The sequence below is a fragment of the Pseudopodoces humilis genome, chromosome 4, assembly GCF_049639895.1.
Source record: "Pseudopodoces humilis isolate 2021_Gansu_Grassland_sample_001 chromosome 4, ASM4963989v1, whole genome shotgun sequence".
Lineage (NCBI taxonomy): Eukaryota > Metazoa > Chordata > Aves > Passeriformes > Paridae > Pseudopodoces > Pseudopodoces humilis.
Genome location: NC_142203.1, coordinates 75,384,552 through 75,521,778, shown reverse-complemented (window position 1 = coordinate 75,521,778; position 137,227 = coordinate 75,384,552). Strand labels below are relative to the sequence as shown.

At 43.1% G+C, this 137,227-nt stretch overlaps 6 protein-coding genes across 17 annotated transcripts in view; 5 read left to right on the top strand and 1 right to left on the bottom strand.

The window, feature by feature from the left end:
• The window catches only part of SKOR2 (SKI family transcriptional corepressor 2), a 26,396-nt gene extending 5,543 nt beyond the window's left edge, over positions 1-20,853 (top strand). The window contains exons 4-8 of the mRNA XM_088054434.1: positions 5,186-5,251; positions 5,642-5,740; positions 9,721-9,788; positions 18,102-18,166; positions 20,369-20,853. Of these exons, the coding sequence (XP_087910560.1) occupies positions 5,186-5,251; positions 5,642-5,740; positions 9,721-9,788; positions 18,102-18,164 (296 nt within the window). The 3' untranslated portion in view covers positions 18,165-18,166; positions 20,369-20,853. The remainder of the gene's footprint in view (positions 1-5,185; positions 5,252-5,641; positions 5,741-9,720; positions 9,789-18,101; positions 18,167-20,368) is intronic.
• A 6,273-nt stretch (positions 20,854-27,126) lies between these two features.
• LOC148184539 (uncharacterized) lies at positions 27,127-30,551 on the top strand. 2 transcript variants are annotated; one of them, XM_088054541.1, is made up of 4 exons: positions 27,127-27,229; positions 28,100-28,155; positions 28,884-28,980; positions 30,317-30,551. In XM_088054541.1, exons 1-4 carry the CDS (start codon positions 27,198-27,200, stop codon positions 30,366-30,368), a joined length of 237 nt encoding a protein of 78 aa, XP_087910667.1. In that variant the 5' UTR covers positions 27,127-27,197; the 3' UTR covers positions 30,369-30,551. The 2 variants fall into 2 exon arrangements, with proteins under 2 accessions (XP_087910667.1, XP_087910665.1); XM_088054539.1 differs by having other exon boundaries at positions 30,044-30,551.
• A 6,211-nt stretch (positions 30,552-36,762) lies between these two features.
• Positions 36,763-40,939, top strand: IER3IP1 (immediate early response 3 interacting protein 1). The gene is made up of 3 exons (XM_005528082.3): positions 36,763-36,956; positions 38,484-38,585; positions 39,437-40,939. The coding sequence occupies exons 1-3, from the start codon at positions 36,866-36,868 to the stop codon at positions 39,490-39,492; spliced, it is 249 nt and encodes an 82-aa protein (XP_005528139.1). The 5' UTR covers positions 36,763-36,865; the 3' UTR covers positions 39,493-40,939.
• Positions 40,940-43,076: 2,137 nt separating this feature from the next.
• Positions 43,077-56,256, top strand: HDHD2 (haloacid dehalogenase like hydrolase domain containing 2). 2 transcript variants are annotated; one of them, XM_014257033.2, is made up of 8 exons: positions 43,077-43,108; positions 43,438-43,510; positions 45,375-45,481; positions 47,578-47,786; positions 50,015-50,099; positions 53,261-53,477; positions 54,221-54,284; positions 55,137-56,256. In XM_014257033.2, exons 3-8 carry the CDS (start codon positions 45,381-45,383, stop codon positions 55,238-55,240), a joined length of 780 nt encoding a protein of 259 aa, XP_014112508.1. In that variant the 5' UTR covers positions 43,077-43,108; positions 43,438-43,510; positions 45,375-45,380; the 3' UTR covers positions 55,241-56,256. The 2 variants fall into 2 exon arrangements, with proteins under 2 accessions (XP_014112508.1, XP_005528140.1); XM_005528083.3 differs by lacking the exon at positions 43,077-43,108 and having other exon boundaries at positions 43,322-43,510.
• A 1,885-nt stretch (positions 56,257-58,141) lies between these two features.
• Positions 58,142-80,306, bottom strand: KATNAL2 (katanin catalytic subunit A1 like 2). 2 transcript variants are annotated; one of them, XM_014257041.2, is made up of 15 exons: positions 80,242-80,306; positions 79,677-79,843; positions 77,631-77,670; positions 77,116-77,239; positions 76,074-76,169; positions 75,419-75,517; positions 74,575-74,652; positions 71,348-71,446; positions 70,693-70,756; positions 69,341-69,459; positions 67,186-67,277; positions 65,551-65,661; positions 59,939-60,101; positions 58,774-58,876; positions 58,142-58,442 (listed from the first exon to the last, which is right to left on the bottom strand). In XM_014257041.2, exons 1-15 carry the CDS (start codon positions 80,304-80,306, stop codon positions 58,303-58,305), a joined length of 1,560 nt encoding a protein of 519 aa, XP_014112516.2. In that variant the 3' UTR covers positions 58,142-58,302. The 2 variants fall into 2 exon arrangements, with proteins under 2 accessions (XP_014112516.2, XP_087910388.1); XM_088054262.1 differs by having other exon boundaries at positions 77,631-77,667; positions 80,242-80,300.
• Positions 80,307-90,196: 9,890 nt separating this feature from the next.
• On the top strand, positions 90,197-120,559 carry PIAS2 (protein inhibitor of activated STAT 2). Of its 9 annotated transcripts, XR_015772382.1 has the most exons (16): positions 90,203-90,459; positions 102,140-102,614; positions 104,757-104,841; positions 105,456-105,506; positions 105,601-105,691; positions 108,712-108,846; positions 110,755-110,860; positions 111,422-111,495; positions 112,339-112,499; positions 113,021-113,154; positions 113,548-113,719; positions 115,922-116,061; positions 116,556-116,614; positions 117,383-117,544; positions 117,878-117,915; positions 118,585-118,677. XR_015772382.1 is itself a non-coding variant. In XM_088054081.1 (14 exons), exons 1-14 carry the CDS (start codon positions 90,229-90,231, stop codon positions 118,768-118,770), a joined length of 2,082 nt encoding a protein of 693 aa, XP_087910207.1. In that variant the 5' UTR covers positions 90,197-90,228; the 3' UTR covers positions 118,771-120,559. The 9 variants fall into 9 exon arrangements, 5 of the variants coding, with proteins under 5 accessions (XP_087910207.1, XP_087910209.1, XP_087910208.1 ...); XR_015772380.1 differs by lacking the exon at positions 117,383-117,544 and having other exon boundaries at positions 118,611-118,693; XR_015772379.1 differs by lacking the exon at positions 117,383-117,544 and having other exon boundaries at positions 118,585-118,684.
• The last annotated feature ends 16,668 nt before the right edge of the window (positions 120,560-137,227 follow it).

The window sequence follows — 137,227 nt, the reverse complement described above, 5'->3', positions numbered from 1 at the left end:
ACTGTGACTAACTTACGTAACTGGTCTATTTTCTGTGGGTTTGCCACCCCGACCCTCCTTCATCGGTGGGAGTTGAAGGGTAGGAGAACATTGCAAGGCTGAGTATTTCTTAAAGAGGAGTTCTGCAAGCTCTTCCTCAGCCAATCTAATTATTCACGTGTTTTCATGAGAAAGGGGAGCCCTAAAACTGGGTGTTTTTATAACAGCGTCTCAAATATTGCTGCAATTTCCCTGATTTTATTTTTTGATCTGTAAAAGACGCTTTGGCAGGCAGTTTCAGGAAAATTCAGGCTGGAAATGGTGAGCCGGGTTTTTTTCATTTACTCTTAAATATATTTTCAGGAAAACTCTGCAAATACTGCAATTGCTGTAGATTTAAAATACTTTATAGAGGATTGAAAACAGCCCAGTTTTTACTGTACAGTTGACTGGACTACTGGTTGTGTAGTCTTAATTGGGATATGTTGAAAGGATCGGATACAGAACTTAAATTTTTAAATTTTATTATGGAAGGTGTTTGCAAAAAAACCCAAAGAAGTTAAAAGTTGACAAGGTGAAGTTTCAGATGTGGGATTCAGCACTGCATATTAATAGATAAAATTGTGTATAAATACATGGATCTGTACAACAGACAAATCTGCAGGCAGACTGTAGGACTGCACATTTATTTCTCTCATTTCTCATCTGTTATTACTAAGGACCCCCTGAACTCTCTTCTATTTATTAAAATAGGGTGAATCATTGCTGAATTCCTTTATTTTTTTGCATTTTTCTTAATATTAGGTGTGCTTTGCTTGTTTTTTAAAGCCTCATCTTCTGGAATCTGGTGAACGTATTACTGTCCATTTAAAACAAACCAAGAATTTGAAATTTTCTTGCTTTTGTGATTCTAAAATAAAATTATGAAATAGTTCTCACATGTATGAATAAGGTTCAGACCAAAAGCCAACAGATTCTTTATCCTTTACAAACATTTCAGTATTTTAGATTGGTCATGCCTAGGTTTTTGAGTGTTTAGCTTGAAATCCTGAAACTCTTTTTTCCTCTCTATCTCTTAGTTCTTCAGTTAGTACTACTAATCAGATGTTCATGTTTTAAACTTTAAATGGATGTTACAAATGAGGATTTATCTAGGCATAAAAAAGAACTAGTTTGTTTTAAATTTAAATCACTTTTGGGGGCAAATTGCCGTTTGAAACTCCAGATTTTTTAAGACATTTATCGGCCCTGGTACACAAAAACACTTAAAAGAATGCTTAAGGAGTTTCCTAAAGTAGACATATTTTGCCAAGTCCTGAATACCTTATTGATTATTCCCCCCTGAAAGTGGCATGAATATGCAGGATGCATGAATATTTTCAGTAAGTTTTGAATTTCTCCAGGACATACGCAAAAACTCTGTGTGTCTTAGAGCGAGTCATTAATTTCATATGCAGAGGGAGCCTCTGGAGCACTGAAAATCTGCTGGTTCACATCTGCCTATATTTGTTTTAGTGGATATAAATGTATATATCTATATACATTTATATCCAGAAGATACCGGCAACCTTTTGCTGCGGTCTTTGTGTCTGCAGACAGCGCTTCTGTACAGCTGAAGATAGTAGTGGGTGTTTAAGTTATGATGGACCAGGGGTGCCGTGGTCTTCACAGCATCAGGGGTGAGGTGCAGAGCTTTTGGCAGATGTGGTGGGCTCTGCAAAGCACAGTGGTTGCCCAGGAATGAGAGGGGTGAAGTGGGCACAGAGAAAGCGGAGATGGTTCTGCATGACGTGGTCTGAAACCTCCAGGGTTGTGGAGGGCACAAGTTGGGGACCAGGCGTGGGGTGTAGAGGCAGGAGAATGGAATTATATTCCCAGACCACCCTTGCCCTGTGCTGGACAAACCAGCACATTGAGGTGGCTGAGTGGTCTGGGACAGCATGGAATTTTTTAGCTGCTTTTCGGAAAACGTTCTGAGAGGTGGCAGAGTGTGAAGGGGTAACCTGGCTATGTCTGGCTCATTCTGGCTTTTTTTTCACAGTGAAGGCAAAGTGCATTTCTCCTTCTGATGAGGACAGGTTCAGAAACGTTAAAAATTCAGATGTTAAAAATTCAAACCTTAAGCACTCCAGTGGACGTAAAGCTGATAAAATGGCAGCACCACAAGAGCCGAAGTTGTGCCAACGTCCAACCCTGGGACCTCACTTTTACAAAGTGCCAATTTTTTGAGCAGTTTGGAGGTGTCCTTCATGGGTGGGTGCTCACACTCCAGGCTGAGAAAGCCATTTGTACCTTCATTCCAGAAAAACACTGTGCACCTGAGCTTGTGGGGAAGAACAGAAGCACCCAAAGCTTTCACCAAAGCAGTTTAAGTGGCCTGCAAATATTTCACCCTCTTTCCCCCTATCCAAGAGATGGGTGAGGCAGAGTTTGATTTTTCTGAGCAAACTGAAACAGCCTTTCCTGAAGGAAATCTCTGTGTCCATACAGAGGGGTGGCACAGCTTTCAGTCCTGCTGCTCGAAATGCTGTAAGTTTGTGTGCAGACAAGGCCCAGGAGAGTTATGTTGGAGCTATTAGGAGGGGAAGCGATTTTTTCTTAGACTGATTAAAATTCTTTGGGCTTTCTGTTTGTTTGTTTTTAAACACCTATTTAGCTTTTAATTAACATTTAAGAGAAAGGAAGCTGGTTAAATATTCAATACCTCCTCCCTTTCAATTAAGGTAGAGCAGTACACAACGCGTGATGAGGCCTCTGGGAAGTATGGAAAAACAGAGAAGAGCAGGCTCCTGATTATCATTTTCAGGGGGACAGGAGAGGTGAAACCCATCTGATTATAACTGCTGTTAACAATAATAATGTTGAGGTTTTTTTTGTTTTTTTTTTTTTAACATCAGAAAGCAGTTTAGAAATGCAATTATTCTTTAAAACCATATATCCTGTCTTTGGCCTTTAAATACCTCCATTTTTCCACTCCCATTCTTTACTCATTTCAGGTGCAAGCATGGAGGATTTTCTAATAGGCCTTTCCAGTAGCTTAGTAGGGAGGCTGCAGATGCTGGGGAAGTTGTTCTTCATGCTCCATGCCCTTATCTTCATTTTGATGCAGTTCTTTCTGTCCCAGCGAGTCAGCAGCCCCCAACCACACAGCCCTGGGAGCTCAACTGAGCAAGTGAGAAAGAGCTGTATTGTCTCCATACTCTGGTCTCTCCCCCTTTCCCTCCTTCTCCTTGAAAAATCCAGTTACCTTCTGTCTGTGAGCCTGTTGTCGCTCAAAATTGCACATAAAACACACATAAAAGGGCGCCTCAGTGGAAGAAAGGGATTTGGAATATGCTAGTATTTGTAATTCGACAAATTCACCCTTCCTAAACTTAAATTCTTCCCTTTTGATTTTGTGTGCCCTAATTTATCTGACAAAATATTTTGTTTTGCTGGCCATCCGGTTTAAAAAAGAACTATGCTAGCTAGCAAAACAACCAAACCAACAAACCCATTTTACATTGTGGAAGCTCCTCAAACCACTGCCCAAAAGGTGATATATTTTTACACCTGCTGTATCTTCTACTGTGGTGAGACAACTTACCTGCAGAAAATACTTTGTTTTCACCAAATATCCCACAAAGATGATTTTTTTTTTTTTTTAATTGCCGTGTTACATAAACAAGTTTTTAAAATGGAATTGCTGGCACCAGATACCAGTTGTGTAAATGTATGTGCCTAAATGAGTGGTTGCTTTTCAGCTTCTTTTTAAGGGATGAAGAGAGAGGAGATGCTAAAATGCAGAGCTATTGGATAGGTTTCATACACTATAACTTCAAGGTTTACTGGATATAGGATTGAATCGATTTTTAAAAACAGAAACAAATGTTTTGCAAAAAGATTTCTAACTGCATCTATTACAAGGCTTTCCAATTCAAATTTAAAATTAACCTATTGTGATGACACAATAATTTTTAACTTAACTGTTGTATGTTGTCTGATGACCTATTCAGTGCCGTGGATTTTTATTTTAAAAAAAGCAAAACTATAAGAAACATCAAAACCCAAGATATTTTGTCCATGATCCTCTCTTCCAACTACGTAAGCACATGAATATATTTACATATATGTCTCTTGTGATTATTTATCAGTAGAGTTAATGATGTGTATTTACTGGCTGGACTGAAACAAGAATTAATCCTATTAGTTCAATAATTGGTTATTTACCAAATATTTTCTTAATTATTGAGAGTCCATTTCTACTTCAGCTGTAAATAACAGAAAATCTCCCAACAATTTCAGCTAAAGTGGTATTTTACTCCTTTAAAAATGGTTTTCATAGCTTTTATAGAAGCATTTCATAGAAGTCACAGGAAAAATTTTGCAGTTGCAGAGGATAATAAAAGTAACACCTTTTGTCAGAAGGTCCAGTTTTTAAGTAAAACTCGTTCAGGCGAACTTCACCACTCGTGATTTTATTTTTTTTTTTAAAATTTAATTCAATTTGTAGACAAAAAAAGGCTGAAGGAAGTAGCATGTGTGTGTCTGGAAATAGCCAAATTCTGTTACATGGAGAATTCTGCACTACAATATGATTAAAAGTTGATGTGAGCAACCTAAGACAGGAGCCCCTCAATTGGCTGACCCTGGAGCCGTATCCTTTAGATGCAAATACCACTAATGTCAATTTTATCTCAGCTGGTTATAAATTATATCCAGTTTCAACACACCCATGCCATGGATCTCCAGAAGATGATAAAGCTGAAAAGCTGATGGAGGCAAAAAGGCATTTTTCCTGTGGATTTTGGAACAGGGTCCTGCCCAGATGGAGAGCACGGGCTTCCCGTTGAGAGGAGGAGAGATGAGGCTGTAGAGGAAGATCTCCCCTTTTCTCTGCCTGCTCCCAGTTATTCTCTGATAAAAGTATCTTCAGGAGGGCTTAGAGGGAAAGGAAGAATCAGCTCAGCAAGAGTATCAAGGAGACATCAGCTATTGTCTTCAGTGCTGTAGGCGGATACTTCACTAAAATAGAGAAAATATTAATTCACAAATATTTGTATTATACACCCAGAAATTTGTAGATGAAGCTCAATCTTACTCTTTCTTTATATTTTTGCCCCTTTTTCTTCCTCTCCAGATTCTCTGAAGTGGATATGTTGTAAGGACAATACTGACAAAAAGCCCTGTCAGTAAATCAATAACTTTTTTCTTTCTCTTTTTTAAGGAGAACACACACAAGAAACCAATTCACCTCATTCTCTGAAGAAGGATGTGGAAAATATGGGGAAAGGTAAAATAAATAAGGGCCTCTTACATTATAAAACTGCTCTTTGTTTTAATAGAATATGAGGATAATAGGGGGCACTTTCGTTCTGCACCATATTTTAAGCTTGTCAAGTAACATATGAATAATATATGGACCTTTGGGTGGATATAATTGAGATTAATGCATATATATCAATCAATACATGACACTGTAATATAATACTTTAAAATAATATATTACATTGATTTATATTCATGGCTTTCTGCACAAAATCTATGGTGGGTCTATGCAACACTTTTTTTTTTTTTTAATAAGCGCTAAAATATTTTGTCTTAAGAGTAATGAATTGCTCTGCAACTGTTCTTTCAAGAATTATTTATACAGATTATCAAAACCACTCTTTCTCTTTGTTAGAGGAACTCCAGAAGGTTCTGTTTGAGCAGATCGACCTACGGAGGAGGCTGGAACAGGAATTCCAGGTGTTGAAAGGAAACGCGTCTTTCCCAGTCTTCAGTAAGACACAAAATCTGTGCCTTTGGTGTTTTGTGTGTGTGTGTGTGTGTGGCTGGTTCTTGCCAGGCTGATAAAAACGAGAGAGGCTCTCAGATGTGCTGCCATGATCTTGAGCTGAGTTCTACTGAGGCCAGGCTGGGCAGGGCTTGGAGCGAGTTGGGATCGTGGGAGGTGTCCCTAGGGTTGGAAGGAGGTGATTTTTAAGGTCCTTTCCAACCCAAACCGTGCCATGATTCTACACTGATGCTTCTGCTGTGGCTTTCCAGCTCTCCAAGCAGGTCTTTCACAGGGAAAATACAAAGCAAGATGTTTGTTTTGGTGTACAGTCTACAGTTTTGGTAGCATTGCGTGCAGTGAGTAGAAAGAAACGCATCTGGGCCCTCGTGGGGTGTGGTGAGGTTGGTGTCTTAGCCAACACCTCAGGGGCTTTTGAAGACAAGATACTTAATACTCGTTTTCAGGAGGTTCTTAATACCCATTCTCAGGAGGTTCCAGCTGATGCTGGAGAACTGATCTGGCCTTTTTAAGGAGTGGAAATTCCTGTTTGGATTTTTCCCTTTGAGAGTGGCCGCTTGAGATGGCCCTTCCACCACGGCCGCTCTGCGGGGTGCTGCTGTCCAGGGCGGTGGAATGAGCACAGCACATCTCAAATAAAACGAAATGGACACTTAGCAGGGTTTGTGTGAAGCTGCTGGAAGGTTGGGCTGATTGTACTGGGATGTGGAAAACGACCCCCTTGGCTGGGATCTCTCAAATGACACTGGAGCAATGACGGAAAGATTCTTCCAGGAGAAATCCCACCTAGATCAGGATGATCCCACTGGAAAAGGTGGGAACAGGGACAGCATTTTCCTATTGTTCATAGAAAATATGCTTGTCCCCTTTCTGTAGCATCAGATAGGTAAGTTCAGGGAAGCAAGGCAGTGTGAGGACTCTGGGAATGATTCTGTCTTTAGCCCAAATATTGAAAGATGTAGACAGCTCCATAAATAAAGAAGAGTCACTTGACATGATACAGATATTAATGAAAGGAGCATAACCTCATCCTTCAGCATAAATCCAGTTATTACTTGGGTTTGGGAGTGAGGTAATTTTCAAATAATTCGTGGAGATCAAAACCCTGCTGTGTGGTATTGGTGAAATGGCATCTTGGACTTTTGCCACTCAAGTCTCTTATTCATCCTTTTGTTCTTCTACAGTAAAATTAATCTCTGTCTTTGCCGTGTAAATAAACACTGCAGTTAAACCACATGAAATACAATTCAAATAAAAGAAAAGAACAAGTACGGCCGACCAAGGAAGTGGTGACTGCTGTATGCTGGCTTGAAAAATATGTGGTTTCAATGTACCACAAAGTAGTGGTCAATTTTCTTCAGGATTAAAATAGAAAACAGATAATGTGCTATAAACCATACCTACAAGTGACCGTAAAGCCTATTTACAGATTTAGATTTACCAAAAAAACCCACCCCTCCCCCACACGTAATAAAACAAGAGAAAAGGGTCTTTGTAAAGGAAATTAGTGTAAACCCATGTTAAGGCTGTTTTGTCCTCTTGTGCAGTGCATGTTCTAGCACAAGAGAGGGGGGCTGTTCCAGGCTCTTCCTGCTGGACAGAGCTGTTGCTTTGTGTCAGGTTAGAATGGTATTGGTACTGGTGTCTTGGGCAGGGAGGAGCCATGGAGAGAAGTCTTTGGGGACCCAGCTAAAAGAAAGTTGAGGTAAAATTTAAATTCCAATGAAAACTCATCTGTGTTTCAGCTGGGAGGCAACATGCGAGATGCAGAAGGCAATACTATTTCTCTCAGGAAAATGCTTCTGTCAGGTTACCTGCAGTTAACTCTAGAGTCACCTCTTTTGGGTCCTCCACTTGGAACTGAGCACGTTTGGGGTGTTATATCTTCCTAGCATCAAGCCATACTCACAACAGGGCTGTGCAGTAAATGGTGTTTGGTTTCAGAGTTCTCCTCTCATTTTAATCACTGTTAAATGAGAACTGAGCTTATTTGCAAGCTATCTGGGTGGTGCTATGCTGCAGTCTTCTCTGTGACTTCTTGTACCTGTGTGAAACATGGACTGTGATAATTTATAAAACAGCAAGACCTTGTCTTCTGCTGCATTTTTCGCATTGCTGTTGTGCTTGAAAGCTGCAGGTGAAATTTGCCTTTAAGATCTCTCAATGCAGAGGTCAACTGAATAAAATAAAATTAAAAAATAATAAAAAAAATCAGATCACATGAAGAAAGTCAAAGTATTTGCTGTCCTGATAAAAATACAGGCATCTCTGCATGTTGACTGTGTGATGTCCTGGATGCTCTGGTTTGTACGCTCCGTGTCGGCTGCTCCGCGTTCTGTCCGTCTGCATTTTAAACAATGTGGCAATAAAATGGCGGAGACACAGTCTGGGTACTTAAAGTATTTAATTTTGTGTTAAGAAAGCTATTTAAATATTCATACCTTTTCTCCTGGGTACTGCTTATGGCTTTGTCTGTGAGCGTTTGGACTCGGATAAATGCCGCCGGAAAAAAACGCTGTCCCTACCATCAACACCCCATTTCCTCTGTGAGCTTGGACATTTGCTGTGCAGGGCTGAGCAAGATCCCTGAGCTGTTTGTTTGGAGATGTGATGAGCCCATGAAGAAGCAGCTGGGAGGAAAGCCTTGAGGAAAAAAAAAAACAAAATTTCTCCTTAAAGCCTGCTCAGAGTGAAGCTGAAGGACCTCAGCTGTAACTCTCAGCCCTTAGTGACCAGGACAGGAGGCAGCTACCTTTTTATACTTCATGGACTTTTTGGGTGTGGATAGGAAAAGAGGAATTGTAAATCTACTTTATTTTTGTTGGCTTATGTTTCTGATCAAATTGGGGTAGATGGAATAGGCTTAAAAGTTCTATGGGAATTTACTGGAAATCTGAAGAACTTCATTGCGATAGTGTCACAATGTCCTTTTCAATTTGGTTGTGCTGGAGTCCTGAGGGCTTCAGTTTGCCAAAATTTCTCACTCTTTCTCTGTTTCATTGCTCTTTTCCTGACCCCTTTTCTTTTAAACAACAATTTTATCTCATTGTTCAGAGAGGACAAAGTTCTTTTTTGAGAGGGGGACAGAGCTCTGCCCCCTTGTTTTTCTTCCAGGATAGGCTTGTTACTTGAATCAAAATGATAGTGGTTGGGGTGAATTTTCTTTCCTCTTCCATTTAGCAGCCCTTCCTTGCACCCTGACCTCCATCAGGCAGCTCTTTGAATTATTTGGTACTTAGTATTTGGTCAATAGTTTTGTTTATGTTTCTCTTTTCCCCCCCCCACCAAGAAGAATGTTAGGGACCACAGAGCATCAGCTAATCTTCTAAGAAATGAAGTTTTGTCTGAAATGGTTATTTAGGTTATTTAGGAGGAAAATCAGGGAAGATCTACTGGAGCAGGAAGGCCAGCCTGTGCTGTAACCCAGCTGCCCAGGATCTCTCTTTCAAAGACTTTTTTGCTTCCATATTCCACGTCACCCTTTATGGAGCTTCAGTTTTGTTCAAAGCCGTCAGCACAATGCTACAAACCACAAATCAAACCCTGCATCCTTGAACGCTTTCTCCTCTCACATGTTGGACATCGCTGTTGATGTCAACAGATTTATGCCAAAGCAAAGAAGAGCAGTTTTTGCTCTTCTCCTCAGGGCTTGAGAAAGTTTGACTAATGACTGCAGAGCCTTGCCTGTGCAGGAAAATAGCTGGGAATAAATGCTAGCAACACAAACTTAGCATCCTACATTTTCTGAGGGGGGAAATCTAATTTTTCCACCTTTTTTTTTCTGTTGTCAGTGGTGTCTCCTATTAGATACATACTTGTTAGGCATATGTTTTAACTGAGTGGAGGGCTTTTATAATGTTTTGTGGTTCCCCAGTAGTGAATGGGTTTGATTTAGCTTGATTTATGCAAATTCTGCCGTGTGGTCTCTGTTTTAATTATGGCACCTACATTTTCCTCTCATACAGATAATTTTCAAGATCAGATGAAGCGGGAACTGGCGTACAGAGAAGAAATGGTGCAGCAGCTACAAATCGTAAGTTTACTTTCTCTGACAAAAAATGTCTTCAGCTGCTGCTTTGTGTTTTTTAAGCGCACACCTCAAATTTTCCCTTTGTGAGCCATGCAGATGCACCATTACTGAGCTCCTATTGCCTTATATTTAGCAAGAGGTAAGCACGCAGCTCTCAGCTGGTTTGGAGCCTAATTACCTGGAGATTTACTTTCCTACAGTAACCAGATGGGTCTTCATGTTTTCAACTAAACAAAATGTGTTGACTCAACACGGAGAGGTGCTTCTGCAGAGAGGAGCAGGGAGTGAATCAGTGAACTTTAAGCAGTTAAATGTTTCTACCTCGTGTGAGTTGCCGAGAGGTGCATTTCAGCCCTCGGCAGGGAATCTGCTCAATCCCTGCCTCTCACCAGAAAATAAACCTTAGGATGTGTCTTTTTCTCGTTTTAGACGCTAGAAGTGCTTAACTCAGCAGTAAAGGATCAAGTTGCCAGAACTCAGTTTAGCGCAGGCACACGTTACTGTTGGGTCTCTTGCTTGTTATTTTAAAACCAAGAGGGATTTTGCCTGTGTGCTGGTGCAGCTCTAGATCATCACATCCAGCTGTGTTGTTTTGAAAAGCTGACGTTCTCAACCCAGTGCGAGCAAAGGGGCTGGAGCATGGGAAGCTGTTCCACGCTCATACAGTGCTCAGTGTGGTTACAAGGGCATGGTGAGGCTGTCAGCTAGTGCTTGCTTTGCTGGTGCTTTACTCTGTGATCAGTCTGACGTTGCTCAACAGGGTTTTTGTTTTTGAGGAAAGTTTGGCAAATATCCCCACTTCCCCGAATCAGCCCCGTGCTCCCCCATGGAAATTTTCCTTCTGCTTGTCACGGGGCCCTGGTGCAGAGAAGGCATTGCCCAGCCTCCTGGTACTGTCATTTTCTAATTGGTGGGTTAGGACATAAAAGTAAAGCTGAAGGCCAGGATTGTCAAATTTGTGCTCCTGATATTGAGAGGCATTTAGGACTGGCCTTATTTTTAGAGCTGCTGAGCATCCACGCGCCCCGTTCCTGCTGACTTCAGAGATTTCAATGAGAGATGGAGGGTGTTTTTTTAAGAGGTTGTTTGTGGAGGAAACTCAAGTCCAGAACATGTCTGGATGGTTTTCTTTGCAGCTGGTCTCCACTTTTTCTCTTTAATGTGCCTGTTTGTTGCTGTGTCCCTCTTTGTGACCCGATGTCAGGCGGGAAGTTTGACTTGACCTGAGAATTTTGTTGTCCCAGAAAATTCTAATTAGGATGCCACCCTGAAAAGCACTTCCCTTGCTGCTTTGGACTTGAAGCAGGTGACCAGTTGGATTTCCTGCTGCAGAGCACTTCTAAGCACAAAGTTAATGGGCCCACCCCAGTCTTTATCTCTGGTGTCAGCTGAACTTGGAGCTAGCTAACTCTGCCTCCCAGGGAGAGAACAGATCACCTCTGCCATTCACCTTGTGCTCCAGTCGTGAAGTTGTTTCTGGAACTGAGTATCCCAGGTCTCCAACAAGCCAGATGTGGTGGCTTACCTAATTTTCTTGGGCAGGAATAGCAATATGATCAAGTAATTCACACCCTTTTCACTTACTGATGTGTGCTATGGAACAGACTAAGAGTAATTTAATCATTAAACAGAGCTGTCTGAATGAACTTACAGAGAACTGTTTCAACATTTAATGTGTTGCACCAGCAACTCAGGACCTCTTCACTCCCTATAGATGCCTGAATTTAATTATTAGTAATAGAAACGTTGAATCACCAGTAAGCCTTCATGCTCATTTTTGTGGGGTAGGTTGTGATCAATGAGACTGCTAAAAAGATGTTTGTATGAAAAACTGAGAAACTGCTGGAAATAACCCATCTGATTGCTTAAGATGGGTGCAGAAATCTTCAGAGATGTCTTGGCTGATAACTGGAATGGAGTCAGCACTTTTGAGGTGATAATCCCAGCAATTGCTTTAATTCATTCATGGGAATATATCTTGTATGTTTATATCTAGAATTAAGATTAATGAACTGAATGTGGTAATAATAGAACTACTTCGGCCTTCCAGGGTTATTGCATGGATGAATTGATGCAGAATACACAAAAAGTGTGTCTGCTTTTGATTTTTTATTTAATTGCTGTTATTGTTTTGTTTTTAATTGGGGCAGTTAGGCTCTTTTTTTTTTTTTTTTGTACCTGATATGCTGCACTACTACTTCAACCTAAGAGCTTTAACCTAATTTTCTTGTTAACACAGAAGTACAAAGAGAAAAGCAGAAGTGTTTCATACATACTGAAATTATAGTTTTACTTAGACCTCATAGGTGTATGCCTTTGTGGCGCTGAATTCAAAGTTTACTGATTTAACTAGCCACAGAACTTGACTTAATTGCTTTTAAAAATTGTTGAACAATTTAGATGCCTGGAATCAGGTGTTTTGTGTTTTTTTTTATCTTCTCACTGCTGAAGATACACAACTTGCATTAATCTTTCCTGAATATCCCTGGAAAGATTTAAGAGCCATGTAGATGGCACTTGGGCACATGGGTTGGAGTGGGCTGGGCAGTGTGGAGAAAATGATTGGATTTTAATATCTTGGAGGGCTTTTCCAACCTAAATGATTTTGTGATTCCCTGATCCCCTGCAACTCTGGGCACCAGGGGCAGGTTTTGGCAGAGCAATCGTTTCATTCACCCTAAACTGAGTAATCAGACTTTACAATAAATTGACCCAGCGTTTTTGCTGTTTGGGAAATGTCTGGAATGCAAAATGAACGTAATCACGAAAAAAAAAAAAAAATCGACCAAATATGAAAACTTTCCAGCGCCAACACCCACTGCAGCAGGACGTGAATCTCATGCCCTGCTCGCGGTGAACGCTGGCCATGCCGGTTTTTTGTCCCGTTGCGGGTTTTTTTTGGGGAGATTCCTCCCGGTTTTGGGAGCGCTCGGTCGCAGCGCGGCCCGCGGGTTCCCTCTGCCGGCCGCCGGCCGCCACTGCAGCTCAGCGCTTCGGTCCAGGTGCGGCTGCATCCCCGCCCTGCCCTGCTGCTGCCGCTCCGAATCCATCCCAGTGGAAAAATTATAGGATTTCGTGGCCTCCTGGAAGCCGGGGGTTTCCTCAGGCCACTGGAAAAACGGGGCGAGTCCTGTTCTCTTACACCTTCACCGGCGGATGCTGGGCTTCTCGCAGGCAGCCTAGATTAGGAGGTTGCTGGAGCAGCAGGATGTTGTGTGGCCACTGGTTTCGGTGAGAATCTCATTCGGTGAGGCTGCAAGTAGCTACTGGAGGTCATCTAGCCCAAGCTCCCTGCTCGAGTGGAGTCGCCCAGAGCACATTGCTCAGAACAGTTTTCCAGGCAGGTTTTGAGCACCTCTGGTGAGGAAGACTCCACAGCCTCTCCACTGCTCCAGGAAGGAATTTCTTCCTGATGTCCACGTGGAACTTCCTGTGTTTCAGTTTTCAGAGTTTTCAGAGTGTCTGGAGCAGCTACCAGGGAGTTTTGCAACCTATTTGTGCCAGGTTCTCCACCGGGTGCTAAGAAACCACCATTTAACAAGAAAATGGATTTTAGACTCCTGAATGCCTTTTTCTCTTCCTCCTCTTGCAAAGTGCTGTCTCCCAAATTGGCTGAGTACAGGGCGGGTACGTGGAGATCATATATAAAATATGGATTTTTCATGTGGATCCAGTTGTGCCAGGGGAGATTTAAAGTGGATTAGGAAAAATTTCTTCACTGTCAAGCACTGAGGTCAGCTGTTCAGGGCAGAATTGGAGTCCCCTTCCCTGGAGGGGTTTCGAGGCTGTGTGGATGTGGCACCTGGGGACATGGGTGAGCTGGGCACCTGGTGGCATGGATTAGTGCTGGGGGAATGGTGGGACTCAATGATCCTAGAGATCTTTTTGAACCTAAAAGATTCTGAGGATCGTGTGGCTTTTGTTACTGAATTGTACAGAAGGGGCCAGTGAGGAGGAGCTGCTGCCCAGCAGGGTGGGGGAAATTCTGACATGACACACATGGTAGAAGCTTAGGAGAGCTCACCTGCCTTTAGAGTTTTTGGTTCCTGTCCAATGAAACCGGAACTCTTCTGCTGGGACAGACCACCACTGTAAGCAATTATCAAGTCTCCTCCTGCCTGAGACTCTGCATCTGTCTGATATTGTCTTCTGAGCAACTGTGTAAGTGGAAAAAATCTTAAAAGCATGAGCTTTCTTCCTAGCTGCCTGGGGAGAGAAAAATATCAGAAGCAGAATTACCAGCATGATGATTTTCATCTTTAAATGTTTTCATGAACCCCTCTCAAACATGGCCATGGGGAAGTAGAACACCAAGCAGGAAATTTAAGCCTCTTGGAAGCTGAGGAGCTTTTCTTAATTTTCTCTCTGAGGTGCCTTACAAGTAGTTTGTGGGTTCTCAGGAAGTGTTGACCTCAGTGGTGACCAGTCCATCAGGAAAAGCTCAGGGGGTGCTCATCACCCACTGTGGTTTAGATCATTGGGTGATGATCAGTGCCACTAATTTTACATTGGGGTAAAGTGTGACGGGTTTTTGAGGTGTGTTAGAAATGTGAAACACTCAGCCAGGCCTTTCTCTTTTCAGATTAGGTGAAAAATGATGGTTTGGTTTTGTTTGGGGTATTTTAATTAGGTTATGCTCCTGTGAACTGACTTCTCCCTGCCAGCCTTACTTCGGGCTGATAATAATATTCAGAGCTCAGAACTGGATCCATCTGGAACCGCTCTGTGTTTTATGGCTTTCTGCTCTCAGTGCTCCTTTAAATCAACTCTGTTCTTCAGAGTCAGGCAATAAAATAAATCAGGAACTATCTCTCTGCAAAACTTATTTCCATCTCTGCATCATCTTTCACCCTCATCCTTAAAGATTGACAAGGAATGTTTAAAAGAAGAAAAAAAAAACATCTACCATGTAGTTAATGTGGATAAATCTTCAGAGGCATGGGAGCCTGTTCCTCTGGGTCACACTGTAATTCAGAAGAGCACTAGTAGTTCGAATTCCTAGCTTAAATTGTTTACAGAAAGCGGATGCTTTTGTACTGCTAATGTATTCATTAGCCAAACAAGAAGCACCCACATTTCTGTGTGTGGAGATGTTGGTCTCCGTGTGCCTACCTCTGTTCTCAAAAACAGGGAATGGGAAATAGCAGTGCTTCAGTGCCATTTGTGATTTCCGTGCTCGGCTTGAAGTGGTGCAGCTCAGATGATTGACCTTGGCAAGAATACAAACAGCTGTTCAGCAGAATGGCTCTCGGATTTCTTGAGTGGCATCTTGTGCTGAAGTGCCTGCTCACAGGCACACACATAATGACAGGTAAAAGAACATTTCTGGAACTCTGTGTCCTGTGTCCTCAAAAGGCTCATCCCTAATTGTGTACAGGAAAGTGAGCTGTTTTCACCAGAACCTTATATTCTGCTGTTCTCTATTCTCTATTCCACCCCCCCCAAGACAGATGAGCAAAACATCTTGACAACACCTGTGGATATGCCTTAGGTTGATAGGATAGAGCTGTGCCTCTTTTTCCAGTAAATTAAAATGTTAAAGAAAAGGATGCCATGTAGAAATTTAAGCAGAAAGCTTCCCTTCCATTAGAATCTGCAGAAATTCTGATCAAAAATGGCTGTGGATGTACAGGGAGCCAGCCTCTGCTACCGCATGAGTGCTAAATATTTTTAAATATTTAAAATATTTCTAGGCAACATGATGCATCATTGTGTACCTCACCAGAGATGGGATGCAGAGGCCAAACCCCTGAAAGGGGATGGTGTGCTGAAGCTTCTTTGGTATCTGAGTGTGTATAACAGGGGTCAGACAGGAACTTCAGAAATTACTCCCCAGTCCTGTCCCTTATCTGTGCTTTGGTTTGAGCCGTGGAGCAGGCTCTGGGCTTGCTGACTGTGTTCCTTCCAGGTGGAATAAACGGGGAATGCACACGGGACTGTGCTCCAGTTCCTAATGGGTACCAGGACTAAACTGGAGTCAGCCTGTAGGAAAAAGTACTCAGTGTCCGTATTGCAATTTTCTTGGAGTTTCTCTTCAGATCTGCTCTTCATTGTATTTCCTACTAATGTGCACTCGGTCATGAGAAACTGTATTTTTGCTGCTTGAAACCGAACTGCCTTCCCTTTTGTTATTTCTGCACACCCTTTGAAAAGGGCCACCCTTTGCATCTCCGTGCCCCTTTGAGTACTGATCCTGCCCTCATCTCAGCAGCCCCCGTGGACGCACAGAGAGGGACTCTTTTGCCATGAAGATCCCTAAATCCTGTTCCACCACGGCATTGGAATTACTGAATGCTCTGACAATGAGATAAATGGAAGATGACATTGTTGGTGATTTAACTCATGGAGAAAGTAGTCATTTCCCTGTTGAACACCCACCTCTCCCACTCTCATCTATTACCAGGAGATCAGTTAAAACAACACGCATTAGAAAGACGCCGGTGTGCCAAATATAGCAGAGAAGTGGATTAAGAACAGTTAATTTCTGACGGAATGTACCCCATTGTATTATCTAGGTCAGTACAGCTTGGGAGATGTCCTATATAATTTGTGGCCATGCAAACCCAAGTTGGCCTTCGTGAGTGGGAGAGAGGCAGGAATCAGTTGGCGAGGCACCACAGGTCCCAGCTGGAATGTGCTGGTTTTTGTGTGCAGTTTGTTTGTGGCTCCCTTTTGCATCCCAGCCACGGCCACGGGTGACCAGGGAAGCAGCCTCTCTGCACCCCCTTCCCTGCTGCAGATTGGGAGGGAGTTTTGCAGCCTTTGCAAGCACTGTATCCTGAAGGCAGCTGTGTTTGGGGGACGTGGTGGAGGGGACAGCTCTGTTTCTTGGGGGCGGATCTGGCTAAAAGCTGCCTGATACCTCCTATCTTCTGTCAAGGGAAGGGATTGTAAGAGTAGTCAGACAAAACATCTGGAATCTTCATCTTTTCTGGTCATCAGTGGCTTATGCACACACATTTCCCCTTTTCCAGGGCTGTGTAGGGGTGAAGCAGCATGCCCCTGTGAAAGGCTTCTGCTTTCATTCAGCCACAGACACTGCTCCTTCCTTCCTGGTGCTGCTGCTTTCAGTCTGATTGACCTCCTTTCCCAAGAAATGAAACAGTTAGCTCTCAAGCTTCAAAAGCCCTTTTCTTCCCTCTCATCCTGATCCTTCCCTCCTCTTTTCCTCTTATTAAGGTAGGCAGGGATGGATAAGTCTCTCAATGTCTTTGCAGGCACGATGCTTTACCCCAGCCCAGAGGCATGCTGGGCACAATTCACATAAACATTCTCTGTGGGCACAACGTGTTTAAAATCAAAACAGTGTTAGGAATGTGTGGGGTCAGTGGATACGGATGCAAATCCACTGTGGGCAAATTCAAACAAATTTTAGGTGTGTGGGGCAGGTTGCTTGAACTGTCTGCATTTGCCCATCTGCTCCTTCTGCTGTTTGTGCAGGTTAATTTTGATCCTGACTTCAGCTAACATAATTTTCATCTTGCAGTAACATACTTCACATTGTTTGTGAGCATATTCTGGCAGCAGAAGCAGGTCAGCTCGGCATGCAGCAGCACTTAGGAGTGCAGGGACACAGAACTTCTTGATCTCCCAGCCTGAATTCCTCCAGCAGTCCCTCCAAAAATCATCATCAAAGAATTTGTAGCCATTTAGCTGGATTCCCAGCTATGGGGAAATCTCAGAGCAATTTAGTTTGTTGCATTCTAAAGGCCCAGCACTGGAGAAGAGCAGCCCTGTAATGTATTCCCAGTGGCCAATGGGCACATCATCCCACTTTGTTTCTAAATATAACTGTGTTCCCTAATATGCCCATGTTCTCTGTTTTTCTTTAATTATTTGTTCCACTTCAGTGGCTTCCCTTCAGATTGGTGCAAGTTGGAGATAACTATTATGAATTTCCTAATTACGGTGATATAAATACACGAATTCTCATGCTCCCAGCCTGCTGTATTTTGGCTGTGCAGGGATCAGTGTGCATTGCCTGATCTGTCACAGACAGCTGATTTTTTATGATCTCACAGGTGGCTTTACCCTTTGTCAGCCTCTGACATAAACAAAGCATCAGAATGTGTCTTTTACACTGAATTTTAAGATGCTATCTGTTGTTTTAATTCTGACAGTTTTTATTTCTGCTTCAACCCCCCTGCAGTTCCATAAAGAGTTGAACCTTTGTATTTAAGATGTTAAGATGTCCTACAGCTCCTCCCCATTTTCAGGAGGGAAAACAAAACCTTTCGTTTACAGGGATTTCCAGCTTGGGTGTTTTGTTAGCCAAACCTTGGCTTGAGCAGTGTCTCTGTTTCTGTGTCATTCCAGATTCCCTATGCAGCAAGCTTGATCAGGAAAGAAAAGCTCGGTGCACACCTCAGCAAAAGCTAAAGGTGAGCTCGTGAGAAGGAGACTTCATTCCACTTGACCTGGCTGCCTGTGTTCCTTTGCAGCCATTGCAAGAATTAAGAGGATCGTTCTGTTGTTTGATGTGGCTGGTTCTGGTCCCAGAGCCCTCCCTGTGCAGGTGTTGTGCAAGAGTCTAAAGCTGATAAATTACATCTGGCACGAATTACGAGGCTTCTCCGGGGTGGGAGGTGCTGCTGGGAGCTGACCCATGGGTCCTGCAGTGACAGGACAAAGGGTGATGGCTTCAAACTGAAAGAGAGTAGCTTTAAATTAAATATTAGGAAGAAATTCTTCCCTGTGAGAGTGGGGAGGCCCTAGCAGAGGGTGCCCAGAGCAGCTGTGGGTGTCCCACAGTGTCCTGGAAGTGTCCAGGGCCAGGTTGGATGGGGCTTGAGCACCCTCAAGGGAATAGTGAAAGGTGTCCCTGCCCATGGCAGGGGTAGGATGAGAGGATCTTGAAGGTTCTCTTCAACCTGAACCATTCCACGGCTCTAACTGCCTGAGCAATTGCTTTTCCTGACACTGAAGAGTGTCACCAGGGCCAATGTACCTTCAGTGGAAGGAGGGAAATATCTTGGCATTCAGGGTGCAAAAAAATCTTCACACTACTGCTCCAGGTAGGGAGGAGTTTTTCTGCCCTTAATGGAACTCCTCTAGCTCCAGGAAAAAGCAGCAGCACATCAGCACAATTTTGTGAGTCTCACAGAACCCCACTGACTGTGGTTCTGTAGTTCGGTGATCTACAGAAGGTAATTATCCTGCTGCCCATGCACAGGCCCTTCCTAAACCAAACACTACATTTTTCAGGACTGTGTTTTGGAAGTGTTCATTTAGTAGAAACACCACCTCCATCATCAGTGGGAGATTCCAGGTTTGGGTGCTGAAGTCTTAACATTTAAATGACATTCTCTTGGTTTTTTCCTGGTAAAACAAGATTAGGGATTGGAGACAGATGCCGAAATCTGGTAGCCTTGCTACTGTTTTATGCCACAAAATCTGGCTTGTGGGTTCACTAAAAAAATCCCCAAGGAGAAGTAGGGGGATTGGAAACATAAGAGCTACTCATACACAGAGATCTCAGTAATGCACAAAAATAGAGGTATTCAAGAGAGTCTGGGACATCTGAGAGGGGCTTGATAGTAGAGATGTGGAGGTTTTCCTGAGCTGTAGAAGAAGCAGATACTCAAAAACAGTAGGAGTAAGTACAGAGTAACCAGAAAACCACTGTCTGTGGCCCTGAGCTCTGCCCTCTAAGACTACTCTAAGCACCGGGCTGGTCTCTTTTGCCCTCTTGTGCACACTTTCTTACTGGCCGCCAGCGTTTTCCAGTCGAGCCCGCAGCAATCTGAGGGCAGATTTGAAACAAATTCAGCGGCACCAATACCCCGAATAAAGCAGCAAGCCTCCCCAGACCAGGAGCAGCAGCTCCTGCCGTGTCCGCAGCGCTGCGTGCGCGATAAAAGCCTGCCTGAGGATGGCAGCATCGGAGGAGACGGAGAGTTTGTTCCCATCTCCGGGCTTCCCTCGGCTCCCAGAGCCTGCCAGGACGGTGCTGGCATCCCAGCAGCGAGCATTCCGTGCCTGTTTGGCCAGAGCGTGAAGGATGGATGCGCTCCTCAAGCTGGCGCTGTCTCCGCAGACAGCGGGGATTCCTCTGAGCAGCCCCGCATTTTTGGAAAAGATTAGTTGTTACTGAGCTGCTGAGCTGAGCCAGCCGGGCGGAGAACCGCGGCTCAGCTGTGCTCAGAAGCAGTTTCACGTCCTCGATGTGCCGAGGAGGAAAAGTCTCCTCAGGAGGAAACGTGTTGGCACATCCCCGCCCATGCAGCTGGGGCTGGTGACTCTGCTTTGCAGCCCCTCAGTTCCTGCCCTGTGCCCCTCAGCTGCCCTCGCTGAGCCCTCTGCTCCTTCCCACGGCACATCTGGCTGTGTTTAGTGACACTGCAGTCAGCTGAAGTCTGCACTTCCTCTTTATTGCGAGTTATTTCCACACTGCCCCACAGATACTACCGAAATCTCAGGGGATGCTGCTAGAGAAGGTGACCTACAAGTGTCCCTTTCTCAAGGGCTGTAAATAAATGTTATAATTCTGTGACTGTCTCAAACTTTGGCTTAATGTTGATAACACTTTCTCTCTTTTTCTCCCTCTCTTTTTTTTTTTTTTTTTATTTTTTTTTCGTTCCCAGAAGCACAGGAGCTTTTGCAGCTGTTACCTTATAAGTTATAACCCAGTCAGAAACCTGACTTGTATATAGACTGTGAAATGGAAGTGTTTGGGGATCTAAATAAAAAAAAAAAAAATCAGGTTCCTCTGAACCTAAGGACAAGTGACCTCATAGTATCATGGACAACCATGTCAAATAGAATGTAGCAGCCATTTATTAGTAAACACAAAACAACAAAAAAAAAAATGCCTGTCCTTGATATATATTTTTTTTTTTTTGGTGGTACCAAAGTTTAAGTCTTTGTGTTTTTAGAAGGACTATTGAGCTTGATAGAAAAAAAAGAAAATGCTTTTGAATCGTGCAGATAAGCTGTGAAAGGAACTGCTGGTCCTTTCAATGCCACAGGCACTGACAACATCTTGCCAGTTCACCTTTTGCTTTGGAATAGTGATTGTTTTATGGGAGGAAATGAAGGTGTCACCAGATGGGCCAGAACCACGTTTGGACGGACGGGTGGACGGATGGATGGATGGATAGAGCAGCGTTAGCCATACACAGTGCTTTTTAAAAGCAGTCTGGAGATTCTCACACCCTTCTCCCTCATCCCTTTCCCCCTCTGGTATTTTGCCTGCTGTATGAATTACGATTGTACTCCTCTGGAAATATTTTACAATTTAATATTGAGTGTAATTAAGAATATAATCACTGTTATCAAAAAAGGTATTTAACTCTGTTGTAGTTTCTTTATCATTCATGTGGATAAAAAGTCTATAATAAAAAAAAAAAAGAAAAGTATGAGATAATAGTTGAGCTTCCCTGTAATTTAATGCCATGCTTAGTCCACTGAAGAAAACAAATATCCCCAAGAATACATTTTTAGAAGTATTTTAATTCACAAATAATATGCTGAAGATTTTCATGGTGTAAATTTCTGCCTCTGGTTATCTTCAAAACACTCAGAAGAAGCAGATTTAGTACAGTTTCAGGACATGCCTTGTGGATCCACAGAAATAAAGGCAGTCAGTTGATTTTGAAGGCTGCATTCTCCCAGGTCTTTCTGTGGTGTCCTGCAGCACCCTGATTTTCAGGGCTTTTCTGAGTGAATCCATCTCCTTGATAAAAGTCTCAGTCCCAAACACAAAGGATCTCCCACAGCAGTACAGCACCACCAGCAACCACAAGTGGTTTCAGCCATACCTAGCAGAGTTTCTTTCTCAATATTCCCCTCATTCCCAGCAAACTCCTGTGAGATTTAATCACCTGGCTTTACAGTTCCTTGGAGCAGCTGGCAGAGCTGGGAGGCAGGGGAGGAAGGGCACAGCCTGTTTTCATGCCCTACCCTGCACAATTTTCTCTGGTGTTAGGTGAGCTGACAAGACTCACTGAACCAGCAGAATTATGGCTTTTGTGGTGTGGGAAAAAAAGCCAGCAAAACCACCAGAAAAGCTGGGCCAGGTCAGACCAAAATTGCACCTGTACCAGTAGCGTGTTCCCAGTAATAGAAGAAATCAGATACTTTGTGAAAGCACACCAGCAATTAGAGATATGTTCCCAGAATATTGTTTTAGCTACTAATGATTTACTGCTTATGGGTTTTCTGACCTAGACTTGATGTCTTGCTTTTAATAACCCTCAATGGATTTTTTAATTCCATGGACACAACCAGTGCCTTTTTAAGACCTAGGCACGCTTTTAGCAGATTACAGCATCTTGTGGTAATAAGCTCCACAGTTTAAATACAGCTTGTGGGGGGAAAACCAGAAAAACAGCTTCTGATGATTGGAGCTGCCAAATTTAGCCTCATTTTATGCCCTGGGCTTCTTGTACTGGGTGAGACAAATTGCCTGTTGACTACTGGCCATGCCTGTCCACTTTCACCATGTCTGACATGATTGCATAGGCATCTACCAAGCCTTTTTGGCTGTCATTTTTCCAGGTTAAGTTGCAGCCATCCCTCCAACATGAGCAGCCCCATAGCTCTGTAGTCTTCATGTACCTTTTCCCAATCAGGTGTATCCTTTATGAGATGCAGAACTAGCTGCACAGAATACTCAGGATACAGGATACTCTATAGATTATTGCACAGAGTGACACTGTGCTGCTTTCTGTGATGAATGAACCCGGCTGCAGGGTGGTGGTAAAAGTCTCTTACCACTATAGATCAAAAATTTTGCCCAGACATAAAGTAATCCCGTTGCTCAATAAGAAATTACCGCCCTAATGGCTTCTGAGTGCCAGAGCTCCTGGATGTGGTCAGGCGTGCAGAGCAACCCCCTCTGTCCCTCACCATTTGAGAACCAGCCTCTTCAGGCCCAGGAGCAGACACAAAGCACCTAAAGCAGATTTATTTGTTCTCTGCTCCCAGCTCAGCAGTGTTTAGACCGTCGTGTTCCCCAGGGACTTCCCAGGGCACAGCCGTGTGTGCTGGTGGAGTTGTGGAACCATGCATTAAATGCGCAGCTCACACCAATGACAGATTGAATAAGCAACAAATACGCTTCAAATTGAACACTCAAACTCAAAATGTCCAATTTCCACTTGGTTATTTATGCCCACTCAGGAAATGGAAGCACCATTTACCTGGTTTGTAGCTGATTCACAGACCACAATGGCAAAGGCTGTGGTGGAACATATATCACAGAACTAAGCATGAATGAGGTGTTTTGAATTAAAAAATAATTCCTCATGCTGATAAAGGTCAGGAACGTGATTCTAGAAAACAAATAAGGAGAGGCCTCCACCTAAACAAATCACTTGGATAAATATCCAGGGAAGCTTCTTATCACCAGTCGCTTTTTGTTTGCTTTCCTCTTGTACCAAAGCTTGTACACATTAAAGTGAAAAGGATCCCATTAAACACTGTTGTGTTTCACCAATTCAACCTTTCCACCAGCTGGCATCACAAATAAAAGTTTAAGAAAAGGATACTGTAAGATTTTCCCAGTAGCTGGTGTGGGTATATCTCCAGCACACCTACCCTGTGTCCACACAAATCGACTTGAACTCAGCTAGCTCATCACAGTGGCCTTGGCAGGGTTGTGTTTGAGCCCACTGGGGAGCACTTCCCAGCATGGCTGGGGAGTCACCCCAGACCTGCAGCCTCCCCTGAAGGCAGTTTGGCGGTGGCCATCCTCTGCTGGAAGGTGACAGTGCCGGGGTGTGGCTGCAGCTCCCCGGTGCCAGGCGGGAATGGTCCCAGGCACAGCTGATTTGCTCACACTGCTGCTGCCCTTAGCACAAAGTGAATGACTTGTTGGTGTGGAAAATAAACACTCAGCTTTTCTGACACATGACGTGCAGCTTGTCAACACCTTGAAGAAACCTGCGTAAGTGACCAAGTGTCGCCTCTACAGCTGCTGTCACAAGAGAGGCAAAAGGTAATAGCAGTCTCACCAGCCTCAGTTTCAGCCTTCTGGACACCAAAATCCTCTGAGAATGGCAAAACCCACAGCACAGGCTACACACTGAGCTGTGATTTGAATTTCCAAATGCACTGGCAGTGCCACTTTTTACCCCACAGTGCTGTGTTCCCGTGAACTGCCCACAACACCTCTCGGGTGGGCTCTGTCCTCGAGATGTGGTGCTGCTTCTCCAGGACCTATGGCTTGCATTGTTTACTTCTGAGATACTTTAGCACAGCTATTTATGTTGGTGAAGAAGTGCACCGAGAAAAACATGAATATTATGTGCTTTCCCTTATTCCAGGAAATGGGGAACAGACCTTCTCTCAGGAACAAAATTTTATGTGCCTTCAAGCCACCTCCCTCAAAGACCCTTTCTGCCTTTTGCTGACCTTGCTCTAAAATGGAAGGCGCAATCCGCACAATTCTTGAATGTTTTTGGTTGAAAGGGATCTTGAAGCTCATCCAGTTCCACCCCCTGCCAAAGGCAGGGACATTTTTCACTAGTTCAGGTTGTTCCAAGCCGCATCCAGCTTGGCCTTGTGAGTCATGAACAAGTTATTTGAAGCAGGCAGCCTATCTGAGCATTTACTGCTTTTGAGATTGATCACACTGATGAATAAATACCTAGATGATTATAAAAAAGGTATCTCTTGTAGAAAAAGTTTCTTCAAAGTGTTAAGGTAAAGATCAATAAGTTTTGTCTGAGCTGGTTATGGCAAGCAGGATAAGGCCCTGGTAATTAATAGCAAAAAAAAAAATCGCTACACCTTTTTTTTTTTTTTTAATTACTGATCAAGTAAATTCCTGCACTTTTTAGAGTTCAGATTTCTTTGGGGTTATTTTCCCTATTCCACATTTTTTATCTATTGTAAAACCTTGAACCAGCTGTGCCAAAAGTTTGGTATAAATCTTGCAATGTACAAAAAAATAACTTCTCAGAAAACCTGTATTTTTCAGGCTGTATCACCGAGGAATTAACAAAAACAAAGTGAAATGACTGTCTTTGATAAAAACTCTCACCCTGCTGGCTTTTAAAGCAGAATTACTCTGCTAAGAAAAGCTTTTGGGAGAGCTCCTGTAGGACATACCACTATTCTCCCATCGTCTCCTGCAGCTTTTCTTTCCTCCAGGAGGTTTGTCCATAGATTTTATGCCCAGATGAGCATGGCAGGGGATTGGAACAAGATGACCTTTAAGGTCCCTTCCAACCCATATGATTCTATAATTCTACATATATTTCGACACTGTTTCAGGCAACTGCCTTGGATTATTCAATCCAATGTTGACAGGAATTTTTTTTTTTATTATAGTAATATTATCCTTGATGCACACCCTCATATATGAAATTTTCGATCTCCGAAGCGCTAGCCAAGTGTTCACTAGTAAGAAAAACCTACAGTGGTGCTGAGAAGCCCTGTCCTTTCATACAGCTCACATCCTTGCGACCTGTGGTGTGTGCCTCTGTGGCTTTATGCACATTTGGCTGCCTGCCCTGGTCTCATTGGGATTGTTGTTATCTGTGCTGGCAGTTTTCAGTGGTGGAACTGCACCCAAGCCATGTCAGATAAGGTGTTTTTTGCAGGAAAGAGCTGCCTCCTCCACCGCAGCTCCCCACATCGTGATCTCAAGCTTCTTCACAAAACTGAGTTTGAGGTGAGATGACACAAGGATAAGAAAGAAAAAAAGGAATATTTACTCACATACTAAACTTTTTTAAAATAAGACTATTCACCTTCAGTAATATCGAGAGCATCCATTGTTTTTTTCCTTGTTGTCTCTGGAAGTTCAATAGGAGTGAATTTCCATTCACAAGAGAGGAACACGTCCCAGTTGTTTCCACCACATCTTCACTCTGGGCATGCACAAGACATGTCAATCCCCCATGCAGATGGTCAATGGCTTTCAAGAGTGAGGTCTACTGTGTATTTTGCAGCTTTTTCTTCAGAAACATTGTCTGGATACCAGAGAAATCATCTGAGATTCCCATTAACTTCAGTGACCTTTGGATCAGACTCAAGAATCACAAATGGGTTCCACAAAGCAATCTCAGCTTTGATTTGAGCTTTCCCTTTGTTTGATAAAGAAGGAAAGTGCTGGCACCTGCCTGAACACAAAGTCCTCCCTGCTCAGGAACTCTTCTGTGGCATGTTCAGGCTTAAAGCCAGACACGAGTCCAGCAATTCCCTGCAGGAGAGAGAGGAGGTTCATACAGACCAAGTGTCCTCCTTTACAGGAGACACTCACATATGTCTGCAGGCCTGCTTTTTGCTGCTCATCTCTCTGTAAAATCTATTTGTAAAATCTATTTCATGAAGTTAATTCACTGTTTTCTTGAGCCACGGAGGGAAATTCACCGTTGTGGTCATTCTCTGGACTGAGGATGCCTGAAACCCTTCCAAACAATCTCCAGGGGACTGCGAGAGCTGCTTGGATCCTGTTTGTTACTGTGACGTAAGAGGAGCTGGAATTGTTGTGCACCTATTTGTCTAGGCACAGCAGAAAACCTGTCAATCTCTATTGTTTTGAAATACCTGCCAGTCTGGATCTTACTAATGTTTTGTTTGTGCCTGCATTAACGGAGAAAGGGTCTCCACCCTGGAGCACCACTCCTTCTCTGACCACAGAGCACAGGCAACCACAGCCTTTCATGAGATAACTCAGTGCAGCTGCTAGCTCAGCCCCAGCCTGGCAGAGGGAATGGGGACTTCTGCAGAGCAGAACGAGGTCCAGAGCTGTGCAGATGTGACCTCCCTAACAAGGGCACGGGAAGGGATGGACACTTTGGAGATAAAGTCATGTTGTCCTCCTGCCCGTGGTGCGGTGAAGCCAGGCTGCAAGAAAACACCAAAATGAAGCACTTTTGAAGCCCTGAACTGGCCATCTCCATCTGACAGCTCCAAAAACAGCTCCTTAAACTCCTGCCTGGTTCCCTTCTGTGCAGAGAGCCAGGTCAGACTGTGGAACACCCAGACAGCAAGGACAGGGCTCAGACCTGGCACAGACTCATGGGCTTCCCTTGCCTGGAGAGCACCCAAACCTGCCCTCTGCATCCAGACCTCTGCAGAAGACCCAAAGGCAGCCCTCCTGGGACACAGCATGTTTCTGCAGCAAGTCCTGGGCACCAGCTACAGAGGCAGTTTTGCTGGAGGAGCTCGTGCACATCAGAAGGGGTGCCGTGCCCTGTGGAGCCCTCTCAGGCTCCTGGGTGGAGTGCCTCCTGCTCCACCAGAAAGACTGTGAAAATAATTGCTTATCCAAAGGATGGTGAGTAAAGCCTTTATTTGATCCACCTCCACAATTTATTGATTGTCTGCACACGGAAAAGATTACCCTGCCCTATAAAAACCACCGAGAGAAGGAAGCAATCAACAGAGGCAAATGAAGTGAGCAATTAGTCTGAAACCCTTCAGACCAGCTTTACTTTCAGGCAAGGTTTGAGCAGTGTCATGCTGACACAAGGATCTTCAGCAATCACAAGGTAATCCACAGATTTGTAATCTAATTCTGCTTTATATTTTAATTTTCATGGTGTATTTTCTTGACTTATTTTTAAGTGCAAGGGTGGCACTAAGGTTTTCCTTAGGACATCTTACAGATGAGACAAAAAGATTTGGTGTCTTGGGGGGTTGGAGGACTCTCTAGTAAGCAAGTTGATTTTCCATTCTCAGTAACACTCAGCCCAGCTCTCCCTGGGGAGAGGGAGAATTTCTCCAGGGGAAATTCCACTTGACATCCTGGAGCAGATTCTGGGCTGACATTTCATTTCATTCACGTGCACTGATGGACAAGAGGCAAAGCCTGGATGGTTTACTTAGCTACTGCTTCTGGAGGCAATAAAAAAGGCTCTCTGTCCTGGGGCAAATTGGCCAGGATTAGATGAAAGTATCTGCTAGATATGTCAGAGCATGTTGTTGGTGTTGTTGGGTTGCTTATCCGTTCCAAAACTCCATCCCTGGAAGTGTCCAAGTCCAGGTTGGAGTAGAGGCTTGGGGTAACTTGGTCCAGTAGAATGTGTCTTTAAGGGTTTTTAGGCTTTAAGGTCCTTTCCAATACAAACCATTCTGGGATTCTCTGATTCTATAAAGATTAGATGCCACGGATAAACATGAAGCCACTCAAGGCAGTGGAAACTCATTGCCTTAACAGAAGCATTCAGGTTTTTTGTGTTGGATTAACTTCTACCTTTTGGATCTGTCCCTTAACACATCTTGCTTTAATCTCCAGATAAAGATAATTCACATTAGAGATAGTGAAATACTCAGGTGTCATAAAGGAATCTGACCTAAATATGCTGGTTTTGAACATTAATCTGGGATCTGATTGTCTCTTTTTTTGCTTAATTTTTCAGGATGGCCCCTGCTGGTGGTGAAGATTTGTACGACACTGTGAATTTCCAGGAAGAAGGTGTTTTACTCCCCAGTTTGTCTCCATCAGTGTTTTAAATCAGTTTTGCAGTGTTTTTTTGTGTGGTGACACTGCTGAGCATGTTACCAAGTCTGCCAGGTTATAGATACAGAGTGTTGCGTGGGCTCAAAAGGAGTGGATGAATCAGACACGGCAGACATGCTTCTCTTGGGGTTTAGGGTGGAAAGAACGGTGGAACTAAAAGGAGGGGTTGCAGTAGAAAAGAGTGGGAGCTTTTGAAGCAGGGATGTGAGCCAGTCTTCATTCTTTTAAGTTTGGAATTATATACAAGAGTAAAAAAGGACGGAAACAGATTTAAAAGGGTGGAGGTGGATGGAAAGTGCAGGCTAGACAGGCAGTAAGATTCAGGATCGTGCTTTACTATAAATAGGTGGATAATACATGAAATGACTTTGTGGTCTAACAGTGCAGGGCAGACTTTCCCACCCCGAGATCCACAGGGCTGCATTTCAGTCTCAGTCCTGAAAAGCAGCTCTGCTTTGTTCTTTAGCAGATAAAAGACACACAAATTCTTTAACTGAACTGTGAGATTTTTGAAGAAAAAACAGTTCCAGGAATACCCTTTTAACACAGAGCTATTCACCCCCTCCCACTCACAGTTTGAGCCAAAGGACTGTCAGTATTTTCAGCCTGTAGCAACCTGTAGTTTCACAAAAGGCTGTGCATCCTGAAGCTGTTTGTTGGCTCACCTGTGATTTCTCTTCAAGGTTCACCACCCTCCACCTATGCCATTGTCATGGTGTCCCTCAGTGGAAGCCTTCTGCTGCTGGTTGCCATCAGCATGGCAATAAGCGTTCTCCGGAGGTGAGTGTCATGGGAGAAGAGAGAAATCAGGGTTGCCATGGGAATGAGTGCAGGGATGAATTCCTGCTCGAGCCAAGAGTGATCAGGCAGCCCAGGGGAACAGCCTGCCAAGGCCTAGTGGGGCTCCTTGGGGTCTTCCTTTGGCCTAGAGCTGGATGGGATAACAGCGGCTGGAGAATCACTAGGGTGGATGCTTGGGTAATAGCAATTTAGGGCAATGACATTTGGGTTTGTTTTATATGTGGTCCAAATTCTTCTCCCCACCCCCAGATTTTTTTATTCTCCATCTCTCCATCTCTCCATCTCTCCATCTCTCCATCTCTCCATCTCTCCATCTCTCCATCTCTCCATCTCTCCATCTCTCCATCTCTCCATCTCTCCATCTCTCCATCTCTCCATCTCTCCATCTCTCCATCTCTCCATCTCTCCATCTCTCCATCTCTCCATCTCTCCATCTCTCCATCTCTCCATCTCTCCATCTCTCCATCTCTCCATCTCTCCATCTCTCCATCTCTCCCTATATATATATCCATATCTATATCTGTATATCTAGATATATACATATATAGATAGATAGATATATATAGATATACACATGTTTAGTTATAATGATATAGATACGTATTTAAATTTTATAGAGGAAAATTAAGACATCCAAGCCCCTGATTCCTCAGTAATGCCAATGTTTTCATTGTTTTCAATGACCTGAAATCACAAAAAAGAGGGACTTCCCTTGTGATGTCCATTTCTATAAAGAGAGGGCAAATTATAAGTTTTGTGGAGTCTCTTCAAGCAAAAAATTTGTTTGGTTTTGGTTTGAATGCATCTAGCCAAATGAAGCACAGTGATGAGGTCGTAGGATGTGGTTTCTTAAAGGGCAGAAGATTAAGGGAAAAAGGAATGTCACCTCCATAATTAATTAAATTAGCTCTATCCCAGCTATCAGTTCTGTACGGACATAAATTACATTGTGTTATTAACTGACTTGGCTTCGAGATACCAATAGCTCCTCATGCTGATCAGACACCCAGTTATTTGTTTTTCTCCACTTCTGTTGCGCCAGGCGTTGTACATCAAATTATTCCTCCAAAGACCTCAGAACACCTGTGGTGGTGGAAAGAGTTACAGTGGCAAACTGCAGCTCTGGCAAGATTTCAACTGTGGATTTGACTGGCCCGATGTGCATAAATTACATTTCTTACAAGCAAAATGTGTGCCCAGCCAGAGTTTGCCATCTCTGAAGAGACAATTTCCTTTTCTGATGCTTCTCCTTTGACAACACCCCCCCCAGTTCAGTGCCAGAGCAATGATAGCCCACAACTTCTTCCATTTGCAGCTTTCTTCTGGAGAGAAAAGGGGATAAAGGCTCAGGAGATGTGTGCTACTGAGTGGATGGACTGACATGTTGCACTTCATTTTCTCCACCAAAGTGCTGGACTGTGAACTCATACCATAAAAGTATTAGAAAATGCAGGAAAATCAAAGTTTTTTTTTTAATGGAAGTGGAGAAAAAGCATAGATACATGTACCTTTACTCTGTGACGCATTGTGATAAAAATTTGCTGCAGAGATTTACGTCTTTTTCTTATTGCCTCTTTTCTGTGGGGTGAGTCATGGGGAAAAAACACAAGACGGGGAATTCTGGTTATTTTTGCAAAGATTTCCTGATCCCTCTGACTCACTGAGAGCCCCATACCTTATGCTGAGACCTGACCTTCTGTACATGGTTTCCTATTAACTGCATGACTCCAACTTGCTAATGCTCACATTATCCTACAGGCTGCAGCCTCCAGAGTCACCAGGCCTGTGATTTGGTTTTTACCCACCCACTTTTACAGCCTGGGGAAAAAGACCATCTATTAATCTTTAAACTGAGTGCCGTGATTTTCCGGGCACTGATGACCTCTTTTTGTGACATCAGCCTGCCTGGCTGTCCTTCTCGTTCAGGTGGTGGTTCCAGGGGATCAGGCTGGGCTGGGGTCTGGGTCCAAGAGGGATCAGTGTGATCCCTGGATCTGGCCAGCCTGTTCCAGTTCCATGCCCTTTGCTAACTGCTGCTGGGAGCCCCTAGGCTGTGTTTCCTCCTTCTCCAGGCTTGGACAGGGACACTGTGCCCTGGGGAAGCTGCTGATGGAAGGTCTGATCCCACTGGGACACACTGGGACACCAAAACACTTGTGTCACCTCCTCTATACAGCACCTATCAAAGGAGAGACTTGGGGCAGGCACAGGAAGGTGAGGCTGTCCCGCACAGATCCACATTTCATAGCCCTGAGGGAAAATCTGTGCCACAAAGGTGGCTGGGCTTCGGCCACCACTGCAGCTCACGCCGTGTTTGTCCCCAAAAGGGCTCTTTGAGTGACTTTTCTGTTAGCAGAGGTAGCAGCCAGACCTGATTCCAAAGCTGTGGGCACACGTCAGCCATCCCTGGTCCTTTGATGTAAGCTGTATTTCAGCTCAGAATATTTCTACTGGCACCATTCTCCCTGCTCCAGCAGAAATGTGTGTGTGCAAGCCCATGGTGGCAAACACCAGCTCAGTGCCTGTAGGAGTTTGTGTTCCTTGAGTCTCCCTCCCTCTTTCCACTCCTGTATGTAGTGAGCTGCTCCTGCCTGTCCTCTGCTGTAGCACCAGCCTCAAACACCCTTCTCTTTGCACTCCTTAATACCCCTGCCTTTTCTTCATGCTGCTCACTGCACAGAGACTAAATCCCCCACCTTTCAAAATTCATGGAGCTGTTTCCCCATCCTCTAAATCCCTCCCTAAGACTCTCTGCTGCCTCCATGCCTGAAAATCCTACCTGTCTGTCAGCACTGAGGCAGGGCTAAGCAGTGACTGGTAATTCCCTGAAAAAATCCATTTGTTTCCTTGCTGCCCCACTCCCCACGTTGGCCTGCTTTTGATATCCACGGTCTTCTGGCTGAGACATGGATTGGAAAATCCCTGTGCCTTCCTCTGAAAAACATCTGCACGGCACTGAGCATGACAGGATTTGGTTCTGGACTGGTGTATTCCAGTGCAAACGCAACACAAACAGCGCCAATAATAATAGAACAATGTCAAGTCACAGAGATGATCTTTAACCTCCCCTCCAGCTCAAACCATTCCCTGATTCTATGACAATTCCGTGCTCTTGGTGGTAGCAAGATGACCAACAGCATGTGTGTCTGTGTCTGTTTCTGTGTCTGTGAGAGAGAGAGAACCAGGCAACAAAATGACTTTTAAAGGCTGTTATGGTTACAGAGTCAAGTAATTTAGGAAAACAGCATTGCTAAATTTAGGTGTAAATCCAAAATTGTGTGTGGTTTTTCACTTTGTTCCTCAGTCCCCAGGCAGTCTTTTTGTGTATGAAGCCCTATTCTTGTATTCTCAAGTCTCAGGGAGGCTGTCAGGCTGTGTTTTTGGAGGGGTAGCTGTTCCTTTCTCAAATAAGCAAGGACAGAGGTGACCCATGAGTCACGGACAAGGCAAGGCTCTTTTCTGTACGCAGCTGCTGACAGGTAAGGACCAGACACACATTCTCCCAAATGTACAAAATCCTACTGCATTCCCAGCTTTGATGGTTTAAAAAAACCCCATTGAGTGACATTAAACCAGTCACTCAATTTGTGCTTACCAGGGAAGTGTTACATCAGTTGGATGCACCATTAACTTTACAGCTCTTCGACAGTGCTATAGGTGTGATGAGTAAGGGATGACAAAGGCTTTAGTCTAACTATGAAATTTAGCTATTAGATTTATTTATAGCACCTGGCTGAGACACAGAACCTGATCTTTTTCACATATGCAGAGATTTTCAGTTAACAAAATTACTTATGGTAGGAGTCGGTAAAAAAGCTGCCACCAACAAAATGCATTTCTTTCCTCCCAGTTTGGGATTGTTGGCCCCAGTTTCCAGACTTTTCTGTGTCCTCAAAATTTCCTTACTGATAATTGTATATCTGGTTATGTACAATGTCTAAAGAAGGAAATGGTTAAAGCTAGTTCAGAAAATAAAGTCAGAGTATGGTGGTGGCAAGCAAGGTGAAGGGTATAGAGTCATAACAGCCTCCTTTGTCCTGGTATTTTCTCATCAGGATTAAACTCAATTGACCTTGAAGCCTCCCATGCAAGAAGCTTGGTTCTCATTAAGTGTAGGGAACAGTGAGACCCAGAGAGATGTGCTCTGAAAACACTGAATGAGAAACGGAGAGTAAAAAACACCAGTGCCTTCACAATACTTCACCAGCCTGAAGTTTAATCTTTTGACAATCTGTAAGGTGGTTTAAAACTCCCCTTTATGGTGATAGACTGCACCCTGCAGATGACACCAGGGGAATTTACTTTGCTGAAACACAACACCTTAATGAAGCTAAAAAAAAAAGCCCCTTTCCTTCTAGTGCAAGCAACTTTATCTGGTTTTCCCTTCAACCACGTAATGTGATTCAGAGGTAAGACTTGTGTGGTTGCTAAGTTGCCATGATGGATTTCACTAAGGGGAAAATCATGTCAAGTTTATGTCAGCTTGATGGCAGCTGTTCCTTGGAAATACATCTTAATTATGGGTAAAAATACTAAGCCATAACTTGTATACTTATTGCAAAAACCTAAGGGTTTTTTTTCCAGGGTCGTAACTCTAAGCATTAACTCTTCACTGAGGTTTGCATTTATTTATTTATGGGTTGGATACTGTAAGGAGGTAGCCCAGGAAATGCTACTTGATAATGGTGGTTATTAGATGTCTATATTAGTGACCCCCATATTCATCTGTATTTAATTATAGCATCACTGCCAGAATGCCCTAAGTTTTGTGTGAGGACAAAAGACAGCTCTGTCTGTGAGACCATCATATGTCACCACTCAGAACTTCTTAAAAATTAGTAGTGACCTTCGGGATGAAATTCTTCAGGCCAACACTTTCTCTGCCTGTACGGAGTTTGGCAAACTCAAGACAAGCCTCTTTTTTTTGTTATTTACAGATGGAAAAAGATTATTTGAATTATAACACACCCCACCCCCAAATTTTGTGTTAACAGGGATAACAAATTTTGGGGGTGGGGAGCTCTGGGCAACTAGAAATGGCACCATTTTAAAAGTTAAAATAGTGGGTTTTAGGAGTCTTGCAGTCATAGAAAATTTAAAAACCTAGATGAGAAATAAAGAAGCTGTGTTAGAACTCCTGGGCCTGCAAGTGTGTGTTCTCCTGTGCCACTACACTTGAGTGTTCCCACTAACTGCTGACTTACAAAGTTAATCATACACATAAGAGTTTTCAGAACCAGAGCCAGCATTTGGGAAGAACAATGAGTTTTCGTGTAAGTAAACACTTCAGTACAGGCTTCAAAAATACTGAGCTTACTGGAACTGAAATAGATGTTTTAGTCACTACCTTGAATTGAAACTGTATTCCTTTTTGAGGCTGAAATGACAATGCTTTTAACCAGATGACAGAACTCTGATGAATATGCTTGATTCTCTATCTCCCTTGTTTAATAACAGCAATTTTGGGAGTAAACTATAAAGAAAATATGCTGTGGTTCTGATGATGGGGTGCTTTATCTTTATTCTATTATTAAAATGTAATGTTATTTAACAGTAATGATTATTAAGATACACAATAGTGTGACACTGACTGTACCAAAGTGGGTGTTTTGGAAAGGAAAGATGAACACAAGAAGAAGCTGAGGTGTGGGGTTTCTTCACAGCTGATTCATATGGTGTCTGAGCGTCTATTGATTATATATACCTGACAATAATCGGAGTATCAGATCATCACTTGCTGGTGAGGGGATCTTCACACAGAGTGCAGAGACACAATATTTGTAAATGGTGAATAATTTGTCCAGGTTGTGTCAGAAGTCTGTGGCAGGGCTGGGAGTCGAGATGGGGTCTCTCCAGTCCACCACACTGAGCACAAAGTTATCTCCTCTGTTGGAGAGGATGGGTCTAATAACCATAACCACACAGTGATTATGCAAATCATTGTGCCCTGGCTGAGTAATAAAAGCTACCAACCATCCGGAGTTAAGGGGCTTGTGTACTGTGTGATTACTGGGAAATAAAATCACGGGGGTTATGCAAATCACCCTTTTCAGCCCATTGGACTGAAAGAGAAAAAGGGAAAAAAAATGTCTACTGGTGCATCAAGAACTACACTGGGATAACTGTGTAACTACAATACAGGGATAACTATATAACTACAGTAGCTAAAACAGGGATACAGTATCCCTGAGCTCCAGTTGTGATTATTTTTGTTGTTTGACTGCAGAACCACCCAGAAGCCCTGATCAATCCAGTGTTAAAGGTAATTGTTTTCTTTTGGGTTCTGCTTTGGGTTCTGCAGCACTACATGTTGGACAAACAGCATCTGGGATCTGGGCTGACTTTTGGCTAGAAACCTCAGTCAGGATAGAAGGAAAACCAGTGTATTGAGAAAACACATAGAAAAACCCCGGTGTACATAAGACTTAATATCAGTATAAGCTCATGTATTTTTGCATATGCAGTGTTTATGGTGTTTTATTAATTCTACTAGCACTGGATTGCTGATGATGGATGGCCAAAGGGGGCTGCCCCACACCGGACGATGTCTCACTGCCAGCTCCCACCACCGGGAGACGCCACGATACCGACGGAGGATGATGAGGATGAGCCTTACTCCCGCTCTGAATCCAAAGGGCACTTGCTACATGGCGAGCGGAGCTTCCCATGTCACAGCCTACGCTGTGAGGTCCATGGGGCTCCGAGAGATCCACGGACTTGAGAAATCCACGGGGCTCCGAAGGACCCACGGACCTGAGAAAACCACGGGGTTCCAAGGGATCCATGGACCCGAGGGACCCATGGATCCAGCGGACCCACTGGGCTCCTAGGAACCCATGGGGATCCGAGGGATCCATGGACCCGAGGGATCCACAGGGCTCCACGGGCTCCATGGACACAAGGGAACCATGGACCCAGTGAACCCAAGATGCTTTGACGGATCAATGGACCCAAGGGATCCAAAGGTCTCTGAACGACCAATGGACCCGAAGGATCCACAGGGTTCCAAGGGATCCATGGATTGAAGGAATTGACGGATCCGACGGACCCAAGGGGTTCTGATGGAACCACAGGGCTCCGAGGGATCCATGAACCCGAGGCATCCACAGACCCAATGAGCTCCGAGGGTCCCACAGGGCTCTGAGGGACCCACGGATTCGAGGGCTCCACGGGGCTCCAAAGTACCCACGAGCGTGAGGCATCCACGGATCCAATGGACCCAAGGGGCTCCATGGGACCCGCGGGGTTCCGAGGGACCCACGGAGTCGAGGGATCCACAGGCATCCAAGTGATCCATTGACCAGAGGGATCCATAACTCCAAAGGACACAGGAGACTCCAAGGATTCCCAGGGGCACCGAGGGATCCACGGGGCTCTGCGAGATCCACGGGCTCGAGGGATCCACAGGGTTCCGCCGGACCCGAGGGGCTCCGAGGGATTCGGGGTCCCGAGGGATCCGCGGGCAAACCCAGAGTGGAGCACGGCTGCCGGCAGCAGAAGGCCACGCCCACCAGGGCCAGCCCCCTGCCAGTCCCCGCCCTTCGGGGGCGGGAACGGCGCTGCAGAGAGGCCACGCCCCCAAAAAGCCACGCCCCAAGTGCCCCGGAGCCCCAAGCCACGCCCCGAATTTGCCCCGCCCCGCGAAGCCCCGCCCCCTCCGTGCACACCTAACGCCCTGTCGCAGCTGATAGGCCTGCCCCCATTAAAAGCCCCGCCCCTAGCCCATAGGATGGCTCCGCCCCAGCACGCCCCGCCCCCTCACGACCCGTGAGGAGAGGCTCCGCCCCCAGCCCCGCCACGTCTCTCTCGGGCGCCGCTCCCGATCTTGCTCGCGGTGCCGCTCCCGGTCCCGCCCCGCTGGGCCATGGCGTTCACGCTCTACTCGCTGTTGCAGGCCTCCCTCCTCATCGTCAATGCCGTGGCCGTGCTGCACGAGGAGCGCTTCCTTCGCCACGGTGAGCTGGGAGGGCCGCCCGGCCTGGGGGGTGGACGTGGTGGCCGCGGCCCCGCCGCCGCTGCCTGCCGGTGGGAGCAGCAGAGCGAGGGGGAGGGGTTTGGGATTCAGGGTGGGTTTGGGCTTTGGGGATGAATTCCCAGCCGCTTCCGTTCTACCTTTGTCTCTCTCTCTTCCCCCCCCCCCCCCCCCCCCCCCTCCCCCCCCATAATTGCCCTTTTTTCTTATCCATTTTTAACTGTTTCACTCCCCTTCGTGCCGCGGCTCGGAATGTTCGGTGTCCTGCAAAGGTTTCCTTTATCTTGTCGTGCCCGGTTCTTGATGAGATGGCGGCTCTCGGCCCTTGGGATTCCCAGGGCTGGGCATGCTTGCCCTTCAAAAGAAGCCAAAGCCCTGCAAAACAGAGTAAATCCACCGACAAAGATCTGCAAAGCTGTGGGGGGGCAAAAAATGGCCAATGATCCACGGTTTCCCAGTTCATTGGTGTGGAGAATCCTGACTTCTCCACGTCAGGCTGAGCCAGGATTTTTGGCAGGCGAGCAGAAAGACATCCCTTTTTCCTGCTCCCCGGTTGGATTTGCTTCAAGGGATCTGCTCAGTTTGGGTTTGGGCTTTTCTTTTGCTCTCCTGACGAGCAGCTGGAATTAAAAAAGGGAGATGTGGGAACTAGTGGGATGAGTGAAGCCACTTGTCAGTCTCGTGAGGCTTGGGAATGTAGCTCCAGGCTTATCTCAGTGGGAAGCAGCCACTGGCAAGGCTGGTGAGGGAGACCACTCGCCCACCACCCTCAGTTTGGTGCCAGGGAGATGAGAAAGGGAGAACAAAAATCATTCAAAAGTGGTCTGTGGGGGAAAAATAAACAGAGTGGGCAGTGGATCTTGGGGTATTGAGGGCTGCTCCTTGCTCTGCTCCTCCCCAAAATGATAAGGGCTGTGACCAGCAGGTCTTAGAAATCCCTGTGCCTGTCCCTAGTCCCATCATGCTGTGTCTAGGCATTGTAAAACTTCAGGACTTAGAAAAATTCCAAATTTTTTTCCTTGAAAGTTCTAATTTTTTTTTACAGCAGTTGCAAAAATCATCACCCCGATTTTGTAATTTGCACTGGCCGTTTTTCTCTCGTGTGGCCTCTTCCTCAGTGCTGAAGCATCATCACTTCACTCCCAGCAATTACTTGCTGTTTTATTTTTCAAGACTATGAACATGTTGCAGTTGTTTTAGGGTTTATTTTGACAGCTGTTTTTTTTTAAGCCAAGATGAAATCATCTATTACTCTGGGCACATAGGGAACAGTGGCATATTGCAGAGGTGAGGGTTTTCTTTACAGAAACACGGATTTTTCACTCCTTAACTTGAGGTTTAGCAGCTTTCACCCTATTGTACTAAAATATGCTCGTGAAATAAAGCTAATTGGGTTGTCTGTGTTGGTATAAACTACATTCAGGATAAATTGCTCTTAAAAGTGCAGCATTTGTTGTGTGGTTTTGGGGTTTTTTTTCCTAACGTGTGTGTCTGTTTTTATGTGACCCAGTTGGCTGGGGAAGTGATCAAGGGATTGGAGGATTTGGAGAGGAACCAGGAATTAAAGCACAGCTGACAAACCTCATTCGATCAATACGAACCGTTATGAGATGTAAGGGCACAATATTTTCTATTATTATTATTACTGTTACAATCTGTAATGTCTTGTTTCTGCACTAATCTGTACTTCCTCTAGGCCTGGACTATCTTTAAGGGTGCAGGCTTTGCCTGAAGTGCCCTAATTCTAATAAAAGTACAAAAACATTTCCTGCCTCTGGCTTGCATTTCTCCTGCTGGGCTTTTGCCTTCTCTTGGAGTTCAGCAGCTGGGAGGAAGCTTGATGATCAACCAAAGTGTGCAATTAGTGTCAATCACCTTGTCTAAATCCAGTTTTATGGGAAGTACCGGTGTGGGAAATGTAATTCCGAGTTTAAGAAAGGCAAGCCAGGCTTATGTGCCTCAGAAGATGGAGAAAAATATACTTAATTTGTAAGTTACTGATAGTTCTTCATTATGAAGGACACCAAAAATTAATTTTGTAGATGATGGTAGAGAGGGAGTAACAAATCTTAACCTGTGCTGCCTACCACTCAGTAAAACTCAAAACATTTATTCTAAAGCACATTCTAAAGCCAAGGATAGAAACTGAATTTTAGATGGTTCACTTTCATTTGGAGAAAGAATTATTTGTGTTAAAGTTAAAAAAAAAATTAAAGGCTCTGGGTTAAAGTTAAAACAGGGTGTGGAAAAATATTTCTCCTGTTGCTTTCTACTAATATCTAGTATCCTAGGATTTGAGCCTGGCTCCTTCCACTGCTCCCAACTTTACATAGGAAAATTAAGTTTATTTCTAAAATTTTGACTGGTCCTGCTCCTTCTCCCAAGGTTTTATGAAGCTCTGTCATTTTGTGATGTGAAAAGGAAAAGTCTCACTATTAATTTCTCTTTTTTTCCCCTCTGCAGTGCCATTAATAGCCCTGAACTCCATCACAATCATTTTTCTCCTGTTGTTCGGTTGAAGACACCCAGTAGAGATCCTTTGGACATCCAAAGAAGCCAGTTGCTGACCACCACTGCTCCGAGTTCCCTGGAATCCAGCATGGTTTAGCTGTCAATCTGACATTCAACTTAATAAAAGACACTGTTTCTATTTATCCCATTTCCTAATGTTCCCTTGCAGTTTCATTAAGCAGGATCACGGGATCAATGCAACAATGCTGCAAACACATTGGACTGTGACCAGTTCTGTTGCTGCCTGTTCATAGTGTTGATTAATTATTAGAGTAAATGTCATAGGATGTTGCAGTGACTGGCAATGGGCTGCAGCTTTTAAATGCCTCGTTACTCAGGGATGAATTTCCTTCAGTACGCTCTCCAATTTGTTTTTAAATTGAGGAAGACAGCAATCTGTTTGTTTCCATTTCAATTACTACCATGGAACTGTTTAAGAGAATATGAATTAGGCTCTAGAAATGTGTTATAAAGAATAGTTGTTATAAAGGATTGAAGTCCAGCTGAGATATAGAGGGAGATAAAACCAGCTGGGTAAAGTCCTGATTCAGGTTAACAATGAAAGCTGAATTTTCCTTCTTTGATTGGGGATTTTTGTCTTCCAAGTCAGTATTTCATACTGATGGTGAAGTCAGTTGAAAATGGGTGCAATTGCAGTGCAAAACTGAAAAAAAAAAAATTAAAAATTAAGAAAAAAAAAGCTGTACCTAGAGCTGGGTAACTCTCTGTTAACTTTGGGGATATTAGTGATTAACATTTGTTACTTTTCTGTCAAGGATTGTTATTATACTTTTTAAAATATGTATTAAACTTATGCGTGGTGATTACTGTGGTTGAAGTGGGGAACCATTTGTATTCTGAGCTTCCGGGAAACAATGCAGGGAGGTGAATACCCTGTGCTTTTCAAATGCATTTATTTGTGAAAAATCTGCGAATTTGCAGCCTTTTCTGTTACTGCTTCTTCCCCTGCCCTCCATCATCATCATCATTTGTTAAATTAACAGCTTTAAAAGTGCAACTGTGTGTGTGTGTGTGACTTAGCAGTTCTGTTGCAGAGAATGCTGCTAATTGCTTTCCAACCAGGTCTCATCTCAATTAAGACTGCTGAGTTAGGTCTGAATTGGAAAAGGTGATTCTCTGGTATCCTTTTAGAAAAGTTAGAATTCTTTGTCTGTTCCTCTGCTAAAGTGTTTTCCCTTAATTTTGAAGAGGGGAGGTCGAGGGAAACCTGTCAGTTTCATTATTTTAAAGCAGCTTAGTCAATCATCTTTTCTCCTGATGTCTTGATGACTAAAGCATATGCTGTTGTATATGAAGAATCTGTAAAATGTAAATGCATTTAATCATCTTCAATCACAGTTTTTTGCAGAGTAAAGTACATCCAGGAGAAGAGTTTTATGTTTTTTCCTTTTTTCTTAGTGATTTTTGTAAATAAATCCTAAATTTGCAAGTTAAGCACTCTCTTTCCTAACTCTCTATCTGTGTACAGTGGGGATATCTCAAAACTCTGCTTCATCCTGTTCCAAATACCAGAGTTATTGCTCTTATATGAAATACATAATTTTTCCCTCGTCTCTGTGGCACTTGGCAGTATCGTGTCTCTGCTGTGGAGCTGTGTTTTGGTTTATGTAGCAAACCCAATGAGACGTGGTAACACTGTCCTGAGGCAGAACAGGATCTTCGGGATCTTTAAATTTTAAAACACGTGGATCTGTTACAAGTAATTCCTTTAAGGTGATCTTTGTGTCAGTCAGAGGTGACGAGTGTTACAAATACATATATTGGCTTTTCACAAAAATACTGAAATGGATGTTATCTATATATAATGTTAAAGTAATTTTGCTTTAGTTTTTTATTTCTATTAACGGAACTTAGGCAAAGTAGTGGAATAGCTGATGGTTATGCTTGAACTGCTGCTTGGTTGGGATAACAGCTGATGCACACATGATGAAGACCCCTGCTACTGCTATGCCAGCAAACACACAGCCGTTAAACTTCACTTTATTTTTGTCTCCTATTGCCCTTTATTAAACTTTTATTTTATTAAACTTTATTAAAATTTTACCAGGAAAGTGCAGCTCATTTTTCACAACGAGGGTCCAGCCTGGCTCAGTTTTCACAGATCTGTCTTCCGTGGAAATGGGGCAATCTGTGTGTGGAACATTTTGTATTCCTGTGAAATTTTTTTGGAGAGAAAAGCAGCAGTTGATGTTTGCGTGGCTGTGGCACTGGAAGCAAGTGCCAAACTGTAACTCCATTTCTGCCTCTGTTGACTGTCAAAACTTGATTTGTTCTTACTGAAATAAAAGTGAGTACTAAAGATTACAAGCAGCAGCTTCAAAATAAAACGGGTGAAAAGTGAATTTCTCCTTGCTGTGCTTCCAGAGGGGCTGCACGCATGGGCAGAGCCAGCTGGGCACGTGCAGAGAGAAGGAGCAGCAGGAATCCCACGTTGGAGGCAAAACTGGGACGAGTTCCACCTGACAGGTGAAAAATAGCGATTCAAAGTGGGCCAGCAGCCAAGGACCAGGTGTGCAGGTAGGGAGCAGAGAGAGGGCGAGGGGTGTGCAGGGACAGCCGAGGAATAACCACGCTGCTGCTGTCTCCTCCTGTGGATTCCAGCCCTTCTGGAACAGCTCTGCAGCTAAAACTGCCAAAAAACATGGAACATGCAAAATAAAGTTATTACATATATAAACACCTTATATAGTAGTATATATATATACATATATACACCTTAGTAGTAGTTTGTAAATATATATATGTTACATTTATAGATTAAAATTCATATTACAAAAATATATAAACATGCATAAATGTAGAATTAAAGGTATAGAAATTTATTTACATATTCTTATGTGAATAATATAAGCGGATTAGTCACTATGGACATATCATGAATGTAATTTAAAACATTCAATTGTAGATATATAATGGGAATAATTTATTCCCAGTATCATATATATATACACTAGTTATCATGGATATATTGTGGGTATTATGTATCTATATATAGATATATATATATAGATATAACATTTTGTATATAACGTTTATATAAGTATAAATATATTTATAATAATAATATCGACATCTGGATATATTATTATATATAATAAGCATACAGGACATGGTATATTCATAATATACAGATTATTTATATATTATTGATAATGGCTTATGGTTATCCATAATGTATGACTACGGACATAAACATGTCCATATAGGATATAAGGAATATAATTTACATTATTATGATCATATCCACATATGATATGATTTTAAATTGTATATCTAGGATAAGGAGGCTGTAACAGGTATAACGATAGGGATATAATGGATAGAGCGGGTGTAATTTTTACAATTTATAACCATACCCATGTCACGAAACCCTCAGGGCCCTGCGGGCTGCCCCCCCGCGCTGCCTGTCGCGACTGCCGGACGCGGACCGGCGAGAGGCCCTCTGAGGGCTGAGGTCGGTATTTATTTATGGCAATAATCATTACATTTTGTTTTTCATTTGCCGCGCTGGTGGCGGGCGGGCCCGGCGCGGGGCTGGGCGGGCGCGGCTCTGCCAGGACCCCGCGGGCGGCGGGCAGAGCGCAGCGGCGGCGGCGGGAACGGGTCAGTGCCGGGGGAGCCGCGCTCCCTGCTACCCCCTCTCCTCCGCGTGGGCGCGTCCGTCGCACTCGGCCGCGAACGGGCGGGCGGAACCATCCGCGTCAGGAAAAGGGGAGCTCGCGGAGGTCGCGACTCCCCCGATAGGGAATGGGCCAGCCCGTGTGCCCGTTGTGAGCTGGCGGGAAGGGGCGGTACCATCTGATTGAGACGGGGGTTTTGTGGGACGGGAAGGCACGTCTCTGTGTCATCAGAATCTTTCCATCGCGCATATGTATTCCAGAGACATATATAACCATATCTATTTTTATAGAATTTATCCCTCTTTCCCTTAGGTTGTGTCTTGTTGTGTTCCTCGTGTCCTTGTCCCAGTGACCGGGGCTGGGGGGGTCCCTTTGTCCTGACAAGGTGAGTTTTCCTTGGGATGAGATTATGAAAACGGTGGTTCTGGAGGCCTTTTAGGACTTCCTTGGCACTTCATGAGCTTTTTCCTTAAAATTAGGCTGTGCTGGAAACTGGCTCTTCAGATAACTTCCATATTTCCCGGATAAATATACTGTGAACAGGAGAAGCAATGGAAATGTAGGGCAAAAATAAAATCACAGTAACAGTAGTAGTAGTAATAATAATAATAGTGGTAGTAGTAGTAATTTCTGTTGAAATTGATGGAGTTAATTAATCGTTTAGGAGTTCTCAGCTGTGTGTTCTCAACATGTAATTTTGGATTTCATATCAACAGATGTACAGTAAAAGAAGCACTTTTATTTTGAGAGCCAGCATGAATAATGGTAGTGGAATATCAAAATTTCGTGGTGTGTGTGTTTGTGTGTGTATGGTGTACCTGAGACAGCAGGTTCACATGACCATTTATAAAACTGTCTGCAAACATAAAACTGACAGAAATTTATTAGGGCAGGTTCCAGTCATGGTGTTGACTACTCCTCTTGACTTGTACTTTTTTTAAAGTATAAGCATGCTACATGTTATCTGTAACCAAACCAGCTGAACACAAAATTGTGGTCACTTGTAGGGTTGGCAGATCCCAGAGTGGTTTGGGTTGAAAGGGACCTTAAAGTCCCTCCAGTGCCACCCCTGCCATGGCAGGGACACCTTCCCCTGTCCCAGGCTGCTCCAAGCCCTGTCCAGCCTGGCCTTGGACACTGCAGGGATCCAGGGGCAGCCCCAGCTGCTCTGGGCACCCTGTGCCAGGGCCTGCCCACCCTCCCAGCCAGCAATTCCTTCCCAATATCCCAGCTGGGCCTGCCCTCTGGCACTGGGAAGCCATTGCCTGTGTGCTGTCCCTTCATCGCTTGGAAATGGTCTCTCTCTGCCTTTCCTTTCCCTCACGCACCGGAAAGCCAAAATCCATTCACCCCAAAGCTTCTCTTCTATAATCCCAGCTCTCTCAGCCTTTTCAGATGTTTGTTGTCTAATGATAGGAGAAAATGTTGCAGTATTGGTGCTGTATTGGACATTTTCTGAGAAACAGCTCCTCAGACTTTTTAATGGAGAAAAATTCAGTGCTTGCAGCACACATGAGGGGAAGTGTTTGTTTTTGGAGACAGGTGTTTGTTTTTCTTTAGCCAGGTGACTCAAACATCAGGTCTCTGTTCCTTCCCTGGTGCCTTTACCCTTCAAATGCTGGGTTTTATTTTGGGCTGAGTCTATGGAACCAGAAAAACAGGGCCTGGCTGTCCCTTTTGCAAGACCCTTCAAGGTGCTGGATATGTGTGAGTCCTGAGAGCTTCCAGGCTAAAAATCTGCAAAGTCCTGACTGTTAGCACTGAGCAGCCTCAGAGTGGATGTGGTGTGGGCTGCATCACCCTAGGTCTCTCTTGCAAAAATAAAAACCACAATATCCACTTTGGCAGAGCATTTTGAGCTTTACAGCCAGAGCACTGTGTCTTTATTTTCACTGTTGGTGTCGCTGGGACTTGCTGAAATATTCTTGCTGAATTGACTGATATTGTCTTGAGCCAGCAATCCCAGACCTTCTCCCCAGCACCCTTGAGTCATTCACAGAACTTCATTTTATTTTGTTTTGATGCACTTAAAGAACAAACAGCACCTGATTCCCACAGGGTCTTTTGGATAAAAACACCACCCCATCAATTATGTGGGTTTTTAAAAAAATTCTTCCTTTTATCCCCCAACCCAGAAGGGCTTATTTCATGCTGTGAGTGATGTTGGCAGCAGTGAGGTGCTTGTGGAGCCCCTGGGTGCTGTCCCTGCTGTGTGCTCAGCGCTCTGGGGCTCCCTTTGCCTGTCCCAGGGCGCGATGTCGGCGCGGCGCGCACTGAAGGCCGTGCTGGTGGATCTCAATGGAACCCTCCACGTCGAGGACTCGGCTGTGCCGGGAGCCCAGGAGGCCCTCAAAAGGCAAGTTTCCCCTCTTTTGTTTAGGTTTCCTCTGGGAGGTTGTGTTTTTGCTGATTGCTCAGAGGGGTGGGTGAGTGGGGCAAGCACACAGACAAATCCTTCACCCTGTGTTAATGCCAGGAGAGCTCAGCAAAGGGTGGAGATAGTGGTGTCACCCTGCTGCTTTCCTCAGCGGCTCTTTCTGTGTTTTCTAAGCCTTTTCTAGACATAAACCCCCCAATATTCAAGGTCTCTCCACTGATTCACATGTGAGACAGCCATAGCCAAAGTGGAATTCAGGTGAATTACCCCAAAATCAGTTCAGCTGAACTGTTCCTGATCGTCTCAGATCTTTTAGATCTGTGCTGAGATAAAGTGGGATAGCAAAGCTTGGTTTAGTGAGCAAGGCAACCTCTGCAGAGTTCTCATTTCATTCAGACAAGGCTTTTCTCAGTTATTACTGTTTTTATAGTCTCTTTCTGCTAGGTAGACAACCTCTTTTTTATTTTCTTTTGTAGGAATTTCAACACATTAATAACCAGGACAGTTAACTCTTTCTCTTGTGGTGAAAGGGTGCCTAAAGACACTGAGGCACAGCAAAATTATTTATTCCAACCAAGTCAGTGATGAAATAGGACACATGATCCCAGGAATGTATGTTGTTTTCCTGGAGAAGACATCTTGCAATGGATGAGGAAAAAATCCCAAAATGATAGTTGATATTGTGGTGAATGAAGGAGGACACTTTAAGATTCTGGGCCACTAAAGATTAATCAGGATTTAGGAGCAGAACTGAACTCTGTACTGGAGCTGAATGGGCTGCTAAGGGTTTTGCACAGCTGGACTGTCGCTCAGAGGAGAAGTTCACAGGAGGATTAGGAAGCTGCATTTCCCACAGGTAATGCTGTGGAAATGATTATGTCCTTAAGACATAAAACTGCAAGGAAGTAAAAGACTGGTGAAACACTGGGTACTCATTCATTGCCCTTTCAGTCACTGCACCGTGTTTCCTGCTGCAGGGAGAACTTGTGCAGGGAGAACTGCAGGGAGAGTCAGTGTTCTTGAAAATCCATATAATATATATGTGCTGTCACAGCTATGGAGAGCAGCTGTCAGAGAATAGCCAGGTCTTTTGGCTCAGAGGTTTGGAAAAAATTATCATCCCACTCTCTTTTCTGCCAGTCCATGTCCCTGTCCTTCCCAAAGAGAAGCTGGAAGGAATGACATGCAGCTTGCTTAGGGAATAAATGGAGATACATATTTTAGGGTTACTATGCTCATTGAGGTCCAGAGGGAAAAATAATTTTAATTTTTGTTTTATTATCAACCAGGGGACATTTTAACCAGCTCATACCTGTGAAGGGCTGGTATAAAACAAGAGATAAACAGGAGAAGGAAGTGGCAGGTGCAAGTCTCCAACTTCATTCTGATGTTCTCCACACAGTTCTGATGTCTCTGTTTGTTCCTATAGCAACAGAGAAAGTGATGGTGGGGGAATAATTAAAGGGAATGCTGCTGAAACTGTCCCTTAAAATTATTTGATTGTTTGGTAGCATTTACTGTCAGCACAGGGCAATAATGTGGTTTTATGTGATACTGGTTTTCCTCAGGAAAGGGGGAAATGGCTGCAGAAGCTGACATAAAACCACCACCAAGGTAACACAGGCTCCTGGAGCATCCTGAACGAGCCACAGCTGCTGGGAAATTCACTCAGCAGTGGAGTTCAATACATTAATTCAGCAACAAGATTCTTTTGTTTGCTTATTTTGATCAAGAAGCGGGACTGGGTTATTTATTGTGCAGAAGGAATAAAAAGGCTTTTCAAATTAGTTATCATAGATGTGCTGGCTGCTACTGTGAAGAGGGAATTGGAATCACTGTTTTCCTCAGGAATTTTTTTGTGATAGATGAGGGAGAGGAGGGGAGGATGACTTGTCTTGGTCTGGGAGGCATAATTCTTGCTGTCTCTTCCACGTCACAGAGGTTTTTTGTGTGGCTCCAGTCCTCTGTGTGGTCTTTTGGTCTGCAGCCTTTAGGGCTGTTTTTAGCCCCAGAGAGAAGCACTGGTGTGAGAACAGGAGGAGCCTGTGTCCAGTTTCCCCCTCTGCGCCCCGCAGGCTGCGCAGTGCCCCGGTGACCGTCCGGTTTGTGACAAACACCACCAAGGAGAGCAAGAGGGACCTGCTGGAGAGGCTGACGGGGCTGGGCTTCGACATCGCTGAACACGAGATCTTCACCTCCCTCACAGCAGCCAGGAACCTCCTGGAGCAGCAGCAGGTGCGGCCCCTGCTCCTGGTGGATGATAAGGCCCTGCCTGATTTCACAGGTGAGGTGCTCAGGAAACAACACAATGAGTGAGCAACAGTTAATGTTGCTCATTAACAGTGAAGGAAACATTGTGCTCTTGGTCATCTATAGACCACCAGCCATGGTGGAGCTTGAAATGTGGAATTTTTCAGGGTCATAAATGTCCTGTCTTCATTTTAAATCAAACATCGAACAGCCTAAAATTATATTTTCTTGAGGAGCAGTGGAAATGGCAGCCAAGGCCTTCAAATAGTCAGGAATTCACGTAAAACTCAGTGCTTTACATTAATTTCCAGTGCAGAATATGAAGTCACAGTTATCACTAGGTAATGATTTATTTGCTTTAATACTACCAGTGCTGATTTTTTTATAGCAAAGATATGTCAATCTGTGCAATACCTGACTTCCAACAGAGGTTTTACTCATAAAGAGCTGAAAAACCAGTGTGTAGGCACACACAGCAGGCTGTTTCCCTGTTAGGTTATTACTGAATGCAAAATCTCCAGGCAATTATTGCTTATCTTATACTGAACATTTAGGTTTCACCCCTTGGTACTTGGATACATTCACTGGTGACACAAGGTTCATTTCCCTGACTCCTCTAAATTCTCCTTCCTAAAGACTTGGTTAAAACCTGCTTTGCTTTCAGATGCTCCCATTTCCCTCCCTCAGCAGGAAGGGGAGCAGAAAGTGACGTGTTCTCACTTGGGCATCAAGAGTAGCAAAGACACCCATGTTTTTAACATACTTAGACTTGAAAACTGTATACATTACATGCAAATTTCTTTATTTAAAGTCAAGGCAGCAAAAGTATGGATGGCTTGGCCTGCTCTTACCTTAAAACTGAAATCTTTGGGCTGTGTCATTTATGTAGGTTCTAATCTTGCCTGGATCTAGGAATTTCCTGTTAAATTTTGGTGCCATAGTCTGGTCAGAAATCTTCAGAGATGTCAATGCTCAGGAGTAAAGCCTCTGTGAGAGCAGTGAAACCTGGTGATCTGTTCTACCTAACATCATATCCAGAGAAATGTGTCCCCAGCAATATTCTGTATTTGTGCTCCCAGGAAGGCGCTCCTGTGTGAGAAACAGCAGCAGCAGCAGCTCTTTCACTGGCAACATTTAAATCAGCTCGGTCTCCATGGTTTTGGGATCTTTCCATTAGTTTTTCAGCAGCCAATGCTAATTTTATACAAGATGGCACAAACAGAGGTATCTTGGGGGCACGCGGTGCATCATCTGTATCGCTTGGGTCTGGAGTGGGTTGTTTGGTTTGTTTTTGCTGCAAGGGCTTTGGCTCGCATTTCTTCATTGCTGCTCTTAGAATATTTCAGTACAGTGGAGAGTGCTTCAGATTCCTCTTAATGGCTCCTATTGAGCTGTTCTTGGCTAATCTTCTATTAGAGTTGGTCACAGGCAGATGGAGCCCTTTCCTGTTTTAAGGACACAGATGCTTCCACAAATCCACCATGGCACCTCTGAATGGATGTTCTGCTGGCTGGACTACCTGAGGGACGTGCAGCAGGAGACCTCAGCCAGCAGAGCCAGCCAGGACCTCTGGCTGTCCTGGGAAAGGTGCAGAGGGTTTGAAGGTGGAACAAAATCCTCAGTGAGTGCAGGATGCAGCTGATAACATGCTGTTAGTAGAACCCTCCTGCTGGTGCTGCTCTGCTTCCACTGCTGGTTCTGTCCAGGGGTGGGACTGCAGTTCTCAAGGGCCTTAATCCACTTTGAAAAAAGACCTTCCAGAAAAGCCCAAACTAATCTAGAGTAACAACTGCTGGGCCATGCTGCAGTGCCATATTTATTGTCAGAATCAGATGCATGGAACAATACAGTCAGTGTGACTCCTGTGACTAGAGGGAAAAAAACTGGATGGGATTCACTTGAATTCCTGCCTTACTGTCTTACAAAGCACCTAAATATATGTAGAGAGGGATTCTCAGATGGCAAACAGTCATTCAGTTAAAACAGGGATTTTTGTGTCCTGCTGCATTTCAGTGGGAGCAGTGACAGAATCATCCCACAGCTGCTGTTAAGACTGTCCAGCTCCTGGAGGATGGAATAGACCAGCACCTTTTCCACAGATGCTTTCTTCATCTATAAAAGACATAAAAGCAGAGTCTGTGATATGACTGTGTCGGAAAATGCTTGTTTCTGCCTTAAAGTCATTAAACAGACTTTGCTGACTGTGGGCTGCTAAGGGTGAATTAAATCCTGTCTGCTCAGAGTCTTGTTCTGATTTCCCAGGGATTGGCACGGATAACCCCAATGCAGTGGTGGTGGGACTGGCTCCTGAGCACTTCCACTATGAGATGATGAACAGAGCTTTTCGGTAAGGCAACCCCTGGCAGGGGGTGGAGTGGGGGCTGTCTTGTGCTGGGCTCTCTTCTCTTTCTGGGAGGAAAAGGGTGGTAGGAATATCACACATTATTGTGCCACAATATATGTACCACATTATTAGTGGCAGCGTGTGAGGGAGCCACTAATCTTGGTAGATTTGGGTTCTTCACCAGGATCTTCAGGCAGTCCAGACCTTATTTTTACAGCTTTCAGTCTAACTTAACTGCAGAAGTGCTGTCTCTTGAGGGGAAAAGTTAGTAATTCATCAGGGGGAAGTACACAAAAATAGGGATGTGGGGAAGCATTCACAGAATTGAGTTGGAAAATACCTCCAAAGCACATCAAGAGCAACCTGTGACCAATCCCCACCTTGTCACCAGCACAGAGCTCTGAGTGCCACCTCCAGGGATGGGAACTCCAACACCTTCCTGGGCAGTTCCTTCCAATACCTGATCACCCTTTCCATGGGGAAATTCCTCATGTCCAACCTGTACCTGCCCTGGCCCAGCCTGAGGCCATTTCCTCTTCTCCAAGAGGAGAGGCAGATTCTGTGTTCAAAGCCCAGCCTTCAGAACCTGTGTGCTACAGGGAATGAAATCCAGTATTTAGGGCAGGTTATTCCTTACCTGGCTAATGCAGGATATCCAGCAATGTCTTCTGTAGTATCTTCTATTCAGGAGTGGCCAGCACAACTTGTAGGGCGAGGTGGACTATGGAGCTGATCTTGAGTGTTTTATTTTTGCCTCTAGGCTGAGGAGTAAGTCAGATAGACTCCATCTGTGACCACCCGTGAGCCAGGCTGCAACAGTATGTGCAGAGCCATGTGTCCTTCTTCCGGCTTGACTCCACACTCTTGATTTTAACTTGAAAAACCTTCAGCTTTCAGACACTGGATGTGAGCTGAGTGATGTGTGTGATGAGCCCTTTCCCATCTTTGCTCACAGGATGGTGGCTACCACACAGATTTGCACCTTGAAATCCAGTGAAAACCCAGATATCAAACACCTTAACCTGTCTTCATAGCCATAAAATTTAAAGAGCGAGTATCGAGTACTGCCCACCAGTGTCTTAGGGAGGTTTTTTGGAGTAGGAGGCCAATGCTGTCCTCATCTGTTGCCAATTCCATGTTACATCAACAGATGTTGACCCAAACTGACCCTGCCTGCCTTGTTAGTGAACCTTGCTGAAGGAATTGATTTGGGTTTTTACTTTGGGTCATGTGTGGACTCAATTTCACAACTGCATGAGCTTAACCTATCTATAGGTTAGTTATAACCTAGTTATCCCAGTGCTTACATCATTAAACTGATTCATATTTCTGTCCTGAATATATTAGTTGTTGAATAATATCCATTGTTTGCTTCGGGCTGAAGATCAGGACACTTAAAAAAACCCAGGATGGGCTCTGTCTGACCTGTAACACCTCACTGATTTCTTCTAGGTTTTTCTCCCAGTCCTCTATAGGGGATAAACTTTTGCTGGTCTCAGTTCTGTTAGGCCTGATGGAAGCACTGACCACTGGCACTTCTCTTCTTGTTGAGCCTTGCCCTATTCCTTCTCCTTTACTCAGATAATTAAGTCACTTGGGATTTGCATTGAAATTGGAATTGCATTGGGATTGCAGAACTCTGAGGTGAATCTGATTAAATGCAGGTATCTAAGTTCAGGTTCCTGTGCTGTGCTGTGTCTGTGCTGGTGATCTGGGCTCTGGAGGGATAAGGGAGGCACTTCAGGGCATTTTTTTACCTAATAGTGCTTAAAATAGGACAGTTGAACTGTGCCCTAGGAGAGCCTTTTCCTCTGCACTGACTGTGAGGAGCCCAGGCTGACTAATTACGTGGTAGGCAACTATTCCATTGACTCCCAACATTAACTTAGGTAAATCTAACCCAACATGAGTCCCAAAACGAGATTCACAGAGTCTGGCCGTTCTCCAGGCACCACTTGAAATGACTGAGACTAAATTTCTCTTCCTGTGTAAGTGGGATTTTGATGCCTTGTTTAAGAGAATTCTCTCAGGTGAGATCTCTTGCAAACTGCTGAATGTAGTGGTTGTGGTGATGCTGTCAAATTAAATTTTCCTGTGTCCTAGAGGCATCTTCCAATCATGAACATGTCTGGCTGCTCACAGAAGCACAACCCAGCTCTCTTCTTGTTCAGCTTGCTTTAGAATGCATCGATTCAATAGGAGTGTTTTGTGATAATTAAGTGAAATGAAATATCATTTATGTCCTGCTCAGAGCTTCCAGACTGCTCTGCAGACATCCTCCAAGGAGAATCCAGTTCACCTCAGCCAGCCTCTTACAACAGGGGCAAAGGAAGACTCTGTTTTCTTAAAGGCTTTTGTTTTGTTTAATTTTGTAAATCAGAGGTTAAGGGGAAAATGAATCCTCCTTTCTGCTGTGAGAATAACAGCCAGTGTTTCACACTGTTGTGATAAAGATTGGAATGATCTGCATTGCCTGGAGAAAATGTAAAATCAAAGGGGAAAGGTTTGGCAGTCCAGATGCTGTCTGGAGAGCTCTTGTTGCACTGAGACTTGGGAAGGAGGGGAGGACTGCAGTAATAGTGCTGTGCTTGGTGGACCAGGAGCATTCCTCTTGTGCAGCACCCACACAGCTAACCTTTGCTGCAGGACAGGGGGATGCAGTGTCTGCTGCAAGGAAAATCTGCAGAGCACATAACAGAAATGTGAGAACCAAAGATGAGGTGCAGGTTCTGTGGAAGCAAGCCTGCTCAAACTCCCAGGGTTAACAGGGAAATTTAGAGGGACGTGAATGCGTCAAATGGCTTTGAGGTTTTTTAATGTAACTTGTTACTGTAATTCCTTCAAAGTTAAAATATAAAGTTAAGGTCAAATGATTCATCCTGTACCTGTAAGAAATTGTTTCCTGTGAGGGTGGTGAGCCCTGGCACAGGTTTCCCAGAGCAGCTGTGGCTGCCCCTGGATCACTGGAAGTGTCCAAGGCCAGGCTGGACAGGGCTTGGAGCAGTCTGGGATGGCAGGCAGGGGGTGGAACTGGATGGGTTTTAAGGTCCCTTCCAAGCCAGATCATCCTGGGATTGTGTGAAAGCCACTTGAGGACTTCTGTTGTAAATATAATTCCTTTAATATAATTTTCGTACTCTCTTCTTCATTCATTCATTCTTTAGGTTGATTTTGGATGGCGCGCCTCTCATAGCGATCCATAAAGCCAGGTATTTCAAGAAGAAGGATGGCCTGTGTCTGGGACCTGGACCTTTTGTGACAGGGCTGGAGTATGCCACGGACACCAAAGCCACCGTGGTGGGGAAGCCAGAGAAGACTTTCTTCCTGGAGGCTCTGCGGGGCACTGGCTGTGCCCCCGAGGAGGCCGTCATGATTGGAGATGTACGTGGGCACCAACCCTCCTCACCTGCCCAGCAGTGCAGTGCTGCCCTCCGTGTGCAGGGCCTGCAAAGGGGGATTCCAAAGGATGGAACAGTCATTTCTAGAGAGAAAACTGAGCTGGGGAAGGGGCTGGAGCCCCAGGAGCAGCTGAGGGAGCTGGGAAAGGGGCTCAGCCTGGAGCAAAGGAGGCTCAGGGGGCCCTTGTGGCTCTGCACAAGTCCCTGGCAGGAGGGGACAGCCGGGGGGGTCGGGCTGTGCTGCCAGGGAACAGGGACAGGAGGAGAGGGAACGGCCTCAGGCTGGGCCAGGGGGTGGTTTAGAGCTTTAGATGGGATATTAGAGAAAAATTCTTCATGAAATAGGATTTTTAGCACTGGCACAGCTGCCCAGGGCATTGGTGGAGTCCCCATCGCTGGAGGGCTTTAGAGCTGTGTGGATGTGGCAGTTGGAGACATGGGCAGTGCTCAGAAATGGTTGGACTCAATCTTAGAAGGACTGTCCAACCTAACCAATTCCATGAAAGTTCACAGGATTTAGTGTGTAATCCATGGGGGTTTCTCTCTGACTTCAGTCACTATTTGATCAGGCAGAGAGCACATAGAAAACCACTCCTGTGACAGTGTGACTGATAGGGTAGCTAAAAGATGTGACTCTGTGTCACTGCTTTTAAGTGATATGCAAAACAGGAAAGGTTATGGAAGTGTCTGTGCCCACTAACCCACTGCTCTCCTGCTGTGTCCCAGGACTGCAGGGATGATGTTGGTGGTGCCCAGCAGGCAGGCATGCGTGGGATTTTGGTAAGGACGGGTAAGTACTCAATGGATCGGTCATATCAGGAGACAGTGGTGCCTTCAGGGATCTCACCCTGTGCCCAGAAATGAAGGTGTTCTGGGGCCTGGGGCCAGCCCTGCTGCTGTGTGACAGGGGTCACACATCATGCTGGGGTGGTGCAGAGGCAGCCTGTCAGCCAGGGCTAGAGCACAGCACAGAGCCCAGCTGATGGCAGGGTGACCAAAGTCATAGATGGGGACAGCTGCTCTTGTAGGTGTGAATTTTTGCTCTGACTCAAAAATCCAGAGGGGTAATCAAAGAACAGAGGGAACTGTTACTGTCACACTGTAGTGATAGAGCAGGGAGTACTGGGTTCAAAATGAAATTTAGGTTAGAGATTTTAGGAAGAAATTCTTCTCTGTTAGGGTGGGCAGGCCCTGGCACAGGGTGCCCAGGGCAGCTGGGGCTGCCCCTGGATCCCTGGAAGTGTCCAAAGTGAGGTTGGATGGGGCTTGGAACAACCTGGGACAGTGGAAGGTGTCCCTGCCATGGCTGGGGATGGGACTGGATGAGCTTTAAGGTCTCTTGCTACCCAAACCATTTTGGGATTCTATGATTATTATTATTATTAAGAACCTACAATGTGGACATTTGCCAGTACAGCAGAGTGAACCAGTGCAATTAACACTAGTTTTGATCCAGAGCTGCCCCTGAAGGAGTCTCCAGTAGGACTCAGCATTTGTTTAGGGAAGCTCTGTGGGATGTTTTTTGCCCAGATAGGCATTTTCCTGGTTGGTACTGCTATGACAAAGCTGTAATTTTCTGGGTGGGAAAAATAGGGTACTCAGATGAGTTTGGTAAAGGGATCTTTGTGTTAATGTGTTACAGGTAAATACCGTCCAGCAGATGAAAACAAAATCAACCCAGCTCCCTACTTAACCTGTGAGAGTTTCCCAGAGGCAGTGGAACATATTCTGAAGCAGATGCTGTGAGAAAGGGAACAGCTAGCTTGAAGAAACTTCTGTTTCACACCATTTCCTTCATTCTTGCTTCAGAAATTGAGGTCCCAAGATCAGTGCATGCATGGCATCCATCGGAGACCACCCTGGGCTGTGAGGGGCAGGGGATCCTTGTGGGCCCAGCACAGTCACACACACAGGGAGTGGTGGCAATATTTTCTTACTTTCACTTTTCAAAGAATACCTTATGAAAAGTCACGTCTGGGAAGTGTCACCTTCTGCAGAATAAGTTAAACTGAAAACACTCAAGTAAACAAAGCTCAAACACCAACAGAGCCTCAGTGAGCCTGTAGTGATTTCACTGATGTCTCTGCTCTGCTCTGACTTAAAGGTAGAGATTATGCACGTTTAGAAGTGATTCTTAAATGAAATTATCATCATTGCTTAATAATAACTACTGTGGCTGTCTTTCATTAGAACATATCCTGTTATTTGCTTTTCAAATTTTACATAAAATTAAAAACTGTCAGTATTTTACAGATGTTTTAATTAGATGCTGTTATTAAAAAGAATGATACAGAAACAAAACTCTGGTATTAAATGCCTTGGAGACGGTGACTTTTTAAAATTAGGCTTCAGCAGGGTCCTATTAATGCTACAGTTGCAAAATTTCACTGTTGTTGGGGATTTTTTTTGTTTCTTTTTAATGTTATGGAAAAAATCCTTCTCAAGCCATGGGGACAGATTCCAGTTTTTACAGTTGGTTAGCAGAGTTGTAAAATGAAATTTAATTCTGTAGCGTGCAATGCTTTTCCTATGCACTACATCCCCCAATATGAACCAGCTTCATAATGACGGTAAATGGCTTTTCTGGTCCATTTGCAAACTGTAATAATCAAAGTCCTTTACAGTTGTTTTACAGTGCTCCTGTGTGTTAAATTATTAGATTGTAATTATGCATTACTGGAGTATTAACCTTATTGAAAATACAGTTTTGTGTTAATGAGCCATGCTTGTTCTTGTTAAACAAAACCATGGTGATGAATGAATTCCTCACGTGTCAGTGTCTCTCTGCAGCCTCCCTTGGTGGGTGGTTGCTACGTTCAGATTTAGTCTCTCTCAGGAACAGAATGGGTGGATGGAGGAGATTTTGCAGTAGAAACACAAGAATAAATCACAGAATCATTTAGGCTGCAAAAGCTGTCTAAAGTCATCAAATCCAACAATTCCCCCAGCACTGGCAAGGCCACCACTGACTCATGTCCCCAGGTGCTACACTCATACAGCTTTTAAATCCCTCCAGGGATGGGGACTGCACCACTGCCCTGGGCAGCTGTGCCAGGGCTGGGCAGTCTTTTCCAGGAAGAAATAATACCAAATATCCAACCTGAACCTCCCCAGGTGCAACTTGAGGGTGCTTTGTCTCATCATGTCACTTTCTGCCTGGGAGAAGAGACCTCTGAGGAACAGGAGCCATCTTTAGATAGTGTCTGTGGGCCCTTGTACTGCCAGCTTCAGTTTTTGCATACATCTGGGTTTTGTGCCAGCAATTCTCAACCTGCTGGTTTCTGCTTGGAAGGATATAAGGGAGGTCTGTGTCCTGGGGTCAGGGTCAGGTGCAGGGGTGGGAGATGTATCAGCAAAATCCTGTGAAAACATTTCCCTTGGAGACTTCTAATCATGTGTGACAGATGCAGGAATTAAAAAGGACTGTCAGTGCTGGACAATTAAGAGGTCCTGGAATGTGCTGGAAACACCATGCAGGCACACCAGCCCAAGGGAAACCAGAGGGAGAACTGCATGGAGGGGAAGTGTTGTGCTGAGCAAGAAGGGAGAGTGAGAGAGGGCAGTGATAAGACCTGGAGCCTGAAAATAAATGCCATGCTGGAATTTCTGATGAGTGCAGGACACGTGGCAGTGCTGGCCACGTGTGTGAGCAGGACAGTCCAGCATGGGGGACATTGGGCATTGCCCTGCACACCCCACTGCAGCACCCATGGGGCAGGGCAGGTGACACTCCTGAGCAAGGATCTCTCTTAGCAGGACAGGCTGAGGGAGCTGGGGCTGTTCAAGGTTGGGAGAGAGCCCTCAGCCCTGGGTGTTCCTGGATGTCTCTGGGTGTCCCTGGGTGTCCCTGGGTGCACGGAGGTCAGAGCAGAGCCCAGCAATGGCACCAGAGCAATGGGCAGGGACTGAGCCCACGAACTGCCCCTGCACAGGAAGAACAACTTCTGCCCTGAGCAGAGACCAGAGAGGGGAGGAATCTCCCTCACCGGGGTATTCCAGACCCTTCTGGACACAATCCTGTGCCCCGTGCTCTGGGATGGCCCTGCTGGAGCAGGGAGGTGGCACCAGATGTGAACCCCTCTGGTCCCTTCCAACCTGACCCATCCAGGGATTCTGCAATTCTGATTTATGGCTGGCTGCAAACCAGTGGGCAGCCACCAATATAATTTCTAGTTAATTATCCTAAATTTGCTGATATTCTGCAGTTTTTCTCTAATTGCTTCTCTTTTTCACTTTGGAAGTATCCCAAACCAACAGGAAAGTAACACACTTCAAGGCCTTGAACTCATCTGAATATAGTGACAAACTAGTCAAATTTACATGCCTTGCTAAGGTCCTGAATTTCACTGAAAACTCCTGTTTTGTGTTTCGTTAGGAAGGATGCAGGTCTCTTCTGGGAAAGCTACACTGACTGTGATGATCTACTTAGTGTCAGAAATGGAGAATTACAGTAATTATCTATCTGCTTTTAAACTTTCCTCCAGTTCTACCCAAAATCTGTCATGAATAAAGACTGAGACTCAATCAATCTTTTACGTCTTTATGCATAAAATTAAGGCTGGAGGCTTTGTTGCATAGGAGCTGCCATCACATTAATTCCAATAACTTCTTTGCATAAAGAATAACCACCACCCCTTCACCCACCCTTGCATTTTGAAAGTAAAGACTTCCCTCTGACACTTGTCACTGCATTTTGTTCCTTGAAACAACAGCACCTCCTTCCCCATCAACATCTGATCCCTTGGAGGCCACTTTGGACGGCAAATGGCTGAGGTTTTTGATTTTGGGGTTGGTTTGTTTTTTTTCTGTCAGACTGACTCAAATTCCCTCTGCCAAGCCACATACTTCCGGCTTAGATTCTTTGCTGATGGCTTGGTGTGGGTGATCACATCCAGGAAATCGGCTGTTGTGATTGTGTCCAGTTGGATCATGGCCAAGTTACTGTTACCTGAAGACAAGAGAATTGAATAAATCCTGTTACCATTACTGAAAGGCACTCTTTTATATCCATGCCTAGTCCCACACTTAATGCAGGAAAATAACAGACCAAATGTTAGTGAGGTAAATCAAAAATTGTATTTATGCTGAGGGCACAGATAATGACAGCTTTAAAAGAAGCCCAAATTTTTAGAAATTTAGAGGGTTTGGAACTGTAGAGTTTAAAACTTTTTCATGCAGATATCAGAGCTCCACCTGCTGGAGTTAGAATGTTTGTTCCAAGAGTTACAGCAGGAAATCAGCAATTCCCAGGCAGGATTTTCTGCTCAGAGCTGAGGTACCTGGCTGATGATTTTCGAGAGCATCGAAAATTTTCCTCACTGGTCTCATGGCTGCCTCCTTGCACACGAGTTTTATGTCTGAGCCAGAGTATCCACTGGTTTCCTGTGATGGGATCAGAATGGTACATTACAGCTCACAAATCAGACAGAAATGGAATTTAAAGGCATATATATTATGTATTTGTATAAATATTTGTGAAGTCTACTGATGTCTGAAATACACATTTATATACAGATAGACACACAAATCTATTATTTTTTTGGTACCATCCCCTCAAAATTATGTAGCTTTTTATTCTTTGAATGCCTACAATTCCTCATAGGAAGGACCAAGGAAAATAATGGGCATTTTCTTACTAAATGCCAGTTTTCTATAGGTCAGACAAAACCCACCTTTCTGAGTCCATCCTCAGCTGTCCTGTTAATAAAATAAATGTATTTACTTATGAACCCAGAACTGAGAGGTATTGTCTCTGTAAACTGAGATGTAAGAATCTCAGCTGGGTAAACTAAAATATTTAAGAGCTGGGACCTTGAGCAACCTGGGCTAATTAAAGGTGCTCCTGCTTACAGCTAGAGGTTGGAACAAGGTGGTTTGTGAAGTTCCTTGCAACCAAAACCATTCTAGGATTCTGTTTTCAAAGAATCCAGGACGTGACAAAGTGCTAAATGAAGGAAGCTGTGATATCTTCGCTGCCAAATGCTCTTTTCTGCCTAAGCAGTGGAGCTGTGACAAACCTTCCCCACACAATTAACTGTTCATTACCCTGATGAATTGCAAGTGCTCCCAGCTCGGTGAGAGCAGTGATAAAATCTGCTGTTGCTGGAAGTCTCCCTGTATTTAAGGCTGAAAAGCCGGCCCAGCAGAGGAGGACCAGGACACACCATTTTGCAGGCAGAGCTGCTCAAGCCGGCGATTTCCAGGTGTGTGTGTGTGTGTGTGTGTGTGTGTGTGTGTGTGTGTGTCTGTGTGTGTGTGTCTGTGTGTGTGTGTCTGTGTGTGTGTCTGTGTGTCTGTGTCTGTGTGTGTGTCTGTGTGTGTGTGTGTGTGTGTCTGTGTGTGTGTCTGTGTGTGTGTCTGTGTGTGTGTGCCGTGCCCAGTGCCCGGTCCCCCGCTGTCCCCCCGGCCCAGGTGGGCTCAGCTGCGTGCCCGGCACTCGCCCACCTGGCTCAGCAGGCTGTAATCCAGCTCCGTCCTCAGCTCCACCCCGCCGCTGTTGCTGAGAGGGGGCAGCCAGTGCTGGATCATCACCCTCCGTGCCTCCTCGCTCGGCAGGTCCACCAGGATCCTCTTCTCCAGCCGCCGCAGCATGGCACAGTCCAGCTCCCTGCAAGCACAGCAGGAGAGGGAGCGTCTCAGCGCATCTCGCTGTGGAGACGCGGCTTGGACAGCACGATCCTCGCCTGTAGCTGTGTCCTAAACAGGGACAAGAAAAAACCCAAACAAAAAAAAAGGAAAAAAAAACAACAAACAAACAAACAAAAAAACCCCCAAAACCCCCAAAACCAAACCAAACAACGGGTTAATTATCCAGTGTGTTTCCTGTTCAGTGATAACGCTACTTGTGACACCGATGCTAAAAGTAACAACCAGAAGTTGCAGTTTCCATTCTTTGCCCTGGTACTCATCTGCAGCATGTCTTGTCAGAAACAGCTTCTCCCTTTCCCCCTGTTAAGGAGTCACTACAAATTGCCTGTCTGGGCCACTCTCAGGACTAATTAATTGCTACTTAGTAAGGGATGCTCAGTAGGTATAAAATCCAGACTGAAGGTCTTGGATGTGAGGCTTTGTATTATGGCAGAACAGAATGCCAAACTGAGACTCCTCCTGCAATACAAATTATAAATATGTTTTTATAGTTTTATAATTTATATTTTGGTTTCTTTTGTTTTGGGTTTGTTTATTTATATTTTTATTATTATAAATTAACAACCAGAAGGGACATTATTCTTATCAAAAATATCATGTGCAGGGTGAACAGGCTGGATAAAGTCAGTGAGCTAAAAACCCTGATTCTGTCAATGTCAACACTGGCTATGATGTTTTGTCTAAAAAAAGGTAAGAAAAAGGTCCTGTACCAATCTTTCTCTACTGGCCCCATTCAGTCACAGACTCCTTATTCCAGTATAAAATATTATTTAGTCCTTATACCTGGCAAGAAAATCTCATCCAGGGGAAACCCACTTCAAAGTTTCTTGTGCAGGCAGAAGAACAGAAGCCCTAAGCATAATTTCCACCTGTGCTGGCCGAGCACGAGGAACCAGCTGCTGGTGGTTTGTATCTGCAACCTGGGACTGCAGATACACTTAAATAAACCTGCCCCTATCCCCATTTCCTTGGGTGAAATGTTTTTCCAAGCAAAGCCAGCATTAAAGCAACAAATAGAGTTTCTTGTATGAAACTCCCCTTTAGTTTCCAGGGAGTTCAAAGCCAGCTCAAGATGGATTTGTAGCCCAATGCCAGAGCTGATTTCTGTCAACTTTGGTGACTTGTCATTATTTTTTTTTAATACCAAATGCTTTCTGTGGCATAGCACATGATAAAGAAACCCAAAAAATGGGCTCCCGAATCCCCACACAGGTGCCTGCCAGTCCTTAGCATGCCTGGCTGTCAGCTCTGCAGGAACAGAAGTGTCCCTCTCCACAGAAATGTCTTGGTGTGGGACACCTTGTCCCAAATACACTGCTCCAAACAATGAACACAAAAATCAGAAAACGAGGAGCCCAGAGGACAACAGGAATTCACTCAGCTCCCCCCACCCCTGCTTCTAATCAAGGCCTTAGAAGTAAACACAAGAATTTGTTAATCAGCAGCTGTTTCTATATTGATATCATTGATATTTTTAGGCTTTTTCAGGTGCTGTCCATCCAATGTTCAGTGCAATGCCTTTCACAGAGGGTTCCACCCAGCACAAAGAACCATTAGTCTCCTTTCACGTTTCAAATATATTTTCCAGCTCAACTTCTTTAACTTGCCTTGCTTGGCTGGAAATAATTAGTCTGGCTGATAGCACTTTGCTGTTATTTACCCATATTAATACCCACATTAACATCATCTGTGTAAAGAGGGCAAAATTCTCAGGGGTTTAGAGGTACCCACGCAGGTACTCTAAAAAGCCTTTGCAGGTGAAGGACAACCACAGCCAGCCTCTGCAAATAGCCTGTAAATCCTCCAAAGGATGACATTTTCCATCACTCCTTCTGCTTCAGGCCCCCCAAGGACACACTTTGATGGGTCCCCTTCGCCTTGTTCTGTAAATAAGTCTCCAACAGAAGTCTCTGCTCTGTGCAGAGAAGCTTTGCCACAGCTGCTCTGTGGCTGCCCCATACCTGAATTGTTCAAAAATGGGGTGCTTGAACAACCTGGGCTGGTCAAAGGTGTCCCTGCCTGTGGCAGGAGAGTGGAACTAGATGTGCTCTAAAGTCCCTGCCAATCCAAACCATTCTGTGATTCTGTCATTCTGATTCTGTTTATCCAGAGGGTTACAGTGACCTGTTGGCTCAAGAGGGAAATAAAGAAACAATGTTTTTGTTATCTCCAGTGTTTAGGTTGTTGCTGAATTGTTTTGATCAAATGCAAGGTTAAGTGACATTAACCAGAGCAGAATACAAAGCTCTGAGCCAAATATTCTCTGAAAGAACAGCCAAAGGAAGTACTGAGAGATGCTCAAGAAAAGATTAACAGAGCTCTACAGATCCATAAGATAGAAGACTTTTTGCAAATAACATTAGGAGGCATCACAGATTCACAGAATGGTTTGGGTTGGGAGGTAAGAATCTGTTCATGTGCACCACAACTTCACCCACCTTGAGGGTAAGGATGAGAAGAAAACAGCACTGCAATGAGAACTGAATTAAATCTGTTGATAAATTAGGAACCTATGTGATTAAAGATCTCTTTATTCCTTCACTAATGACACTTTTACTTTATTTAATTACATTTAATAATTTCAGCAAGTAATTTGTCAATAGAAACACCTTGCAGATGAGCAGCAGAAAGCAGGGCTGGGCAGCAAGCACAGGTTGAAGAGGAAGATCTATAGCTGCAGTGCAGCTTAGAGCAGTGTAAAGAGCTTTGTTTAGGCTTCTTTTCATTCTTCTAAAAGCAGCTTGGTACTAATTTTTTTTTTCCCCTGATCAATAAATATACATGTTAAACAAATCTCTTGAAATCCAGCTTAACAACAAATGTTTGCAAGAGCACAGGGCCGTGCTGTGAAGCCACAGCTTAGGTAGCAGTAGGTATTTTGAAATTTTCTTATGAAATACTCCTGTGGAGATGAAGTCTGGGTTTGACAGTGGGGCTAAATGTCACCTAACACTCATAAAAATAATCTGTAAATATATAGTTGGGATTCTAAAAGAGGTTCAAAACCTATTGACCTCTCTGGAGGCAGATAATCCCAAATTCCTTGAGGCTGGAGAACCCCAGTGATGTGAAAACTCAGGCTCTCACCAGGCTTTCTATCCCCCTCAAACACCTTTCTAAGCATTTGCCCAGCCCCTTCTTTAGAGCATTTTCTCTGTGCTAGGCACATTTCCACCAGACAAGAGAGAAAGTCGAAAAGGAAGTTCTTAAGTCTCAGGTATAAAACTTCCAAAAATGAACACTTCAGCTGCTAATCTTGTCCCAAAACAGACTGACAGCTTTCATTCAGGGCAGGCCCCTCAAACCAGAAACCTTTTAATTTTGTCTCAACCTTAAATAAAGACACTAATTTTTGATGCTTAAAGGAAGCAATTTTGCAGAAATTAGAACTTCAGCATTATAAAATAATCAAAAATCAAATACAAAAAATAATCAAATTTTAATTCTGCGTATTTTACACAACTTCCCAGAAAGATTATTGATTTTGTAAGGCAGAAACAGAGTAACAAAACACATGCATAAATCTCTCTTCATGAATAATTATCTTACATGATAATTTAAGAGAACACAGAAAGGTGCAATGCACTGCTCAGAGCTTCTAAAAGGGCAACAATGCTGCAATAATGTAAACATTTATAGTGTATTGCTAATAGAGATAAATTTATTAATACTGTATTAATTCTTTCAAACTTAACTGTCCACATAGACAGCAGTTATTTTTTCAGCATTTTCTTACACATCTGGAACGCAATTAAATCTAACTCAGCTCAGTTCCTTTTATATAGATACTGCAACAAAATGGGGTGGATTTTGCACTGATTTAAATTCATGAGTTTGTCCAAGACATAAATCCCTGAAACCAACACTCAGACTTTGCTGTTATGGCTACAAAAAAACCCCCGTGGTGGCTCGGTACTCACACTTTTGGGACAGGGTAGGCACCAGCCCAGCTTGGTACAGCTAACTTCTACACAAATTTTACGTGTTCACACCTAAATTGTTATTCTTTGGTTATTCTCTCATTTAAAGAGCCTGAAAACCCTGGACAAGACAAGCTAGGCTTACCTGCCACATGGGACTGATTGAAAATACTACCTTTCAGCCTCAATTCTCAGTCAAAAACTCCACTTCTATTTATTTAATTCTATCTGCTTGATCCCTGGACCTTTTCAGCCAGGCCTGACAAAAAGGGGGTCAGCTGACAAGAGGAATAAAATATTAGCATAGACTTTGAGAACATTTGGCAATATGCACAACCAAAATGTGCATTTTTGTGTTCAAAATAAAATATGCTGTAGGACTTTAGACGTTTCTATAAGAAAGCAGCTGTAGTTACACACCAGTGACATTCAGACTCGACACTCCCAAAAGTCTGCTGATCACAACCCAGAGCTCTCCAGCCACAAATAGAGGCTTTTCCAACATTTGTCCCCATGGCAGCTTTGTAAGATTCAGCTAAAAATCACTAATCTTGAAAAACAATCCATAAATGAAGCCTGTGGGTTTGTGGGTGCAGAGCCCTCTCTGGTTCCCAGCTGGTTTTAGGTGCCCTGCTCTGTGTCTGTCACACTACAGAGATGGGCAAGAGTAATCTCACTGAACAAAGCACCTTTAAGTCAAATCTCAAGTTTTGCCACTTCAAATGCTGCTGAACTGCTGCTCACATGAGGTCATTCTGGGAATGCTCCAACAGATGATTCCCAGACCATGGCCTGAAGTTCCCTGGAAACAGGACTGCAGTTCTCCTGTTCTCCTGTTCTGTGCTCATCTCCATGTGAGAGGGGAACAGATTCACTCAGGTCCATGTGTCTTTAGGTACAGGGGTATCCAGAAAGATCCCAGTGCTGTTAGGATCAGCAGCTCCCCTCCTGAGTTGCTGCACTACAATGTTACCTCCCTTCCTCATCTCTCCAGCTTGTCTTGTTCCCAATACATGATGAAATCCCACAGTTACAATCTTAAACTCTTTTTTCCTCTATATCAAATTGTGTCGAAGATAGTAAAGAATTTTGTCCCTCAACTTTTTGAAGTCACATTTGATACCAATAAAATCCAACATTCCTATTTATGGAGTATCCTTCTAAGCACCAGATGTTTTAAGCCCCTTACAGTTCTAGGCTGAAAACCCTTCTTAGCTTAAACATAGTAAATAACTTGCCTATAAAATCAAATACTCCATTTTAAATATTAGCAGCTGGTACGACCAGCATATGTTGACTTTATTATGGATTATGCTCATGTGACACAAATAGCAAGAATTGAAGAGCTTAAAAGTAAAAGCCCCAAATTAATCTTTAAATGCTTTAACCAAATATCAAGGCTTTTTCTGCAGAAGTCTAAATAAAATCTTTATCTGTGCTTAGAAGCTCATGAAAATGTATTCAAAATGTACTCTCTGGATCTCTTACCATGGCAGATTGGAAGCTGCTAAAACAAATACAAGATCATCAGATCGGGCCAAGCCATCCATCTGCACCAGTAATTCTGTTTTCATCCGCCGACTTCCTTCATGTTCACCACTACCAAGATTCAGAGAAATATTGTTTTCTCAGTGCATTAATCATCTTTATTTATACAGTGTCATTCACAGCAACTGAGCCCTTGTCACAGTTTTGCCCCAGTTCAAAGCATGATTAAGCTCCATTAGCTAACATCTAAGCATTAAAATCAAGCTTTCTAATGATTACTTAAATGGACTCTTTTCAGTGCATTAAAGTGAGGAGAATTCACTGTTACTGAATCCAAAGAAAATATTTAATTTTTTCTTCATGTTACTCTTCCTGCAAGACCAACATTTACTGCAAAATAGCTATGGCTCCAATTGATTGATTGACTGATTGATTATCTATAGCATGGAATTCTTACAGTGTGATAGTTGCCATTAAGTAACTGGGACACCTACCTCTTCAGGGTAGCATTTTTCTGTGAGTGAATGTGAAGTGGCCACAAGAAGATAAACCTACTACTGAATTCAACATTTTGCAAAATGTTCTATCAAAAGAAAACAGAAAAATACACCATACTGATAGGAATTTAGAAATGGGGCAGAGACCACACAGAAAGGATCCTTCTTCAAAAAAGGAGAACTTAAGCAAAGTGCTAAGAATTCTGGCCCTGATACAGGTAATCTGTTTTGCAGAAAACCAGCTGGAACTCTTGGTTCCAGATGTGAAGGTCTTGGAAAATCCTGGATCAAGCCCAGGAAAAACATCAGGACCTTAGATGGTAAGGGCTGAAGTTCATATTTAATTACTTATTTCTGCAAAGGCATTTAAACATCAATGCCAAGACAGTATTTAATAAGTACATTTAAAAATAAGTACAACATCTAGGATAAAAGTCCTTATTAGAATATATAACCTAGTGATGTTAATGAGAGCTTTTAAATGTACATATGAAGGACAAATTTGGCTCATAATTTGCATCTATTAAGTGAGGATGACTACAAGTAGCATCTTTACAATAGGGCATACAATATTTACAAATAGTAAGCATACAATATAGACATACAATATCTTATAAATAAAGTGACCATGTAATTCACTGTACATAAAATCCCCTGTAATGGGTTCCTAATAGTCACAACAATATTTTTGTATTTCTCTGGCTTTTTTCCCGCCCCTAACCTTTTTAATGTGTTTTAACTATAAACTGTCTACATCTTGGATTCAAGTAACAACATACTCCCACTCCTGCAACGGGAAGTGCTGACAATGCCACCAAAATCTGTCACTGATGAAAATGCCATTCCACTGCGTACACTCCCTATTACTCTGCTATGCCTATCTTCAAAGTGTCACAAAATAAGCTGCTTCTTACTTACCTCTAATAATTCACCTGTTTCCCTCACTGCTGCCCTTTATTTCCATTTCAAATCCCTTTACAGGACAGCACAACTGGTTATAAAGCCCTGCACCTCCCTCCCTCTCGCTGTCCTTGTAGCTGCTTGCTAATCCTCACAAAACCTGTCTTGCTTCTCTGCTGTCACTGACACAACCACTGCACCTCTCTCTTTTAATCCCCAGAGTGGTCCCACCAGTTACCCAGGAGCAGTGCCTCTTTGACTCATAACTGACTCCAGCTCATCCAAAAAAATTGTGGAAGGAGCGTGGTACCGGGCGAGCTCAAACAACACCTGTCAGAGAGAAGAGTAAATGTGAAAGAGGTGCTGACACAAGAAGGCACTAAAGTGAATTGGCATGGAAGATAAATTAACAGCACCCACATCCCAAGGGATATCTGCTGGGAAAAAGCTCTGGGTAAGCTGAGGGTCCCTGAATCCTCACAAAATCTGAGAGGTTTGTAAAGGAGATATAAAGAACTCAGCCTTGTAATCCTGCCTTTATGTGTAAATCTTTCTGTCTAAATCCTATCAGAGTACCCTGAGAATAATAGGATAGAAGAAAATGATCCATCAGAGGATTCTGGGAACTCCTAAATTGTTACTGAGATTAAACATGTGCCTTTTGTTGTTGCTCCATTTGTACTTTTTTTTTAAAATAAGGATTTGAGGGGAAAAAATTGCAGGTCAGCTGATGCATAATGAAAGAAAATGCACTGATTCTTTTGATAATAACCAAGCACTCTTCTTTTTTCGTGATCAAAACAAACATAAATTGCATGAACAACCATGATTAAAAAAATGGGCTATTAAGCTGAAACAAAAAATGTGGATCTGCTCTTTGGAGAATGAAGGTTCATCTAATTTTCCGTAAACATGGGGAGGCCTGTGTTAGGAGTAAGAAAACACTGTCAGCTTTTCTTGAGTAAAGTGTTTTTTGAGTTTTTAGATAAGTATCAGTAACAATATATATTAGTCCAGCACTTTCAAATCTGAATGCTTAAAAAAATCAAATTTTAAAAGCTACATATTATTTTCATCACTTGGGGCATGAAACACAGGGTTTAAGTTATTTGCCAAGAGTAACAAGTGGACCATGACCAGCATACAATTTCACTAGAAATATAATATATAAAATATATAAAATCACAAAAATATGGTGTGGAACTGAGCAAAACAGGATGAGAGGATATGCCTCCAAATGACCACAAACTCCATATATACTTCCCCTTCACCAGCCTCATGTGATTTTAGGACATAAATTCACAAAATACTTTTCTTAGAGCTCTCCCAGTTCACAATCTTACTTCATTTTTTGATGCTGCCATAAATTTAATTAAGGGTAAAATGCCACAAATTCAATATCAATGCTCCAGCATTGTGCTCCAGCAGTGTGCTGCAGCATGTTCACAAAAGCCTGCTGGATGATGGTGGCAAAAACCAGACTGTCCCCATATATTCCTGCCAGAAAAGAAAATTCCAGGAAGCTACTGAGATAGATGTCAAGAGGATCAGTAATAGAGAAAGGGAATATCAGAAGAAAAATATGCCATTTTAAAGGACAAAGGAGGCAGGACAAGTAAGTGTGCTGCAGCCATTGCCTACATTTCAAGAGAAAGTAACAATGCCATTTGCAGAGAACAGCTTGCTGTGTTTTTTTGTTTCCATGAAACATGTTTCATTTACCTGAAGTGCAGCCCAAGAGATGAGGGTAAGGCAGGTTAAGAGGTTGTGACTTTCCACTCAGATAGGCAAGGATCCTACACCTGAACCCCTAAACTTTTTTTGTACCACAGCTGAGCCATGCACACTCCTCACTAGTTTATACACAAAAATGCATTTACCCATTTGCCAGAAAACCATCTTCCTTGAAACAATATTACATCTGCATTTGAATGGAAGATCTTTGTGACAAGGGAGTTATTTTCCCACTTTGTGCCATGAAGAACAACTAGGAATTTGGAATCTAAATTACATTTTGCATGGTGTCTAGGAGCCAATCCCTGCAAAACGGATGTGAGGTGTTCTGAAGAGGTCACTAAGCACACACTAGTTTGGAACTCTGATTGTCTGACTCCTAATCAGGTGGTCAAAGATCTTTGCTGCCCTCAGAACACCTGCTCCATCTTACATTTCAGAACTGAAGTCCCACAGCAAGAATCCATTATAAGATTTCTGCAGAAGTGATATTATTCCTTCTTTCAGAACTAGGTATGATCAATGACATGTTTTGTCTAAATCAGGAAAGATTATGAGTATCACAGGAACACTTGTTTTCAGTTCTGTGCTGAACCCCAGCTCTTCAGGGAGGAATGTGATGTTTGTTAAAGTATAATAAATGAGAGAGTAATTCTTACCCGGACCAGTTTTTCTGAATCACCTCTCCATTTGCTGACAATGGTGGATGCTGATATGTTGAAAAAGGTTGTATTGCATTCTGTGGCAACAGCCTTAGCAAGCAAAGTTTTTCCAGTGCCTACAAACAACAGTATTTGAGAAATTCACTCTCCAAAGGAATAAAATGCAAAGGTTTGAATGAGTTCCCCTCATTCTACTACCAGTCAGATAAAACCAGTAAAAAACTCATAGAATGGTTTGGGTTGAAAGGGACTTTTAAATGCCATTGAGACCTACACCCTGCAATGACCAGAGAAATCTTCCACTGTCCCAGGTTGCTCCAAGCCCTGTCCAGCCTGGCCTTGGACACTGCAGGGATCCAGGGGCAGCCCCAGCTGCTCTGGGCACCCTGTGCCAGGGCCTGCCCACCCTCCCAGCCAGCAATTCCTTCCCAATATCCCAGCTGGGCCTGCCCTCTGGCACTGGGAAGCCATTGCCTGTGTGCTGTCCCTGCAGGCCTTGTCCCCAGTCCCTGGGCAGCTCTCCTGGAGCCCCTTTAGGCCCTGCCAGGGGCTCTCAGCTCTCCCTGGAGCCTTCTCTTGTGCAGGGGAGCAGCCCCAGCTCTCCCAGGCTGGCTCCAGAGCACAGGGGCTCCAGCCCTCAGAATATTTTGTGACGCTTTCAGGATTGTTTGGAGAAACTCAGGTAATACAGAACTGCAAATGCATTCTCCAAATCCTGAAGTAGTGCATTTTGAAAGGGTGCCTTCTGTGGCAGGAACATCTAAACATTCACAGGACCAAATGGACTTCATTGCAGAGACGGGCTTTGCAACCTGACGCAGGTGTTTCTTGTGCCCTCTGCTCCCTTCCAGCCACATCCTCGTGTCAGAGTGGGGCAGAAGGAGCAGGGAAGCTGCACCAACAAGGAAAACACCCAGCTGGAAGAAGGCAAAGCTTCCACCCCATTCCCAAGCACAGCCCCTAAAAGAAGAAGAAAGGAAGGACCTTTTTCACTACAGAGGTAAGTCCATGACAGATTTATTGACATACCTTAGCACCATGCCAAACTTGATTAAAATGGTCCAAGCTGAGTAAAAACAGAGATCTGAGTTTTCATTCCCCTGAATTGTTAGTGTCTCTGTAATTATGAGTACTGTCTCTGGAAGATCCGGGTATAAAAATAGCCAAGGCTTATAAGAAAGGCCAGGTTTGAGTGCCAGAGATGGACACAACCATCTCTGCTTTTAATTTATGTACTTTTACTTCTGTTCTTTTTTAACAATCTGATCTAACTAACATCAATGACTTGTCCACAGGATAAAACAAGAAGCAGTGACAAACAAAAAGATGTGTTAAAAAGCTCCCCATACCTGGTGGTCCATATAGCAATAATCCTTTCCAAGGGGACAGAATGCCAGTAAACAGCTCTGGATACTGTAGAAGCAGAAAAGAAATTCAGGAATTAAAAATGTATCGTCTAAAACAAAACTGCAAGGCATTGTAGTCCCCACCTTCACTGCTCCTAGCACATTCCAGAAACATGAGAAATTTGAAGAGAGGCATAAAACCACACCAAAACAATGTGACACATATGATCTGAGTACTGAGAAAAATACTGTATTTATTATTTGAATTCTGTTTTCAGTGGGCTTTTTTTTTTTTTTTTTAAAGTGCAATTGATGTAACATTCTCTTCTGTAAGTCATTTTTCATGGAATTAATATAGGTCAAACCCAGCACTTTTTACAATACCAAAGGTGCCAAGAATTGGACAAAACTCTTTTTAATTAACAATTAAAACTTAACAATTTTAATACTGAAAGCTATTTTTCCTATAGAAGACTCCATCTGCCTTTTTCAGATGGAACAGGAATAGTTCTGGCATGAAGCAGGAGCACCAACAGTTCTAACTCAAATGGCCTACAAAAGCACAGAAGTATTGAGAATTCTAAAACACCACTATAATTACAAGGAAACAAGCTAACAAGCCCAACACTGGTTTTCTCAAAACCATTTAGCACCTTACCTTTATGGGGTAAACAACCGCTTCCTTGACCAGCCTTTTAGCTGCATCCAGCCCTATAATATCATCCCACTTCACATTTGGCTTATGGAGATAAATGTCCTGCAACACACATCACATCTTGTTAGCAAAACTCCTTCTGCAGTCCAATAATGACCTCTGGCAAAGTAAAAGGATTGACTCAGTGATAAAATAACACTACTGTTAAGTGATACAGGCTGCATTATTTAACCCTAGGGACCAGGGACCTCCCAGGAGGGAAGCATACATAGCAATCTCTTCCCCTCCACTTCCCCTCCAGGCCCCAGTTTCCCCAGTGTATTCCTACCAAATGTAGATGCTGAGCAAATCTTCCTCAGATCTGTTTTCTGTTAGTTTGATTTAGGAACTAACCAACATATCAACAGCTATTGTGATATGCAGGTTCACCAACCCCAATATTTTGTCTCTATTATGCAAGCATTGGGTGCTTAAAAAAAGAAGTAAAAGCAATCATAGTTCAAGTTCAAGCAAGCATTGGTTCAAGTTAACAATGCTCAATGGACTTCATAATTCAAATTACATCTGAATCTTTGAGTTCTTGATACTCATTTTTCAGTGAATTTTTCTTCCCTCTTTTAAACATGTTTATTTTGTAGTCACAAGATCCACAGCTCACTCATGTGCCATGTGAAAATACTTTGGTTTTTTTTTAAACTTGATGCTCAGTAACTTCATGGCTGCACCTATTGCTTATGTTATTATTTATTATAATGTTAATACCTGTTACTTAAGTTATTACTTGTGTTCTAAGTAACAGGGAAAAATTTCTATTTACTCCATCTTATGCAAGATTTTATATACTGCAAGAAAAGCTGTGAGAAACTCTGCAACAGGAAGAAATCTTTCCCCTAAGCATCTATCAAAAGATAGACGGTAATTAGTCTATGCCCTGAAGCAGTCACTAAATTAATTTCATTTAATCTGTCAAACTTTCCAAATCTTCTACAAATCTTTCCATTCGCCTTCATAATATTTTGTGGCTTTGTGTTCCAGGGGCTAATTGTTCTGCAAAAAATACCATATCCCCAGTACAAATACTCAGGAAAAATTCTGCTCTCCAACAAAAATAGTCCACACAGACAGAAGAAAAATTATGTGGTTATATCCAAGGGGAAAAGTTGATTTAATAAAATTAGAAAAAATTATTTATATAGAGTAGATTACACTTTCCCTGTCTATTAGCAGTGAATTAAGATGAATCAGATTTCTGCTATTAAGTAGAGACTTCCATAACTGTTTCCAAATTAAATTAGATTGTGTTATGAAATAGATATAACATGCTATTTATTTTTATTGATTTATACAGTGTTGATTACCATAGCAACTGGCAACATACCATAATGGAGTACAATTCAAAAAACACACCATAACAAAGGGAAAGCAATTTTTTATTGGTTTTTTTTGTGTTAATGTAGCAGCAAGAACAACGTTATTTTAAAGGTCTAGCATAAATTAAAGACCAGACAGGAATTTTGAAACAAATGAGAATTTTCTTACTTTAAGGTTGGAAATTTCCTAAGACATTTCTTAATTTCTACTAAACATCAAATACAAAACTTGTGGACCAAGAACTTTGGCCATACACAGATATAAAAATCAATCAGCAGAAGTCTTCCAGGATTTTTAGAAAGATGATTATAAGTAGGTTTACCCAAGCTGATACTGCTCATGATGTTTATATCCAGAAAGTCACAACAGCACCAAAGACTGTGGTGCTATGAATCCTTTTGGATGCGCAACTCATCCAAAAGTGGTGGATGCTTAGCATTTGTGGGCTGTAGCCACAGATCCCCAGTAGACCAGGGCCTCTTTGTTAGGCTACACCTCAACCCAGGAGTGAAATGAAATGCTGCTGACAGTGCTTTGGGTCCCTCCAGGGATCAAGCTGCCCATCCTGGAAGAATCCTTAAGTCTGCCCTGGGATATGGTGTATTATTGATGCTGCTGTGGCAGTGCTCGCAGAGCTGTTACAACATCTCTCAAGAGCACTGTGTGAGAACACACAGGGAGTGCAGACCCTGCAGGCTGCACAAAGCAAGGCACAGGACAAGAACAAGGCCAGTGGCCCCTGGGCTGTGCCAGCCAGGTGTGACACAGCCCCAGGGCAGGGCCCGTCCCCTGTGCCGGCGCTGCTGAGGCACCTCCAGTGCTGGGACAGCTCTGGGCCCCTCAGCACAGGAGAGACACCGAGGGGCTGGAGCGTGTCCAGGGCAGGGAACGGAGCTGGGGAAGGGGCTGGAGCCCCAGGAGCGGCTGAGGGAGCTGGGAAAGGGGCTCAGCCTGGAGAAAAGGAGGCTCAGGGGGCCCTTGTGGCTCTGCACAAGTCCCTGGCAGGAGGGGACAGCCGGGGGGGTCGGGCTGTGCTGCCAGGGAACAGGGACAGGAGGAGAGGGAATGGCCTCAGCCTGGGCTAGGGGAGGCTCAGGGTGTGTGTCAGGAGCAATTCCTTCATGGAAAGGCTTATCAAGCCTTGGCACAGGCTGCCTAGGGCAGTGCTGGAATCCTCATCCCTGGAGTTTAAGAGCCGTGTTGATGTGGCACTTGGGGACATGGGTCAGTGGTGGCCAAGGCAGTGCAGAGGGAATGGTTTGACCTGATGACCTTAGATGGCTTTTCCAACCTAAATGATTCTCTGACTCTAAACCATGCAGGAATACCAGGGTTTAATAATAATTTTGGTAGATGCTATCTACTAGATTCATTCAGCATTCAGATACTGCTGTGATACTGGCACACCATCCACACTCACTACAGCTCTGTGCCTGAAATAGAAACTTCACCCAAAGGGTGGAATCAAGGTTTCTCCCACTATCTGATCACAGTTAGATAAAACATTAGATAATAGTTGGTTTTAGCTAATATATTTAAATCTCTCTTTCCAGTGAAGTACTGTACTTTTTTTCATAGCAAAGAGGAAAGCCATGTTTAAATTACCTGTTCCCCATTAGAAAGGAACTTAATTATTAATTATTAGAAAGGTCTTAATTATTTCTTCCCACAGAAGTGCATCAGAAAGAAACATCATTACACATAAAGAAATGACTTGTTGGAGAGCTACATGGAGAGAAAAATAACTTGCACTTTTGAGAGTAAGTTCTATCAGTGACAGTAAAAAGAAACAAACAGCATTCCCAGATGACAAAGATAACCAACATCTCTCTGCAACCAACATGGAGATCTGCTCTTACTTTGCTTACAACCATTGCAAGCTCCCTCATCTCACCAGTCATGCCAATAAAAGCACTAAGAGGTTTCAACAATCGTTCCTAAAAGAGAAAAACATGAGTTCTTTTCAGACTGCAAGTATTTTTAGACAAACTATTAACTACTTTTTAAAAAACTGATACATTGTTGTAATATCAACTTTTAAAGCTGCAGAAAAATATGAAATAATAAAAATTTTGAAGTAAATCATGTTTGCAGAAAGTAATCTTTTCCTCTGACACAATCTAACCCAAATCAACATTAAAATGAGCTCTCTTACTGCACTTAGAGTTTTAAATATGCCCTACATAGATTAAGAGGAATGAAAAATGTAAATGTAGGTCACTGTTCTGTCATATTTTCTTTTTGCACAGTTTCTTCCAGTGTAGCAAGTTGCCAGGCAGACGAGCACCACAAAAGCTGAAGGCACTATCTGAGAAGTTCTTGCTTGTGTCTGGAGTGTTTACAGAAAATTTATCTCAACCACTGAAATTCTGTTTTTGTCTCAACTGAGGCAAATGCTGGAGACATACTGAGCTGAAAGCAACCAGGATTTCACCACCAGAAGTTCTGCAGGTGTCTGCAATTTATTCTTTTTTTCTTAAGATCTCATTTTTATTTGTTGCCTGAATAAACAACTGTCATCAAATTTGACCACTATCAGGTATGAGTGTCCCTACAAGAGGAGGAATACACCCCTCAAAAAACCAAGGCTGTTTTTAACACTTGGGAACAAAAACAACATTGTTGCAGTATTTTATTTTGTTCCTGGTTGTGCAAAACTCAAGTTCGTATTGACAGGATGAAAATATGAACAGAAACACTTACTGTTGGATCTGGATCACTATTAAGGCTGTTCAAGGGAATTCCATCTGGTGGCACTCTGACAGCATCCTGAATCATCTTGTGGAAGTCAATTATTTGGCCCTAAAGGAGAAAAGGATAAAAAAATGTTGCTGTAGGCTTTACCATGGTGGTAGCACTACTCTTAAAAATACACTGGAGCAAATTTTGCTAGCAATTACAGCCTTACTGCATCTACAGTCCTAATTATGGCAAAAAATTGACCACAAAAACAGTGCTAGCAATGGGGATAAAACACACATCTCAGTCAATTCAATCATTTAACTGCAAAGACTTTCATTACCTCATTCAGAAATTCAAAATTTCTCTTCAGTCATAGTTATTTACTACTGGGTTTTAAAAAAAATAAATATTCCCCTCTGAATATGTTTGAAATAGTATTTAATGCAAAAAGTGCCTCCTATATAAAGAATTATAAATTTTTTTATACAACAGTATAAAATTGACTCTTCAGCTGACTATAAAGAAACATTTTATGTAAAAATAGACAAAAAACCCCTACCATTTGATATTTTGGAAAACAAACAAAAAAGCCGTACTATCTGAAAACCCCTATTTTATTTTATTTTTTTCCACATACATTTTTCTCTGATAAACCACATACCAGGTTTCCACCAACCTTTCTTGGGTGAGAGCTGTCTCCTGCAGTTTTGCTGATTCCTGAGATGGTTAAGCCAAAATTGGATTGATCTAGAGTATCTTCACCATCACTATTCTAAAGAAAAATGCCTTTTAAAACAGATGTGCTGCCAAATAAATGGATTGAAGATATTACATTATAGGTATCATTCCATCTCTTCACACAGGCCCAGATGAAGTTCCAAGAGAAATATTGATCATTTAAACACCACTGTACACTTAATTAGACTTCACTTGACTGGTGACAGCAGTAAAAGCCATGGCTCTGGAGCTCAGCAGTGAAATTATTCCATGTACCGAACAGAAAACTGCATTTTATGTAAGAAGCAACTCTTATGAACAGTGGAAATGACAGGCACAGCATGTCAGCTCAGAAATGAGGAGCTGTTTTAGGATTATGTATTCACTTCACAGCAGTTATTGGTATAAAATCCAAAAGGCAATGTTTTGGGGTATTTTTAAGAGTAGCAATAGGCCAGAGAAGAGTTCCTCTTGATGCAGAAATATAGCCAGGCCCTTAAAAAGAGCTATAATAGACAGAGTGCTTGCCCACCAACCAGCTGTTCCTGCTCCACCCCCTGTAAAGGGATGATAATAAAGTAGATTTCACAGCAATCTCACCAAAATGAGACTCTCAACCTGAACATTAGAGAGCCAAATTACTCCCTCAGTCTCAAAGAACTTATGCACTGTGAAGATGCTTATAATTTATACCAGACTTACTTCTTTGTTTTGCTTTCTGCCACTAGAGGATGAATATATTGTTATTAATGAAAAAACTCAGATTGCTTTCAGTATAGTTTGGATTATATGCCTCCTTTTCCTCTAATTTTTGCTTATGACTGCCCTCAAACTCAGTGCCAGAAATTCTCTCTAAGTCTTGTACCTATAATCCTTAAGTGACATAATTAGTAAAATCCACTAGTTGCACAATTATTAATTGTGTAACTCCCATCCTCTTGCTGCTTACAGATTCACAAACAAAATCACATTACTGCTGCCAAGATAAAACATGTTTAAACCTGTCTGGTGCTCTCCTTGGTGGAGGATTTAGGTTTTGCAGTACTCCCAGATGAAGTTTTTGACACTGGTTGTTGCACTGTCTGTTTTTTGACCCTTGGTACATTCTGAGAAGAAGTTGCTGTCCTAGGATTAAGAAAAATAATGCAAGACTTCCATTACTTATTTTTTTTTTTTTTACTTCAAAATACCAAATAATGCAGTTTTAGGCTAACCTTGCTCCCACTGAAGTTTTGGTGTTCATTCCAATCACAGCAGAGTTCAATGCTTAATTTTTCAAACACCCCACCCCACTTTATCCACACAGCAGAAGCTCTGTAAATTATCTGCCTCTCCATTTGGAAAATAAGTCTTTAGTTTCCTCTAACACATACAGAAACATGCACCACACAGTCAGGAGCTTGGCTTTAGGTTTTGGTACTCCTCTGGTATCACAACATTATCTTAATCACTGTGCATATTTGCTTTTACTAGGAAAATTTTCTGCCCAGAAAAACACCCCACACATATCTCTCACCTTCTTGTTCTTCCTCCACTTCTCAGCTGTTTATTTTCTGCTGTGGCAAAATTAATATTAAAATGGAAAATAATTAAGGATATAAAAGAGGGCAATTTGAAGCTTTTTTTTCCCTTTAAAAATATTTTAAGCACACAATAATGACCTTGGAAACAATAATGCATAAACAGGAGCAGTGTGAGTATAAGCACTGCAAGCTTGCAAAAATTTATTGAAAACAAACTGGTGTTGGTGAGAGTGGTTTTGCTTCAATCTTTTTACATTTTAGCTCATTCTTTGGTTTCTCTGTTTATATTTTAAAACCAGTGTCTGGACACTACCAGAAATTAGATTAAGTATAATAATTTAATATATCACACAGAATGCTTATTTAATGCTAATATTTTTTTTTATTGCTGAATTGGGAAATATGAATTTGCCTTACTCCTCTGAAGGGGAATCAAGTTCAACATAACAAGACAGAATAAATGTCACATTGCAATAGTGGTTATCAAACTATGTTATCTTTTGCATTTATATAATTTGAAACAACGTCTGTCAAAGGAGAGCTTTTTTTCCCATAAAATGTCAAACTCGCAAAGCCCAGATGTGAACTCATAAAACCAAGGGTTTATATGCTACCAGCATGCCCCTGGTTGTTCCAAAACAAATCTCCTTTCAGTGTTCTCTGTACAATGCTCAAGATTCTCACACACTTGCATAAAATAATCTTTCCCAAAAAACTCTTTCCCTGAGGAGCTTGGGAACATGGTGTGTTTAGGGGCAGCAGAGCCCACGGAACAACCTGTAATCTCGTGGGTGTATCTGCAACACTTCCAACTGGAATTCAGCATGGAAATGACCAACTTGTTACTTGTAGGGCTTGCCAAGAGTGCTGCAAAGAATTCAGTAGGAAGGAGCACCATACCAAAGATTTTGTTTAGACATCCAAGTCTGGCCATGGGCACAATTTAGGGCATGGTACAAACTGCGTGCAGTGCAGGAAAAGAGGCTGCTTATCCTTTAGGGAAGAAGGATGATGCCTCCCTGCCAGCATGGTCACAAATCTGAGCTTAGGTAACAGCAGACAACTCCATGCCCATTTTACTGACCAAAGAATGCATAATGAAAACCAAGAGTGGGTTTTTGGGAATTCTTTTTTACTTACATCATGGATACAGCTTTGACTAGTGCTCAGTTTTACTATGATGTGAAAAAATACATTTTTTTGTATTAATTATTGTAATACATTTTCATTCTCAACTCATAATAAGTCTTTTTTTGTCTTGTTCTGCAGGGCTGTTCTTTCTCTTTACATTAACATCAATCCAATACAACCAATGTTCTAGATGAACATGCCTTTTTCAAGCAAATAATCACTAAACTATTTAAGCTGGAAAATATGCCTAAGACCATCCAGTCCAATCACTCCCCCACCCCTGCAGTGACCACCACTGACGCACATCCCTGAGTGCCACATCCCCGTGTTTTGAACACTTTCAGGGATGTTGCTTCACCTTGAGCAGTCCGTGCCAGGGCTTGACAACCCTTTCAGTGAAGAATTTTTTCCTAATGTCTAATGAAAACCTATATCCTTCAAGCTCTTCATCACCTATTCTCATATGTTTGTTCTTATGGCATCTCCAAGTTACATTTTGTGCTCAAGTACAAAACCATTCTGCTTCTCAGGGTCATAACAGAATGCTCTGATTTGACTTTTCTGTATCACTTATTTACTATTCTCTCCCCATGAGAAGCAAATGGATAAATATATCTTTGCCATAGTGCTTTGTACTTAGCTGACCTTTTCCAATACCAAAGCAGCTTTCAATATACAGAAAAATGCCACTTTCTAGTTCCTTTATATAAAGAAAGATGGAAAAGCAGAAGGGGCCAAAGCCACATCTCTCAGTTCTGGTGCCTTGCGTGCTAGAACTACAGATCTGCAACTGTAAGGGTTGGAATATTAAATGCTGACATACATGACAAGAGCTGTGAGCATAGCAGGGAAATACAGATTTTAGACTTTGGAAACAAAAGCTTTCTTTTTGGAACAGAGCCACATACCAGTCTCCAGGACCTTTTTGGTAATTTTAGGATACTTTTGAAACTTTACAAAATAGTAGCTTTCATATTCCATCAAAATTGTCTCAAGATCAACGTTGTCACAAACTTCAAAGCCACGTAAACCTAATTTTGTCTCTTGCTCCAAAGCATTTGCAGCATCAACATATCTGGCAATTTAAAAACAAAACAAACAAAGATAAAAAAACTGAGAGTCATTATCTTTCTCTGATTTCTGAGAGAAAAAGCAAACAATGGCAGTAGTAAGCATAGGGTAACTTTAACCTCTCCACAACCCTACTTTTATAGAAGCGGAAACTCAATTTTAATATGCCTTGCTGGTTGATCTAAAGTATTTTTAAATTTTATAGAGTTTTTTTTTTTTTCAGAAACTGAAACAAGTTAGCAAAGCAAACTGCGAGGATACCTCATAGTAGTTTATCACTTCTCACTTCAACCCAAAGGCCACACTGTCCATTCAGCCAATAGAGGACAGAAAGGTGAGGCAGTACCAGGTCAGATACACCCAATCCCACAAGGGTAGAGCACTATTATTTAAAACACATACCCTTCCTTGATTAAATAATGCAAAATTAGAATGAGGAGATTTTTCCGACGAGCTTCTGTTCGCATCTCCTCCTGTGAATCAAGATAGAACTCTAGATCAAATGTAATATTCTCTTTATTGCTGTAAACAGCATCTAAATGTAGCCTCTGGAAACAAACAAATTAACACAACAGCATGTAAGAACTGTAAAACAACTCACTGTTAATAAACACAAGGAAAGTGGCTTTCAATCTAATTTTTCTTGCACATTATTAGGGCTACTGGATGGGTAGAAACCTCTTCCTAGAGAAAAGGAAATTACTTTAGGGTTGAACAAATAACTTACTTCCCTTACTATGGTTATGGGCCCCAACATGTTCAGACCGCTGTGAATTTCAGGGCAGGACTCTTGCAGACATCAGTGCTTCAGGGACAGGGCAAGGAAACCTTGTGTTCCATCCTGGTTGTGTCCTTCCCTTGCAACCAGAAACCTGCTCTCTGCCTGGAGAAGGGGGGCTGGTGAACAGGTCTGGGATCTGCATGACTTGACTACAAAGACCAGCTGTAACACCTCCCACTTCATAGGCTTTGATGTATAAACAAAGCAAATTAAACACAGACACTGGAAGAATTAGTGGATTGTGGTAACACGAAACTTGCACAATTTTAACACAGGACTGACCAAAATCAGGACTCAGCGTGAAGAAATGTCAATATGGAGTCAGTCCCGTGGATGTCTTGGACACATTGGAGAACCCAAAGTCATTCACAAATGGTTCAGCAATAAAAATAAGGCAGCATAAAACATCCTTGTCTTCACACAGTGAAGCTTCATCTGAGAGATTATCAGATGCAATATCAAGTAGAGGATAAGGGGCAGTGGAAGAAGAACCATGCAAGATGGTGGAATAAAAACTTACTCTGATGAAACATGCCATATATGCTCAATGTCTGCAGAAAACTTCGGAGATTTTCAGGTCATAACAGAATTTGCTACAACAAAATCTCTAGAAATCAGCACATTGCCTTTGGTCTGTCTCACTGGCACTTGAAACTTGAAACTTGACCACAGGGAAAGTAGGTATGGCCAAACACACATTTAGGCAAATTAATGACTTCACTTCTCTTTCAGGTTGGGTCGTGTTGGGATTTGGACTCGATGATCCTCATGGGTCCCCTCAAACTTGAGGTATCCTGTCTTTCCTTTGCTTCTGTGATTATTTGCAAGGATCTGGTGTGAACATGAAGGAGTGGCACTTAACAGATGGGGAAAGAGAAGCAATTTCTATTGCTTGCACAGCACAGATCACACTGCACAGTAAAGCTACACAGGCTCCTGCTTCCACCCCCAGTTTCCCTCCCTTCCATCCCACCAAACGAGCAGTGCCCACATCCACCCCCAAGAAAAAGCCCAGTTCAAGTGTGCTGCCTGTGGGTGACAAACACAGATTTCTGCCCCCTTCATACTGCAAACAGAGCCCTACCATCAAGGACCTGGGCTGCTCTCTGCCTGTGCCTGGCACACAAAGATGCCAAGGAATACTATTGACCAAGGGTGATGCTTTTAAACCCCACAAGATGTGCTAAAGAAATATACATAAAGATCATTACTGTATTCCTTCCCGTCTCTTGGAAGAGAGAGCAATCATAGCAAACTTCTGATAGCAGAGAATTATTTATTCCAAAAATCAAAGGCATTTTTTGGGTGGTGCAAAACCAATTTACCTCTTTATGCACCATTCCTTTGCTAGGATAGACCTCCCTCTGCTCTGTACACAGTGCTGGGTAACACATGGCATTCCACTCCTAATTTCAACACTTGACATAGCACCATCAGCTACTTTTTTATTTCAAAATAAAATCTGCCAGCCTGTAAAAAGTACTGGGTAGAACTAGGGAAAAGTATCCCAGTCCAGCAGGTATTTCCTGGGATGTTTGCTTCAGTCGTGGGGACATCTAGTGTCACAAAAAAGGAAAAGCTGGGGTTTCCGCTTAACGCTTCCAGCAGAGTCAAAGTGTATTGGCATTTCACATATTGCAAAAAAGACTCATAGAATCTTCATTCTGTTTTTCTAGAATGAAGGCTAAAACTGGCTGGGGAAAAGGGGGAAAAAATACCAACATTTCCCCTTTCTACCTTTACTACCCTTGATACCCTCTTGGGAAAGTGTTTCCAAAAGGAAGTTACAATATCACTTCAGTGGTGGTACAAAGATAATTTTTCTGGACCGTTTTGGAGAAAAAGGAGTGCTGTGTAAATGTTTTATAGATTGGTAACTCTTGAATGAAGCAGACTGGTTCCTGGGAGGTGCTGCAACAAGAAATGAACCAATTCTGAGAACTGCCATGAGGAAAGAGAGAACAGACACACTCTGAGATGAATCTTTTGGTAGTCTGGTGCTTGGAAAGCAGATTTTGAACTATTGCCCTTTTTACCATTTCTCCCAGATGACATGAATCTTCCAAAAAACATCTGGATGAGCAAAAAGGAAGCTGGATTCATCACTTGCTGAGAATCCCACCTGCACGTCCTTTGAAATGCAACTGCTCCTGAGGGTTTACGCTGAGAAAGATTAACTGTTGTGTTTGCTAACATATCAAAGGGCAAGGTTACAGCTACCTCTGAATATTTAAAACACAGTATGCAGAGTGGCTGCCACAGCAGACAAACACATCAAGCGTTTCATGTAATAAACATGGATATTCTGACAAGAGAGGAATTGCCTCTGCCTGATGGACTGACAGGGTTCATGATCCATGCTTGGAACTTTCCTTGAAAAGAATTTGTGTTCTGGCATGTCATCTACTGCTGTTCATCCCCTTTTGTTACTTCTGCTGTCCCTAAAGCATTTTAAGTTCTAGTATAAATAGTGATACAGTGATTGGCAGCATCTCAAATAACTTAAATACAGAGTTGCTTTGGGGGTAGGATAACATTGTGTCTACATGTGACCTGCCTTCTTCAACCTTGACATAGCAATGTTCTTCTGGTTGTGCTGACCAAACAGAAGGAAAAATGAACCTTTACATCCCAAAAGAGCCCTATGTAAAAATGAGAAGAGAATTTAGATGGAGAGGTTAATTCTCTCTTTAACCTTTTCTAAGAAGAATGCAAAGAGCAATGGCTGATTTTGAGAAGTCAGACATATGTCCAAAGAAAATTAAGTAAGCTGGTAATCAGTTGTTAGTTATTATTAGTTATTGTGATTGACTCACAATGACTTGAATTAGGTTGGACCTGAAAAACTAAACCAAGATATCTCTGGTAGCCCAGTTCTGTGAATATTCTATAAAACAAAGGAAAAATCAAGAAGCTTTCAAGATGCACTGTTACCAAGTGTACCAGTGGCACACTTATCATTATTGCCTGATCAGTCCCACCCATCTCTTTCCTGCATTTCACCATTACTTTAGCCATTATTTTAGCACATTATTATTTCACCATTATTTTAGCACACACTCTTTCCACGAGGCAGATGAGCTCTGTCTGTGCCAGTGCCACCAGCAGCTCTATCTGTCTCCTTAAAAGAGCTCTCTGCCTGCTGTGGTCTGCTGTCCTGAGCTCCAGTTTGTCCTCTAAGGACTGCCCCGCTGCACTTATGTCACAAAAAAACCCTGCCTGCCACAGTCCAGACAGATACTAACACTGCACAGAACTTCTTAGTGAGGAAATGGCAAATCTTACACAGCATGAAAAAACCAGGAGTACTTACCAGTGCAAAGTTACTTAAAATTCAGTTTAGCTTTATAGTGATCTAGCCTTCCTGTTTAATTAGTATTTAGAATTGCATGTTGTTTATAGCCACTGGTATTTCAATAGATGTTTAAATGTTTAAAGTTTAATAAGCTTCCGTTCTTAAAAGGACAGAAAAACGTATGTAATTAAATTTTCAATTACTATAGGGGATTTTGGGGTCCATGAAATTAATAAAACCTTAAGGCACTTAAATGTGATCTTGTTTTAAAAACTAAATAGTTGAGCACTTAACTAATTAGCTTCAACACTTATAGAGTTATTTTATTTATTTCTAGCTTAACAAAAGAGTGGCACACATTCCTTTTTTTGAGTCATTTTAAATTAAACTCTAATAGAGTTGTGCACCTTTAGGTGAAATTGTTTGTTTAGTCATTTCCACACCTTTTGCTAAAATGCATTTACATACTAAATCAACCAAGCCTCTTGTGTAATTTCCCAAAATTAATGGACCTACTAAAAGATTGATTTAACTCAGTAACATTTTGTCATCATTTGACCCTATATACTCTGCATGAATATGTTTGTTTGGATGAAAAATAGAGAGCTACAAGAGTAAGTCATCATCTAGGGAGCTTGGGAATAAGAACTATTCTGCTTTAGTGTATGCACTCTATGGGCGTCCAACTGGGGCAGTCAGGATGTGTTCAGAAAGATCTCTGATTAGGAATTCAGACAAGAGGCAGCCAGGTGGCTGTGCAATCACACAGGGAAAGCACTCATCATAATACACACGCAGAGCCCCTTCCCTCTTTGTCTTTGGGATCCCAGGATGCTGACAAAGGTGGAGTTCCTCAAAATCAAGCTGGCACCATATGCCAGGACAGAGAGGCTTGATGGGCTCGCCTAGTCTTCCTCCTCCCTCCACAACCCTGTATTCCCACAGCTTCCCATTCCCCATAGCCCTCTGGATATCTTGACAGGCCTTTCAGAAGGCTGAATGTTCAGTTCTTGTCTGGCTTGCTGACCATACTTTTTGAGAAACACAAGCAGAGAATGGAACTGGTGAGTTTTAAACAATGTATAACTTGACTGCCATTTAGTTTCCCAGGACAAAGAAAGGGCGTTTTGCCCTCTTCTCTCTTCCAAATTATACAAGGCTGCTGCAAACAATAGAGTTGCCAAAGTTTTTCAAGGATTACAATGAGCTTTCATAATTAAAGACATACAGCAAGCTCACCATAGAACTTATGACTGGGAACAAGAAGCAGAAAGTCCTCTTGGCAGCTTCAGGTGGTTCTTCAAGTCACTAATTAAAAAAAGAGGCTCCAAACTTTTGCTCCTCTGCAGAACATAAATGACTACCTCATCTCTATACCTGATATAGACTATTCCTCAAATCCATCCTGCCAAAAGGCTATGAAAGAAACCAGTTTAACAAAAGCACATCAAGCCAAATCCTATGGCACAGCTGATAGGGAAGAGCTCTTGAGCTCTAATTCCCAGTTCCACAAATGTTTCTGCATTTAGTATCCAGCAACATCTTTGGGACAAAGACCATGCAAATCCCCACTGGTGAGGTTAAAGATCAGGTCCCCTTTTGTCCTCTCCTCCTGCATGTTGATGCTGTTTCAATACCACACCTTCAGGCTCCATTCTCGGCGGCTGAGATCTGAATTCCCTTTAAAGCTCAGAAAGAGACCATGATAGAGGATCCCATTCCTAGGTAAGTATATTTATCCTATTAACACTTCCTGAAGAGAGGAAACTCAGGGGCAGGCCTCAATCTCCTCTTTCTGGTGACCAGTGACACAACCAAAGGAAATTTCACGGAACTGGGTCAGCAGGGTTTTAGGCTCGTTATCAGGAAAAGGTTCTTCCTCCTTCTTCCAGAGGGTGGTTGGGCACTTAACAGGCTCCCCAAGGAGTGGTCCAAGGCTGCCAGAGCTCCAGGAGCGTTTTGACAATGCTCTCAAGAACATGAAGAGTTTTGGGGCTGTGCAAGGCCAGGAGTAAACACAATGATCCTCATGGGTACCTTCCAGGCCAGAAAATTCTATGATTCTACAAGAGGTTGATAAAACTCCTAAAGCTCAGTCTCATGTCTCCTCCCAAAACACCTCTTTTGTGAAGAATCCTGAACTTTTCACTCTCAAGAGGGAAGAGAGATTGGTGCATGCAAGAAAAGCACCCAACAGCCTCATGAGAAAGACTTTTAGTGTCCCTGCTGCCTCTCTCCCTCTGGTGCAATTTAACCAGCAGATGGAAGCAAAAGAACAGATTATGAAATTCAGCAAAATCTTGCTGTTTCTGGGTTTCTAGAGCAAGAACCATAGAATCACTGAATCACAGGATGGTTTGGGTTGGAAATTACCTTAAGACCATCCATTTCCAAATCCTGCCATTGGCAGGGACACCTCTCACTACCCCAGGTTGATCCAAGCCCCGTCCAACCCAACCTGGCACACTCCCAGGGGTAGGGCAGTACAGGCTCAACTTTTTGAAACAAAAGCGAGTGGAGAAAGGAATACGGATTGTCCCCTTTGGCCGTGCCTACTGCTCCAGAACCATTTAGAGAGAAGCTGTGGGCGATGCACGCACGCACTTCCCCATCATACCCAGCCCCCGTCCCAACCGCCATAACAGCACCAACCGCCGCGCATGCGCAGAGCGCCCCCTCCCGGTTGATATGGCAACCCGACGCGCAACCGCGACGCGCAGCCGCCCGTTCCGGCGGTTCTCACCGCTTCCCTCGCCTGGTGGGTGGTTCTCAGAGCCTGGGAGGAGAGCTCCATGACGGCAAGGGACGCCACCGGGAATGCTACCGGGAATGTTACCGGGAACGCAGCCGGGAATAACCCACCGAGAGCCCGGACCCGCACACCGCCGACCCCCGAGGGGGACAGGCGCGCCCCGCCTCCCCAGCGCAGCCAATCGGAACGTCGGAAGGTGAAAGATTGACTGAAGTCCTGTCCAATCACGAGTAGAAAAGAGTGGGCGGAAGGTGGCGCTGGCCAATGGGCGCCGAGGTCGCCTGGGTGGCGCGGGGTGGGGGCCGGTTGGGCGAGGGGCTCGGGCTGAGGGGATGGAGGGGTCCTGTCCCTAACCAATCCAAAATGACCCAAAGCAACCTCAACCATGCCAATCCAACCCAAACCATGCCAATCTAACCAAACCCCACCCCGAGCAAGCCAAATCAAGCCTAAACAGCCCAAATGAGCGCAGCCCAGCTCGCCCACACAGCTGAGATGTGCCTGAGAAGCAGCAGAGTGCAGTTTGCCCTTCGCATCAAGGATGTGCCAGTGGGCATTAAAATGGAGACCACCACTGAGACACAGGGCTGTGAGAAGCTCTCTTTTGGAGCACAACTCGGCTGCCTGGTTGTAGCCTCCTGGGATTCAAGGTGTGAGTTATCAGAGAGGTGAATTGTGCCTGTTGGACGTGGTCCAGCTTCAGTCCAGCTGGAGGAGAACCTATGATCAAGCAAGACAAAACCTAAAGCTCAGGACCTCTACTAAAACTCCTCTTTTATGAGGAATCCTGTGCTTTTCTCACACAGTGGGAAGAGGAATTGATGGACACATGATGGCTTTGTAGGAAGGACTTTAATTATCCCTGCTCCCAAATCCAACAGCTGCTCAGTTCTTGGATGGGGTAATGATCATGCAACACAACTTGGTCTAATGGAAGGTGTCCCTGACCACAGCAGGGGGATGGAACTGGATGAGTTTTAAGGTCCCTTCCAACCCAAAATATTTTGGGATTCTGTACTACACTTGCTTAGCATCTCATTCTCTCATCCTCAAAGACATGTTTTTTCCAGACATCCCGACCTTCTTCCAAAAATACTCCTCAGTATAACCACCAATACTCCAATATGGCTTTGTCCTTTTGGTGCCACTCTGTTCTCACTCTGGAATGTTTCCCCAGCCCTTTTCCAGAACTTTCCCAATCTGGTATATGCCAACACAGGCATCAGTGTGTGTTCACAGCTCAGGTAGTTCTGCTGCAAATGTAATATATATTCATTGTGTCAAGGATGCAATTTAATACACATATTTTTTTATTACATTTCTCCCATAAAACATTTTTTCAATTTTTTTTTTTTTCAAAGCAGATCAGATTAATATTTCTCTAACTAACTTTACTAGACCGTGTGCTTAATTTTGTGGCCTTAATGTGGTAATACAGTGGGTAACAGCATTTGTTTTTCCATTATCGTGGGCCTCTTTTTTATGGCTCTGAAAGAGAAATTTCTGTAATTGAAGTCAGAATCCCAAGTTCATCACTTGGGAAAGCAGCCTGGGTTCTGGGCTATGCTTACCTGGAGAGTTTTCCATCATTACTGTTAAAGGAGTAATGCTAACTTAATATGTGGTTTCCTATAGTTTTGAAGAGACTCTTCAAATCCTTTGAACAAAAATTGAGGGTAATTTTCACAAAAACTGTCCATAGAGGCAAATGCTCACCCACAGTCAGGAAGGCTGTGTTCAAGACTGTAAAATCTAGGCCTATGTCAATAGACAGAATTTAATAAAAATAAGAATGATCAAATAAGCAACTCTATAACAAAATTTAAATATTTTGCTGTTGGTCTTATTAACAAAATATAGGTGTATCATTGCAGTGTGTTAGGATGGGCAGGCAAAATTAATATTTCATTATCAAAACTGATTAGAATATATATATATATATATATATATAAATACATTAGGTTTCTAATTTGGATTTTTCTAAACTTTAATATATCTATTGTCAATGTAATTATGTATAACTATATTCATCATGTGCCTTTGTTGCTTTTTTCCCAACCTGGAAATGAAAATTGTGATAATTTTAGTATGGAGGTAATATAAAAGAGGATCTTTTATAACTGCCTTCAGGAGCAGTTATGGAAAGATATCTACAAAAGCCCACCCCCCCCAGAGATCAGTACATTTTTATAGGTTTTAGGAAATTAGCATAATTGATAAAAAGCACCAGTTAGGAGGACAAGAGGTGATGTGATTCCCCTCCAGGTCAAGCCCCTTCTCTGGAGCCCCCCCTCAGCACTGGCTGTACTTTTTCCATGAGAATGTATCTCCAAGAGTTGTCCTTGGCCATGGTTCCCGGGGAAAATAAGATAGGATAGGGGCCTTGTACCCTCTGGCCTTGGAGCTTTAGAATTGTTTTGTCTTTCTGTTTAGGGAAAGGCCATGGGAAGACTAGCTACTGAAACAGCAGACTAGAGAGCTGCAAGTATATGTGTGATAATATAGAGAACATATAAAAGAAAAAAAAAAAAATGCAAAACGAAACAGTATCACCTTGTCAGAAGATTATGTCCCACCCAAACTCTGTTTTATCAAACAGCTGCATAGAAAATGCAGATACAATGCAGGCACATAAATGATTTCTTTCCAATAAGCAGAATCAGAGTTTGGATTGGAGGGACCTTAAAGACCTTCTAGTTCCAATGCCCTGCCTCGGACAGGGACACCTTCCACAAGACCAGGCTACTCCAAGCCCTGTCCAACCTGAGTATCCAACTTAGAGTATTTTGTCATATGGGTAGAACCCACATTTTTTTTTCCAGCAGCATGATTAAGGTTGTCTTTCAGCCTCTGTGCTTTGACAGCTCTAGACCTCATACAAGAGGGCTGTAGGCACTGTCTACCACTTAAGTATTTTTGCCATTCACTTATAATGTTACCTTAAAAAATATATGACTGTGGGGTACAAGAGATGATGGAGAAGCTTAAGGCTGACCTCTTAAAATTCTTTTCTTTAAATGCAGCACATACAAAACAAATCTACTTTCCACCCAGTCACCCCAGCCCTATCCCTGCCTGCAGTTCACAGTCTGTAGTGTATTAACAGCTGGTTAAGCAGCACAGGAGGGGTTTGATGAGGTATGATGCTGATAAGAGCAATTGTTGCAATCCTGCGAGCAGCTGTAGAGTGGTTTTGTTTGTTGTTTTGGGCTTTTCTTGTTTGTTTGGGTTTGTTTGATTTTTTTTTTTCTTTTTTTTTTTTTTTTTTTAACTGCAGCGTTTGTGGAAGGCTGGGAGGGTTTATTTGGATGTTTGGATGTCTTTCCGTAGTTAACACAGCTGTGGGAACAGGCAGTGCTTGTATGGACATACTGTGCATAGCACTAGAAAGATTACTAGAAAAGGTTGAAACCAGATGTGTGGTTTTTTTTCCCTAACAAGCCTCCATTTAGGCGGCAGGTTGCTTAGCACCTATAGGCTCGTTCCTTACTCTAATTAGAGCCTGCTGGGGAAGACAAAAACCCCGGTGACTAATTCTGTGATTTTCTGGGAGATAGGAATATGCCCTGGATGCCTTGGGGAAGGTCTCCTCCAATGGCTGGTGCTGGGCCGAGTTTTAACACCAAAACTGAAAATTCGGAAAATGCTCAAGGGAAGAGCCTGGGAAATGTTTCAGGCAACGCAGCAGCAGGTTTAGCGAGAAGAAAGAGGAGAGGAAGAAAGGGGTATCGAAGATGGAGGTCAAAGAAGAGGCAGAAGTTTTGGATCCCGGAAGAAAGTCTGACATTTGAGGTAGGTTTCTTAGAAGTTTGATGGAAAGAGAAATATTGGAAATGTTGAAATTTAGCAAAGATGAGTTGGTAGCTGTGGAGTGTAAGCCTGGAGTTGATGTGTGTGTGAGAAGTTGTGATAAAACATCAGGATTTTGAAGAACTAGAACAAAAGGGGAGATTAATTCTAGTTACTGGAAAAACAGAAGAGGGATATTTGAAAGAAATTTTTGTGTTGAGATAATGGAATGGGAGAGAAAATGGCCTGTGCTCTAAGAAAAATTGAGGGGGACCAAAAGTCCTCTTTTTTATTTTTTATTTTTTTTAAATTTTTTTTGAGGCTAGGTCCCCAGAGATGTAGTAGAAAGGGAAAGATTGAGGAAAACAACCTATTATAAAAGAACATTTCCATAAAATATTAGGGACAGCTACTATGTAAACTCCTATCTTATGCATGTGAAGTGTATAGAAATAGTGTTTGCTCTTATCCCTGCAGATACTGCGGATAAGATGAATGGAAAGGTTGAAAGATGTGGTTATGAAGTGAGATGTGAGTGTACACTAGAAAAGAACTGCCTGGCTCTGATGTGAGCTTGAACACTGATGTCCTTCCTGGTGTGTTTGAAGGAAGGAACACTTGAGGGTTTTTTAAAAGAACAAAGGAAGGCTTTGGTCTGGTCATGCTTTAGTGATCTAAGAGAGTCTAACCTGCAGCTTGCCCCTTTAGTCTGGTATTGAATTGGAGGGAAAAATAAGCATTTGTTGGACTTAGGAGCTGAACTCAGGCAGTGGTGTGGCAGATGGCATGTTTTATTAGCCTGTCGATTCCTGGTTTTGACTAACAGAAGGAGTTTGAAATTAATGAACTCCTTATGTTTAAATCTTTAGGAAAAAGGGTGTCATAATGCCAAGCACAAAAGCCATTAATGCAGAGGACTAGGTATCTGTGCCTGCAGTGGAAAACTTTGGCACATTAATGGGTTTAACCTGGAGTAATTAGTAAATAAAAAGGAAAGGCTGTCTCAGAAAGCTGCTGCAAAATTACAGCTAATGATGTTAATTATTGAGTTCCTTGGTGTCCAGCTCTTGTAGCAGCATTAAGTGCCCACAGCTAGTGTGCATGGCAGGGATCAGTATCTTCTAGAAAAACTCAGCTATTTGTTCCCAAAACTGCCTGCCAGCATCCCTACTTGCAGAGTCTGCTGCCAACGTGGCCTGTCCCTTGGCCTTACTATAAATTACCATTGCAGTTGCTGCTCTGGATGTCTTGATTGTGCAAAACTAGCTGCCTTTTGGTTAATACGAGCAAATATGTTTTGCATTTCAGGCCTCTTTTCCAGTGTCTCTTCGTCTTCTTGTTTGGGTTGTGTTGGCTGCTCGCCTGTTTGTTGGCTGAATCTTTGCTATTTTTTATTGCAATAAATCGGTTGTTTGGTTTTACAGCCAAGTTGCCGATTAAACTGAATATTGTGAGTAGGTAATTATTGTGACTAGGTAATGATCTCTGGCTGATTTTGAAAACAGTATTCTCGGCTGCACCTCGATGTTTATTTTTCTGTAAATGTCTCAACATTTCTCTTGCAGCAGGAAACCCATTATCCAGTTTTTGAAGCTTACTGCTGGTGACATTTTCTCTTCATTTTTTATTAATAAAACGTGCTGCATCATCATTATAATACAAATTATGAGTGCTCTTGATTGGGTGGATAAACTGGGCTGTAAAATCATAAGCTTTCTATTTAATCCACTTCAACTGCAAACTGGAATATGTTTTATTTCTTTTATTCTCTGATTTGCTGGTTTGCTTGGTTTTTCTTTTTTATTTTTGGTTGGTTGGTTTTTAATAGAACAATTCAAGTGGTGCGTTCCTCCTGGAGGGGAGGAATTATGGCAGGTGTGTCCAGTTCTGGGCTCCTCAGTACAAGTGGAATGTCCAGTGGAGGGCACAAGGATGATGAGGTGTCTGGAGTTTCTCTTGTGATGAGCGACTGCAACATCTGGGCATGTTTAGTCTACAGGAGACTGAGACGGGAATCTAAATGCAGACAAACATTTCGAAGGGGTGTCCAGAGAATGGTACTGAACTCTTTTTGGTGGTGTCCAGCAACCAAATAAGGAGAAATGGCCACAACTAAAATACAAAAAGTTTCACCTCAGCATGAGGAGGAACTTCTTTATGTTGAAGGTGGCACAGCTCTGGTAGAGGGGGTCCAGGGAGGTCGAGGGGTCTCCGTCTGTGAGACATTTCAAACCCACCTGGAGTTCCTGTGTGACCTGCTCTGTGTGATTCTGCCTTGTCAGGGGTTTGGTCTGGGTGATCTCCAGAAGTAATTTTTATTTTGTGATTCTGTGGTCTCCCAGGATAATTTCCAGGGCCACCTGAATTCTTTGCACCCCAGAGCTGCTGCAGGAGCACCGGGTAATTGGGGCTGGTACCTACGGGTGTGTGTACACAGCTGGAGTGGCTTTCCCTTACAATTCCCAGTCTGTACCACCGCCGGCCGGTTTCCTCTCAGAGTTGCCGGTGTGTCAGTGCCATCCATGGCCGGTTTCCCCTCAGGGTTCCTGGTGTGTCCGTACCACCCTAGCCCAGTTTCCCCTCAGGTTGCTGGTGTGTCTGTGCCATCCCTGGCCGTTTTCCCTCAGGGTTCCCGCGGTGTCTCTACCACTCTAGCAGCTTCCCCTGAGGGTTCCAGTGTGTCCGTTCCACCCTAGCCCAGCTTCCCCTCAGGTCCCCCCGCCCCTCCCTGCCGCCCTTCCCGCCGGCCCGCCCTCCCCGCCACGTGCCGGGAGCGCGCTCCGGGTGCACGATGATGGTGGCGGCGGCGCCCGGCGGCGGCGGGTAGAAAATGGCGGATTTCGAGGAGCTGCGGGTGAGGAGGAAGGAGGGAAGAGAGGTGGCGGCGGGGGCAAGATGTCGGTGCTGGGGGGCCTGCGCCATCCCCGGGGTGAGAGGGAGGGAGGGAAGGAGCGGGGCCCGCTCCGACTTCCCGGGGGTCGGCGGGGTCTGCCTGGGGAGACCCTCCCTGTTAGTGCCCCGATCCCCAACCCCGCCGCGCGGGCTGTGCTGCTGCTGCCGCCGGGAAGGTTCTTCCCGCTCCTCCCGACATTTTAAAAGCCATCTCGGCGCTGCCGAGCGGCCCCAGGGCTCGAAAGGCTCCTGCTGGGCCCCGCGCTCCGTGCAGCTGAAGAGAGGGCGGTGAATAACCACCGGGCTGTTAAAAATGCTGATAGTTGTGGAATCTGTGGAAATCCATGGAGCGCTTTCCAGCCGGGAAAGCTGTGCCTGCCCAGCGTGAAACCCAGCGCTGCTTTTCAGACTGGTTTTATCTTAGGTTCATTATCTTTCATATTGTGGTGGAAGACTCTGTAACAGACTTGTCGAAGTGGGTGTGTGCGTGCGTGTCCTTTCATTTTGTTAAGGAGTGTACACAAAGAGCTGACTGCATAGTTGGTGCTTTTCCTCCCTTCCATTTCCTGAACAATCCGCTGCTATCTTTGTGTGGAAGGCGGAGGTTGTCCTTCAGCAGCATCCACACCTGCAGAAGTGGAATTCTTCGTGGGCATTCCGCGTGCAGGCCGCTTCCCCCCCCCACCCCACCTGGACTTTGTTATAGGAGGGATAAAAGCCGGTTAAATAGGAGCCACTCTGAGTTGGGCTTTAGTGGGCAGGAAGAGTTGGTGCTAGTGTGACCTGCAGTGAGAAATGTGCTGCAATCGCCAGAGAATTTCCCATGCTGAGGCTTCTTCCAGCACTAACGCTGGTAGTGCAGCTGAGCAGCTCACTTATAAAAATATAGTGGAAAGAACTGAGTTTCTTTGTCTGAGGACAACAGGGCTCTGTCTCAGTTTTAGGTTTAGGAATTGTTGGCTTATTTTTTTTGTAAGTGAGCCTTGTGTTGTTGGGGTATTTTTTCCCCCCTGAAATGTGTTTATATTTGCACGTTTTCTTGCTCGGGGTCCTCACCCATTCTCAGCCCTCATTCCTAGGTGTCTCAAAGGGTTTAGCTAAAGCCCCAGTGTAAACTTTGTGCCAGTGATGACTCTTTTTCTTTTATTTCTTCCTCACCAGTCTTGAGGTGGAGTTATCTGTCTCTCCCAAAGCACTGTAATCGCTTATCTAGATGTCCATAAGTATTGATTGTCTCCCTCAGGGCGTTAGGTTCCTGAATACCTTTAAAATTGACCAGAAACTGAGGTGCATAGATAAATATAATGCAGGAAGTATGGAGGGAAAAGGGAACTGTGTTTCAGGCCAGCTGCAAGGCTCCCCTTTCATCACTCAAGAGGTGCCACTTGTTTAAAAAAAAAAAAAGTCTGAAGACATATCTTTTGATATTCCCATTCATCTTATTTGTAAATGAGTGACTGTAAGATGAATCTGTTTAGCCTGGAGTTTCTCTAAATGTTCAGTATCTGTCTGATAATAATTCATGGCCTTTTGTGGGAAAGCTCTAGGTAATTTTTGGAATGTAATTGTCTGCCTCATGTCTGCAAGGCCATGGCTGAATTTCTCCTTTTTTCTTATTGCATCTGAGAATGCATTTGAATGTGCCTGCTTGAATACCAGGCACTTGATTTAGAGGCTTAAATTTTTTCTCAGACAACCAAATCTTGCTTTTGACCAAAGATGAGAGAGATTCCCCCACCTGCAGTAGATTTTTTGAATTGACCTTTAGGTGTGATCTGAAATGGCTGCTTTATAGATTAACCTACTGAATGTTTTTATGGCAGTGCTGTTTGCTGCTGTCTTGTTGATAGCAGTTTCCTGTAGTATATGATCTCTACCTGCTTTATAAAAGGCCACTTGGGCCATTTTGAGAGTGGAATTTATTTTAGTAGTTTGTTAAGGGCTGACTAAAGGCAGGAGGCCAGAGTTCTCTCTTAAACCGTGTTTGTTGAGGGAAGCAAGCAGAAGCAGCATTTTTTTTTTTTTCTTTTCAGGGCAAAGCAGCATTTTGATATTTGTTAGGACTATCCCTGGCATCCTCTGGATCTTCACAGTAAAAATCCTGTGAAGCTGGGACCCAAGGTTTATAACTGAGAGGCTGTTGTGAAAGAAACCAGACTCTAAGAAACCTGCCTTCTGGAACATCAGGTCTTCTGGAAGTCTTTTGTTAAAGGATTTAGATATAGCTGTAACCATATTTGCTAGTTTTCAAGATACTGGTGACAATGTCTGGTCCAAGTCTTACCCTTCCAGACCATGTAATTAAGCTTTTATTAGCTAATAATGTTTATTGATTTCTGTAAAATACTGGTTTCTAGAGTATTAGGGAGTGACTGAGATGTGGAGAGCACAACTGTATTTTGTCTAGTTGTGAGTTGTAGTTAGTTTTGAGATACCATTTCCAGAGCTGCTGTTCACAGATGTGTTTTTAAACCTGGCTCATACCTTTATCCATAATCCTCTCTCCAGAGCAGCCCAGTAAATGTTGAAGGAATTACTCAGGCACAGGCGGATGTGGAACAGAATCATCAGTCTGGTGTGGAGGCCAGAGATGACGAGTAAACACATTTTTGAACAGAATTGGCCCAGAAGTGGGGGACTGCAGCTCCTTCTGAGAGCCATCTGTGAGAAAATGATTCCAGCTCCCAACAGATTCTGAATTCACCAAGATTTGGCTTGAAGCTTTGCTTGAATCTCAACAAAATGCTGTAGATAAGAGGATCGGTTACATATTGTTTTTTAGTGTTCTTTGGTCCCCTGTGTTTCTGCTGGCGTCCTGACTCTAAAGTGGAAACAAATAATGTGGAATGCATGCAGTCTCAGAAACAGATCTCTAGTTTTGGTGACAGCATCAGTCTCATAGTTCATGCTTAACCATGTTTTGAAGTAATTTGTTAGTGTCAACTTTATGGGGCTAAAAAGAAGGCTCTTTATAGGCAAATGGCTCTGCCTTTGCTAAAGTTAATCTGTGGCATTTGTGTTCAGTTTCATGGCCATTGTGGAAAAGAGCTCATTTGGTTGAGAAGAGATGGAAGTGTGCTAATATATCCTTTCTGGCAGGAGAGAATGCACAAAATTTACTGGAAAATCACGTTTATAAATGCTGGAAGTGGCTCCCACTTTTACTTTTTTGCTCTTGCACACCCAGTTCTGAAGTCACACAATTCAAACAGGAAGAAAAATGTTGTTTGGATACCTTATTAAAATACAGAAGTTGAAGTCTCATTTTTTCTGTATATTGGATCTCTTGTTCATTCCAGACTGGTATCTTTTCACTTCTTTTGCTTTATTTTTCCAGACTGGAAAGACAGTGTAGGTGATGGCCTCGCATTTATCAGGTGAAGCAGTGCTTACTGCTAAATTGCTAACAAGAAAATGCTGAGAGCTGTTTTCATGTGTCCTCCTCAAACTCATTGCGAAGCACTGTTTTGTTTTATCTGTGTTAATGTAATTTTATTGTATATGCTGACCAGTTTATGTTTTTGAGGTAGAAATCAAATTCCACATGATGGTCTGGGTTAAACTTAAGATGGTGGACGGAATAGATATTGAGAAGTTGCTGTTGGTGCTGTATTGATCCTTAGGCTGCAGTTAAATTGAATACATTAAATAGCATAAATGCTGATAAAATACTCCTAATGACGTATGATAATGTGCTGTTACCTTGTATCTGCATGAAATTCCTTTGTTCTCCATAGGTTCACAGTCACTATTCTACATCATGGGGGTTTATCGAAACAGCTTAAAAGTTTTTTGTATGTAAAATCATTAACAATTAACTGATTGTGCTGAGATGCAGTGATTGAGAGAGGAAGGAGATAATGTGGTTTAGGGTACTCTAAAAAAGAGGCTAAAATGAAAGGGCCAAGCTTTGTTTTGAATGTCGTAAATATTTGTGTTTAACTTAGGATTTTTGCTGTTATTAAGTGAATGTAACTTTGGAGCTAATTCTTAATTTAGCAGTCAGGCTAGAGTGTGTGTAGAGGAAAATCTCCATAATACTGAGGATCTGGTGATTATGATTTGCATTGACTGTGGTTTTCTTTAGAGCTGCTTTTGCTGTCCTGTACTACTGACACAGATTTCAATAATGGCATCTTTATTTTTCCCTGTGGCTTACATTTCTTTATATATGGTTATATCACTTTGAGAAAACATTTTCCCTCAGAAGAGAGGTCTTCAACCGTCCCAGGACACAGGTTGTTATTCCTTACCATCATTACCCATTTATAGCCTGCTGTAATTCAGCACGGACGCAAATCTACTGCAAAAGATGTCACAAATGTACTGCTTTGTCGAACGTCCATGAAAGGGATTAAAGTGAGGAGTGAGGATTTGTGGAACCTGTCCTTGGTGTGTCCCTTCTGTACAGAGCATTCAGACACTTTGGAGATTGCGTGGAAGCCAATGGGGCTGAAGCAGAGCTCTTAGGGGCAAGCTGACCAGTACATCTGAGTAGGCTGGATTGCATCTGCTGTGCAAGCATCCAGCTGGCTGCCCGAGCAGTACTTGTTCTGAAAGCCACAGCTGTTGCTGCTTATTGTAGGCATACATCAGGAATTAAACAGACATTTTCTGTTACCTTGCATTGAGATAGAAATATATATATATATATATTTCTAAAGAGAGGTATGTAGAGTGACTGTTAATATTGCAGGGGAGTGTAGAGAATCACAGAGCTCTTATATGGGGAGATGTTTGATCCCTTACTTTGCTTTGAAACACTCCTGCCCCTTAATTTCAGTGGTATGTCAGCATTTCCTGGGCTCCTTAACATCAACCTCCCTGGGAAATTAATGCCATTCCAGATACACCTACGGCTTAATGCTTCAGAACAGTGTTCCTGCTGATGAATCATGGTTGCTAGAGTTTAACTGTAAGAAACAAAAAAAAAGCTATAAAACTTCTTATAACCTTCAAGTATGAATTTCAGGGAGAAAAATATTTCTGGAATATAGAAGTGCTTGAATTATCCAGTCTGTTTTCTTCCTTAGAGTTCTGTCAAACTACTTTGTGATCATGGAGTAATGTTAAAACTAAAATGGCTTTGTTTTTGTGTTAAAAAAGCTTTTTTTATTGGGCTGTGCAGCTGTAAAGAACTTCTCTTAAGCGAAAACGGCATCTACATGACACAGCTTGAATGTCTAATCTTGATTGAGTGATGTGAAAAGCATATTAATAACGAGGCTGCAGTCTTCTGCGATATGCTTGAAAACCAAAAGAAAATAACCTGATAAGGGTTTATTGGAAGCAGTGTCTGCCTTGCACCATGATTATAAATGTTCTTAGGCATACATCTCCATAAAGTTTGTTGATGATAATGAATGTCACTCTATATTTGTAAACTTGAGGAGGAGGATGGGTACAGAATCATAGCTTTGGTTTGGATGGGACCTTGAAGCTTCACCCCCATGGGCAGGGACATCTTCCACTAGCCCAGGCTGCTCCAAGCCCCATCCTTGGACACTTCCAGGGATCCAGGGGTAGTCCCAGCTGCTCTGGGCACCCTGTGCCAGGGCCTGCCCACCCTCCCAGCCAGCAATTCCTTCCCAATATCCCAGCTGGGCCTGCCCTCTGGCACTGGGAAGCCACTGCCTGTGTGCTGTCCCTGCAGGTCTTGTCCCCAGTCCCTGGGCAGCTTTCCTGTAGCTCTCCCTTTAGGCCCTGGCAGATGTGTTTTCATATACATGGTTGTTGTTGCCTTGAAAGGAAGTAGACTCAGGTTTAGAGGGAAAATGTTGTAAAAGCTATTGTTTAGATACTCCTGTAAACCTCACTTTTTGCAAGTTTTCTTTCTAAATCCTATGTAAGATTTTTATGTTGATGGACAAAACTATGTATATTTTTCATACTTGCAAGCATTTTTAATGTGGGTGTTAATTTAAAATTTTGATGACTATGGTTTTGAAGTCAGGCTATGTCTGTTAGTAAAATGAAATCCATTTTGTAACAAAGTGCTGGTTTGTGAAATTTTTTTGTGTGAAATGTTAGCTGTGTTGAGGTGTGACCGACTGCACATTTCACCTTGATTAACTTGCAGGAATGCACAGAAGGCAGCAGGCAGAGTAATAGACAGTATTTTGCAATACATGCTGTTTCCCTAATCTCAGTGTAAAGGATTATTTTACTCATTTGCATTGTGATTATGGAATCAAGCATCGTGCTTACTGCCTGCATCTGAAATAAAGGAACTGGCATTGCTATCAAGCTTATGCAGCTATCTACAGAAGAATGCAGTGTGAAGTTTTCTGTAAATTCATGAATACTAGTATTATCTTTTAACACAGTTTCTCTTTTATGTCATTACTACAAGGCTGTTACAGTACTTCAAGCCATTTTTTATGGATGTTGGAACACTTTATTTTCGTCACTCTGTTTGACTGAGAGCAAGGAAAAGTAGAAGGGGAATGCCAGGTGGAAACTTAATATTCTCCATCTTGTATTGTTTTGCTGTTGAGGGAAGTTGCTGGGATGAAGTTAAGGTGACATCTGCTGTTGGCCTCTTTAGAAGTTTGGGTGAGCCACTCAGTGCCTCTCCATGACATTTTGCTGGCTGCTGTGTCTGTTGCATTTATAGACAGTGTGTTGGGGGAATACTTATGTGAAGGCTGCTGTGTTAGCTCTGGTCAGAACAGGTTCTTGATAGAAGTCACTGCATCCAAATGGGCTGTCTGGAAATGTTGAAAATCAGAGGCTGAAATGCGATAAACTTTTCTTATCAATGATGTGGACAGGGCGTGCCAGGTGACGTTTCTGCCATAGTGTTTTAGATGGTCACTTTGATGTACATAAATAATGTGTCCTTGAGAAGACAGGTCCTGGCTACTTACTCCTGTGTTTTAATGGCACAAGAAATAGCCATTGACTTGGACTTGGGTCAGTGTGTGCCCAGGTGGACAAGGTGTAACACAGCCCCAGGGCAGGGCCCGTCCCCTGTGCCGGCGCTGCTGAGGCACCTCCAGTGCTGGGACAGCTCTGGGCCCCTCAGCACAGGAGAGACACCGAGGGGCTGGAGTGTGTCCAGGGCAGGGAACGGAGCTGGGGAAGGGGCTGGAGCCCCAGGAGCGGCTGAGGGAGCTGGGGGGGTTTGGGCTCTGCTCTCAGGTAACAAGGGATGGAGACAAGATGAAATGACCTCAAATTGTTCCAGGGGAGGTCTTGATTTGACACTCGGAAAAATTTCTTGACCAAGGCTGTTGTCCAGCCCAGCACAAGTTGCCCAGGGCAGTGGTGGAGTCCCCGTTCTTGGAGGGGATTTAAAAGCCATGTGGAAGTGGCTCCTGGGGATATGAACTAGAGCAATGGTTGAACTTCATTGTCTTGGAGGTATTTTCCAATCTAGATCCTGTGATTTTAAGTTCAGTTTTCATCTGACACAATTCACTGGTCGACTGCCAAAACAATTTTCACAATATTAGAGAATAGGGAACAAGCTGGGGCACAGGGAAGGTTTTGACTTTTTTGGTGACTGACTCAATGTTTGGGCAAAAGTTGTGTTAAAACTTCAGCTGAGATCAGATCTGTGGCAGAACACAAGTATTAACTCTCTATAGTAACTGCGTAGTAGGACTTGGAAGGTAGAGTCAAAACATGGTATTTTGAGTTGTGTCCCTTCTGAAATCAGTGCCCAAAGCTTTAATAAAAGTCCAAATGCACTTCTGAACTGATCCCAGATGTCTGCTATTTCTTACCTTCTGTTAGTACCTTCATCTGCAATCCTTGAGTCTGGAGTTGTCATGGTGTAGCAGCACAGGTTGAAGGCAGGTGTTCTTTCACCTTTAAAAACATTACCTCCTTGCTACAGTGAAAAAGTCTCCCAGACACAGGAAGAAAGTTGGTTAGAAGTATTCTGGACAACTTTATATCTCTGAAATGGAGGTATAAATTGCTTGCAAAAATGTGAGGTGATGCATCTTTGCAAAATTAATTGTTAGCAGCAGGCACAAGATCGTTTCCTTCTGAATAGTGGGCTTTTTTACTTTTATATTTATGTTTTCACAAACAGAAGGATTCTAAGGTTTTTAACTTTGCAGACCTCAGTCTTCCAAAACTAACCCTATAACCAAATAAATACTATTTCTTGTTTTGAAGATATCTTTGTGATGCTTGATACCAGAATGTGATCCGAAAAGAAAAGGGAATTGTTTGTGACATTTGAAGAATCAATTATGTCATTTGTATATCATACTGTATACCACATTTGTATGCATAAGATAATGTAGCGTTTTAAGAACTACCTGCCTTGCTGTGCATATCTTTAAGCAATGAAACCTGATGTGCCTATCTCTGTTCATGGATGCCTTTAGCAGTGTCCAAAATAAAGGGAGTTTCACAACAAACTATTCAGAAATTAGGAAATAATATAAGGAAATGCTTAAAGTGTGTTGGAAGACAGGTGATAATACTGATTCACTTGATTTTTTTGGTTTGGTGTTTTGTTCCACAAAGTGAGACAGATTCTTTTTGGTACAGCTTGTACTTCTGCTGTGAATTTAAGATTTTGTTGTTACTATTGTTTAAGTGTGGAAACAAATCTTTCATTAACATGGGCAAACTCAACCTGTATCCTGGACGCTTTGTTTCTTCATTTTAAACTAACTGTACTCTCGTGTTCTGTGAAGGTGTGGGCAGTACCCATAACAAAGTAACAAGCTGTCAGATTAGATGATGAAAGATGCCGCACCATGCTCTTTGAAAAGGCCTCTTTGGGGTGCTGTTGGCTCACCTGTGCTTTACTCTCTGTCCTTTCTAGAATATGGTATCAAGTTTTCGTGTTTCTGAACTGCAAGTGCTGCTGGGATTTGCTGGACGTAATAAAAGTGGGCGCAAACATGACCTCCTGATGAGGGCACTGCACTTACTGAAGAGCGGCTGCAGCCCAGCGGTTCAGATAAAAATCCGAGAACTCTATAGGCGTCGGTACCCAAGGACGATTGAGGGACTGTCGGATTTATCGGCTATAAAACCTGCGGCGTTCAACTTGGACAGCAGTTCCTCTCCAGTCGAGCCTGACTTGGCTGTCGCGGGCATTCACCCGCTCCCTTCGACTTCAGTCACGCCTCAGTCTCCATCCTCGCCTGTCAGTTCCGTGCTCCTCCAAGACACTAAGCCCCACTTTGAGATGCAGCAGCCGTCCCCTCCGATTCCGCCTGTTCATCCTGATGTTCAGCTGAAAAGCTTACCTTTTTATGATGTGCTCGACGTGCTCATTAAACCCACGAGTCTAGGTAAGTGTTTAATACCTCTGCAGCTTCCTTAATGCATTGAACGAGCTTTGCTTCTAACAAAACTGAGCCCAGATTTCAGTGGCTTTTTGCAGCTGGGACAAGTGGAAACTCCTTTCCTTTTACATCTTTATCTTCTCCTTTTTTTTGCCATTTTCCCCAAAAGTGCAAAAGCACACTTCAGAAAACAGAATTTTCTGTTACACGAAGTAATATGATTAAAGACTTCTGTCTTTTGAATATTAAAAAGAAGAGCACGACAATTCAGTTGGAAGGTGCCTACAATGATCATCCAACTGCCTGACCAAAAGTTAGAGAATAGTAGTTAAGGGCATTATCCAAATTCCTCTCAAACACTGACAGCTTACAGCACTCACTGCTTTTCCTAGAGCCCTGTTCTGGTGTTTGACCACCCTCTTGGTAACAAAATGTTTCCTAATACCTAGTCTGAATCTCCACTTTTTGGTTTGCTACTTTACTCTTATCTCACTCCCAACAGTTCTGCAGGCTCTGAGATGTGGCACTGAAGTAGATACTTTGTGCTTCAATGTTCTTTGTTGTGCTCAGAGTACTGAAGTTTCTCAGCCTGAAAATTGTTGCAATACTGTATGTTATAATATGGCGTGGGCATTGTCTTCCAAACAACCTGAAATTAGGCTTATCTTCCTCAAGTGCCTCAGTCATGAGCATTTTTAATTATTTGGAAGTACAGCTTCTGTCTTGAAATTCAGTCTGGCTTAACTTTACATGGCAAAAAATGTTCCCTAACTATTTAGTAATATGTTTATAAAATAGTTTGTGTCCTCATAATTTAATTTCTTAACTGATCAGAAAGTCTTTTGGGCTGTGACTCATACCTCAGTGAGTGATGTGCTGATCATCTGCCATCCTCCAGTACCTAAAGCAGAAAACTTTACCAACAAACAGTAGTTACAGTGCCTGCTGTCACTTCTCTTTGTGCATAGTGACACTCACATATTTTGTGCATTTGAAAGTTAAGTATTTAAATGACAGCTAAGTCACAGAGCTAGGAGTATAGTCCACCTCACTGCTTCATGCTGGAGAAAGGATGAGTGTGGTATTCCTTTGCACTGATACGAGAGCACAAGTGTGAGGGTGTGGTTTAGTTTTAACCCACACCAAATTAAATTATGAAATACTTCAGTGTCTTTTTCACATGTGCTCAAGTATTACTCTTAAAGTATCAAATGTGCTCCGTGGTGTGTGCATACGTGCACACTGTGGCTATTTGGAATTCCTTGAGGAGCTTGGTGTGTGTTTGCTTCATCTGGGTTCCATTTCATGTTTGCCTCCTTTTTGTGTGGTTTTTTTTTGGATACAGAAACAATCTCCCCTGAATGTCACAGTGCACAAGGTAGTCCAGCTCTTCCAGATTTACCTGGTTCAGTTGTGCTGTTTCTGCATTTGTTCTTCCTGCTGCTTATTTTAAATTGGACAAGTCTATACCTTTATTTCAGGTCAAAATTTTAAACTTCTCTCCAGTTTTTAAGGAAATAGGAAAGTGACATGTGTTTGCTTTGGACTTTAAATACTAAAATATTGCCAATTCCCATCACTGACAGAAAAGTTGGATTCTGATGTGAACATTGTATTTATTAATTTTTTTGTCAGATGCCACTAAAGGGTAACTCCAGACATGAAGTCTAGCTGGCTTCTCTGGCTTGAGAGGTTGTGCTTCCTCCCTTCCTCCCCAAAGATTTAGTTATTTGTAGCTGTGAACTTTCCAATTGTCCATTAATAACTTCTGGTGCACATGTTCTTCCTGTAGTACCTTACAGTAGTTATTTGCATCTCTGCAATATTCCTTTTGTCAGGTATCCAGTGAAATATTTTGTTGTGTATTTGTTTGAACCTTCCTCCTTTGGGAGAAAGGATCATAACACAGTGTGCCAAGCTGCTTTAGTACTGAAGTGTAACGTGATATTAAATCATCTGAATGTAGTTTAATGAAAGATTTGTTCCATTATTTTTCTGTTAACGGTTACATGCAGTTCAACCACCATTCAAGTATATTCAGTGACTTATGCCTCGTTCCAGGAAAAGCTCAGCTGCAGATCCTGTTTTAATCAACGGCTTTAATCACCATGGTTCAATTTCTTTTGTGTCTTTTTTTTCTTCTTCTAGTACAGAGCAGTATTCAGAGGTTCCAGGAGAAGTTTTTTATCTTTGCTTTAACACCTCAGCAGGTCAGAGAAATCTGTATTTCCAGGTAAGAAGTAAGAGTGTGGTACAGTGTAGGTAAACCTCTACAAAATTTCTGGAGAAAGTGTGAGGTTTTGGTTCACCATATGCATCACTCTGCAGCTGCAGAATGATAATCCTTACTAAAGTTACTCTTGAGTTTATATCTGTTCTGTTTCCTTCAGGAGCAACCTATGCACAGAATTTGTGTGCATTTTGTGAAAATTATACCCTGTTAAAGAATTAACAATTACTCAATTCCAGATAATTGTCACTGTTTAGAGAGGTTGGAAGCTTCCTTCCCTACATTTCCCCTGGCTGCAGGAATGGAAGCCTGCTTTTCTGTTTTTTTTCCCAGGGCTGATGTAAACTATGGGAATTCATAGGTGCTTTTTCATCCCTGGCAGCATCCTTCTATATTGTTGCTGTGAACTTTTGAGGGAGGATGCTCATCCTGAACTTGTGTGTAACTTGGCAGTAGTTAAACAGAAATGTCAATTTTAAGGTCTTTGTAGCTCAATAAACCAAAAATAAGGGCAGAGTTTAGTGATGCTGGGGAAGGTGTGTCAGTTGTTTCTCTGTATGGCTGCAATATGAGTCCTGCTAAGTGTGTACTTCTCTTTTTCTTTCTCTTTGTCACAGGGACTTCTTGCCTGGAGGCAGGAGAGATTACACAGTCCAAGTTCAGCTAAGGTATGTTTTGTGTAGTGTTCTCTGAAAACATAATTGCCTGATGGATGTTTGTGGGGACACTTAAAAATGATGCTTTCTCTTTCTGTGGATACAGGCTATGCCTAGCAGAGACAAGCTGCCCTCAAGAGGATAATTATCCTAATAGTTTGTGCATTAAAGTAAATGGAAAGCTGTTTCCATTGCCAGTAAGTATGTATGTATGTATTAGTGGCTTCTTGGTGACTTGTGGAGCATGTTCAGCTGCTTTTTTTCTGTAGTGTTAGCTTGCAAAAACAGTCAAGCTGTTTGTTATCACTCAGATTTCTCTAATGTTAGGCATGGAGGTTGTACATTTGCTGTGTGAGATAGCCATTACTGCTGTTAATCATATTACAACCATTGCACGGACTTAATGTGATTAAGCCCCCTATAGCAAACCTTGTGTTTTGCTGTTAACATAACTAAATAATTTAAAAACAATCCAGTTGTCTGCATGGAGAATGCTCCTCACAGGTGCTCAGAGTGAGTTTGAGAGTGGTAGTCCTCACTGTGTGGGCTGCCTGTATTTGTGATAGGCTCGAGTTCCTCCTTTTCCTGAGGGAATGGCATCAGCCTCTTGCGTGCCACTTGTGCACTGCCCTCTCTGCATCTGTCTGGAGAGCGCAATTTATTGTGGGGCTGAAGAACAGACAGGTTTTAGGGTTCCTAGCATGTGCTGATATTGTAACAGGACACTCCTGGCAGTCACTCTTCAGGGGTGTCTGACGTTGCAAAAATTAGTACAAAGTCACAGGGTCATCTGGAGGCTTTCCACAGAAAGGGGAAAAGCTCTCTCATCCTCAAAATATCTCTGGAATTGCTTTCTCTCTCTTTTCTTTCAGTAGAACAGAGAGAAGCTCTTGCATAACCCATTCAGAAATACTTCTTGAGGCTATAAAGGGTAGAAAAAGTCATAGAACAGAGGTTTTTTCAGTAGTGGATTTGGAAAGATGCTGTGTGGAGAGAGAAGGTGTGAAACCTCTTTTTCAGAATGTTTTTAACCACCTTGGTGTGTCAAATGTATTGTCCTGTACCCTCCCTCCTCCCCTATGCAGTTGTGACTGCTTTTTTTTTTTTTGCCCCTACTCAGCTTAAATGAGACTTCTTAGATTCTTTTCCTCCTACTTGAGTCTTCAGTTTATAAAAGGGTTTCTTTCTTGTGTTTTCTGGTCAGTGTTTTCTGCAAATGCTGGTTACATTCTGTGTAATAACTTTGAGACTTTGAGTGTTTTCTCTTCTGCAGATTGTCTTTCAGCAGCCAGCAAAAAAGAATTTGGTCTGATGTCATCTTATGGACATCAGTGTCAGCTCATTCTCAGTCTTGTTAAATAGATTGCACCCTGCTGTGCTCTCCATTTTGTGCCTAACATGTCACAGTTGTAGCAGAAACTACAACTAATCTTGGATTATTACTTCCTTTAGACCTAAATCCTCTAGGTTCTTCTTGAACATAAGGTGATTTTTTTTAATCTGTTCAGCTGAACTTTAGGTGAGAAAGTGAGTAAATCACTATGGTCTTGGCAACTTGCCTTCCCCTCCTCATTCACTATGAGCTGAACGACAAGTAGAGTCTCAGTCTGAGTGCTTCTGAAGACTTTTTTTGTTGGTTTGGTCTCTCTCTGCATCATCTGGCACTTCCTTTCTGTTGCAGGAGGCATAAGGTAACTTCTTTGCCTCAAAGACCGTGATTATCCATTGCAGTAATGTCAGGTGATTAACCAGTGATGCCAGCTTCTGTTGCCTGCTTGCACAGTTCATAAGTGAACTTCTGTCTTTGCCTGGTAGGATAGTTCATGCCTCTGCAAAGGTCTGTAAATTATTCTGGGTCATCTCCTTGCCTGCAATCATAACCAGAAGCTTCAGACAAATGCTGTCTGTCTGCCAGTACTGCACTGGGTTGTGCTCATGTTTGCACCATGTTTCCTTGTATTCTGCATCTGTGCCACTGGAAAAAGCCAGATAAATGAGCAATTAGACTTTCTCTTGATGAATTTCTTTGCTGTAGCAGATGATACATGTCTTGAGTAGTGTGGTTCTTTGAAGAACTTCGCAAGACTTCAAGGCCCAAATAATATTGCCAGTTTCTTGCCACTACAGTTGGCAGCCTGCCTAAACACTGCTTGACCATGGTGGTTGGGAGGCAAGCAGAATGCTCCTAGAGGGACATGAAGGGAAGGCTCCAAATTGTTGTAGGAGTACGAGAGCGAATCTGTTCTCAAGAAAAAGCTCTGTGGAAGAAAACACTAAAAGCTTCACTGAAATGAAGCACGTGCACTGCAGAATCTCTGTCTGAAAAAAAAAATAAAAATTGGGAAATTCAAGGGAACTTGCTCTCTGGAAATGCATCAATAAGGTCTGTTCAAGAGGCTGAGCTGCATCTTGCTGGCATCCTTCAGGTGCAAGATGAGTTTGAGATGAGTGACTGCAGGCAGGCTGTGAGCTCAGAGCAGGGATTCTCAGGGTAGCTGTGGCTGACTGGCTTGTTTTCACTGTGACAGATGCAGGGCAAGAGGAATAAGCTGCAGGCTTATTGCATGACGAGAGCATTGGAACTGGATGATCTTTAAGGTCACTTCCAACCCAAACCATTCTAATTCTGTGATCTCCTAAATACACAGCTGGTACTCCATGTGCAGTCCTTCTTCAGGGACCTTGGCAGAGGACAGGTGACACCTGTTGCTAATGGGGCCAGGTGTAGTTGATACAAGGCAGATTAGTCACTGAGGAGATTGGGAGCTCTTGGAACAAGGTGTAATTGTTTCTTAATCAGTGAAGTGGTTTCACTGTGTGAAACACTCAGTTAAGTCTTCATTACTTGCTCTGTTTGTCACTAAGGCTTTGACCTTGTGATGTTTCACTCTGTTCAAGTAGGGCATGGGGGGAAGAGGACAAAGCATCCACATGACTTTTTACTCTTCCAGTGAACTTACCTGGACCCAAACTATGTTCTCTTTCAGCTTTCCGGCACTTCTGTAAACCCTTTTAAAACAACAAATGCCTTATAACTGTGTTTGACTTAGGGTGATCTACTGTGAAAGACTGATGTTTCTCAGAATAAATGCTGAATTTGCTCTCCAGCCTCTGAGTTTGCCTGCTTCTCATAGATCTGTTTAACAAGTATGTGTCAGCAGTTTCAGAGTACAGTGGGAAGATGGGGTAATACATCTATTGTCCTTTTTTTCCACAGGGATATGCTCCACCACCAAAAAATGGAATTGAACAGAAGCGACCTGGGCGTCCCCTGAATATTACATCTCTGGTTAGGCTGTCATCAGCAGTGCCAAACCAGATTTCCATCTCCTGGGCTTCTGAAATTGGAAAGGTAACTTAGATGTTCTGTAGGATGTGGGAAGTGATCTAAATAACCTGTTGGAGCATTCCTGCTCCCCTGCTGCCTAATGTGGTTGGAAAGTGTTTCATGTTAGATGGCTGAACTTATCGGTGCCAGGAAACAAAGTTTGCTCTAGAACTCTGGTAGTTTGCAGTAACACATGTGAGATTCGCATACAGATGGAAAAGTCTGCTTTTAGAGTTTGCCTGAAATGCATGTCAAAAATAACAAAGTCTTTTTGTGATGTGAATAGTAAATCCCCCTGTAGATTTATTAAGGAAAGAAGAGTGCAAGGAATTTTTAACTTCATCCTAGGTTTAAATAACTGATACAGAGCTTTTTCAGCTGTTGTCAAGTTAAGAACTACTTATTCCTTATCTGTGGCTGGTTGTGTAAATTCTGGATGCAGTTATCGAAGTAGTTTTCTCTACCAGCTTTTATTCAAAATCAAATTATCTGGACTGAAAATATCATATATTTCAAAGAGACTCCAGTATAAGCTTTTACATTAAAATTTTAAAAAGGAATGGGATTGAAAATTAATGTTCAGAAAATAAATGACGGGCAGTGCTGACATCAAAGGATGATTTTTCTAGAACAGGGATGGAGACTAAGATCTGAGCCATTGCTTCCCAGTCAAAGCACAGAATCTTAAAATGGTTCCAGTCCTGTGTGTGGTCTTGGCCTCTCATGCTGATGCCTGTTAGCTTTCCTCCCTGTATTGCCAAAATATACTCTGATGGAAGCAGATGACTCGGAATGCTTGGACATCCTCCCCTTGCCTTGAGAGGTGAAGCGAGTTCGTGGCTTAGTGCTGGTGCCAGAATCCACTGCTTTTCATCCTCAAAGTGAGACCCTGGGGAACAACACAGGGTGTCACATAAGGGCTTCTTGGTGTGGACTGGGCTGATACTGGAGGGCTGCTGAGCCAAGGGGACATAAACCCCTCAATGCTGGGCAGACTTGAGCCTATAGAATCCTCTCTGTGAGGCAACAGGTGGTCATTGTTTAGAGAAAAAAACCAAAAATCTGGGTTTCTTAGTGGTTTAATGTGCAATTAGAACGCTTTTTTTGCTGCTCTAGGTAAAAGCTGGTTTTCCTATAGGTGGTAAAGGGGGAGCAGGGCTGTAGGAGTTGTTTGAAGTTTCTGTGCAGCACCCAGGCAGTGCAGGAGCCATAGGATGGTGGCGTGCAGGCAGTGGAAATAAGAGGTCACAGGTTGTTCTTGTAACATGGATGAAACCATTATTATCCTGCAGCACTGGGGCTTGCAGACTTTTCATTAGTGACCTAGAAGAGGGAGTGAACACTGAACAAAAGAAGCTGACAAGTGGTGTGAGTTAAGGAGGAGTAGAAAATGCTGGGGAACGGGGCCAGGCTCAGCAGAAAGGACATGGTGTAACAAGGCTGGGCTTAGAAGGACAGAACAAGCTAAAGAAAAGGTACAGAGAAACTGGGGCAGCTCTGGACCATCTGAAGCTGTTGTTTGTACCATAAAGACCATTTATCTTTTGTCAGGTGATTCTTTGAGCTCCCCACTGACACTGGAAAAAAGGGGAAGATTAAGGAGACAAAATGTGAGAAATTCTTAAAAGACTACATATATGAAATGTCACATACGATCTTTCTAGGAGAAGAGCGCAGTCTCTCTCTTGGTTGTGGAATTACCTTTTAATTCAGTCAGAAGTGGAGAATGATAATTAGACCTGATTGGCCAGACAACTCTGACAGTGTTGGACTTCCACAGAAATGAAGTTGTCTGTCAATGCTCTTAATAATGATTAAGCAGAAAGTCACATTTTTGTTTTTACTGTATGCTACAACTAGTATAGTCATCTTTTGTCATAGTGGGAGTACTGTATGAAATCAATATTTAATCATTAATCCTTCTTTTTGTAGAATTACTCCATGTCTGTGTATCTGGTTCGCCAGCTTACCTCAGCTATGCTTTTGCAGAGGTTAAAAATGAAAGGTATCAGAAACCCTGATCATTCCAGAGCACTAAGTAAGTAATTAACTTGCCTCTCTGTACTTTTGGGGGGTGGTTAGTGGCTCTTTAAATCTAGAACTGGTAATACAGAAGAAATTTGCTGTATTTTGAGAATGAAGTCTGTGCCCAGGGTTTCACAGGTTCTCTTGGTTGTTGGTGAGGTGTCACTCTCTTTTTCAGTGAGGGTTTTTAGGGACCATACTCAGCCATCGCATCTGAAATATAGTTATGGGAATGTCACGAGCACCTCTTAGTGTGCTGGGCTGTGAGATGCTGCTGGTGTCCTGAGTTCTCTTCACTTGTACCTCACTCACTCATAATGGTTTATTTGGTCTCTTGACATGCTGGATTGAGTTTGCTCTGTGTGGGTGTTACTGCATCTGCAAACATCACAACATCTGATAATGTGATGCAGTTTGCCAGTTGCTTGTAAGTAGTGAAACTGTTGTTGTGTATGAACTAGTTTCCTAGATTAATTTGTTTAGACAACTGAAAGAAAAGTGCATGAATTGCTGAATTAAGGTTAGCATTTGAAATAATGACCTCTATGTATAACTTCTTTATTTATTTTAATAGTTAAAGAAAAACTAACTGCAGATCCTGATAGCGAGATTGCCACAACCAGTCTGCGAGTCTCTCTGATGTGTCCTGTAAGTTTGGCTGGAAATTTCCAGATAACAGATTCGTATTTTCATCTGTAGTGCAGAATCGGGCTGCTTTTCAAAGGCCTTGCTTTAGAAACCTCTCTGGGTTTACATTAACAAGCCAAGATAAAATAGTGGGGAGAGGGGTGCATCTACAAGCACCTGATCATAGCAGCAGTAACCCAGCTGTGATTTAGGACTGTGAATGCCTCAGCTGTGATGCACTGAGTCAAGCTTCTGCTTGTGTACACTGAGGCCTGTAGGATTAATCTCTTATACTGAGGTGCTGAGCCTAATCAGAAAGGCTGACAGAATAATTAAAGGATGGAGTGATAATTAAAACCTCTTACCTCCTCATCTTGGTGGCTTTGCCTGTACTGTAGATACAGTAGCAAATGAAAAAAAAAAAAAAAGGTGATCATTTTATAACATGCTAATGCTGCTGTGGGGGTTCTCTTCCTAGGTAGAAATTGGTCATTCTAAATGTAACAGGTACCTGGAGCTCAGGAAAACACCTGAAATACTGGGTTAAAAGAAAATCATAGAAGCGGGTACTTCAATAGATTGTTTAATAAAAATGAAATCCTGTAAACATTGTTACAGGTCCATTAGAAGTGTTTCTGACTGTTCTCAGTGTGGTGAAGCCTTGGAGCAGGGCTTAATTTTTCATTTAGGAGCACTGTGTGGGTGCTGTGATGAGGTGGATTTACTTGCAGCAGCCTTAGCCCCAGGCACTTCTGTAATGAGCAGGAAGAGTTGTTTCACCAAATGCCTCTGGATTCATTGTTAACCATTCAGGCCCATTTCTTGGTCTTCTGTTCTGACACCCTTTAAATGCATCTTTTGCAGCTGGGAAAAATGAGACTGACAATCCCATGCCGGGCTGTGACTTGCACACACCTGCAATGTTTCGATGCTGCTCTTTATCTTCAAATGAATGAGAAGAAGCCTACCTGGATCTGCCCTGTCTGTGACAAAAAGGCAGCGTACGAGAGCCTAATACTGGATGGGTGAGAGACTGGCTTTGCAGATTACACAATTACTTAAGACTTTTTATTATGTATTCAGTAGCTACTTTTATGACTTGAGGTTTAGCCATTTCATACTGTTTTTTGTCAAAATACTTCAGACTGGAGGAACCATTAGACTCCATTAGTTTCTCTTCCCATAATGAATTATGTAAGTTATCTCCTAACTGCACCGTCAAACTCTTGAGTCTCAGTGTATTTCCCTCTGGAGAAATATAAGTGCAACATCTAAGAATAGATCTTCCTTTTACACATCTCTGTCCCTGAAAGGTGTTAACTTCAAAATGTAATTTCTAACTCATAACAATTGTCTAACTTGGTTCCAAGGATAATGGTTTCTGCTTCAGTATGGAAATCTGTGCATTGCAGTAGTGTTGGAGTTGAACTAGGGGGAGAGGAGACACAGTGGATAGAAGTGGACATAATTACCTTTTTCTCTGTGTCTCCTTTTCACTTAGAATAAAAATGTCACTTAGAATCAAAATTGAAACTTTATTTTTCAGCCTCTTTATGGAAATCCTTAATGAATGTTCTGATGTGGATGAGATCAAATTCCAGGAAGATGGCTCCTGGTGCCCCATGAGGCCAAAGAAGGAAGCTGTGAAAGTGTCAAGTCCACAGTGCACCAAAATAGAAAGTATGTACATCTGGCTACTGGTTGCAAACCAGCAAAGTTTGTTTTGTGGAGGGCTTACTACTTCTAACCTTCCTGTAATTTGAACTGGGAAAGAAAGGGTTGTGTCTTTAAGAGTGCATTTTTGGTCTTTGTCTTTGCTCTTTATAATAATTAAAAAAATGAAAGGTTGCTTTTGTTTTACATCCTTAAAATAAGTGAAAACAAAAGTTTGTTCTTTAATACTCTCAGTGTGACAAGGAAGAGTCATAAAGCAGGTACTGGGGCATAACATTCTTTGTAATGGCCAGGAGGGTGATCTATTGTACAGGATCTGAGTTCCTGGTTCTCTTGCAAATAGAAACTGCTGATGTCACCACCTTTTGGAGAACAATGATGTTTTATTTTCTTCTTCAGGTTCCAGTGTTGTTAGCAAACCATGTTCCGTGACAGTGGCAAGTGAGGTAAACAAGAAGAAGGTTGATGTTATCGACTTGACAGTAGAAAGCTCTTCTGATGAAGAAGAAGATCCTCCAGCCAAAAGGAAGTGCATATTTATGTCTGAAATACACGGAAGCCCAACCAAAGGGTTTGTCAATTTTAAAGTTAGTTGTTATTCTGTAGTGTCTCAGCTAAACTGATGCGTAGAGAAATGAACTTGGAATCCAGCTCTACGCTTGCAGAGGAGAATGTGTAGGCCTCTCCTGTAGAAGGTTGTATTGACACAGTAACTTTGTAGAGGTAAAACACTATTAAATAGATTTACACCTCACAAAAGACTTGCACTGACTGTTGCTGTGTTTGCAGGGACATTTTTCCAAAGAAAAGGAAGCTGACTAAGCTAGTGGGCAGTGTTCTTCTGAGAAAGTAGATTGTGTGTGCCAAGTGGAGGAACTTTATGCATTCTTGCTGAGTTAGTGTCGTCTTAAAGGCTTTTCTCTTGATGTCTGCTGTATCCTCCACCTAATCTGCTCTGGTGCCCAGGGAACAAGGCTGTGTTGTGTGTTTCATCCATCCTGTCAGTCTTGGAAGGGATCCACTTTGCTGTTTTGAATCAAAATGAGCTTTTCCTCCATCTTTCTGTTAAATTCTGGAATGTCTTAGATGCTGTTGTTGGCTGTGGTCATCAGTCAGTCCTGCACCTTGATTAGCACAACCAGCGACTTCCCAAGTCCTGTGGCAACTCCCTCATCTTTGTAGTCAGGCCTGACTTCAGCACCAGGCTTGACCAGCTTCTCTGCTGCTGTGCCACCTTCTGTCTGTCCTGATGTGTGTACCCCAGCTTGGGTGCTGCTTGCAGCTCCCGTGATGTTCCTGCTCTTGGCCCTTGGGGCACCCCAGATCTGCAGGGAGTGAGGCCACTGGTCAGGCTCACAGCACTCACTGCTCTAAGTTCAGCTTTTAGTAATGGCTCATCAGTTAGTGTTGCTGCCTGCATGAGGTGTGTGTTTGTCTCTCTGTGTAGTGGCTTATGACTTGTACTAAAACAATAATAATAATAAACCAAATCCCGTTCTGTTTTGAAGGTTCCCCTTCTGTTTCAGAAGTAATGAGCAGGTGTGGTGAGTCTCTAGTCCACAGGAATGTCTGTGTGATCCTTGGTGAGCAAGTAGTTGGTCATCTTCAACCATTTTCAGCAGTGATACTGCAATGCTGTTGCTTTTTTGTGAGGATTATGGAAGAGTCCTCCTGCAAGAGACTCTTCCTCACTTTTACAAGAAAGTGTAGCTACAAATACATCTCTTAATGAAGTTTCAGAAGGCACCAGGACTTCCTTCTATGCTCCTATGTTTGAGATGGCTACCTGCAACTGTAATTGTAGGAGGACTGACTTCTTTTCTCTCTATGACCCATGTGTTTTCCTTGTTTTTTGGGTATGGATATGGCATATTTTCGTTCTTCAAATCCAGATCAAAGCCAGGCTTTTGGGGTATTGCTTATCTCTTTCAAACAGCGTTGTCTGAGTGCTAGTTTTGGAAAAGCTGGGGTGTCTTCTAGAGGCAGCAACAATGTAGGCTGAAGTACAAGAGCTGCCTGAGAAGGGAGGTTCTGGAATCCAAGCTCCTGACATCAGAAGTAGGTTAACAGGTAGGAGTGTAGGAAGGAAGATGAGTGGATAACACTGGGGCTGAGGGAGTGATGTTCTGGGAGCAGAATTCTGTGTGTTTCCACCTGACTTGGAGTTCATGAGCTATTTTATGCACATGGCTGGTGCCAGGGCTGTGGTGGTGTTTGTAACAATGCAACCAAGATGTCAGGCAGCATGAGGGGAAGCAGAAGGGTTGTAGCATGCTCCTTGAGGGCTGAACTGGAGGCTGTGAGGAAAGAGAGGCTTATATTTAATTCCCACCTGCGTAATCTGTGTCATCCTGTGGGGCAGGATAATGGTCAGTTTTGCCCTTGGTGTAGCAAGTGGGCACTGAGCAGCAGTTCTGTGGAGAAATTAAACAGAGTGCTCGCCTTCTGGCTCTGGTCACCTGCACATCCCTCTGTGGGTGTTCACAGACACCCGTTTCTGTCTTTGACTTTGCCAATGACTCCAGCACTGTACTGTGTTTTAATGCCAACTTGCTCTTATGTCACAGCTGCTGTTGAGAGCCAAGATACGGTCATGTTATTATGAAGACTGTTATGAAAAAGGAAATTAGAGTGGAGTACTGTGTAGTGAGTAGCCATGCTACAGTTGTGTTGTCGCACGGTGACTTGTGAATGAGAGTGCACAGCAGTGCATGGTTTCCCTTGTGCAACTAACAGCCAGGTTGTTTGTAATCTCCCATGCTGTTTGAAACAGGGTTCTCATGTATCAGCCATCTACTGCCAGAGTGCCCAGCGTGACGACGGTCGATGCTGCTGCTATTCCTCCTTCATTAACAGACTACCCAGTACCATTCCATCATCCACCAATATCCAGTATTTCATCAGACTTGCCAGGTAGGTGCTGGTTGTTTTTTGTGTATGTGTTCTGACAGCAGTATTAATTTATGGGGTGGGTAGAAATTGGAAGAATTGATTAACTCTTTTTGTTTTTTTTTTTTAATGGAACAAGTCTATATGCAGTATGGCACTGATGTGATGTCTAGACAAGCCTAGTGCAGGCTGTCTGCCCATTTTCAGATTGCTTTTCGCAACAGTGATGTGACAAACACTGCTTTTGGGGTACAAACTGGCCCGTGAGCACGGCAGCCAGAAGCTGCTCTTGCCATGCTCAGCCAGACTATGTAAACATCTGGTAGTTACGTGTTGTAGAAGTGAGGGAGAGTAGTTGCTTGTTTTAGTTACTAGAGGTGTGAGGGTGCTGACTGATCCCAGCCCTCAGTGTAGTTACTCTGCTAGCTGATTGTAGTGGTGCTCTGTCTAGACTGTATGAAAAAGGTTAAGGTGAGCTACAATCTGTGAGCTGACCTCTATTGACTTTCTTTACCTAGACATACCCTAAATGCCTATGATGTATTCTTCAACACTGCTGCTAAATATCAGACAAAAGGTGGGGATACTGATTGTTTTCTATCCTGGCTCCTTGAAAAGAACACTGTGTATAGGGACTCTGGGGGTTCTCTTGGCCGGCTGTAACAAACCCAGAGCCCAGGAAGTGGTGACTTGTGGTGACAGGTGTCACTTTGGCCTCCTGTACTTCCCCTTTCCCTGCTCCATTGCCTGTCTCCATTCCTTCCCTGCAACATCTCTGGGTTTTTTCCTCTTCTTTCAGCACCAGTTTGGCAATGAGATGGATATCATTCCCCTTGTTTCTCTGTCCATTTTGGCTCCCTTACTGCTCCCTCCCTCCACTTCTCCCTTGTTAAGAAATCAGTTGTCTTCCCAAATTGCATAGGAGAATTAAGCTGAGAGAACAGAAGTCTAGAACTGTTGTCCAGCTGTTACAAACTGAAGTTCTAGAACTTGCACCGACAAAAGAAGCTGTCAGTTCTGTAAATGCAGCTGACCTTTAAAATCTCCTTCAAAATTTTTCTCTAATGGAGAAGAGGAGGAGAGATGTCCTGGGCGAGAAGAGATTTGGAGGTGAGGGGAGAGGGAGGGAGTATATCATTTCTTTCTGTTGGCATAGCAAACACAAGGCCAATATTTAGAAAAAAAAAAGTGGTAATTTCTCATTGGTTTCATAATTCTAAACATCTTGCCCTAAATGCTTACACACTAATGGTGTTTTAAGATGGACACTAGTTGTCACTGCTCTTGGAGGATATACATTGAACTACTTGTAGTTTCCTCTTCTTCATTCCTTTTATTTGTCTAGACACAAAACGGGGATGATATTAGAAATGTTTCCTTATTGGCTGCCCGTGGGTGGAGGAAGAGACCTGCTGCTTGTTTTTGGACTTGTGCATGTTGTGACTTTACTTCATTCCAGCATCTTTAATGTGATGACACTCTTCATGTCCCAGTTTGGCCGAGTCAGGTACAATATGCAGTGAAACTTGCATTAATGAACCAACAGCTCCAAATGGCAACCTCCATCTAAGCAACCACATTGAACCACCCTGCAATATTTCAGTGAATAATACATCATTATGTCATCCTCATTCTTAAAAAGAGCCACTTGTACTAGATAACTCGTTTTGCTGCTGCCTGAAGTAGTCGTTGAGAGTGGTGTCACAGTGGTATATTTCATTTAGAAACTCTGTATGAATTGCAAAATCTGTTCTACAACCACAACAAAAAAAATCCTTAGATTTGTTGTGTGTGAATAAAAGAGAGATGTGTCTGTTTATCATCCTTTTCTTCTTCCTAGGTCTGGATTTTCTTTCGCTAATCCCAGTTGATTCACAGGTATGTTTATGATCTGTTGTGGGTTTAATTTTCAAGTCTGATTTTTGTGTTGTTGTGCTCCAATAATTATCAGGGTGCCATCATCCAAACTGCATTTGCAGTTCACTTGCTTAGACCTAAACACAGACTGGGAAAAGCTAGCAGGTGCTGGTAATGAAGATGCATTAAAGGGGATTCAGTTTAGCCTTTCTGTGATGAATCCAGGCCTGGAAACTCATTCTTTATAATAGTTTGCCTTTTTAAAGTAAATACGTGCTCAGCACTAACTTGAATATACTCAGAATGTATTTGAGTCCCTGGCACATGCTGCACAGAGCAGCTTTGGCTTCCCCATCCCTGGATTTGTCCAGTTTGGATGGCGAATGCAGTAACCTGGGGTAGTGGAAGGTAACCCTGCCCATGGCAAGGATTGGGATGAGATGAGCTTTAAGGTCCCTTCTAACCCAAACCATTCTGGAGAGCAAAAAGGGGAGGGTGAGGGAGGAGGTTTGTGGCTGCCATCCCCAGTTGGTCACTGATTTGCAGAACTCTGGTTCTCTATGTGCCCGCCTCACCGAGGTCCCGCTAGGAACGTGTCTGGTGCTTGTTGTGTGGGGAAGATGTATCTTCAGAGCATACATATCCCTCGTGCAGTTAGTCTCTTCACTCTTCATTGTTTGTTTCAAGCAGTACTGTCCTCCTATGTTTTTGGATAGTCTCACCTCAACCTTAACAAGCAGCACGCCTGGCAGCATCATCACCTCCACCAGCCACCACGAGAGCAGCACGCACGTTAGCTCCTCGGGCCGGGCCGAGGCCGGCGTCATCACCAGCAGCGGCGGCGGCAGCGCGCCCGACATCATCTCCCTGGACTGACCCTCGGGGCAGCACGGGACCCCGCAGGCATTGCACACAGCTGCTGCTGCTCCTCCTCCTTCCCCCCCTCCCCACCTCGGAGCTCACGCTGATATTTATTGAAAGGATTTGCCTCCTGGGAGAGTGGGGTGAATTTTGTTGATGCTAGGAAGAGAAGCGATAGGATGATTTTTGGTTGGGCTTTTTTTTTTCTCTTTCCCCTGCTTGTTGAATAGCTGGTATAGAAGAGGCCCTTTTGACAATACATGCTTATGTTTTAGGTTTGTTCTGGGGATACTGACTTTCTGTTTTGTGGATTCCATAAGTGGTTTCTAATTCTGTTGTAAAAAACAGCAATAATGTAAAAACAAATGAGTTTTTTTTAAAATAAAGAAAAGCACTTACTCACTCTAGGACAGCAATTAGGACAAAGGTGCAGAAGTGTAAGAATTAGTGAATTTTTAATATTTTCACTGGGGCCTGTAATAAGCTTCATTAAGAGAATGAAGTTTTGAAATAGCCATGATATGTTCTATGTCTTGTTCCCCACCTCCCCCTTCCTTACCTGGGGACATACAGGAAGCCTCTATAAATGGAGTTGATGGGGTTCTTTTTTTCCTGGTTTCATGTTTTTTGCAAATGCAACAAGAGCCTAAGCTGTGACCTCTTCTTTTTTATGTTTTTTGAGCTAGGAAGGGGACAGACTATCTATGCAAACCCTTCATCACACAGTCTCTGTGCTGCCATGTTATAATTGGGACACCTTGCCACCACCAAAAACTCCCAGTATACAGTTAAGCGTACAGCTGCTTTCTCTGGCAGCTATAAGAAGTTGAAATAGGAATGACTTTCTCCAGTGCAGGAGTATTTTCTAGGATTTCCTTATTACAGTTTCTTTCTCTTCAGCAGCTGCTGTATTCCACGTGGACTGTGAGGGAGGCTTGGCTTTTTAGGAGATAGAAGCCATAGCTTCGCAGTGTCCCCACATAATTTTGAATTGTGTGTTTAGGGCTTAATGATGCTTTGCCCCGCATTTCCTGGCCTCCCGATTGTTGCTTTTCTACTTCAAAGGGAACAACTTCTCCCTGTTTTACTCCTCTAATGACCGTGCTGCTTTGTTAGTGTGTATGCAGTGTCTGCCCACACACCTGGGGATAACCTCAGCAGTACTGTATGTGGAAGAGGTTACAGACTAGGAAAACCAAGTAATTTCCATGGAGCTGGAATAATGGTATTGTCTATGTATGCTGAAATAACAGCTTTTTCAAGTGTTGTGTTTCTGTTAAGTAACTGTATTTGAGATTATTCCTTCCCTAATGACCAGATCTTACTTTTTTTTGCTAATTTGATGTTCCTTTTTTCTTACCTCTTTAGTTGGATGTCTGGTGCTTTTTGCCTTCCAGTACTGTTACAGTATTTGAACCAAGTACATGGATGAGAAATATTGAAACAGGATGTTTTGTAACTTTTGTCTGCCCTGTACCCCTATCTTTAATGCTGCATTACTGTTCTCTATTGCCTTTTTTGTATGATTTTTCACAGCAGTCTCGAGTTCACATGTTGGTCTTAATAGTGCACCCAATCTTTCTTTTCTTTTTTCTTATCTGTTTAATATTTTGTACCTGTTAAGTATCAGTTGTTAGCATGATTTATTTCCAATAAAACCATGCTTTTCATGAAGTTTTTCCTGATGGCCTGCGGCAGATCAGTGCTTTCTGCATCACCATTGCACGTCGACTTATAAGTAGAGTGTGGAAAGAGGTTCCAAGAGTAATTCTGAATAAAGGATTTAAAACTGGTCTCTGCTGAAGATGCTGTTTGTGCTCTTAACGTCAAACTCGAGTGTGGCTGAACTGGGCTGAGGGGATGTGAACACCTCATGTGTACATCGGAAAAGTGAAGTAAGGACAAGTGTCCATAGGATGTGCTCTAATCCACTCAGAGTGTAATAAAATACAGCTGTAATTTTGTAAATTACTGTGTCCCATGTTCCAGGCAGTAACTGGGGCTAAGGTAGGATTGTGTTCTTCAGCTGTTGTGGGCAGAGCCTGCATTTAACTTCAAACCTTCCAGAGCCATGACAGCAGCAGTGTAAGCTGAAGACATTTGAGCCTGGATTGTCACAGGCTGCAGTGTGAGTGCTTTTCCTGCAATGCCAGTAAGTGCAAGGCTTGTGCAACCCCTGAATCCTTTAACTCTGCTGAGGATGAAGGTGTACTAAGGGGTCAGAGCAGTGCACTGCCCCCTTCCACCCTCTTGCTTCCATAAGAGAGGAAGTTATGGGATGGGTGGGGAAGGGGACAGCTGAGGTGGTGCTTGCACCACTCCCATCCTGCTCAGCCAGTGTGGCTAGATGTGGCTTTGGTTTATTTTCCTTTCAACAAATCCTAAAACACATCAGAATGTCTGTCCAAACTAACTTTTAACAAAAAGAAGCTTGGACAAAAGGGTAGATAACTTCGTGCCTCTTTCTTTCCACTGTGGGAGTTTATGGTTGCTGCTTTGAGTGGACTGCATCAAATACACCTTTGAGCCAGCTGCAGAAGGGCAGCAAATTTTAACACACAAAGTCCCCCCTCCCTGCACAGATACCAGCATGCTATGAAAGCCTTGCTGCACAAACTGGCCTTTTTCCCATCACCCATTCATTTGCTCTTTTTTTCTGCAGTTTCTGGAAGTGAGCTAGCTGTTGAAATTTCTAGTGACAGAAAGACTGTGCTTGATTCAAGGCTCTCAGCCTGAGCTGGCTTCTGATTATCGTACTTGCCATCAGATAAAGCTCTTGGAGAGCCAGGGAAGCAGGACTTTGCTGTCCAATGCCACCACACCTGCTCCAGGAGATTGTGCAGCTGTCCAGCAGCAGGAACAGGCATTTCCTGAATAGGAAAACAGGGTGACAGCCCCAGGGCCATGCCAGTCCCCTGGGCTAGGACTGAGAAGGGAAGGGGAAGGGGCTGGAGCCCCAGGAGCGGCTGAGGGAGCTGGGAAAGGGGCTCAGCCTGGAGCAAAGGAGGCTCAGGGGGCCCTTGTGGCTCTGCACAAGTCCCTGGCAGGAGGGGACAGCCGGGGTGGGGGGTCGGGCTGTGCTGCCAGGGAACAGGGACAGGATGTCCTGGTTCCAGCCAGGACAGGTTTCCTTCTCACAGTAGCTGCGATGGGCATGGCCAGGACCCGGGGGTTGTTCTCTACCACCTCACATTGCCAGTGGTGGGAGGAAGGGAGCCTCGCAAAGGGGTGGAGCATTTGCAGTTGGTTGTGCTCCATGGTGACCACTTTGCATGTGAATCTCTCTCTTTTTTACACTTTCATTAGTACTGTTGCTTTTACTGTTCCTTTTGTTATCTCATTGTTGTTCCCAGTAAAATGTTCTTATCTCAACCCCTGATCTTTGCCTTTTGTGCCTCCAGTCCTCTCCAGCCACCACAGTAGTGGGGATGGTGTGGGGGGGAGAGATTAGTGAATTCCATTCCTAAACTGCTAACTACACAAGAACAAATGGCCTCAAGTTGTGCCAGAGGAAGTTTAGACTGAAAATTATGGAAAAATTCTTCACAGAAACGCTGTTGAACACTGGTAGGGGCTACCCAGGGAGGTGGTGGAGTTCCTGTTCCTGCAGGTGTCCAAGGAGTGACTGGATGTGGCACTTCAGTGCTCTGGGCTGGTGCCAAGGTGAGGATTGGTCACAAGCTGGATTTGATGATCTTGGATTTGGAGGTCTTTTTCAATCAAAATAATTCTGAGAGTCTGTGATTCTAGTGCTAGCAGGGATTTTCTGTATCTCTTTTAAATCTAGGTGGTGGGTGCTGGAAAGCTTACCTAGAACTTGTAGGCCTAGGTAAAGTTTGTTGTAGGAGTCTAACTTGTAGGAGAATTGTCAGTAAAGCCTCTTGTAGGAGACAAGGAGCTTAGGGAAAAAAACCAGGGTGTATCACCTTTGGAAAGGGGAAGACAAGAATTGTTCAAGGATGTTGCTGGGTCATGCTGAAAAATGGGGAGGTAAAAGCCCAGTTAGAACTCAATCTGGCCACTTCTATGAAGGAATAATAAAAAATGTTTTTATAAATACATTAATGGCAAAGAGAGGGGCAAGGACAACCTCCATTCTTTATTGGATGATGGAGAAATACAGTAACCAAAGATGAGGAAAAGGCTGAGGTGTTTAACACCTCCTTTGCCTCAGTTTTCAACACGACATTGTCCTCAGGGCAAGTGGCTTTCTGGGCTGGTAGATGGGGTCAGGGAGCAGAATGCCTCTGCTGTAATCCAGGATGAAGCTGCTGGTGACCTGCTGAGCCACTGAGATGCTCCCAGGTGTATGGGATCTGATGAGATCCATCCTAGGAGGATGAGGGAGCTGAGCAAGGAGCTCATCCAGCCATTCCCCATCATTTCTCATCAGCCCTGGCTCACTGGGGAGGTCCCAGAGGTGCCAGTGTGAGCCCATCCCCAAGAAGGGCTGGCAGGAGGCTCTGGGGAACTCCAGGCCTGTCATCCTGAGCTTGGTGCCTGATGAGGTTTTGGAACAGATCCCCTTGAGTGCCATCCCACGGCACCTCCAGGATGGCCCAGGGGTCAGACCCAGCCAGCGTGGCTTTAGGAGGGGCAGGTCCTGCCTGACCAACCTGATCTCCTTTCATAACCAGCTGACCCACCTGGTGGGTGCGGGAAAGGCTCTGGATGTGCCGAGCTGGACTTCAGCAAGGCCTTGGGCACTGTCTGCCATGACATCTCCTGGAAAAGCTGCAGCCCAGGGCCTGGACAGCTTCAGTCCTCTCTGGGTTCAGAACTGGCTGGAGCCTGGGCCCAGAGAGTGGTGGGGATGGTGCCACATCCAGTGTGTCCAGTCCCTGGTGGTGTCCCCAGGGGTCAGTTTAATATCTTCATTGATGATCTGGCTGAGGGGATTGAGTGCACCATCAGCAAATTTTCAGATGACACTGAACTGGGTATGAGTGTGGATCTCCTGGAGGACAGGAGGGCTCTGCAGAGAGATGTGGACAGGCTGGATCCAGGGCCCAAATCCAACAAGGTGAGGTTTAACAAGTCCCAGTGCCAGGTCCTGCACTTTGGCCACAACAACCCTGCAGTGCTACAGGCTGGGGACAGAGTGGCTGGACAGCAGCCAGGCAGAAAGGGACCTGGGGCACTGATGGACAGCAGGCTGGGCATGAGCCAACATTGCGCCCAGGTGGTCAAGGAGGCCAGTGGCACCTGGCCTGGATCAGGAATGGTGTGGCCAGCAGGAGCAGGGCAGGGATCCTTTCCCTGTGCTCCGCACTGGTGAGGCCACACCTCAAGTGCTGTGTCCAGTTCTGGGTCCCCCAGTTTAGGAGGGACATGGAGGGTCTGGAGTGTGTCCAGAGAAGGGCAGCAAGGCTGGTGAGAGGTGTGAAACACAACTGAGGGGAGGGTGAGGGAGCTGGGGAAGGGGCTCAGCCTGGAGCAAAGGAGGCTCAGGGGGCCCTTGTGGCTCTGCACAAGTCCCTGGCAGGAGGGGACAGCCGGGGGGGTCGGGCTGTGCTGCCAGGGAACAGGGACAGGAGGAGAGGGAACGGCCTCAGCCTGGGCCAGGGGAGGCTCGGGTTGGACATCAGGTGGAATTTCTTCAGAGAGGGTGATTTGGCCTTGGGGTGGGCTGCCCAGGGAGGTGGTGGTGGTGTCACCATCCCTGGAGGTGTTTAAGAGACTGGACGTGGCCCTCAGTGCCATGCTCTGGGTGACAAGGTGGCGCTGGGGTCACAGGTTTGGACTCAATGACCTCAGAGGTCTTTCCCAATCTAATTGTTCCTGTGGTTCTGAACTGCCAGCCTTTTGCCATCCAACTCCCAGAGCACAGAGGATTCCTTTTAGGAAATCAAAGAACATGTCTTCTCTCTGAAAGGACAAAACTTGACATTTCAGCAAGAATTCCTGCCAGAGCAACAGTGAAGGGAGACACTTTCTAGGTTAAAAATAATTGTGATCTAGGCAAACTGTAAAGAATACCATTGGCCCTAGGTGGATTTTTTAAAGTGGGTTTTGACACAGGCAGGAATGGTCACAGACAGCATACAGGCAACAAAAACCACAAAAGTCAAATTAGGATGTAATTTTTATTTTTTTTTAATTAGGTGATCATGTCATCACCACACTTAACAGTATGTGTATTCAATGTGACGCTCTAAAAAAATTTCCATTTCCTTCCTGTTTTTAAGAAGAAACTGTCAGGACAAAACTGGGCAGTGCATCACACACCATGAAACTGAAGCAATTATAACTTTCCTAGGAAGATATACAAAGGTGGAACAGACTCCTTGAAGCCTTTACCTTTACTTGTTTCAGGCACAACTTACCAAGGATCTCCAGGCAGAATCTGCCAATGATCAAAGATGCACTGGAAAAACCTGGCTGCCAGTATTGGATCTCAAATTGGCAGTAAAACCTAGTGGGAAGGAAAAAAAAAAAAAATAAAAAGGGATGAGCCAGCTACAGGAGAAAATAGAACTGGCTGATTGTGAGCTTCTGCACAGACAAAAACCTATAACACTCTAATGGTAGCTAGGAAACTACCCGATTAATTCTTTAAAGCAGGTAAAAGTGAAGCCAGCTGCCATTTGCAGAAAGATCTCACGTGACCAAGTTAATTGGCAATAAAAAGACAAAATTCAATTCAGACAGACAGAAAGGGATATGGAGAAAAAGGTGTTTCTCATGTCACAGGAACTGACCTGGTCAACTTGAGCTCCTTGGGCTATTACAAGCACTCAGAAGTGTTAATTCAGCGTTCAGAAGCAGTCAGGGTGAGAAATGGAGTGCTTGCACCTGTGTTAGGAAAGGAACAGGACACAAAACAATATGTGCAATGACAGCCTGTCCTTCATCATGAACCTCTGCAGTGTGGCTCTATTATTATCAAAGCAATTACTGCAGAGAAGGTTCCAGAAGGGGAACACGAACAAAGGCCTGAACACATCCAGCCAGCTCGGGCCCTCCAGCGTGGGAAAGGCAGCAGTGCAGCAGGACAGATAGAAAGGGCTAAAAATTAAACATGGGGGAAAAAACCTCCTAAATACTCAAACCCAGCCACACAAGTATGTAAATTATTATTTTAAGAAGTTAGATTGCCAGTTTAGACTTTAAAAGCTGACCATCTCTTACTTCACCACTGATTACTTAAGCAGGTACCACACTGATGCTTTGAAAGGAGCCACCTCCAAAATAAAACATGGCATTTCTTGCAGTTTTTCCATGTGAGGAGTTCCAGATGCACCCTGTGAAACCTCTTGATGTCACAGGATACTCCTGAAGTGCATTTTTAAAAAGTGAGGAGTGAAATGGGGCACACAAACAAACCACAGTACCAGAGGAAGGTCTCTGTTCCACACTGTGAAGTTTCAGGGGCAGGATAAGAAAAATCACACTATTTTAAAGGCAGCCTAAGCAGTGGCAAGAGGGTGTCCTGTCATGGAAGCTCCTTGGGCTGGCACAGTGTCCTCCTTTCAAAGCTTCAAATTTGTACTAAATTTTCTACCCTGCTTCTGCTGGTGACCAATTCTCCCTTGCAGGCTTGCTGCAAAGGAAAATCTTTACTTAAAATGATGGAAACCCAGCCTGAAAAGGAAAAGTCTGAGTGTGCAGGAGCTGCCACATCCTTCTGGCACCCTCTGCTGGCACCAAGGCTGGAGAAGCTGGCTGCCAGGAAAAAGGGAGTAAATTATCTGGATTGGAGGTGTTCTGAACTGAAGATGTACAGGACAACAGGCTGACAGGCAGTCTGGTAAACACTGTATCTAAAAAACCCATAAATTTGGCTCAGAAACATCACTACAGCTGCAAAACTGCTCCTATCCTATTTTGCCAGGATAGGTCTCACAAGTCATAGAGGTGGAAAAAATTCTCCATTTTGCTCTTTTGTCCTTACACTCACATCCTTCAGCCCTGATGGCCAAGGCATTTTTTAAGCAGTTGGGCTGGCACATTTCCTGCCCACCACCCAGCAATGTGGTCTGGAATTAATTTTTAAAGCAGGCTTTAAATCTTCTGATTTCTTTTAAGATAGTTAAGACAAATTGGTATGTGAGATGCTGGGCGTAGTGATAAACAAATACTTTTAGGTTGGAATGTATTTTCCAGGCCTTTTGTGGAAAAATTTAATTTACTAAGAAGATCCAGTTATTCAAAGGACAGAAGTTAATGTTAAAACAGTTCAAAAAGAGTTTATTTTAAAAAACCCAATTCTTTCTGGGGTTTTTTTCTGGTTATTTAGGATATCCATTGCTTGTTATCCAAAAGGTTTAGTGACAGAAAGAAAGGAGAGAAGTTATCTCCAAATAGTAACTTCCCCTGAGGAAAGGTAATTTGTAAAGAACAATTTACCTACTCACCTACATTTTGCTATTTCCATTTAACCTTTTCATAACTTTGGAATGAAAAGCCTCCTAGAGTCACAAAATGAGGATGGTTTGGATTAGAAAGAACCTTCAAGTCCATCCAGTGCCACCCCTGCCATGGGCAGGGACACCTTCCACTGTTCCAGGTTTCTCCAAGCCCTGTCCAGCCTGGCCTTGGACACTGCAGGGATCCAGGGGCAGCCACAGCTGCTCTGGGCACCCTGGGGGTCAAAAAGACCCTTAAGATCATCAAACCCAGCTGTAAACCTAACTGACAAAACCAGAGATGCAACAGATAGGCACCTAAATGTGTTTACACATTCACTTCCAGGAAACCACAACAGCTCTTTTCTAATGTTTTTTAGATCAGTGATGCAAAGGCTTGGAGAAAGGCTGGACTCTGTGTTCCCACCTGGAGTCCTGTGTTCACCTCTCTGGCACCCAAAATAAGACCTGGACCTGTTGGAATGAGTCCAGAGGAGGCCACGCAGCTGCTGCCAGGGCTGGAGCCCCTCTGCTCTGGAGCCAGCCTGGGAGAGCTGGGGCTGCTCCCCTGCACAAGAGAAGGCTCCAGGGAGAGCTGAGAGCCCCTGGCAGGGCCTAAAGGGGCTCCAGGAGAGCTGCCCAGGGACTGGGGACAAGGCCTGCAGGGACAGCACACAGGCAATGGCTTCCCAGTGCCAGAGGGCAGGCCCAGCTGGGATATTGGGAAGGAATTGCTGGCTGGGAGGGTGGGCAGGCCCTGGCACAGGGTGCCCAGAGCAGCTGGGGCTGCCCCTGGATCCCTGCAGTGTCCAAGGCCAGGCTGGACAGGGCTTGGAGCAGCCTGGGACAGGGGAAGGTGTCCATGACCATGGGAGGGGGTGGCACTGGATGAGGTTGAAGATCTCTTCCAACCCAAACTACTCTGGGATTAGGGGAGAGCTCCTCCTCCTGTACAAAAAAATTAAGTGAGCTAGAATTTAATCCTGATATTCCTCCATCATATTACTGCTGATCTCAGCCACATGTGAGTCTAAAACAATACAATGTAGTTTCCCACACATCAGCATCCAGCATAAAAAACTATATGTGGTTTATATGTGGTACCCCAAGGCTTTTTTTGTTTCTTGTTTTCTCTTTGCAATACTCTGTTCAACAGTGCCAAATTACTAATTATAACAAAGAAATTTAATCTAAGTCCATTTTTGGCAGTTTTGCTCCTGTGTGCTGTATTTTTGACAGCCCTTGGCATTGTGGGAATATTTTTTTTTCCCCAAAGCAGCTTCAGTGCCAGGTGGCCTGTCACAGGAGAGAGGAGTGCACAGTGGTGTTTTTTTGCTGGTATAGGGTAGGGTAGGTGAATGGTGATCACCTGAAGTAAGGTGTGTCCAACATGGAGCCATCAGCACATTGTGTATGGCCTAGGAATACAAAACTCACACTGTAATTTAAACTTGTTTCAACAAACATAATAACAACAAACATCAAAATAAACTTCTTGGATTCCATGTAGAAGGCCTCACCTAGGCATTCGGTTCGGTTCAGTTCAATTCAATTCAATTCAATTCAATTCAATTCAATTCAATTCAATTCAAAAAGTCATGGCAGCCACTTGAGATTTCCCTATGACTGCTTAATTCTTTTAAATCTCAAAGCTATGTGTAAAATACTTATTTACAACAAGCAATTTGGACACAACTCTATGTTTGAATTACTAAAAGCCATCACTCATTGCATTCTGTATTTCCTTGGGCTGGTGGCTTACATTCCAGCCAAAGACTGGGACCTTGGGTTATATTATGCTCCTGAAAAAAAGCTACTAACGTCTTTCACTGTTGACAGCACATTACAGTACGAAAAAGACAAAGGTCCATGGATAGCCATATTTTGGCTATATACTGGTTGTATTTTTCAGATAGAGAAGATTAAAAGTAAACCCAAATGTCTTTTTAAATCTCTGGCCACTTGTCACAGTGATGTGTTAGGATTTCCCTTCTCCAGTGAAGAGTTAAAGAAGTTTACACATCCCCTGGGCCCCCTTTTACTGTGGGCTTTAACAAACCTGAGGAGAATGTGAATTACAAAGGGAACTGGGCAGTTTCTTAAATTCTTTTCTCTTAGCACTCAATGCTGCAGAGAAAGTGCTGATGTGCTTTCAGACATTGCTCTTCCAGGGGTTGACTGGAATTCAGTCTTTTTGGGTACACTGGAATCTGTGAGAGCCCACAGAAACCTCATTTCTCATTACAGAGCCACAGTATTTGTATCAGCATTGCACTGACACCTTGAGAAGAGGCAGAGAAGCATTACTGGTGTCCTTTTCTAGTATGAAATAAAAAATTCCTCTTTTTTCTTAGACTAGCTGTGTGCTTTGCATGCTGCACCACACTGTTATCTCCCTGGCAGATTCAGTGCAGTACATTCCTAGCACATCATTTCAGATTGTGGCATTCCTGACACACAAATTAAGCACTGACCAGATTATAAAAAGACAATTGGATATGTTATTCCAGGTTACAGATGGTTCTGATTCTGCTTATGTCCCACATTTTTCACACCGTTCTTTTCTTCTAATATCTACAGAAAGTATGGACCTACTTTAGAAGAAGGTTGGCTGTCCTAATGGTTAACCTGCTAAATAAAAAAAAAAAGTCTACACTTGCCCTCTTGAATCAAATCAAGACCAAATGGTGTTTTACCTTAAAGACAGGATCCAGAACTAGCTGGCAGAATGTCCTCAGCAACTTCTTTCCATCTGGGCTCGTGGCTGATTTGGTGAGTTTTCCAACTGTTTATTTTTATTCCTCCAGTTTGAACTCATGGAGTATCCACTTCTGCAAATTTCCACTTAGTTAATTTCAAAAGAAAGCTTTGCAAAGTTTTACATTTAAGCAGAGATGCAAGTAACAGAAGGCAGCTAATTTCAATACGGAAAAGCTGCTAGAAGTCTGTGGAGGCAAGGGATGGCATTTTGTTCATTTAAGCCTTTGATTTTTTTATTTTTTTTTTAATATAAACACTGACTTTAACATGCATTTTTCCAGGCTGGATGAGGTTTGGAGCAACCTGGTCTAGTGGGAGGTGTTCCTGCCCTTGGCAAAGGGTTGGAACAGATGATCTTTGGGGTCCCTTCCTACCATTTTGGGATTCTATGATTTTTAGGCTTTTTCAGGGAAATAGGGACTTAAGCAACTTTGCTATCAAGAATTCTTGTTCTCCACCCTGCTATCATTAACTGCCTTTTGAAGCCTTGCTAAAATCATTTTAATAAGATAAATCCTGGAGGAACCTATGAGCTACATGATCATACATAGGTCAGTTTCTTATAAGGCACCAGAAGAGAAACAAATACATTGAACTTACATCTGTATAAATCATTCAGTTAACAGCAAGCTGTGTACACAGCTAATAGCAAATTGAGCCTGTCCATTTCAACAATTTCAGGTTCACTAAATTCACAGAAATACTCACTGGAATCAGAAGACTGGATTTGATCCATCATTTTGGTTTTGTGCATTAATTTTACCCGTGCAGGGCAGCGAAATTGTTTATATTCTGAAGTTGTGAGACTGAAATCTTTTCCCTCTGCTCGTAGAGAGAAGAGAAAGCACACAGAATATCTACACGACAAGAAATTTCCTATCTCAGTGTTGAGGTTTAACAATCAGATACTTCAATATTTTTGTTGCAGGAGTTCCAAACTCCCACCTGGGGCTGCCTGTGGGAGCTCAGCTCAGCAGAAGCACTTGTATGCACCGCTGGCATCCTCTGAGTGTCACTGTGGTATCTCAGCATGGATCTGCAGTGTTCCCTCTGCTTCTTTTCCACCCCAGAGGCTTCTCACCATCTCTTCCACTTCATTTCAAGCTCAACCACAGCTTTGAAGCAAGAGTTTAATTCCATACGGTGGGAATATTTATAACCAAGGTTAAACTGGAACTTGAGAAATACATTTGTAAAGCTCCAAGTAGGATCTGGAGGATGATTGCTTTGTGATGAGTATTAACTGAATTGTTAGTGAACTTTCTCTAGCATTTAAAATAGAGGTGGCTCATTCCTGCCACACAGGAATGGAGCACACAGATGGAACTGGCCTGACATAAGGGTGGCTGAGATTCATGGAATATAAGAATCAAAGTAAAATCCTAGCTGAGAGACCTTTGTTTCAGTTACCAGGTAAGCTGCTGTCCATTTCAGCTGTAAAACAAGGCAGTGTGGGAGAACTCTATCTGAACAAAGGGAAACAGGACTAAAAACTGGTGAGAAAGTCAGTCTTGTATGTCTTTGCTGAAAAAAATAGTATCTAAACCAGCCCAGTTCTATCAATTCCTCACTTTAACAGCTGAACCACTAGAGAAAATTTCCAGTTGACTTTGCATTTTTATTTTACAGTTCTCAACTGCAACACAGGAAATATTATTTGTCTTTCTATCCAGCTATGCTTCCAGAGATATCTAACACATTATCATATAATTACTGAGTGAAAAACAGAGACTTACATCTTCAGATCAAGACAGAGCAAATTAAATATCTTCTCTGCTGTGAGGAGCAGCAGAAAGGCCACAGTTTCTTGTTGTGTAAGTGACAGAAGCAGTGAAGTGAGGCACAGAAAACCAATATTATGGATATAAAGACCCACAGCTCCCCTTCAGCGGTTTGCCTCAGGCAGATGTCAGACATTTGGGGTTTGAATGACACTGAGAAACTGCCTGGAGGCTGCACATTTTGTCACTAGAGGATGATCTGCTTTGTGAATTCTCCCCTCCCTCCCAATTGCTTTCACTCCCCAGTTGTATGGTCTGAAATAACATGAGACAATGAGGGGGGAAGGGGACTGAAAAATGACTCTGAACTGTCATAAATGTATGCAATTATTTTGTTTCAAGGCTGGTACTCCCTAAAACTGGATTTCAACCACAGCAAAGTTTTTATATCTTCTTTACCATAATATCACTCATTGGTCCAGTTTCACCTTCTCCATACGTGGGAATGACGTCAGTGACATTTTCCACAGCATTCTGGTAGAGTTCCTCCAGTTCCAGCTGCAATCCCAGCAAACAATGGTCCATTTTGTATATCATCAGTATGGGTTTGATATGTTCTGCAATAGCTTGTCACAGAAATGTCTCTGTCTGTACACAAACCCTTTAATAAAATATAAGCACAGTTAAAAATTGTATTATACATGGGCACGATCTCTAATCTACTTGATAGAGTGGTGAGTGGGAAAGTCAAACTGGTACCAAAACCAGCATCCTCAGTTGCCTGTACATTTCTAGTGGAAGAAGAAGTGAGACAGGAAGCTCCACTCTCCAGGATTTTACTGGAAGATCAACTTTATTTCCTTCATTCCTACATTATTTCCTCCATTCCTACACACATGCATTTACATTCAGCCCACAGGCTGGATATGAAGTGCTACAATCTCCTAAGATAGAGGAAAGGCCAAGGGCTAAAAATGCATATCAGAATTCATATCATTAGAAGTTAGACTGTTAGAGAAACAAGCTTCTCCCATCACTAAAGATTTTTTTTTCCCTTAAGAAGAAGAAAATAAAATACACTGAGTTCTTTCCAGCTGAAGAGCATGTTTATCTGAAACAGTCAGTCACAACAGGGGCACCATCAGTGACAGGAGGGTTGCTGTGACTTCAGAGAAGAAATCGACATTTCCAGGGAAGTCAATTAAGTTAAGAAGAAAACCCAAACCATCTGAGCTGTCTTAGAGTTTACAATTCACAGACTTTTCTGTGTAAGAGAAGAAAATAAAAATAATAAATTAGTAATGTTTCATTTTCTGCTGATTTTATAAGTTGCATTGGTTGGGCAATTACTACGCCAACACTTATGGTGCCAATACTTCTTAATATACTTCAATATTTCAATTTCTAAAGTTATTAGGATCTAAAGTTCTGGGTTTGGTGTAATTAATTTTTATTCTTATTCAAAACCAACACCCTAACATAATAGTCACAGCATGACATCACTGTGAGACACTTGTAGAACAAAGCTCCAATTCACTTTAAAATTTATTCATAAAAGTTTTAAAACTTTGCAGTTGCAGACATCAAAGGTAGAGGAAATAAAAAGGGCCTCCACAGTAAGAAATCCATTAAAAATGAAGGATACTACTAAGAAACTCTCCAAAAGCATCTTCCTCCATACTGAGGAGCAGGTGAGAATGGTCAGTGGGTAGCACCTAAAAGCTCTCCCCCAAAATTTCCCAGATTGCACTCTGAGGACTGTGAGCTTCTGTTCTGCAGTGCACAGCTTGAGGCACATGTCAACTTAAAAAAAATCTGGCGAGAGGCAAGGCTTTCAGCAGACCCCTCTTCTGTCTTCAAATTTTAAAGAAAAAGACAGGAAGAAAAGATACAAACAGAATTTACGTAGATTCATTTAGGATACATCTTTCTTGCTCTTTTCCTGTGTGTCTATGAATCAGGTTCCTCAAGCTCTGGCTGAAGAAATCATGCTCTACACACTGAGGAGTCTGACAAGGTTGATTTGTTCTGTTCTACTGTGAAATTCCCCCTAAGGAGGGAGGAAAAAATAATGAAAAATCAGCTATTGCTTTCTTTCGAAGTATACAAATGTTGATATGAAGTTTTAAAGTTTTACCATCATTAAATTCACAGCCTAAAGACAAAATGAGGTTGTTCATGCTTTTAAGCTTAGTATTACAAATACCCATTCACATTTTTGGGGTATTTGTGTGAGTACAAAGAGCAGAGGCAAAACCTAAAATACAGCCCTGGTTTTGTACCACAAAATGTCAACCACCACAGAAAATGAAGAACCCACTTGCAGAGACAGCTCATCCCTTCCAAATGTTCCAGGAGGGTTTGGTGAACATAGCTGAGAGCTGCAGCTCTCTCTCCAGAGCTCCATCCTTCTCCTCTCCTCCCACCTCTGCTCCTCGCTGTGCCAAGCTCCCACTCCAGCTCCACATCACCCAGGATCTGAGCCCTTCCAGGTGAGCTCCTCTTCCCAGCCTCCAGCACAGCCTGGGTCTCCTCCTTTTAGAGACAAAACACCAGCTTTAGAAACTGCTACTTCAGCTTAGCCAAAAACCTCTTAAAAAACATTAATGGGCCAAGTGCAGAATTTTTAGAGCTCCTTTCACAAATTATATCATTGAAAGGAATAGTTCTTATTTCCATCTTTTCTCTTGCTAAGAGTATTTCTCCTCTTTCAGCTTGTAAAAAAAGGAAGGAAAAAAGAAATCTTGACCACCAGAAGTGCTGGTATTTATGTGTTAAGTACATGAGACACCTTAGCAAAACCAGGTGAGATGTTACTAATCTTGGCCTGTCTCAGTCTGTCACAAGCACCTTTAATGTGGTTATTCCTGCAAATCCCTTAATGAGGAAGTGCTTCACAGGGACAGGGAAAAGGACAGAAGTGGGAGGGAAAAACGATAGGGAATAGCAAACAAACAAACACAGAAATCCCATGTTGCAGCAGTGGTTTGTTGATCAAGTGAAGAAAAATACCCCACAAGAAACGCCTAAATAGGTTCCTTGTCTGAGCTGGAGTCACAAATCACTGAAAAATCAAATTAAACAAGCGTTTCTATTGCTACACCAACAAAAGTTTCTAACACAGCTGGTGTGCTAATGAGCACATCTTCCTGCAAGGATAAGATATTAATTTAAAAATAACCAGCCCAGCTCAACATATAATTAAATGTAAGAGACAAAACAGGATTTTTTCTGGAAATGAACAAATACGCTGTGGATATAAATTACTGCCATGTTCTTGTACTAACTTTCGATCTTTATTTCAATTTTTTAATTGTATGTTTTCTCAGAAATTGGTTCTCATTAAAATAGCCAAGTTCTGTGTGGAAATGAGAAATATCTAAGCAGCAGCCTGGCCTCTTTCACCCCAAAATGTGTTATTTCCCTGCAGTCCTTTTCATTTATAGTTTCTTTCCTACTTAAAATTATGCAGAAAACAGCTAACCAACCCCTCATTCTTTTGCTACCAAGGGGAACTTAGTATAAACAAGACAATTTTTAGTGTATGTTTACACTATTGTCAGTGATCATATGAAAGTACCTCATTTCTGAATTTGACCCATTAGGTTATACTTCAGCTTAATAAAAAAACAATAATAGTCCTTTTCTAGAAAGTTGTACAATGTTTTGGTCCCCAAAGTCTCACTCACAGCAATGCTTACAAACTTCTGAACTTTGAGCTATTTCTTTCTCGTCTTTTTTTTTTTTTCCCATTTACAAATGTCACCACCACTTTTCTACTTTTATGGTTTTCTCTGTTTTTTAAGTTGAGCTGTGTTAAAAAAATATAAAATCAAGACTCTTTCAAGAATAAAGTATAATTCCAGAAGTGTGCTATGTATACTTATCTCATAATGCAAATAAATACCTAAGTGTTAAGAAATTTACCTACCTGCTCTTTGTTCTACCTAATTTTACACTTTCTTAATGGTACAACTGAAATTTGTGCCTGATAAATGTTTAGCTAGCAAAGATAATTGCATTTTGAACTGAAACTTTTTCCATTGTCTTCAAGTTTCCACCACATTTATACACACAGGCCACACTGTGGTTTTCTTTTGGGACAAGGAGCAGAGATGGCCACAGCTGTTTATTTTTATTTCATATTTTAAGCCTCCTATATGTGTCCACTTACACTAATTCTAAATGTAAACGTCATGGACATATTATTTCAACAGGACTGATTGTTATCCTGTGGCAGGAACTTCAGGATTATGTATCAATAAATGCTATTCACTTCCAAACATTTTATTTACCACTTCATTTACACAAATTCCGGAATAGGCTTGCATATTCGTGCTGCTCTATAAGAGAGAAAGGCACTGGCATCACGGTTTTTTGGTCTTAAAGACAATTGAAAATACATATTCAGGTTAAAAATTAACAGTGACTTTAATATTGAATGATTTTAATTGAAGAGCTGTTACAGAATTTCTGTTCTGCTGTGTCAGTCAGCAACCAGATCAAAGGTATCTTGCCATGGAATGCTTGCTGCAGAGGGGTTAAGATCCTCTGTGTGCTCCAGCAAGCAAGAAATTAATGAGATGAAAGCAGTATCTGCAGAAGGGAGAAACATCACCACTTTATTAAAAACAGAACTTCACTTTTTTTTCCCCAAAACTCCCAAGTTTCATGGCCAGTGCAGGCAGAAATTGGGCTTCTTTCCTTTTAACTTCTAGCTGACATTATTTGGGTAGCCCACATTGTAGTGCTACCAGTAATGCCTCCAGACCAGACTCTTAGACTAGACTTCTTCTTCTTCTGCAGGGCATCTCTTCCTCTTAAAGATGATAAAATTCTTATTGTAATGAACAATTACATGCATTACCTCAGAAATAAATATCCTGAAAGCCAAAGAAAAATGAGAACACTTACAGAAGCTGACATGGGTAACTAGAATGTCCACTTCAGTAAAAAGTAACATTAATACAAGGAAAGACTACAAGAATGTGAGAAAAAAATTATAAAGAGAGGGAATTTTAATAGCATTAATTCTCAAGAAATGCAAAAGTGTGCAAGCCTCTGTTTATCATTGATTCAATAGAATAAAAACAGACTCAAAACTGGTGAAACATGTTATGAGAACTGCAGTGATTTAAAAGAATCATGGAATCACAGAATCATAGAATCTCCATATGGTTTGGGTGGGAAGGGACCTTAAAGCTCATCCAGTGCCACCCCCTGCCATGGGCAGGGACACCTTCCACTGTCCCAGGTTGCTCCAAGCCCCATCCAACCTGGCCTGGGATGCTTCCAGGGATCCAGGAGTAGCCACATCTGCTCTGTTCAAAAATAATGGGGTAGGCTTGCTAAGGGGAAAAAAAAATTAGAAGACCCAACAGTAAGTGTAACTTACTGATTTTCCCTATGAAAATGCTGATCTAATCGAGGTCTCAGAAATCTTTTCAAACCTAATTCTGTGATTCTTCCTCAAGACGAGGAACCATTGCAGCGCTGTATTGTAGAAATATACGTGGCCTTTTCCCAGCTCACCCAAAGCAGTGCTCTTATTACAAACACAGATTATCAGGGTTGAACCCTAAATCTTATGGTTGAATTCACAGCACAAATTTGTGGGCAGAGCATGCAGGAATGTTCTCCTGA

Excerpts from the sequence above, each read along its gene's own strand:
- KATNAL2 (XM_014257041.2), bottom strand. The coding sequence starts at position 80,306 with ATGCGAACAGAAGCTCGTCGGAAAAATCTCCTCATTCTAATTTTGCAT. Across the intron at positions 77,671-79,676 it reads CAAAAAGGTCCTGGAGACTG|CAGAAAATAAACAGCTGAGA; the intron begins GTATGTGGCTCT and ends ATTTTGCCACAG. Across the intron at positions 77,240-77,630 it reads AGTGGAGGAAGAACAAGAAG|GACAGCAACTTCTTCTCAGA; the intron begins GTGAGAGATATG and ends TCTTAATCCTAG.
- HDHD2 (XM_014257033.2), top strand. The coding sequence starts at position 45,381 with ATGTCGGCGCGGCGCGCACTGAAGGCCGTGCTGGTGGATCTCAATGGA. Across the intron at positions 47,787-50,014 it reads GGCCCTGCCTGATTTCACAG|GGATTGGCACGGATAACCCC; the intron begins GTGAGGTGCTCA and ends CTGATTTCCCAG. Across the intron at positions 54,285-55,136 it reads TGGGATTTTGGTAAGGACGG|GTAAATACCGTCCAGCAGAT; the intron begins GTAAGTACTCAA and ends AATGTGTTACAG.
- LOC148184539 (XM_088054539.1), top strand. The coding sequence starts at position 27,198 with ATGCTGACACAAGGATCTTCAGCAATCACAAG. Across the intron at positions 27,230-28,099 it reads GGATCTTCAGCAATCACAAG|GATGGCCCCTGCTGGTGGTG; the intron begins GTAATCCACAGA and ends TTAATTTTTCAG. Across the intron at positions 28,156-28,883 it reads TGTGAATTTCCAGGAAGAAG|GTTCACCACCCTCCACCTAT; the intron begins GTGTTTTACTCC and ends TTTCTCTTCAAG.
- PIAS2 (XM_088054081.1), top strand. The coding sequence starts at position 90,229 with ATGCCCTGGATGCCTTGGGGAAGGTCTCCTCCAATGGCTGGTGCTGGG. Across the intron at positions 90,460-102,139 it reads AAGAAAGTCTGACATTTGAG|AATATGGTATCAAGTTTTCG; the intron begins GTAGGTTTCTTA and ends TGTCCTTTCTAG. Across the intron at positions 104,842-105,455 it reads AGAGAAATCTGTATTTCCAG|GGACTTCTTGCCTGGAGGCA; the intron begins GTAAGAAGTAAG and ends TCTTTGTCACAG.
- IER3IP1 (XM_005528082.3), top strand. The coding sequence starts at position 36,866 with ATGGCGTTCACGCTCTACTCGCTGTTGCAGGCCTCCCTCCTCATCGTC. Across the intron at positions 36,957-38,483 it reads GGAGCGCTTCCTTCGCCACG|TTGGCTGGGGAAGTGATCAA; the intron begins GTGAGCTGGGAG and ends TATGTGACCCAG. Across the intron at positions 38,586-39,436 it reads AATACGAACCGTTATGAGAT|TGCCATTAATAGCCCTGAAC; the intron begins GTAAGGGCACAA and ends TCCCCTCTGCAG.